At 34.7% G+C, this 139947-nt stretch overlaps 16 protein-coding genes and 1 pseudogene across 26 annotated transcripts in view; 9 read left to right on the top strand and 8 right to left on the bottom strand.

Moving 5' to 3' along the window:
- The window catches only part of LOC145626291 (citrate synthase, mitochondrial-like), a 7295-nt gene extending 2601 nt beyond the window's left edge, over positions 1–4694 (top strand). Inside the window, exons 8-20 of the mRNA XM_081678721.1 lie at positions 374–437; positions 753–835; positions 1108–1157; positions 1243–1320; positions 1717–1845; positions 1932–1974; positions 2133–2219; positions 2861–2962; positions 3590–3697; positions 3798–3848; positions 4043–4116; positions 4197–4248; positions 4353–4694. Coding sequence (XP_081534847.1) covers positions 374–437; positions 753–835; positions 1108–1157; positions 1243–1320; positions 1717–1845; positions 1932–1974; positions 2133–2219; positions 2861–2962; positions 3590–3697; positions 3798–3848; positions 4043–4116; positions 4197–4248; positions 4353–4445 — 1014 coding nt within the window. The 3' untranslated portion in view covers positions 4446–4694. The remainder of the gene's footprint in view (positions 1–373; positions 438–752; positions 836–1107; positions 1158–1242; positions 1321–1716; positions 1846–1931; positions 1975–2132; positions 2220–2860; positions 2963–3589; positions 3698–3797; positions 3849–4042; positions 4117–4196; positions 4249–4352) is intronic.
- Positions 4695–5929: 1235 nt separating this feature from the next.
- Positions 5930–6562, top strand: LOC145626932 (uncharacterized). The gene is made up of 2 exons (XM_081679376.1): positions 5930–6154; positions 6263–6562. The coding sequence occupies exons 1-2, from the start codon at positions 5930–5932 to the stop codon at positions 6560–6562; spliced, it is 525 nt and encodes a 174-aa protein (XP_081535502.1).
- Positions 6563–6899: 337 nt separating this feature from the next.
- Positions 6900–10401, bottom strand: LOC145626926 (uncharacterized). The gene is made up of 3 exons (XM_081679372.1): positions 10394–10401; positions 7591–7664; positions 6900–7522 (listed from the first exon to the last, which is right to left on the bottom strand). Exons 1-3 carry the CDS (start codon positions 10399–10401, stop codon positions 6900–6902), a joined length of 705 nt encoding a protein of 234 aa, XP_081535498.1.
- A 2278-nt stretch (positions 10402–12679) lies between these two features.
- LOC145626290 (uncharacterized) lies at positions 12680–14813 on the top strand. Its single transcript, XM_081678719.1, has 4 exons — positions 12680–13118; positions 13204–13338; positions 13464–13674; positions 14192–14813. The coding sequence occupies exons 1-4, from the start codon at positions 12819–12821 to the stop codon at positions 14506–14508; spliced, it is 963 nt and encodes a 320-aa protein (XP_081534845.1). The 5' UTR covers positions 12680–12818; the 3' UTR covers positions 14509–14813.
- Positions 14814–15928: 1115 nt separating this feature from the next.
- LOC145626921 (annexin D8-like) lies at positions 15929–17950 on the top strand. Its single transcript, XM_081679370.1, has 6 exons — positions 15929–16001; positions 16485–16630; positions 16882–17100; positions 17222–17434; positions 17546–17635; positions 17744–17950. The coding sequence occupies exons 1-6, from the start codon at positions 15929–15931 to the stop codon at positions 17948–17950; spliced, it is 948 nt and encodes a 315-aa protein (XP_081535496.1).
- A 321-nt stretch (positions 17951–18271) lies between these two features.
- LOC145626289 (putative magnesium transporter NIPA6) lies at positions 18272–22560 on the bottom strand. The gene is made up of 9 exons (XM_081678718.1): positions 22292–22560; positions 22124–22180; positions 21603–21693; positions 21319–21479; positions 21094–21221; positions 20554–20691; positions 19875–19967; positions 19070–19193; positions 18272–18842 (listed from the first exon to the last, which is right to left on the bottom strand). Exons 1-9 carry the CDS (start codon positions 22416–22418, stop codon positions 18703–18705), a joined length of 1059 nt encoding a protein of 352 aa, XP_081534844.1. The 5' UTR covers positions 22419–22560; the 3' UTR covers positions 18272–18702.
- Positions 22561–23569: 1009 nt separating this feature from the next.
- Positions 23570–40576, top strand: LOC145628490 (uncharacterized). Of its 9 annotated transcripts, XM_081680793.1 has the most exons (11): positions 24680–24822; positions 25666–25736; positions 31164–31227; positions 31950–32094; positions 36751–36871; positions 37398–37526; positions 37674–37721; positions 38075–38121; positions 38322–38438; positions 40092–40146; positions 40253–40576. In XM_081680793.1, the coding sequence occupies exons 4-11, from the start codon at positions 32008–32010 to the stop codon at positions 40267–40269; spliced, it is 621 nt and encodes a 206-aa protein (XP_081536919.1). In that variant the 5' UTR covers positions 24680–24822; positions 25666–25736; positions 31164–31227; positions 31950–32007; the 3' UTR covers positions 40270–40576. The 9 variants fall into 9 exon arrangements, with proteins under 9 accessions (XP_081536920.1, XP_081536919.1, XP_081536923.1 ...); XM_081680794.1 differs by lacking the exons at positions 24680–24822; positions 25666–25736 and adding an exon at positions 23570–23648; XM_081680797.1 differs by lacking the exon at positions 31164–31227.
- An 809-nt stretch (positions 40577–41385) lies between these two features.
- On the bottom strand, positions 41386–42832 carry LOC145628489 (F-box protein At1g30200-like). The gene has a single exon (XM_081680788.1). The coding sequence runs from the start codon at positions 42697–42699 to the stop codon at positions 41512–41514; it is 1188 nt and encodes a 395-aa protein (XP_081536914.1). The 5' UTR covers positions 42700–42832; the 3' UTR covers positions 41386–41511.
- Positions 42833–57767: 14935 nt separating this feature from the next.
- On the top strand, positions 57768–61467 carry LOC145628488 (DNA ligase 4-like). The gene is made up of 2 exons (XM_081680786.1): positions 57768–60963; positions 61084–61467. Exons 1-2 carry the CDS (start codon positions 57768–57770, stop codon positions 61368–61370), a joined length of 3483 nt encoding a protein of 1160 aa, XP_081536912.1. The 3' UTR covers positions 61371–61467.
- Positions 61468–61619: 152 nt separating this feature from the next.
- LOC145628487 (serine--glyoxylate aminotransferase-like) lies at positions 61620–64945 on the bottom strand. 2 transcript variants are annotated; one of them, XM_081680785.1, is made up of 6 exons: positions 64773–64945; positions 63958–64191; positions 63375–63659; positions 62681–63047; positions 62033–62243; positions 61620–61939 (listed from the first exon to the last, which is right to left on the bottom strand). In XM_081680785.1, the coding sequence occupies exons 2-6, from the start codon at positions 64160–64162 to the stop codon at positions 61802–61804; spliced, it is 1206 nt and encodes a 401-aa protein (XP_081536911.1). In that variant the 5' UTR covers positions 64163–64191; positions 64773–64945; the 3' UTR covers positions 61620–61801. The 2 variants fall into 2 exon arrangements, with proteins under 2 accessions (XP_081536911.1, XP_081536910.1); XM_081680784.1 differs by having other exon boundaries at positions 63958–64178.
- A 2395-nt stretch (positions 64946–67340) lies between these two features.
- LOC145628485 (protein CHROMATIN REMODELING 5-like) lies at positions 67341–87614 on the bottom strand. The gene is made up of 31 exons (XM_081680783.1): positions 87224–87614; positions 85717–86480; positions 85464–85528; positions 84946–85347; positions 84219–84443; positions 83975–84058; positions 81960–82019; positions 81716–81819; positions 81321–81372; positions 79602–79665; positions 79010–79103; positions 78190–78277; positions 77973–78107; positions 76643–76834; positions 76500–76567; positions 74001–74094; positions 73783–73907; positions 73602–73665; positions 73247–73453; positions 71826–72068; positions 71395–71505; positions 71219–71305; positions 70864–71046; positions 70694–70774; positions 70371–70604; positions 69995–70150; positions 69727–69904; positions 69426–69607; positions 68805–69149; positions 68619–68712; positions 67341–68395 (listed from the first exon to the last, which is right to left on the bottom strand). Exons 2-31 carry the CDS (start codon positions 86396–86398, stop codon positions 67932–67934), a joined length of 5163 nt encoding a protein of 1720 aa, XP_081536909.1. The 5' UTR covers positions 86399–86480; positions 87224–87614; the 3' UTR covers positions 67341–67931.
- Positions 87615–89595: 1981 nt separating this feature from the next.
- On the bottom strand, positions 89596–92890 carry LOC145628484 (uncharacterized protein At5g02240-like). Its single transcript, XM_081680782.1, has 9 exons — positions 92530–92890; positions 91744–91856; positions 91559–91612; positions 91367–91451; positions 90867–90972; positions 90674–90760; positions 90355–90452; positions 90164–90273; positions 89596–89913 (listed from the first exon to the last, which is right to left on the bottom strand). Exons 1-9 carry the CDS (start codon positions 92807–92809, stop codon positions 89848–89850), a joined length of 999 nt encoding a protein of 332 aa, XP_081536908.1. The 5' UTR covers positions 92810–92890; the 3' UTR covers positions 89596–89847.
- Positions 92891–94329: 1439 nt separating this feature from the next.
- On the top strand, positions 94330–102996 carry LOC145628483 (pseudouridine-5'-phosphate glycosidase-like). 2 transcript variants are annotated; one of them, XM_081680781.1, is made up of 17 exons: positions 94330–95113; positions 95237–95327; positions 95937–96047; positions 96303–96385; positions 97770–97829; positions 97925–97985; positions 98836–98942; positions 99035–99112; positions 99322–99381; positions 99477–99537; positions 100388–100494; positions 100587–100664; positions 101220–101265; positions 101355–101475; positions 101574–101659; positions 101868–102015; positions 102526–102996. In XM_081680781.1, the coding sequence occupies exons 1-16, from the start codon at positions 94898–94900 to the stop codon at positions 101960–101962; spliced, it is 1461 nt and encodes a 486-aa protein (XP_081536907.1). In that variant the 5' UTR covers positions 94330–94897; the 3' UTR covers positions 101963–102015; positions 102526–102996. The 2 variants fall into 2 exon arrangements, with proteins under 2 accessions (XP_081536907.1, XP_081536906.1); XM_081680780.1 differs by having other exon boundaries at positions 94331–95113; positions 102522–102996.
- Positions 102997–108060: 5064 nt separating this feature from the next.
- Positions 108061–110106, top strand: LOC145628482 (scarecrow-like protein 3 pseudogene; annotated as a pseudogene).
- A 1516-nt stretch (positions 110107–111622) lies between these two features.
- On the bottom strand, positions 111623–113338 carry LOC145628481 (protein GAST1-like). Its single transcript, XM_081680779.1, has 4 exons — positions 113179–113338; positions 112858–112905; positions 112430–112463; positions 111623–112167 (listed from the first exon to the last, which is right to left on the bottom strand). Exons 1-4 carry the CDS (start codon positions 113248–113250, stop codon positions 111986–111988), a joined length of 336 nt encoding a protein of 111 aa, XP_081536905.1. The 5' UTR covers positions 113251–113338; the 3' UTR covers positions 111623–111985.
- Positions 113339–116723: 3385 nt separating this feature from the next.
- LOC145628480 (DET1- and DDB1-associated protein 1-like) lies at positions 116724–122885 on the bottom strand. Its single transcript, XM_081680778.1, has 4 exons — positions 122607–122885; positions 119419–119479; positions 117411–117472; positions 116724–117314 (listed from the first exon to the last, which is right to left on the bottom strand). The coding sequence occupies exons 1-4, from the start codon at positions 122688–122690 to the stop codon at positions 117225–117227; spliced, it is 297 nt and encodes a 98-aa protein (XP_081536904.1). The 5' UTR covers positions 122691–122885; the 3' UTR covers positions 116724–117224.
- Positions 122886–124161: 1276 nt separating this feature from the next.
- Positions 124162–139690, top strand: LOC145628479 (uncharacterized). Its single transcript, XM_081680777.1, has 9 exons — positions 124162–125761; positions 125854–126462; positions 128448–129420; positions 130436–130718; positions 130813–130937; positions 132009–132469; positions 133787–133815; positions 134518–135225; positions 135440–139690. Exons 1-9 carry the CDS (start codon positions 124485–124487, stop codon positions 137056–137058), a joined length of 6084 nt encoding a protein of 2027 aa, XP_081536903.1. The 5' UTR covers positions 124162–124484; the 3' UTR covers positions 137059–139690.
- Positions 139691–139947: the final 257 nt, after the last annotated feature.

Genomic DNA, 139947 nt, shown 5'->3' with positions numbered 1-139947 from the left:
AATGATATCCTAAAAATGTAGAAAAGGGACGAAGGGATCTCCTACCTTGCTCTTCTCATTTAAGGTGGAAATTACTTCCAAGAGAAGAAAGTAAAATTATAGAAATATATGGTAAAAAGTTTGAGAGATGCTTCTCACTTTCTTTGTAATTACTTGTTGTCGTCCATGCGCATACTTTGATCTATGAAACCAGCAGATTATTAGGAAACCAGCAGATTATTAGGGCCTTAGGGCTGGGATGAGTTCATTACACTGCTATTCTTCGATGTAGCTATACCTTGATGTCTGTCAAAATATTTTTTTCTTTTGTTGTATGCTTTTTTCTAGCTTCTTTTTGATCGATTGCATTCTAATTTTCTTTTTATTTATTTAGGTTCCGAGCAAAGAGCAAGTAGATGCTTTATCAGCAGAACTGCGAACACGTGCTTCAGTCCCAGGTTCACTATTTTACCAACAATAAAGTATTTGGACAACGTGTACTTGCTATGTTTGTGCCAATTTTATCTGTTTTATAAATATGTTATATCTGTATGAATATTTGCCTTTTAAGTCCTATTCTTTGTATTTTTCTTGATATCAACTGACTAATATGGTAGGTAATGAACTTTTTCAAAAGTATTGGTGATCGATTATATTTACAGTGTCTATTGTCTTCCCTTTTCTTTAGTAGCTCTTGTTAACGGAAGATTTTTGGATTAGAAATGAACCTTTTCACTTAGGTGTTGATTATGCTATATATATTGTAATTGCAGACCATGTGTTCAAAACAATTGATGCCCTACCAATTACTGCTCATCCTATGACTCAGTTCACTACTGGTATTATGGCCCTTCAGGTAGTGATTTCTTGCTGTACAGTTTCCCTCTTATTTGACTATATGCATATTTGCTGTATTTTCTAATAAATTCCTGTAGCAATGCTGTTCATTATTGTTATTATGTAAAATTTACTTCTAAATGATAGCCCCTCCTTTTCTTTCTTCTTCTCTATCTCTTACTTGGAATTGGTTGCTGTAGTCTTCCTGAATATGATATTACTGCATTACATTGATAAAAACCTCCAACTAATGACCTCTGCCTTTTATTCTCTTGTCTTTCTTTTCTTCAGGTTCAAAGCGAATTTCAGAAGGCGTATGAGAAAGGGATCCACAAAACAAAGTAAGCCATTTCTTATGATGGTTTTATCTTACCTATCTTGCTGTGTCTTCTTCTAGTCAAATGTTAAGGTTGATTTTGATTCCAGGTTTTGGGAGCCAACATATGAGGACTGCCTTAGTTTGATAGCTCAAGTTCCTGTCGTTGCAGCCTATGTTTACCGTAGGTAAGTAAACCTTCCACAAGCCATTTATGGGTGGAAAATGGTTACATATTGTTAGTGTTTCTGTATATAATACATTAATAAGCAGAAAAAATTGAAAGACATGAGCTCTCGGGTATTTAGAGAGAAAAAGAAAGAGCTTTTAAGCATTTGTGTTTAATGTGATTCAGGTGATTTATTACTTTGAAATTGATTGCCTAGTGCATATTCTTATGCGTTATAATGGTCCTCTATAGTTTAGCAAAAGATATAAAAAAATTAAATAGATAAATAATAATATGTAGATTGGAACTGTATGAATTGGCCTGTTTTTCTGCACTGACAATTAATGGTTTGGTTTGTTCATAAGCTGATTCAGCTGGCTTAATCTCATTTTTATCTTTTATTTTCTTGCTGAAGGATGTATAAAAATGGACAAAAAATACCACTGGATGACTCTCTTGATTATGGAGGGAATTTCTCACAGATGTTGGGATTTGACAGCCCTGAAATGCTTGAGCTGATGCGGCTATATATCACAATTCACAGGTTAACATTGGCCAGATTGTTCAGATACCACATGTAATAAAAGAATTTACTTCAATTTTAATAAACTTCAATCTTCTATCATGCAGTGATCATGAGGGTGGAAATGTTAGTGCACACACTGGCCATCTGGTAATGTTTCTGGAAATAACTTGTTAATTTGCTTCTGCATTTATGGAATTCTTCTCATGCTGAAGAAATATACATATTTGAAAATCGGGAAACATCTTTATGCAACAAATATTAATCTTGAGCGCTGGAAGTCTGACCAGTTTCTTAACTCTATTTAGGTGGGAAGTGCACTCTCAGATCCTTATCTGTCATTTGCAGCTGCTTTAAATGGATTGGCTGGCCCACTTCATGGATTAGCCAACCAGGTATAATATCTTACTTCACCTTTTTTTCAATTCTCTGGTTAATTAGTTCTTCCTGCATGATTATCAGCGCAAGTTCATACTGCTAATTGCCTGATTATACACTTTTGGTGGAATAAGATCCTTGAGACAATTCTTTTCTTCTTCCTGTTTCTGAAGAGACGATTCTGATATTCATGCCCTCAATAAGCTGCACACTTATGGGCATGGTCTTCACCTCCAATCAAATTCTGTAATTACACCGTTAAACATGTTTAATTCCAAGATCATTCTCATTTATGCTCTATCTTGGTAATGGTAGTTGTATTTAATTGAGTGTCGGTGTTTTATATGTTACTCTGTCTTTGGTATCCATATCCAACATGTATATGTGTCCAAGTTGGCTACTCTGTGAAATTTGTCCATGATTTTGGTCTGAATTAAAGTGTCCAACCCATGTCCAATTGTACATGGTTCTTGATGTGAGATGAAGAGTCCAAGTAATATAGCTTTCTATTGTAGTTCAAATAAGTAAACCACATGCAAATCCTGAATAGTTTACTGTGCATATTTATTATACCCTCCCTCATTGTATTTTGCTTGGTCCCATTAGTGGCTAAATTGGCTAATGGTCTAAGTTTCATGTTTGACTTGTTCTGTTTCAGGAAGTCCTGCTATGGATAAAAAAAGTAGTAGATGAATGTGGGGAGAACATCTCGACTGAGCAGTTGAAAGATTATGTTTGGAAGACATTAAACAGCGGCAAGGTAAATGAATGAATTCTTGATTGCCAGTGTATAGTCTCTTCAGTATTTCAAACTGCTAGAACCTCCTTCAGTTCTTAAAACATGGCCCTAAAAGTCTTGTACAAGACTGACAACTACGATGAAGTACAAGCTTCAGCGGATGATTGGATGATAATTGTAGCAAATAGGTGGGAACTAACAACTAAGTCTTGTTTGCCCTGGAAAATCTTGTTGCAACAAAGATGTGATCATCATTTGCAGGGCTGGTGCATTTAATGGTATAAAAATAGGGTGAAACAGTTCTAGTAAAATTAGGGAACTTAAAGAGAGAGAACAGGAGACTTGAGCCCTTTGTTAGAGGGTCTATGGAAATATTATTTTACAACTTGCAGGCTAGCGTCATACATATCAGGAAAATCAACTTGGAGCCTTTTGCACGAGGGTTATAGTAGACTTTTCATGACAAAAAAAGGAATGAATGTCTTAATGAGAGTTTCTTAAACATCATATTTTGATAATAGGTGTTGAAATTGACCATCATATTTTGATAATAGGTGATGAAATTGTACAAGACTGAGTAGATAAAAAATTTATTACACTGTACAATGTTTCTGTGTCAGCTCACTTCATACATTTTCAAATTTATAGGTTGTTCCTGGATTTGGCCATGGAGTTCTCCGAAAGACAGACCCAAGATACACATGCCAGAGAGAATTTGCGTTGAAGCACCTACCTAAAGATCCACTTTTCCAATTGGTAATTTTAAATTTTTTAAATAGATAAAGGGTTCTATAATTTCTAATGCCATCTCTTGACTTTTAAAATTTTGAGATATAACTTTTTTTTATAAATATAGGTGTCAAAGCTCTATGATGTGGTGCCTCCTATTCTTACAGAGCTTGGAAAGGTAGCTGGTTAATTATGCATATTTTCTGCTGTTAATTGATCTAGTTAATCCCACTTATGGGATTAGAGCTTTGATTTATTGATTGATTTAATTGTTCTTGTTAAATTTTCTGATGTTCTAATCAACTGAAAATTCGCTAGCTTTTTACTAGATGTTTTAGTTAACTAAACTTACTGAATATTTGTATCTTATAGGTTAAAAATCCGTGGCCAAATGTTGACGCTCATAGTGGAGTTTTGTTGAACTACTATGGCTTGACAGAAGCAAGGTACTCCTTGATTTTCCTTGGTGATTTGGTTTTCAATCTATTTTTCCTTACATTGCAATTAAATATACTCTTTTTAACAGGTATTACACAGTCCTATTTGGGGTATCAAGGAGTATCGGAATTTGCTCACAGGTTCGTTCATTTATTTTTTCAGGAAATTGTTTGTAAATTTCCTTTGTAAACTATGATTAAGTATGGGACCAGTTGTTCGTTAATTTTGCTTTTTCTTCTCGCAGCTAATATGGGATCGAGCTCTTGGTTTGCCACTAGAAAGGCCAAAGAGTGTGACAATGGAATGGCTTGAAAATTTTTGTAAGAAAGGAGCATAATTCTACTGATGTGCGTCGTATTAACTTGTTATTACAAGTTTACAATAACATAGAATAGTGGATAAAATTATCCTTTTGGAAATGAAAGGATAGAGAGGAGAATTTAGTATCCTTTATATCTTGCAACCGAGTGTTGCGTTTTGTAATTTTCACATGTACACGGTGATGGATCTCAAAAACACAATTCTAAAGAGTTATATGCTAGATTATTTATTTATTTTTTTAATCAAGGAAATAAACATCTGCAGATATTAGTGTTATGGTATTTGTTAGTATAAAAACATGTTTGGCTGAATTGGCTCTGCTCAAACATTTGAATGGTTAATCTCGAGTGTGACTATTTGCTTGCTGCTCAACCCAATTCTCATGTAATCACGTAGGATCTTATTTACGTTAGATTAGAATATTAGACCGAAGTTCCTTAAATAATTTTAGTTTGTATGCTAGAAACTATAGAGTAATTGTGACTCGCTATAATTAGCTATGCCGGCCTTTGTTCAACTAGGATCTGTCACATATTGACTCGAGTGTTACACATAACAGGATATTACAAGTAGAGGTTAGAGTAATTGACAAATTGTTCTAATGTGTAAGAAAAACTAGATTTAGTCATATTACATATGTTACCAACTCAAACAACATTAACTAATCAAGTAATCATTAAGACGATATCTAGAACTGTAAAGAGCCTAAGGGTCCTCAGCCACCTGGACTTTTTTCGTCTGATATGTCATCCCAGACTGTACAGCTCTGTATTAAGACCAACTGATTCAGCTGCTCCGTTTTACGATAGGAGAATTCATGAAAAGTTCACAGGAAAGGCTAACCTTAATCATACACCATAGAAATATATCTATATAAAAGATTGCAGAAATTGCAGAACGTTCATTTTTGTCAAAGTTGACTCTTTTTATCTTCCTGATCATTTTGTCAGGGTCTCGAGCTTTTGCAACATTTTCCATGTTTCCGATTCAACCCCTCCATTTCTCTTCCTTTTTTCAGACAAGGCAGGAGACTTTGATTGAATTGGTTCAAGGGTCGATACCTTCTCAATCCGGGCACTGCTAGATTTGGGGGGTTTTAGGAGATTTTTCTAGGGTTTGGGGGGAAATTGATTAATGGGTTTTCTGAGGTCGGCAAAAAATCATCGAAATTAAGCGAGATGGAGTTTGAGTATTAGGGGTGAGGAGAGAGAAAATAAGGTGAAATTGGGGGGTTTTAATTTGCTTTTTAGATCTGAGGATTTATTGATTTTTATCAGAGTTTACGCCATTGAAGCTCTGTAGGTGAAGGTATTGATTTTTTAGGGGTGACCGCTAATTTATGCCAAGCTCTACAACGGCGTAGTCAAGATATAGTGAATGCTATGAGTCTTGTTTCTACAACAAAAGACTTGATACAAAATTTTAGATTGACTGGTTGGGATGATTTGTTTCAAAAGGTTAAGTTTTTTTTGTGAGAAGAATAATGTTGATATTCCAGATATGAATACTCTTTACACAGCCGGTAAAGGTCGTTCTCGTCAAGGTGGAAAAATAACAATGGAGCATCATTATCGAGTTGATTTATTTATTGCAGCTTCAGATTCACAACTACAAGAAATTAATAATAGGTTTGATGAACAAATGATTGATCTTCTTATATTGAGTGCAACATTGGATCCTAAAGACTCTTTTAAGTCTTTTGATGTTGATAAAATATGCCACTTGGTGCAAAAGCATTACCCTGAAGACTTCTCTTAACAAGAAAAATATCAACTTGAATGTGAGTTGCAACACTTTTACTTGGATATTTGTGTACATATGCAATTTGATAAGTTATCTACCTTATCACATCTTTGCCAAGAGTTAACTACAACTGGGAAATTGTCTACATATTCTCTTGTTGATCGATTGATTCGTCTTTTGCTAACTCTTATTGTCTCTACAGCAACTTGTGAGTGTGCCTTTTCTGCAATGAATATCGTCAAAACTCAACTAAGGAGTAAAATGGAAGATGATATACTTAGTGATATTTTGGTTGTATACATAGAAAAAGTGATTGTTGTAGAGTTTAGTGTTGAATCTTTGATTGATGATTTTGCTACTATGAAAAATCGTAGAGTACGATTTAACTAATTTTTTTTTTGTAACAATAAAATACTAGTTTATTTTAATTTTTTTTTTATCAATCTATTGTTTAACAAGTCCGGCCCCCCGGACTTGAAAATCCTGGTTTCGCCCCTGGTATTGAAAAAGTGTTAATTTAGGAAAGACAAAATGGAGGAAGAAGGTGAGATAAAGAAAGCGACTGAGTGACTGAAATTTGGCGGGAAAATTGCCTTCCTTTTATAAGGGTTACCTTTAGAACATTCAGCCGTTGGGCTTTGACTAAAGTCCAAATATAGTGGAATTTTTATTTTTATTTATTTTTTTTTTTATTTTTTTTAAACCAAAGAAAAGCGCCATATATTAATCAATCAATGGAAAGCTTGTCCATGAGCACATACGAGGAGATGGACGAGGGACAATAATTTTCCAAAACTTGTTGATCACCAAAAGGCACTAATCTAGCTAAGTTATGAGCAACGGAATTACCATCCCTTAGCACGTGAGACCATGAAACAAACTCAAGGTCTTTACAAACAAACAACACATCTTCCAAAACAGTATCTAAGTCAGTGAAGAAAATCGCTTCCTTCGCCAAACGGGAGACCACACCTTGACAATTAGCTTCAACTATATTTCTCTTGAGGCCATATCTACGAGCCAATCTAACCCCATATAAGATAGCTTTGCACTCTGCAACGTCAGTGGGCAGACGGCCACGACTTCTTCTAATACCTAAAAAAATCACCTCACCCTTCTCGTCTCTTGCCACAGCTCCATACCCAATCCAACCCTCCTCTGCCAAACTTCCATCACAGTTGATTTTAATGAAGCCAGCAGGGAAAGGGACCCAAACCTTCGCACTTCTGCTCTTCTTCGTGCTAGCATGACCATAAATTCTGGTTGTGTAGCGACCATGTGCCTGTAATGCAGCAGGTGCTTTGTTCGCAAGGAGTTTGTACACATTCTCCACAAAAAATGTTTCACCTTCTGTATAGTTTCAAGGCCCCAAATGTCAACCCACACCTTGTGAAAGGCATCTAAGTTGAACGACTTACTAAGAGCATAGGCAGTCTTGGCTGAATATTGCCCATCCTTTGAGAAAGCCCAAATTAAGCAATCTTCTAGTTCTCTACACCTCAAATGATAGCCATGATGCAGTCAAGTTATCCCGTGTTAATTTGAACTATGTTTCCCCTTTTAACATTTTGATAAGAGCATTAACAAATATATACATAAACACATGTAACAAAAATTATTAGTTACACATAAATATACATTTGAAGTATTATAATTTAAAAATTATTAAAAGAATATATATCATTTACACCTATTTTGATAGAATCATCAACTTCATTCACAACCCACTACGGGACTGTTCTCATTGACTGAACTCAATTGAACTGAAATGAATATTTTATAAGAGAAGGAAATTAGGAGTTGAACTGAACTGAACTGAACTGGATTTCAACGTAAGTGAACAGGCCCTACATCTAATATAAAAAAGTGGATAAATAGAACACTAAAATGTTAGCAAAAATAAAAATTGATATAAAATAAAGGAAAAAATTGCTCCCATTAATCTGAACTTTGCCCCATCCGACGAAATTAATCCCAACTTTCGTTTATAATCTATCGCTCCCAACTTTAGGGGCTATTAATTTCTATTGCACCCGACAAGTCAGCCAACCTGATGTAGCAGGTTACCTAGACATGTGTCAACACGTGATAGGTCCAAAAAAAATTAAAAAATTTTTTAAAAAAAAAACTACCAAACTCAGCCCTCTACCCTTTCCCGGAAAACACCACACCCCCACCCCCAGCCCGCCGGAATCTCGGCCCTCTCCCCGAAAACTCCTCCCCCGCCACCCAGCCACCCCACCCCTTCCCCCACCCCCGAAAACCCCTCCCCCACCCCCAAAAACCCTTCCCTTGCATCGAACACCACCCCCAAAAACCCCAGATCCGCCGCCTAGCACTCCCCCTTCCCTCGAAATTCACCCCTTTCCTTCCCCCACCCCCGAAAACTCCTCCCCCGTTGCCGGAAAACGGCGCCCATCCCTCCCTCACCCTCGAAATTCATCCCTTTCCCTTCCCTCACCCTCAATTCACCCCCTTCCCACGAAAACGACACCCCCTTTCCCCGTCAATTAGCCACGAAAACAACTATGCTAAGGTTGTTTCCAGGGTCTGGGATAGGTGATGGAGGAAGACCGGTGGATTTTAGTGAAAGTCGGGGGTTGTCCGACCGTTTTCCGGTGAAACTGAGGGTCGGGGTTAGGGTTTCGGCGATTGAGGGTGGTGGTGGTTGTGCGCGGTTTTTTTTTTTTTTTTTTTTAAATTTGTTTTTTTTTTAAGCTTATCATGATGCGACACGTGTGCAATTTATCACAAGTCAACAATGTTTACCTGATTAACCGGTTGCAAGTCATTTGGGTGCAATAGAAATTAATACCCCCTAAAGTTGGGAGTGATAGATAATAAACGAAAGTTGGGATTATTTTTGGCGGACGAGGCAAAGTTCAGATTAATGGGAGCAATTTTTCCTAAAATAAATCTTTACATTTATATAAAATAAATCAATACATTTACCAGGAGATGAAAAATTGTTACGAAAATAAACTTTAAATTGTAATTGTATTAAATCATATATATGCATTGGAATTTTTTCATTGCCCCTAATTGCTAGAAAAACAATATTGTGGATAAATTGAAATATTAGGCCCTGTTCTCTTCACCTTAAAAAAATAATATTAAGTAAAAATAATTTCAGTTCAGTAAAAATAAGTTCAATTCAGTAAAATTAATTTCAGTTCAGTAAAAATAATTTCAGTTCAGTAAAAATAAGTTCAGTTCAGTAAAATTCAGTTTTCTTAGAGAAGAATTATAATAGAAAATCAGTAAAAAAATAATTTAAGTTCAGTAAAAATAATTTCAGTTCAGTTCAGTAAAAATAATTTCAGTTCAGCAAAATTAAGGTGAATCAAACAGTGCCTTAGTTTGTTGTCGGTGCGATATTGCTTCTTATTTGGAACAACTAAAAAGTATCTTACGGAGTAAACTTGTCCTTCAATCAATTTTGGATGAAAGTGTTGAACAAAGTTGACTTTAATTGAGGAATAATGAACGTAATCACCCTGTAATTAAAAATAAGGAAATAAGTTAATTTAATAACTTGATTAACCCACCTAAATCACAAATTTTGTTTTTGTTCGTAATATAAATAATAATAATTATGATTAACTCAAGACATTGTGGCGCGTGCTACAGCTCATATCTTTACTATGGTAGGTTTTGCTATAGCTAGAGGAGTGGGGGGCCAGATTGTATCTCGCCTTCCCACTAATTTATTGTAGGTTGTATGACTTTTGTTTTTGAGATATAATAATAATAATAATAATAATAATAATAATAATAATAATAATAATAATAATAATAATAATAATAATAATAATAATAATAATAATAATAATAATAATAATAATAATAATAATAATAATAATAATAATAATAATAATAATAATAATAATAATAATAATAATAATAATAATAATAATAATAATAATAATAATAATAATAATAATAATAATAATAATAATAATAATAATAATAATAATAATAACTAAAGAGGTCTATGAATTTTTTTTATAAAAATACCTTCTGGTTCAAATAGGCTAGATACTCTTACGTTGATTTCCCAATTATATTTGGTCGAATTTAATTCTCAAATTAAATTAGATAATTGGATCAGTAAACAAAATACAAACCTACAATCATTACCTATCCCAAATAAACACAATGTAAGTAAAAATCACAAATATATATTTAAACATGGATTTTAAAAATTAAGCTAAGAATTACCCATCCATTGATAATGTAAAACTGACAGATATTACTTAGATGTGGATTTGTATTGATATGAAATTTTGTTGGTGTCGTATGAAGCGTCAATTTATAATGAAAGGTATTATAAATTTTAATTTTATTATATTTTTTTCTTAGGTGGCGATTGAATTTTTTAATTCAAAAATAAAATACAAATCTAATTTTTAATGGGTCGAAATACCTTTGCTTATGTGGCGCGCCGAATACTCTCCAAAAATGCCTACTTTATATACTAGTTCTTTGCCCGAGCGACGCTCGGATATTTTCAAGAAAAAAAATTATTTTTATAAATTACTATAAGTTTGTACAAAGTAACTATTTATGTTATCAAATTATTATAGATTAGATACGATAATGTAGAGTACTTATCGCTAATTTTAGTTTGCTGACCTCTTGTAAATCTAAGATTGAGTTAAAATCCTTTTTGTTTAAAGTAAAAAACAAAGAATACATTTGATATATTAACGATTAAAGATTCAAGAATACAACAATATGCATTTTATAGATTAACGATTAAAATAATATTTTATTTATTTAAGTTGTTATTATTATTATTCTATTTTTTATTGCATATTCTCTCTTTTTTTTTTATTATTAGAAAAGGTTTTTGGCGGGAAAAGTTTTATTGTGAACGCGACATGTGTACTTTGGGGATAAGGGTGTGGAATACTTTAGCATAGTATATATATATAGTACTAGTTTAGTCCCATGTGTTGCATGGATTAAGTAGTCATTGTTTGTTTAAATAGTTGTCAATTTAATATTTGAAAAAAATATAATCTCATTAATTAATTTTGAAAGAAGCATTTAGGCGGGAAAATTTTTTATAAGAAATTGACATGTGTCCCTTAATGATATCAACATGTTTTGTTTTAGTACTCCCTCTATCCTTGAAAGAACGCCTCATTTGGTGTAATTTTAGTCACAAAAAAATTGATCCATTTATTTTCCCAATTTATTTTAAAATTACAAAATTACCAATATATTCTCAAATATTTTTGTTATATAGCTCTTCTCCCTATCTTACCCTTATATTTTTTCAGATCTTTGTGCCATCTCCTCTCTAAATTTCTTAACTTTTTTTTCTCTCTCCTGCCACCATTAATTTTTCTTGTGTTTTCCAATACATTTGTAATTGCAAATTATTGATGACTTGTGTTTTCCCTTAATAATAAATTATAAAAAAATTTATATAATCTAATCTATCTAATATCTATCTATATTTGTATCAGTATCTACTCCGACCCATTTGGGTTGATTTTACGGGTATTAAGAAACTTAATTTGCAAATAAAAATAATAATTTATTTTTATAAATTAATAATAATAATAATAATAATAATAATAATAATAATAATATTATTATTATTATTATTATTATTACAAAAGTACGGGGTAAGACTCAGGACATTGGGGCGCGTGCTGCAGATCATATCTTTACTAGGATCGGCTTTTCAATAGCTAGAGGAGTGGGGCCCAGATTGCATTTCGACTTCCCACTAATTTTCTATAGGTCGTATAACTTTGTATGTTTTTGAGAATAATAATATCGGTTGGGTGTTCCATTGTTCTCTATCTCGACGTCGTGCTCTGCTTGTTCGAGGGTTTTTGCTGGAGATATTTTCGGTGATCACGCGGTGTCTTGTGCTGGTATTGTGGGTATTAAACATCGGCATAATGTTGTTCGGGATACCCTTGTTGATGTTTGTTATCGTTCTGGGATTTCAGCGAGAAAAGAGGTTGACATTGGGTTGGCTGGAGGGAACGACGAGGCCCTCAGACCTGCGGATGTGTTACTTTATTCATGGGATCGTGGTCGCGATGTCTGTATTGATTTGACAGGGTCTTCTCCTTTGACACAGTCAGGGCTATCTGACTTTATTCCTGGGCGGGTTGTGGCTGATGCTGCTCATCGGAAGCGGGTTAAGTATGAAGCTCGATGTCAGGCGATTGGATATGGTTTCATTCCCTTCTCCTTTTCTTCGCTTGGGGAATTAGAGAAGGAGGCTGTTGCGTTACTGAAGCGGATTCAGAGGTTCTCGACGACGCAAGACATTGGGGCTCGTGCTGCAGCTCATATCTTCACTAGGGTAGGATTTGCTATAGCTAGAGGAGTGGGGGCCCAGATTGTATCTCGGCTTCCCACTAATTTATTGTAGGTTGTATGACTTTTGTTTTTGATAATAATAATAATAATAATAATAATAATAAATCATATCCTTTGCGAATAAAATTTGGTTTAGACGAGACGGTTTCAAAAACACAAAAAATTAGGTTTAGACTCGATACAATTTCAATCGAAAAAACAATTAGGTTTTCGTGGAAATTCTGAATCAGTGGAGGTTGAGCGTAGAACATACGAAGAATTTGAAAGATATGAAGACGGATTTGATGATTTCTTGATGAAATACGTGGAAGATAATGATGAATACTCTGATACGAAAAAGATTTATGATGACAATGAGTTGAAGATCTTGAAGAATTTGTTCCAGAATTTGAAGGTTTGTATCAAGAATGGTGACTTGCATGCCATGAATTACATTGAAATTGTGAACAAGTTCAAAGATGTTTTAATTGATGTTTCTGAGGCCTACTCTATTGAAGTTGATGGCCTTGAATTGATTTCACAATCGAAACATCACTCGACTTACTCTGCGATCATCAATTTCTTAGTTGCTTGTCATTTTAAACACGAACTTAAGGTAATTTGCTATTAATTTATTTTGTTGCAATTCCTGTTATACACTACATAAAATTTAAGTATTTATTTAATTGTTGAATTTTCAGTATTTCGATGATCTAGAGTACGATGTTGTTGATGATGATCTTGATGGAGAAGATGGCTGTATAGGGCCACTTGATGATGTGGAACTTGAAGCTGAATTAGCCCTTAAAGTAATTGATCACTATAACAAGCACAAGGTTTGGTTAATCTTTTTGAATCGTATCGTATCGTATCGTGTCATATCATGTTATATCATATCGACTTATTGGACCCTTTTATATTATTATTGACTCGATCATTTGTATGGTTTATTAATTTGCAGGGAACAAAACTGAAATTAGTACGGATGATAAGGGCCAATGTTATTCTTAGCTATCTTAATCATTACTACATTACATTTTCTGCCGTTGATGAAGATACTGGTTGTATTGGTACATACCAAGCTGCACTGGCAGAGCGAGGTTCAATCCGCATTATCGGATTGTTTAGAGATGTTGATTCTGATAAAACCCTGTCTATTCTTTCAATCAAAGGTATAAAATGGTTTTTATTCTTGTTTCGTATTAACTGTTGGTGTTGCCGTGTTAGAAACAATTAATTGATTCTAGTTCCACCTAACTACACCAAATCATGTAATCACAAGGGTTTGGGGTAGCTTTTTTTTAAATAATAATCTATCAAAAGTAGCAGCATATGATATAACACGTATAATGGAACTTAGTGAATGTTAACGTTATCATTATCATTGTCATTAGCTAGCATCATAGGGTTGGGAAGGGTAAATAATACAGGGTATTAATCATTAATTGGAATGGTAATGGAAGCAATTAATTAATTGATTGTAATTTAAGTTTGTTGATAAGCTGATGTAGATGCAGGGGCAGAAGAAAGATTGATTCTAGTGTAATCACAATTAAGCAAGGGTTGGGTCATTGGCTTATGTTGTTTCTGTCTGCTAATGTGCATGTTGTAATTTGATGGCTACCATTGTAACTCTGTAATTTTAGTTTACTGCGTCACGAGCACTCACGTAAGCTCATGTACATGCAGGGGCAGAAGAAAAAGTGAATTATGAGTTGAATTCTCGGGCATCTGATGTCCTAGCTGACCATCAACTGAAAGCTGAATCAAGCAGCTGTAACTGTGTCAGCTCTGATTATATACATGCAGGGGCAGTAGAAGCTATGAATAATAACTTGTTTGATGGGGCATCTTCCTTAGCTAAAAATACATCGCTAGTGAAAGATGAATCAAGCAGATGTAAAAGTGTCAGCTTTGATGATATACATGCAGGGGCAGTAGAAGAAATGAAGTATAACTTGATTTATGGGGCACCTTCCTCACCTAATAATCTAATACATGTCTAGTGAAAGATGATTCAAGCAGCTGTAGCAGTTTCAGCTCTGATAGTGGTGCATCAGAGATGTCATGGGCTGCTAATGAACCGCGTGGGTATAAGTTGAAGCCTGAATAAAGACTCCAAACTGAGTAGCAGTGGATTTTATCGACCTATGAATGTATGGGAATTGCTGTGAATGAGACTAGTTCAAACAGCTTGCTCATTAGCATTATGTTGTGCCAAATACCTCTTGCTACAACTATCTTAAACAATGGATTCTGTTACTATGCCTTATAGTAGTAATACTTTGTTGCAATACACATTTTATGATCATTTTTGTCTTTGAAAATTTTCGGGTCTACATTTATATCTTTTTCTTTAGTGTAATTGAATGAGATAGCATTGTTGGGAGGTGTAGCATACATATTGAGACAAGGATAAATGATAATGTAATGTAACTTGATTAGGTCCAGAAGTTTTCTCATAAATCTTCTCATCATTCATCAACAATAGACAAAGTAAATAGGCACTAAACGCAAATATATTATAGACACATAGATGAATTGATAATTGACACCTTAACCAGAAGATTGTGAATTGATTAATACGAAGTATAAAGTAAGTTATAAGGAAATAGACAGAAAAAAATAAAGTTTTGGGAATGGAGGGAGTACACATTATAGGCATTAAATAATCATGAAACTTAGTACTATTTGACATATTTTTCTGAGTCCAGGTAACATGTATTTTTTTTCTACACATCAACTGATAAAGGGAATAATGACATCGTCATATCAATCATTAATTAATCTCTCTTTTAATTAATATCCTCAATTATATATGTTATCCCTGCCGTTATTGGCAAGGTAGAGTAATTACGACTTGCTATAATCAGCTCAGCCGGCCTTTGTTCAACTTGGATCTGTGACAGATTGACTCGAGTGTTAAACACTACAGGATAATACGAGTAGAGGTTAGAGTAATTGACGAATTGATCTAATGTGTTAATCTTACACATTATGTTAACACACTACAGAGGGTGGAGTAAGAAAAACGAGATTTAGTCATATTACATTTGTTACCACCTCAAACAACATTAATTAATCATTAAGACGATATCGCCCGTTAATATGTTATATTTTGTTGCTATATCCTCGTATAGTAACATTCTCAGTCAGAATAATAAGTGTATAAGAATGATAACTGTTACATTAAAATGTCATTATATTACTCACGTTACCTAAAATCCATGCTTTGTATTACCGCATAACTGAATGATTAATTGTGTAATTTACTGTCCAAGAATAGAATTAAAAGATATGTTTGGAATGTTTATGGACTTCAGAACTACTATAAAATAAAGATTAGCTTTTTTGCTTTATGTACAATTTTATTTATATTCATTCTTATTATTAAGGAAAACAGATAGAAAAAAATAACTTAAAACAATGGCTACGATTGTTACTCCTGAGAAGACATCTCCTATTGATGATGCCTATGTTATCAAAAAATCATGCAAAGGTTTTTCTCTACTTTTGTTCCACTTTCTTTTTGTTTCTTGAAATTTTTTATTTCTAAGATGTACGATGTATCAATTCATACAATGCTAGTTTTTTCTCCTTAAATTTTGCATTTTGCACGATCCTAAAAACTCGTACGGTTGTGCGGAATATAATTAAAGAGTTCAAATGTGTTGCAAATCATAAAGTAATATCGCATTGTGTCATTTATGGATATTGAATAAAATTTTCATTTTTAAGTCTAATTTCGATGTTCATATGCACGGCGCATGATGTATGTGCATGTACTGCACTTGTTGCCTAGTGTACCAAACTATAGGTTATAATATTATCTCCTTTTTTGACATAACGTTGCAAATAATTTGAAACGACGGTAGTATACATACGTCCAATTTAAAAAATTGTGAGATACGAAAAAGTAAAAATTGATCGTTCATATTATATTGTTTGATTAAATTACCTTCTAATTGTTTCTTGTGCTTAGGATTAGGAACCGATGAGAAAGCAATAATTTTATTATTGGGTCACCGAAATGCAAGTCAAATAAAGTTAATTAAACAAGCTTATCAAGAAGTATATCAGGAAGATCTCATCAAGCAGCTTAAATGTGAAATTTCAGGGGATTTTGAGGTTTGTCTTTGAAGCTACATTTTCTTCATTCATTCTCTAATATTTATAAGATAAAACATCTTATAATATAAATTTATCGATGTAACGATTACTTATGGTTGGTGGGTACGAGATGAAATCTTTGTTTCATGTAGCCGACTCTATAATTAGGATTATTAAGGCTTCAATTATTATTGTTATTTGTTAAATTAATTATTTATTGAGTACTTACTTATTTTCTTTGTCACTAAAAAACATAAAAAAATGAAAAGAAAGCAATATGTCAATGGGTTATAGATCCTGTTGAACGTGATGCACTTCTAATCCATGAGGCACTGGAGAAAGCAATACCTGATTACAATTTAGTAGCGGAGATTGTGAGTATCAAATCACCCGAAGAACTCCTCGCAATTAAGCGTGCTTATCACAAAATCTACAAGCGCGCGCCTGAAGAAGATGTTGCAACTCACACTACCGGAAAAATTAGAAAAGTACGTTACTTAAAATCTTAAGAATGGTACCCAAAACTCGAGGTCAAATGTCATCTACATTATTGAGTACTTGACTATGCTTATTTTTTTTATTTTTTTTTTTATTTTTTTTTTCGCGCAGTTTTTGGTGGGAATAGTTAGCACATACAAGTACCATGGAGATGAAATTGATGAGATAGTAGCATTCTCAGATGCAAACATTCTTCGTGATGAAATTCAGGATGAACAATCTTTCCACGACGAGGTCACAAGAATTATCAGCACAAGGAGCAAGCAACAACTCTTGGCTACCTTCAATCAGTTCAAGGACATTCATGGAACCTCCATTTCAAGGGTATATACCCTAAATAATTTGTCATTAGATAATTACCTTAAAATTTCATTATAAATTACATTTGAAAAAGTTAATTAGTCTGCTAATCAGAACATTTATGTGATGAATTAGGCTCTAAGAGGTGCACCAGAACAAGAATTTTTTCAGACTATAAGTGTGGCTGTGAAATGCATCAAAAATCCTCAAAAGTACTTTGCTAAGGTATGAAATTCAGTCATTCAGATGCTATGATTAAATTTTTTTTTTTCAAGTACAACTTACTCTTTTTTTCAACTAGATTACTGATTGGAGTTAGTTTTCTTTCAAAAGATCTTGCGCAATGCAATTGTTGGACTTGGAACGGATGAAGATGTCCTTACTCGTGTGATTGTTACACGAGCAGAAATCGACTTGAAAGAAATAAAAGAATTATACTTGGAGACGAACAACATTTCCCTTGATCAAGCTGTAGCTGGAGATACTTCAGGAGATTACAGAGCATTTTTACTAACTTTGTTGGGAAGTGATGGATATTGAGACTTTAAATTAGAGCATTTCTAATAAATGAGAAGTTATAGGCATTAATCTTTCTAGTTGCAACGATTTCAATAATTCAATGTTTTATCGAATTCACCCGTTTCTTTCTAACTCTTAAATTCCCCTTATCGTGAATTTTACAAGATATGATGTTCTTGGTTAATAAGATTATTTTCCCCTGTGAAAGAAGTTTAGCACCACCCTCTCCGAAACATGTCAGAGAGAAAAGAAAATAAAGAACATTGCAATGTATTACGCCGGTAATAAATCCTGTATGAACAAAAGTTTGAACACAATCTATGAGAAATAATGAAGATAATATGTGACTTCAGAGTTCAGACCTTGAACGCTTTCAAAATTCAGTAGTAAAACTGTTTCTACAATGTGGGAAAATAATGATGGATTTGATCTTAATTACATTATATAATAGTTACATACATATACATATTTGCAGGCTACAATGTACTACATTACTACTCTAATATACAGGTATAATTTTCTTTCAAACAGGCATCACTTTCCATTCTTAAAAACGACAGACTGCACTCGAATCAGTCTCATGTTCTCTTGCTTTAATGACTCATTTGCTCTTTCTAACATTTTCGACAATAAACCTCTAAGTGAAAAAATGTACTCACTACCTCAACCAATAATGGGAGCACCAAGATGTCACAGGAATAATGAATACATTCATGTTCAGAGCTCATAAGTATCATTGATTCATTGGGTCAGAAATATTGAAGGCTTGCAAATTAGGTGTATGAGTATTGTCTACTCAACAAAACTTCCTCTGGATTTTCCACATCATCCCAATCGCATTTTAGAAAATCCGCATTCCCAGCACAAAGCCCGGCTGTGAGAGTGGGGGCCATAGGAGGCGCGTAAGAATTACCTGTTGCAAGTATTTAGTGTATTAATAAGAAAACTCTAGTATTTACATGTTAGGTACCCAACACACATAATTAATTGTTACGTAGCTAAAATCTTACGAAACAGGCAAAGTAGCAACAGAGCCGTACTCTAATGATAACATGTAGGTGGTACCATGATATACTATAGGTTATAAAGCTTTATTCATGACCATAAAGGAATCTATGGAAAGGGATTACCAATGCTTACCTTTGAAAGATGGCAGTTTCTCCATAACCTCTTTGGTCATCTGCAGCAAAATCGTTCCTAAGACGACAACAATAAAGCCGCATATTTCTGATATAATGGCAGCTCCATCTTGACCATCCCAATCCTGATATACATTCCACAACAAGTTAACAACAAAGATTTTTAGACACTGGTGAAATAACCCCAGCTACACCATAAACACGAAAAATCTAGAAAACTTAACAGAAAATTTGTAAAGCTATGCTATTGTTGACTCAGAGGCGTGCAACAGTGCAAGTTCCTCAATCCTCTCATAAAAGTTAGAGGAGCCACATCAAAGAACAATGGAACACACAGTCCGATACTGAATTTAAAATTTGCATGTATTCAAATATTCAATCATATGAATCGGGTCAGAACACTGCCTCCTTTATTCCAACAAGTCTGGTTTTACTTCAAACACAACATGATACCAAGAATAATAACAAATGAACCAGTTTAATGCTTTGACAGAATTGATGCTAGTATATATCTTCAAAATAAAAGTTCTAATTAGAAGTGGTTTTCCAAATAACAATTCAACTAACAAATGTCATCTAGTATGTTTGTTAACTCTTAACTCTTCTCCACTGTTTTATAGCCACAGTGTCAAGATTGATAGTCTGCTTCATTTAATTCCTAAATGAACAATTACATTGCATGATTGGCAGTTCAAAGACTGTTACATCTTAATTCTAACCAGATAGTGGATGCAGTTTACCTCTAAAAGAACACGATGCAAGGGATAAAAAATGTTTTTTTATGAAGCAAGGTGAGTTAAAAGTACCTTGAACATTATCACACTGGCAAGAATTGTAAGTGTTGTGAACATAACATAATATATTGGGGACACAACCACAGTGTTAAAAGTATCCAGAGCCTGAAAAAAAGAAAATTAAAAACCACTTGTTACACAATTTTGCTAACAGATAATGAAATTGGCAGACATTTATTTAAAAGACAGTAACACCAGAAGGAAGGTATATGAGATACCATTGGCAAACAAAATTCAAATATTAAAAAGCCACACCAAGAAAATGTTAATGAGATCATTGTGTCAAAAACGAATTCATAAGAGAGCCTGCTCAAAAAATTAAATGATATTTATGTGAAACATATATCAGAGCCTGTAAGGCTGTAACAGTCTTAATTTAATATCCTATTCTCATAGTGCCCAAGATATACACCTCAGCAGGACGAGAGACATGATTTTACCAAGATCCATGAACAAAAAAAAGATGATTATAAAGCATTCCTCGACAAAGGTTTATTTTTTCTCATTGTGTGTATTCATCAAAATCATTAAGTATTTTTATGAAGTGTGCAAAAGTTCAGATCATGCTTTTCCTGGCTAATAGATTGCATATATAAGCTTTATTCATGTAAAATAAAGCAAAAATTCTCATCTATACAGAGACATAAAAGCTAGCTTTTCATACCAGAAAAATCAACTCCAGACTACAAACCTTATTCAGATAATTCATTTGAGTGATGACGCATGTTAGAAGAACTACAGTGAAGAACCATGTTTCTGGGTAGAGTAACTGGTTATTTCCCTCAAATGTCAATTTCAATGAAATTCCAAGGGCTTTGACACTCATAACCTGCATAATCATTTAAGCATTAATGACAAAGAATTGAGATTTCTGAATCATATCATGCACTCCAAGAGAAACCAAACAGTGGAAAATATCACTAAAATCATATGTTACTTGTATTATTTAGGTTAGTTACTCCTAATTTTAGACAATAATTTAAGCAAACCACAAGCATGAGGAGTTCCAGCGTATGGTCTGAGGTACTGAGCCTGAACTATGATTTTGTTTTTAATTGGTAAATTAAACATGGTTTAGACTGCCAGGGAAAAAATATTGAACCTGATAGCTGTTGGAAAGCAATTCAAAGCCAAAACAAATGTGTATGGAGCATTTTGGTGTTTTGCATTACTCTAATTCCAAGATCAACTAATGACTTTAAACAAAAGGATGTATGATAGAGGTTTATACCGAGAGAGAGCCCATCAAGGAACAAATTCCAGTGAAAACCAACACGTTTGAGTGTCCACACAATGGTGCAAAGTAAAGTACCAGAATGGAGACTAACACGAGAACTGAGCCAACATAAAGAAGAAACGCTGGAATAGAAACACATTAGAGTAATAAGGTTTCTTGCTTTAATCTCATCAATGATATATAGTGTGTCCAGCTTACTAAATATGCAAAAGAAATTACCCATTTGAGTGGCCATGTTCCAAATCTCTTGTACAGATGTGACAGAATGCTCTTTGGGTGCATGAACCACTATGATCACAGAACCGACAATGCACATTACACAACCCAGGAAGCCCAACTTGTTCAATTTCTCCTTCAACATAAAATGAGCGAGCACAGCACTGCATATCATCCATCATATTAATCCATTACATAAATCATATGATATGAGAGTCAATCCAACGGATTCACTCGAACCCCAGAAGAATTTAAAAGAAGAAATACTGGAAGGTTACAAGATGTACCTGACAATAATGCTTAAGGCTCCTAGTGGGGTAACAAGAATAGCTGGAGCAAATGCATAAGCCACAAAATTTGCAACTTCACCAACAATCACTGTACACAAAATCACACTCTTAATGTATGTTTCAATCCAAACATGTATGAAAAAAAGCTAGATTTTTTTAATAGGTAATGTACATGTACAAATAATTAGGAACCCTTCTAGCCGCGCTTTGACCTAATTAGTCCTCAATAATACTTCATAAAAAGACAACAAACATCAATTACACGTCCTACATTAGCTATCCAGTATTTGTAAATAAGAAGTACATGTATCAATTACACGTCCTACATTAGCTATCCAATTAGGCCGCCCTATTGAAGGCCATAAAATGAATTGTCCAAAACCCCATATATGTTGCAACCAAACAAATTGCCCATAACCCGGATTCAGATACAAAATTACAAGCATGTATTATATAAACATAAAAATTCTGAAAGATCCACAAACTATTTAAGCTCTAAAAGACAATCAAAGACTTACTCATGAACAAACCAAGCCACCATAAGGGCTCAAACAGATATGTATATCCTCCATGGCCTGAAAAATAAAACCCATTTTAATTCTTTTTGGAAAAAAAAACCCTGATTAATTCATAATAATTAATAAACAAAATAAATAAAATTGATGAAAAAAGATGAAAATTTATACCAGCTCGAACCCCAGAAGTTCCAGCTTTCCATAATCCTTTCTTTTTGATGATGAAACTAGCTCCAATGAAACCACTAGATGAAAGAGCTAATCCAAACCCAATTAGATTATCTTTGGAAAAAGACATTATCAAAAAAAATTGAATCAAAATCTCTCCTTTAATTTTTCTCTCTCCAAACAAAGTCTTACTCCTCTAATCATGGGATCGTCTAATTATATTAAGGAATCTAATATTATAAGACACCCACCAATCAACTTGTTAATTTAATTTGTTTGGTATATTGCTTCGTCTTTAAAAGGGAACCAAAAAAACGCGGGTATTTTATTTGCCCAATTATTTGTATTCAAGTAGGTCAGTCAATAATGAATGATAATGATGATGATGGCTATGATGGGTATAATAGATTAGTAAGGAGTAAATCACTTCAAATTCAAATTTATCACCTTTCTTAGCCTAGTTTTGCACTTGATTTATTTTTCAATAAAAAATTAATGGTTGTTTAATTTTAGAAAAATTCTTAATGTATAATGAATTAAAGAGGATAACCATTTTTTAGTGTCTCAAAATATAGGGTCACCCATTGAGAATTACCCTTAATGTTATTTTATTTTTCAAAAAAAACATTACACGATAAAGTGCATTATAATTAATTAATTATACGTTTACATTCTTCGTACGAAATTTGGTTGAGGTGCATTGTGCATAGGTTAGTCACATGGGACCTCGTCACCTCGAGCACAATCGATGTTAAAACCACTACTTGTAAAAGTGAGCTCCCACCTTCGTGGGTCTAGCACAAAACATACTTTGTAATAGGCTACACAATAACATTTGTATAATCTCGTATTCTCGTTCATGAGAAATGATAATGTCTCCGTACTCTCCAAAACTCTTAGCTTAACATGGGTTAGGGAGGTAATGTGCAACACAAAAATAACCCAACACAAAACCAAAGACAAGTTGGCGGCATACGAGTCATGCATAATCAACATTTTTAAAATTTAGCACAATCTTTACTCGAGCACTACACGACGACTAACATGTTAATCCGTTTATAATTTACTTGACAAGTAATCCAATTTTAATATATAAGTCATGTATTCTCCATGTATTATGTATTACTCTAATTTTAAACGTAACACGAAATTAACACAACACGACTTTTTTTTAACCCGACCTAAACTCGTAAGCACATCTCCCCTGAGCAGCCCAACCCGTGCCCAATCTTTGTCTGATCGCCAACAGAAAACATCAGTTGATGCCCCGCAGTAATTGGTTTTACCCAAATCGTGGTTTCTTTCCACTCGAAACCCTAACCACTGCGATTGTGTATTCTTCGACCTCCGACATTCCCTGGTAAGCGATTGAATTACATATTAAATGTAGTTTGTTGATTTTCCTCAAAACTCAAATAAAAAAATGTAATTTGTTGATGTAAATTTATAAATGGGTGTTTGAAGTTGACTAGTAGTATACTTTTATTTTATGAAAAATTGCTCAATCCTGGTATTAAATTACATACTTTATTTTATTCTTATTTTTGAGAAGAATTTAATTTGATAATTGTGTCAAATTTAGGAGTAAAGCACAATACAAGGGTCCAAACTTTGCCAAAATGTAAGTTTAGGGCTTGTTCCGATTGACTGAACTCAGCTGAACTGAACTGAACTAAACTGAACTGAACTAAACTGAACCGAGCTGAACTGAACTGAACTTATTAATTAGTGATTTTTAACTACGGATTAGTGATCTTTGATTATTTATTGATATTTATTACTATACATATGTGTATATACAAAATTTATTATTAAAATATTTACGAAAAATATACTATATAATTATAATTATAAAATATATGGAAAATATATTATAAAATGTATGGAAAATATATTATAAAATGTATGGAAAATATATTAAAAACTTAAAACCTCTAAACATTTTAAACACATATACTATTTAATTTAAAAATAAAATAGTATTAGGACAAAAGAACACAAAACACTTACATGTATCTAACCCATTTAAACAAATTTTAAATAAAATAATATATATAAAAAAAAAAAACCAACAAGAAAAGCTAAAATTTGCTACGGCCCAACACCCTAACTGTAATCCCCCATAATTTTGTGGAATTTATAATTATATTTTATTGTAACTATGCGAATATTTTTATATATATGTATTTGTATAAATTATTTCATCTTACTAATCTATTTGGACTAATTATTCTTATCTCCTAAAACCCACTAATTTGAGCCCAATACTACAATTCAAGTCCTATTAAAACTAGAATATCACTAAGCCCATGTTTGATTCATAAAAACCCCCAAACTCATCACCTATTCTACGTACATAAGCAAAGAAAAACCCCAAAATTTCTCCTTTGCCTTCCCCCTTCATTCACGATCAGCTAGAAGAAAAAAATAAAATAAAAATTGAAGCAGCCTTGCAGCCACCGCAGCACCACCGTACCGTCGGCGACCTCCCCCTACTGCCACCGTCGACCTCGCCACCCAGCCACCTAGCAACAGTTCGCCCCCTCCTCTCTCCTTTCTTCCTCTTGTTTTCTCTTCTTTTGTTAATTCAACCAAGTTTTAATCTTTATCAATTCTTGTTATTAAATTGTTATTATTATGGTTTGATTTTGTATATGAAATTATGAATCATAAAAGGTTATAAATTTATAAGTTTTATTATGTTTAAACTATGAAACAAAATTTCAGATTTATTTTAGCTAAGAAAATTAGGGCTTAAACCTTGATTTTTCGTGATTTTAGGCCTTAAAACGTGTTTAGTCAAGTTACTTATGTATATAGTATTTGTATTATGTTAAGATTATATTTTTGGTGATTAAAACTAATTTTCAGATTATTGAAGATATAGTTTTCGGAATTCAAAGCGTTCTAAATTATGTTTCTTAGAGTTTTCTATACACTACATGACCGTCATGATTAATTTATGTTAACAGCTTATTAAAGTATCAAGTTTAGAGTTTAAATTAATTTCTAGATTTTTGTAATCTGAATTTTATTGTTTTGGTATAAAAAAATAATAAGTTTTGATGTTTCTACATATATAATTAAGCTATTATTCCATTATTATTAGTATGGGTTATTAATTTTGCAAAGGATGCGTATAAACTAAATTTTCAGATTTGGTTAGTAGCTTAAATATGCTGTAATTTCACATATAAAGACGTATTTTAAGGTTTTTATGAAGGAAACTTCAAGAACTACATATAAGCTTTTGATTTCAATTAAAGGGAAGGTTTTAAAGTGTTGTTTGATTTGGATTTTGAAGGTTTTAAAGTAAGTTAGTATTGCTGTAAATTTTATTGATTGGGTATTGATTGAGATGTTATTATTTGGCTTAGGAGAGGAGTTTATAAGTTTATTGAAGGTGATTTCTAGTTAGTAAAGTGGCATACCAATTCGTTTGCTCAAGGTATGTACAAGTTACGAAACCTTGCTTGTAGGTGCATGTTTAAGGACGGACCGAGAACTTAGTATCATGTATAGGATTGACTGGGTTAAATTGTTTGGTTATACATTGTGAATTTCAAATGATGTGCACTAGTTTATAATGCAAGTATTATTTGTGCTTTAATTATGCAAGGTGCGGTTAAAGGCAAAGGTATGTGATTGGTGTAAAGATTAAATTATTACTCATTCATGATTATGTAAACAGGATGAGTAAAGGAGAAATTTAAGTCTTTTAAGACGAGGTTAAGGTTTTGGGGTGCCTTATGCACTCAAGGTGTTTATACACCGAGGTAGTAAAGGAATAAATAGTAAATGTTGCTTGCCACTAATAAATCAAGAATTGAAATTGAAAAGTTGTTTTACTTGATTGAATTGATATTGGATTGATTGTATTGTTAATGAGTTATCACCAAGTCTAAACCTGTAAATCATGTAAAGTGCAAGATGGATGAGCAATAAAACTCTGGATTGGTGCACTTCTGGAGTAATGACGATCAGGGGTTGGGGTACATGGGGTATTAGCCGTGTACTTTTCTCGAGGCCGTCTGATCTACGAGTCTCTTATTTCAAATATTTTTCAAAACTAGGAGTTAGGTGAGATCTCATACTAACTACGGTCACGGAGTCGCGCCCGTGGTCGTTGGATGTTTATTGATGTTTCCGAAAGGAGGCATGGGGTTTTTCTTTTATTGATGTTCCAAATGGGACATGGGTTGGACAACCTTGTCTATTGCTAAATCCAATGAATTAAATAAATGAGCCAGTCAATATCAATTAGTGAGGTCTTAATAAGTTTGATAATCGAGTCATGAATTGAGTCTATATTTAATGATGCTTATGCTTGATTATTAGTAGCATGTTAGGTATTTCTTAATTTATTTTGCAGCTTGTATGTACTCAGCTTTGCTGATTGCGTGCTTTTGTGTATCTTTCTTTGGTCATGGCCTTCGCCTTTCAATGACCCCGTGACGATCCAATTTTTACACTTGTAATATTGGGAAGCAGAATAACTACAGGTTCTTACACATGCAGCATTCATCAGGGATCTTGAGTAGAGAGTTGGTTGTTTGCATTTTATTTCTTTTGCAAGTTTGAATTTATTTTAATTCGATTTTATTTGACACTATTTCTTTTGGGTTTGAATTTATTCGAACACTGGATTTAATCACTTACTACTTTATTGGGTTTTGAATAAGGGCCTTAATGGCTCCAACTTGTAACACTTATTTTGAATTAATTCTTTTGTTTTGAAGTTTATTTATAACTGTTTTGGTTTTCCGCTGCTAATTTCTGAGATAGCCTTAACGTTTGAACACGTGGCGGTAGCACGCCAGTAATTCTCTTGAAATTGTTCAGGTTATATACAGGTTTCTCACAGGTTTTTAAGAGAGAATTATTGGGGTGTTACAAAGTGGTATATGGGAGCTTAGGTTCGATTTAATTACCACTAAAGTTACTTTAAAAGTTTTTGGCCGCCTAACGTTTTAAATCTCATGATTATGGATTTTATGACGTGATTTAAGGTTAAACTTTAATTTCAAAAAAATTATTTTATTTTAATTCAAATAATTCGGCAGTTTAAATAAAATATATGTATTTTTATAAATTACTATGTTATTAATTATTTATGAAATTAGTTGAATCTGCGTACTTATTTTATTCTTTGAACCTTAGTATTATTTATTTTATTTTATGTGAGAGATTTGGGTAGTCTTAAGAAGGGCATATAGGACAGATGATTTCTTTCTATGTGCATTATAATTTAATTCTTGGTGCCATTTATTTTGAATGTAGTTTTTATGCAAGTTATATTTAATTGTATATGTTTTATATAATCATGCAAATTTGGGTGTTGTGATCACCTATAATCATGTGTAAGGATTAAAGAATACAATATAGATTAATTTGTGATGATTTGTGCAATGTAATGTGTATGTATGGATGATCATTATATGAAGCATGTAATTATGTGACTATTTGGTTATGCTTATTTAATGATGTTATTTATTATTTATTTGGTGCTTTAAGTTATTGGTAAGATCTATATTTTTATTATTTGATATCTCTTTCAATTTTTGCAACCAATAAGTGTTTATTTGAGAAACCTTATGATCAAATTAGGAATGTACTTGGAGAATTGATGAAATATATATATTTGGTGATGATAAACTACGCGAGAGGAGTGTATGAATTTTGCTTTGGTCAAGCCGCATACTTTAAGGAGAGTGAAGACCCTGCTTTTTTGTAGAACTAGGTAGTGAAAGATGAGTTTTTGTTGCTTTGCATTGCCATGAGAATTTGAGGAGAAAATATTTGGTGGAAAGAGAATAGAGATACGATCCGTGAGACAGTTGACTTTCGTTGGGAGAATTTGAAAACCAATTTGGAGAGAAGTCTTATCAATCAATTTTGTGAAAGAAAAATTTTGAGGAGTCCATGGATTTATAAATTTGGAAATATGAATCAGGTCTTTTGGGTTAATTAATGTTTTAACAATCATTATGGATTTAATGAATCGAGTATTTCATGAGTACAGTCATTCAATAAATTTATGATTTTATATCTTGCTATACTTGAGGAGTTAGTATGATCATAATGGACATTTGAGGATTCTGTTGACAACTTTTAGGGACGACCTGTAATATGCTAAGTTTTCGAAGTGTGAGTTTTATTAATGACTGTAAGTTACATTTCGGGACAAAAAAAATTCAAGTGGTGAGTAAGTGGTCTACACCTAACAATGTGACCGATATAAGGAGTTTATTGGGATTAGATGTTTAAAGAGGTTTGTGAAGGACTTTTGAGGATTGCTAGCGAAACTACCTTGATAAAGGAGAGTTAGTTTGAATGGGATGAAAAGTGTACTCAAGCCTTTAAAACTCTTAAAGAACATAGGATAACTATTGAACCTGTTTTAGTCTTGCCTAATGGGAGTGGTGAATTTGAAGTTTATACTTAATGGGAGTATGTTGCAACAAATGGGAAAATGATAATGCTTCTTGCCTAGGCAAATCTTATGAGACCAATTACCCTACTATGATCATGAGGATCTAGAGATTGCTGAAATATGAACTATGTACATTGAAGATTCATTCGAAGACATTATCTAACCAATGTCACTTGTAAGATCTTTACGAATCATAAGAGTCTTACGTTGTTAGCCAAGGAGAGCTAAAAGGGATTATTGAATGCCATGTGAATTGAACTGTTTTTATTTGAGAAAATTATAGAGAAGCAAGTTGAGAATAAATCATTGCATAAAGAAGAGATGAAAGAAATGCCTAATGATGTTATTGAGGTGAGTTACGGGGGCGTAACTCTTTTCTTTAAGAGGGGTGGAATGCGATGTAATTTCGCGCTTTTTACCTCAATTATGCTATTTATTGCTTGAGTTTGCATTATTTTGCTTATTAATATGCACTATTATTGTGTTCACATGCAATTTAAGAATGTAAACTTTGGCCAAGTATGAGTTCATTGAGTATAAAGTTCAGTTTGTCGAGTGTACATGTTGAGGATCAAGCAATTTACAGCAATACAAAACACAAAAATTTGAATGGTTTTGGAGAAATTATGGCTTTTGGGTTAAGTTTCGAGGGCGAAACTTCTTTTAAGAGGGGTAGATTGTAATCCCCCATAATTTTGTGGAATTTATAATTATATTTTATTGTAACTATGCGAATATTTTTATATATATGTATTTGTATAAATTATTTTAATATAGTTTCAGTATTAATTTATGTATATTTTATGAGAATCACTCAAATGAGAAAATTATTTCATCTTACTAATCTATTTGGACTAATTATTCTTATCTCCTAAAACCCACTAATTTGAGCCCAATACTACAATTCAAGTCCTATTAAAACTAGAATATCACTAAGCCCATGTTTGATTCATAAAAACCCCCAAACTCATCACCTATTCTACGTACATAAGCAAAGAAAAACCCCAAAATTTCTCCTTTGCCTTCCCCCTTCATTCACGATCAGCTAGAAGAAAAAAATAAAATAAAAATTGAAGCAGCCTTGCAGCCACCGCAGCACCACCGTACCGTCGGCGACCTCCCCCTACTGCCACCGTCGACCTCGCCACCCAGCCACCTAGCAACAGTTCGCCCCCTCCTCAAGCTGAGCTGAACTGAACTGAACTGAATTTCAACGGAACAGAACAGGCCCTTAGGGGACTCTCCTTTCAAATGTTTGAAAGAGGGGACTCAAACCTGTTGTGCAAGTTATCACCGGTTTGCTTACCCTCAATTACCAGTTGTCTCAAATTTTCAATTTTTTTAAGAGATAAAATTGTCTTAATTGTTTGAATTAGCCTAACCTTTTTCACTCTCTTCTCCCTCATCCTCCTTATTCCATATTACAACCGCCATCTTAACCCTTTTTCACTCTCGTCGCCTCTTACGTTGTGCCACCGCTCGTAACCCCGCCCCGTTCAACCTCACCATTTCGGTATTTCTCATTATTGTTACTTTCTCTACTCCTTTTTTTCAATTCATTACCACCAATAAAGCTCTAAATTGTGAGGTTTTGATAGTTAAATTTAACTTTGAAAAATCTAGATCTATAGTTTGTTGCTTGAATTGTGGAAATTTTGTTGGAGGCTCCGATAACAAAGAACTCGAACTCGGCCTACCTCATAACGCGGACCCATTATTTGGTAGGTTTTGACTTCAGGTGGGGCTGCGGTGGTTGTGGCGGCGGCGGTAATTGCTCAGCCGTTACGGGATTCATCCCCAAATTAAATTCCCCTTCTCTCTCACCTTTATGATTCCCACTATTGCATTTTCAGAGAAAATCAAAGAAAACCATAATTGAAGTTTTGTAAGGTAAGTTTGGCGGCTGGATTTTAGGATTTGTGGGTCGTTTGGGGTTCGGGTGGTGGTGATTTGTGGTGTTGACAGGGTTTGATGGGTGTAGGGTGGTATGGGTAATAGCTCATGGTGGTTGTGGGTAAATGAATTACTTTTGTTTATCAACAATTTTTATGTTTCCCAATGAAATGAACTTTCAGTGATTTAGAGGAAAAAAAGAAAAATAAAATTCTAATTAGCTTTGTAACCGGTTACTGAATGTCAGCTTGGCCAATATAGTAGCCTTAGTCCCCTCTTTCAAACATTTGAAAGGTGAGTCCCCTAAACTTACATTTTGGCAAAGTTTGGACCCTAGTAATATACTTTACTCGTCAAATTTAGTTTTTAATGTGGTGCAAAACCCTTGAATTATGTGAGAATTAGTGGAATTTGTTAGATTAAAGCTCGTATTTTGAAACTAAATTAGCAGTATTTTTTTTTCTTGATGTTAAACCCTAATTCCCTTGAATTAAACCCTAACTCCCTCTCTGTCTCTCTCACATCATTTCGATCGGCGACCACTCAAAGTCCGACCGGAGTGACCGAGTGAGTGAGTGAGTGACCACCGATTGAAGCAGAGCAACTGAGCAAGGTATTATTGTATTAAAATTTAAATTATCAACTATTTAAATTGTTATTTAGTTTTAATTTTAATTATGTATAATTTCACTCATTTGATTGATTAAATTGTTCATTATTGTGTTATTACTTAATTAATTATAATTTTAGTCTTTTATAATTTCATAATCTTGACAGTACTTTGACAAGGTTGTTCAATGTGTTCATTGTGGTGTTGAAATGTTGAATTGAATTCAATTTTATTTGGTAAAATTGCTGCTTTGTAGTCTTGATTAGTTGGTTATTGAACTTATTGTTTCATACTTTGATGTAATGGGTAGAGCTATCAAGTTTTGTGCTTTGTTGGAATCTGGTGATTTGGTTTATGCCCACCAACTGTTTGATAAAATGCCCCAACAACACCTTAATCAGGGGTTATTTACTTGTTTGCAATGCTATTTGGATAGGGAATGCTTGATTTTGTACTTACGAATGTTTGCAGGACTCTGTTTTGCCTAACAATTTCACGTTTCCTTCTCTTGTTAGAGCTTGTCGCATTGATAATTGGATTTTAGAAGGCAAGCAAATTCATGCCCATGTTGTCAAATTTGGGTTTTTAAATGATGGGTTTTCTCATAACAATTTGCTTTACATGTATGTGAGTTTTGGGTTTTTAGAGAAAGCTCGTCGGGTTTTTGATAAGATGCCACAAAGCTCCGAAACGATGGATTCAAAATTTTTTTGGTACTTTTACAGGTCATCAAATTCATGGTGACTCACTAGCTCCGAAATCTTGGATCCGCCACTTATATAGATGGCATTTAGAGGTAGAGGACGTGGGAGAGGATTTGGTGGAAGTGACTTCAAGTTTGCCAAGCAAACATCTTTTGTACTTTTTCCGGTTAGTATATAATTTCACCCAATTTTATCATTTTTCATTGTTTTGATGTTGGATGCCAAAATTTGCACTTAACAACTGTTGTAATGCAACTTTGCCAGCTTTTTTCTTTGTACAAGGAACCTGATTATTTGGTTTATGTTAGCGGAACCCGATTCATTTTAGGACTACGGCTTTGTTGTTGTCGTCGTTGTTGTTGTTGTAGGAGAAAACAAATTATTCTATGAATTTGATTACTTGAAACCTTCATAATTGCCCTGTTCCAGTCTAGTCTCACTAGAGGTATGACTCACATACGTGGCTGTTCCCTTAATCAATACTGGAGAAAACGCAGACCACAATTTTGTTTTCCTTTTTAGAAGAGAGGGTAGAGGAAATGTGTTTCAAGTTGGACTTGTTGAAGATGTTTTTGACTTGTAGTTGGTCGTATATATTTTGTAAGGATATTATCAACATACAGGAATATATGCTAAGTTGAACCTTGGAAGTTGTAATCTCTTGTGTTGGACAATCTGTTGGTAAACATCAGGCCGTTTGTCTTGTATTGTCTTCAATCGGATCTATTATTTGTGGAAATGGTAAAGTGCACTTGCTCAAGCTCATCAAATTTAGGCTGAGATAATATCTTTTAACTGATGGTAGTGTAGTGATTTTGGTTAAGTTTATTATGTGTACCACTACATTCTTAATTAGGGGAACTTTCACTCTTAATTATTGTTTGACACTAACATTATTTAGACATTGATCATTTTTGTGTTCCTGCACCCAGAAGATTAAAGCGCTAAAATCTGATATAAAAATTTCACTAAACCTCAGCTAGAGATGTAGTTGAAGAAGTAATCCTGCAATTTCTCGTTATATTTTCATTTGTGAGGAAACATACTTTAAACATTACCTGTTCGAATTCTCCTCCTTTGTTGTAAACGAGTTCCAAGGAGCTTGTTTCTGATTGATGATAGCTTTGTAGCTACATCACTTATGTCCAACCTTTCTCTTGGGACCTCAGCTGAGCAAGAAATTGCTATTCCAAGTATAGAAGTTAGGGCCTCCAACATCAAGGTGCTGTCTCGCCTGTCTGTTTCCTCATGGTCTATTTCATCAACAAGGACATGATTTAAAATTTCGATAACATTTTCAGATAGAGCTTCTTTGACGAAGCAATGCAAGCTTAGGCCCCCCTTGAACATGTCGTTTGTAGGCCTCTTTCTAGTAATTATTTCAAGTAATAGGATTCCAAAACTATAGACATCACCTCTGGTAAACACCTCATTTCCCACACCATATTCTGCATGTAGTGCCTCCTATGTTATAATTGAACTAACATTTAATCATATGTTAAATGTTTGCTACAGTAGCTTAAATAGGATCACTACAGTACAGGTAGATTATATATTTTTAGAGATAGGTATAAGAACACTAGTTAATACCTGGAGGAGTGTAACCAATGGTACCTCTTACTCCAATAGAGGTAGATTGATTGGCTTGTGATGCCTTTCAAGAGAAACTTGGCAAGGCCAAAGTCTCCTACATGTGCAACCATATTTTCATCAAAGATAATATTGCTCGGCTTGAGGTCGCAATGAACTATGGAGGTGCCACAATGGTGGTGAAGATAATCCAAAGCAAATGCAACCTCAATTGCAATATCAAGTCTTTGGCTAAAGTTCAAATTCCTTGAGGTATCATTTGTGCCATCAGCTCTAGTGATTGCCTCAGTTGGATGGAACCAATTGTCTAAACTCCCATTCACAATATACTCAAAAACCAAAGCCTTGAAATCTTTGCCTTGATAATCAACACTTGAACAAACTGTTATTACCTTCACAAGATTCCGATGTCTTATGCTTCTGAGGACGCTACATTCAGCCAAAAAACTCTTGGAAGCACCACGATTTTCAAGGTTAAATATCTTGATGGCCCCTGCTGATCCATCCTCTTCAAGATAATTCCTTTGTATACGATCCCAAATGAACCAGTGCCGATTAAATTTCCAGAGAAGAATCCATTAGTTGATTTAAGAAGGATTTGATATGACAAATTCTGGAAATTATCTGAATCACTAGAAGATGGGTTCCTTAGGCTTCCTTTTAAACCAGCAAATGTATGATACCACAAGTATAACAACTAGTAAAACCACTCCCAAAATTGCTGAAAGAATTGCAACTGTCAACTTCTTTTTGTTCATCAATCTTCTCTTCTTGTTGGTGTTGCTAAATTTGCAGTGTGGCAATTTTAAGACTGATTTGCCTCCGCAAATTCTATTGTTTCCAATGATGGAAAGATTTTTTGCGTTGCTGAAGACTCCACCGATTAGTACTTCACCTTCAAGGTTGTTGTATGATAGGTTTAGCCTCCTCAAATTGAGGCTTGCTAAAAATTTTGGAATTTTGCCAGATAAATTGTTGTATGACAAATCTATCTCTAGGAGACCAGCTAATTTCTGCAGTTCATTAGGAATAGTGCCTTGGAATCTGTTTTCATCCGTGCCTAGGAGCTCTAATGATAGGCAACTTCCAAGAGAGTGTGGTATCTCACCTGATAGCCTGTCACCGGATACATCAAGGGCTGCAAGGTTTTTCGATTGTCCAACTTCCTCAGAGAGAGATCCAATTAAGTGTTTTCCATGTAGAGAGAGTGCAATAGTTGAGGAGAGAATGTTGTAGAGTTGTGAGGGTTTACTACCGGTGAGATTGTTATCACACAGCAATAATCATAATTGTGACCTACAATTTTCAAGATTTGGAGGTATTTGGCCTTCAAGGCTATTATTATACAAGGAGAGCATTGACAACTTGGTTAAGTTTCCAATTGAGGTTGGAATGACCCCGGATAATAAGTTATCATTTAGATTTAGAAGCTGGAGATTTTGGAGCTTTCCCCGTTGAGGCATGACCGAAGATAGTGCATTTTTGCTAGCATCAAAATATTGCAATTCTGCTAAATTTTCTATTCAAACTGGAATTTCTCCTGCTAAGTTGTTGTCACTTAATACCAAATACGTTATTGATGTGAAATTGCATATAATTTTAGGAAAAATTACCTTTGAACTTATTTTGATCTATCTCAAGCCATTGCAAATTAGTGGAGTTAGCCAAGGAAGAAACAAAGTCCAAATCTTGAGCTTGGCCATACCCAAAGGAGTTACTGTAAAGGACAAGGTGAATAAGGTTTACTAATTTGTGCAGAGAAGGAACTTGTTCTCGGAGATTGTTTTGTGACAGATCAAGAACTTCTAGATTTGAGGCATTAGATATTGAAGCTGGAATATGTCCAGTAAATCGATTATTGTATATAGAGAACCACTGAAGATTTGGGGTAGTATTACCAATATCTGGCAGAAGATTTCCTTCAAATTCATTTTGGTATAAACACAAGTATGTCAACCAACCGTTTGTGGGATTTTCCCTCACAAACTTGTTTAGGGAAAGGTGTATACCAGTAAGGCTGTAGCAATTTGATATATTAGATGGAATTTCCCCTCCAAAGGATTTATTAGACAGCCGGAGTGTTTGCAACTTATGCAAACAGCCAATCTCAGGTGGGAGTACGCTGCTGAAACTGTTATTTTGAAGGTTGAGTATCCTGAGGAAGCTTAAATTACCAAGATGAAGGGATAGGGTACCTGTGAGTTTTTAGGAATGCAAGTCAAGTACCGTTACTCTCCAGTGCTTTCCACCGCAAGTAACTCCAAGTGGAGAGTGTCATTCCATGAGCTCACGAGTCTGAGAGGGTCATCACTTATTTTGTCTTTGATTTCAAGCAGTGCTATCCTGTCTGTGCTAGTGTTGCTGGCTATCGAGAATTCAAGACAGCAAAACACAGACAGAGGGAAACTGATCCAGTATAATAAAGGGTTTGAGCATGACATGTTTATCTTTTTTGGGGAGTTATGGGTTTGATATAATTATCCTCATGGAAGGCTGTCATTTATCTTTATATACAGATGCTGTAGTCAATGGTCGTAGAATAAGTCGCAGAAAATAAAATGACAAACACATCACTAAAAATGGTAGGGATGCATATTGTGAGCCTTATCTGTTTACAAAACTTTGGACTTCCAAATCTGAACACTTTCCATTTTTGGTGTTTTTATTTGACAAGTTGAATAATACTACAAGAAAACTTGGATTATGCTGTGATTGATTGTATATTTATTTTCTTTCTTTTGACTTGCAAATTGAGGTATGCTGAGTGGACTTTTAAATATCTTCACTGTCTGCTGAGTGGTAGTTAAAAGATTTGGATTGGAAATGAGTGGAGGCAAAATGCATGAAATTTTTTTGACAGCTAGCTTTCTGAAAGCCTAGGCCTTAACATAAACGGTTAACAGACTAATACTTCTTATTACTTGAACAATTACTCATTACCAAAATTTATTCCTTTCCTGAACAAGGCTGGATCTATCAGTAACTTTGCCCGCGGTTTTACCAGTGTGTATCTCTTTACTGATTTATACTTTTGGGTTCTTTTATTCAATCCGATGTTGTGGTATACAAGATAAATTTTGTTCTGCATATTTCTGTCATTATTATTGAAATTTATTTCTAACATTTATATCACTCCTTAAAATCCTTGATTTCTGTCCTCAGTCCTCACCTTCATATTTGATCACTGCTGGATTAATTTGTTTAATACATTTTTCTAAAAAATTTGCCACAGGATATTGAGTTGCCTGACAGAACCAATGTTCCTGAAGAGAAGGATTTAGCATTACGAAATTATAAGTTTCGGAACTACTTTCAAAACTCACCGTACCACCTTGAGGAAACATTATCCGGTGGTAAGCAATCTGGCTGCATTTATTTTTAATGGCGTGCTTGTGTTTTATATTCAGAAAGTTAACTGTCAAGGAGAATGAAGTTTGTGATAGTGTGTATCTATACAGTTTGGTTTTGTTATTTTATATGTAAACTTATTGAAGATCACTAAGCACAATAGTAACGTGGATGTTGTACTTGAGCTATGTTTGTTCAGGATGCCTTTTGCACTACCTGTGTTGTCGGTTATGTGCTCTTGTCTCTTTACTCTGTTTGACAGAGTCCCTCCTGACTTCCCGAGTGTTCCAACACAAACCAGTAAACTCTGGTGAACTTATCCTGTAAATTCCATTGGTGTTGAATTTGGTATTTAACTAATTTAAGCATAGGTGTAGAATTAAGTTTTCTTTCTCTCTCTCTCGGAAAGTAGATATCTCTTTTCTAACAGTAATATTAAACATAAATACTCTTTGCAGCTAAACATAATTATTGAGATTTACATGCTACTATTTTAACTATCCTTATTTTTGTTGTTTGTCATCTTGGCAGAAGGAGCTGTAGACATTGAGAGATATTCTGATAAGGTCAAGAAAAAAGGTAGATTTGGTCGGTGCTCACTTTCTGATTCTGGTTATTTGAAACTTGAACCTGGATATTTTCCGCTAGAGCTTGTTCGAGGTTAGTTTAAACTTGTGAGAAGCTTTTGTTGAAGAGACAAATAATTTATGGTGCCCATGCTGATTAAAATAAAATACTATTGCTCTTTTCTTAATTTCTTGTTATTGACCCCCCTAAAGGTGGTTTGACAATAGAGTATCATTTCAGGCACAAAATTCAAGACTAGGAGGAAGGTTCATTGGAATCCAAAACGAGGTATATTTATTCAAGATAGTTCTGCAGATTCTGCCAGCTTACTCTTTACTTGTTCATGTTGTAACTGGTGTGTGATTAGATTTTAAGACATTTTTGGTCTTTTAGGCTAAATTACTGCTCATAAGCCACTTGGCTAGCCCTGAGCTTCATGCCCTATGTTGTTTTAAGGACTATCGTGCTTTGTGATGTTATGTTCCATGAAATGACAGAGATAAACAACAAAGCAATTTTTTTTGGCTGTCTCGCCAGTTAATTTGACAGAACATTTTGCATATGGACCTGAATTTATCTCTTTCACAAATCCCTTATCATTAGATGTATAATCATTTCTAACTCTGATCTTTCTATGGTAGACCTTCAGAAGCTGGATGTCCTGGAGGAACTTGAGAAGAAATTTGAAGTAAGTTGCTCTAAAGACCTGCTGCTTTGTCTACATGTCCTTTGAAAAGCTGAAGATGGGTCATCCTTCAGATTTTTTAATGAGGATGTAAAGTTGCAGAAGATAAAATATGTTCACTGTTTTTTATGTTCTGTTTGAATCCCCTTCTTTTGTTGTAATACTTGATGACTATATGATTCCTTTCGATTTAATGACTATAGAATGCAGACTCAAAAGGCAAGAAAGAGAAAGAGAAAGAAAGTGACGAGGACGAGGAAGAAGAGGAGAATTTAGAGGAAGAAGAAGATGATGTTGAGTCTGATGATGATTACGGAAAGGTTCAATTCTCTATCTATACCTTGTTTATTCACTAATTGATGTTTTGATTTAAAGAAAAAAGATAAAAAAAAAAAAAAAAAAGGAATAACGTATCTTTCTTGCTATTTGAGAGCAAATTATGTGTAAAGATCTCCAGAAAACTTTAAATGACTGTTTTTTCCCCTTCTGTCATGAGTTCATGACCATTACTTGGATGGAGATGGATGCAAGAGTCAAAATAACATGGCTTGCAGTTACGAGTTTAAAAAGTTTACACTGGTTTCTTAGATCTCTGATCCTTCTGTTAAGTTTTTTTAATCTTAATATAGTATTTGCAACAGTTGCAAGTGATGAGTATGATTGTCCAATTGCCTATCCATCTGTTCGATATGAGTAAGCCTTGTTTTGGCTTATGCTTTCATCTGCTTGGACATTTGAACTATTTGGTTGAGTTGTAAGTTAATAAATTCATAACACAACAAATTTTAGAGTTTGTTGTCTTTGTTTTACCCTTGTGATGACTTCTTCTATTGTCAAAACTGCTGCTTTGAACGGTTTATTTTCTGTTGTTTTGGCCCTTTTGGGAATAAATTTACTTCTATAGTCACCTTTGGAAATCTGTCACTCTAAGATTTTAATCTGTAGTATTATAGTGATAGTTTCATGATGCATGTCATTTATGGTAGTGACATCTCCTCAATAATAGGGTGCTAGCTTATTATAGAAAACAAACGTAGTGTGTTTCTATGTGCTTCATCTAACACTATTAGTATTTAGATACAAATAACATTCACATTGCAATATCAGAACCATCCGTTGCTGTCCTCCACTCCCATCCTATCTCAGACACTCCAAAAACAAAAAATAAAAATAAAAATTCACATTCTATCTAAAACTAGCTGAATGTATATGAAATTGCCGCCCATTGTCCCAAAACAATTGGTGTAATATGATCAACTGGTTGAGTGCAGGTGTTTTTTTCTCCTGAAAACCCCTTGGCTATTGCAACCCATATTTAGAATATTGCAAAACTGGTTAAGAGGTTTTGTCATTGTCAAATCTCATGCTGAGAATTTTTTTAGTTTTATATCCACCAGTTTACCTCCATAAATAATTTGTGAAACCTAATAGGGCAATGTGGGGTTAACTGCATTGTTCTTGCTCTGGATTGGGACTGGGGGGCAATGTTTGAGTTGATTTTTAATTTGATTTTCTTCAATTCAATTTGAATCAACCAATAATATATTTTTACATTATAACTCAATGCCTATCGGAATATTCCCCAGTTATGTGAACAGGGGTCAAATGTAGACAACATTTTGGCTCTGATGGATATGTAATTGTACAGTATGTTAACTAGAATTAATTGTGTACCTGAAATGTTACTGACATAAGTAACTTTTTTCTTTTTGGCATATCTATGAAATACTTCTCTATTTTAGAATTTAGAGTTCAAAGAGTGAGAGAGGGAGAGTGTAACTGGCTATTAGGCTAAATCTGATGGCTCGCCTCATATATGAGTTATTATGGCATTTTAGGCTTAATGCTGTTTTTTTTCCCTGATTTCTATTAAATAACTACTGTTTTGTGCAAAAGCATGTTAACTGAGCTGATTCACAATCTTGGGTGAATATCCTGGTTAGTTTTATTTCTGACTAAGATAAAACTTGCAGGGTGAAAATTTTGATGATGATGAAGACGATTACAACCCGAGTGATGGTGGTGATGGTAAGGAAATTATTGTGCTTAATATTTGTAAAGTAACGTACTGATATAAACTCTATTAGAATCTTTGAAGGTGCTAATCAGTATTGACCATTTATTTATATTGCAGATGAAGCTGCCATGTAGTAATTGGCTGGTGCATGCGGAGTGATCCCTCTGAATATTGGAGGCACTACTGATTACAGTTGCATCAAGTAGACAGGTTCAGATTTAATCTTTCAGATACATCTTGCAGAGAGTAATTTTTCCATAGTGTTCCTTAAGTTTACTTTGTAAATGGAATTTTTGCCTGGTATGACTATTTACTGTATAGGTTTTGAAGAGATACTTCTAGGTTAGGTTAGGTTAAATTAGTCTTGGTAAACAAATTTGTATGCCTTTTTTGATGATGAAGATTAATAAAATGATCAATGTTTCAGCACAATTGCACAAAGTAACGTCTTAATAGAGCTTTCCTCCCTGTCTCCCTCTCTCTTTCTCTGACTCTCTTTTGAGATGATCACATTTGAATGTCATCGTACCATTTTCTGCTTTAATAATTTATGCTGGCAAGGATATATAGTCACTTCTGACCAAGCAATTTGTAAGCTGTAAGAAAATGGTGTCAGTTTTGGCTACAGCAGACAGCAGTTGTTATCATGTTATGGAAATACCATCAGCAAAGTGGAGGAGATTTTGTGCCCTCCACTCCTAAATTTACTTGTTATAGTATACCTTGTCAACTTCTTCATACTATTCTTTGCAACATCGTCTATGTCAGATGTCACATTAAGCATTACGCGTGTGGCGCAGATAACTGCAAGGTTTTATTCTTCCTAGACCGGCATTTATCACCCTTTGGAGTTCACTAGCCAACTTCTAGAACGTCTCTACAAATAGGTAAAAGTGGCAGGTTGATAGGCATTCATTTCTACTAGCCATTCAGAGTATAATTACAAGAACAATATAAGTAGTAAATTACTGCCTAAACATCAGATTGGATTGTTTTGTTGATTCGATGATCAAGTCTTTGAGTTCCTTGGTAAGGCTTATGGAAAGCCATAGCTATAGTGGTTGTGCTCATATGGAGTGTTTAGTAACCGGCTTACGGCTCTTACATCACCCTCTTAAGTCTTAACCTCTTTGTTTGATACTTCGGTATCCTTCAGATCAGAGTTCGGATAAAGTAGTCACATTGTCCGAACTCCTGAAATTAAAAACTCGTAACAATTTCCAAAATCATATTGAATTAGATAAACTAGGTTGGAATTAATCTCATATATGTATCATGTATACACAAACTACAAAATTAAAAACAAAATATTAGCAACAAAATGGAAATCAAACAAAAAAAAAAAAAAAAAAAAAAAAAAAAAAAAAAAAAAAAACTCAAAAGGAATTCATTTCTAATCTATACATTCTCCTTTCTTTCCCCTTCAACAATTTCTTTGCAGCTTCTTCAAAAACATCTTCACCTTGAAAAGCTTTCAACATATTCACTCCATCACTTTTCTTTTCCTTTTCTTTTTCTTTTTCTTCACCATTATTTCCTTTCTTTTCAGGCTTAATCACAACTAATGTTGCTCCTTTCATCACTTTCCCTGAATTGGGCAATTCCAATTCCTTGACATACCACATTTTCATCACCAAATTCCCTGCATAAGCCATTGCTGTTGTTGATTCACCTGAGGTTTCGGGTTCCGATTCCGATTCCGATCCCGGGTTTTCACCTTTGCTAGCATTGACTGTTGCAATCTGGATTGAGTCCTTGAGATCTTGAATCTGGTTTGCATTCATACAGAGCTTCCCCTGTTTCCCAGCATCCGAAACTACCGCGTTGCTTAACTTTGGACATTGATTCACCATTTTTTTCACCAAATTATGCCTAGCTGATGATGCAATCAAACAAGAAATGATCCAAATAATCCTCAATTTCAGCTCTTCATCTGAAAAAACCTGCACCTCATTTTCACCCTCAATTTCTGACCCCTTTTTCTCTCTCCTCTCAACAATCGAAGTTGCCCCTAAAATTGCGCACATCTCCATTTCTTTCCCAAACTCAGCTTCCCATTTCAACAATGGAATGTTCTTGTTGATCCCGATTTCGCCGCCATGGCAGGGGAGCTCGAGCTTAATCGACTCAATATCCTGGAAATTCTTCAAAGTATTTCCAACCCATTTCATAATATCAACCCCACCTCCATTTTTAGCCATCTTCTTGCTTGAAATCGCCTGTTGAAGAAGATTAATCGGCTTACAGATGAACTTAAAGATAGAATTCTTGAAAAAATTCTTTGACCCAGTTGATAATTTCGCAGATTCTTCACTGGGTTTCTTCGATTTCGGCTGATTCATACTCCCATTACTATGATTATTACTCATTTGGATTGAGATTGAATCAACCTCAGAAACAATCGTCGCAAATCTCTTAGAAACAAGAAGACATCGACATAATGATTTCGCATCAAAAATCTTATTGAAGATCAAATTAAGAATTGGGTCTGGAATCAGATCAAAATAATCAACTCCCTCCATAATAATTTGATCTTCTCCTCGATTGCTTAACAAATCTGCCATTGAATTGAAATTGAAATTGAAGATTGAATAAACTTTTTTCTGGGTTTGTGAAATTTGTTTGTTGTTATAATGTAGGAGAGAGAAAATTATAATTGAAGTAGGAATACAAATGGCGGTTTTATGGTGGGTATGAAGCGTGGTTTTTGTAGGAGAGTTTTTTGTCGTGATTATTAGCTACGCGGTTTGACGCATATTTAGCCACGTTGAAAATATTTGGGTTGGTCCACTTTTATATCAGCTTCATCTATATGCTTTAATTCTTCATTAATTCAGTACACACTTGCATATCATCAATATTTATCAAAATTATATAATATCCGTATTGTATCGTGTACATGATACACTCGAGTGAATGGTGACGGGTATACGTATGTTTAAGGCACCACATGCCGTATACGGATATGCATCAATGTTTGTGTGACATGTGTTACATGCACGTCGTGTTAGTATCTTGTTTGCCGCTCAATTATAATGCTTGGGCATTATGGTGTTAAGGATTATGTTTTTTTTTTTTAAGTTCCCCTAGGTGTATGATCGAAATTGCGATTTACATAACTACGTGGACGCCGTAGAAAAGAATATTTAATGATTGTTTTTAAATGAAAATGACGTTAGATGTGTGTGACTAGTGAGTAGATTTTGCTGATCAGACCTCAACTCGTACGGTTATAATAGGGTCACGGAAATACGAGATACATACTTTTTTAGTGATTAGTGAGTATGTATATGAGTACGTATATGAGTAATTTGACAATATCAAAGTATTTTACTAGGCTTATGGTGGATAAAAGACGTGGCGGCTGGTCCTATTGATAAAGAATCTAATTCTTTGGACATTGGATAAGGACACTCTAAATCAAGGACACTCTAAATCAATGCATTCACATTATAATTAATATGAAAAGTTAGGAATATTACTTTTTGTTTAATGGGTGCTAACTACTTTTTTTTTTTTTTTTTCTCTTTTTCTTTTTGATAAAGAAAGAATATAGATAACCCATATTGAACGGGTTAGGTTACATATTCACAAGAATGTTATTATTCTCTCAACTTTATGAAAGATTATTAGGCACAATAATCCAATATTTTCACTATTTTACAATAATAATAATCCATATATCCACTTATCGTTATCTTTATAAATATTATAATAATAAAATTAAAATTTTTATAAAAAAACATTAAAAAATTGGTAGTGCATCTAACCTTTTGTGAAGAAAGAATTATTTTGGCAATAATAACAAAAAGAAATGTTAGGCCCCATCAAAATAAATATCTAAATAAATGTTGAGTGTATCAATTTTTATTTTATTTATTTATTTATTTTTGTAATATTAGGGGAAATTTTATCAATTATTTTGTTTTTCTTTTTGTGCATTATCGTCTTAAACATTAAAGTATTGGATTATTCTTAGAACCTTGGATGGAATTATCATTATTGGATTGTAAAAAGGTTGGTAATTGGGTATGCGATTTCCTTACTTTATTCGCTAATAAGTCAGATTTAGATAGTGATAGTGTGTGGTTTTAGATATTTTTTTATAGGTTGTGTGGTCCGAGAGATTAAGGTCTTGTTTACTTCGATTTTTTCTATAGGTCGTATTGGTGGGATATAAAAACTTTATTTAGTCCAAACAAGTTCATGTAAAATAAAGTCAAGAACAATAAGTTCGGATAATGATTAATGACACTGCAGAGTATTAAGTATATGAAACTATAATTTATCAAGAAAATATTACATATATGAAACTATTTATGATAGAGCATAAAACATATTCTTAAGCCTCAATCATAAGCTTAAACTTTCGGTTGAGATGGTCCACTAACAATTTATTTTTTCGGTGTTTTTTCGGTGTGGCCGGGGTTACTTATTTAAGGGTTAGTTAGACGATTAGCTTGTATTCCGTGTGAGAGTAACTCATGACCGACCGAGTAATCCCTGACCGATCGAGTAATCTCTGAATAAGTAACCCTAAAATAAGTAATTCCTAAAATCCCGATCACACAGACACACAGTATGGCTAGCCACATGTGAAAATATGTGTTTTTTTAATAATTCTCCAATGAATAATCTGTATTATATTACTCCCTCCGTCTCCAAAAATTTGACCCTTTTGGCCTAATTTTAGTCCCAAAATAATCGACCCATTTGCATTAAAATACCCACCAATTTACAACAATATTTCTGCAAAATTAGCTTCCCTATGTATTTTTAATACTTTATCTCTCTACTTTCCTACAAACCCCGTGTAAATTTATATTTCCAATATACTTTTACTTCTTTTTATTTAACTTTCTTAATACCTGCAAAAAAATCCAAAAGGGTCGTTCTTTCGGAAACGGAGGGAGACAAAACATGAAATTAAGGCTACAAATAGCTAGATAATTAATAAATCCTTCAAGCTCGTATAATAAAAATTAATAAACAAATTAGGCATATTTTTTTTAAAAAAAAAATGATTTTTTATATACATGTAAATGGTCAACCCAAAACATGCTATTTCCTCTCTATTGTCATGAGCTTACTTAGACTTGAACCAATCTCATTATATTAATGAAATACGAGTGATAGAAAAACAAATTGAACTAGTACGGACTACGGAGAAGTTTCTTGTGGCTTGCACTACCCGCAAGTATATATACATTAGCTGTTGATGTTGACGAATTACTACCAACTTGTTAGGAACTGTCTAATTTGACTTTTAATTAATCATTGACTTTTAACTAATAATTAATTAGTGTTTTGAAGAATAATAATGTAGGGGAAGCTACGTTTCATGCATCCAATTGTCTTAATTAATTACACTCTTTCTTATTAAGCAATCGTCCTAGTTTTTCCAGCATTTAAGACAACTACTTTTATATACTTTATTATTAATACGAGTAGGAGTAATAATTTAGTACTATTAGTTGATCTATATAATGTACATGCATAATTATTACTAAGGTTATGGAATTTTTTATTTTAATATCTTTTTATCCATCATTTTTTTATTTAATGATGATATTTGAGTATGGAGTATATGTAATTTAATGTAATATTCTCTTATTAGTGGAAATATAAAAGTCAAATTTAGTACCATATAGAATGAAATACTATGGATTTGTTTCTCTTTGAAAAAGTTGACTTTAACATTAGCAACCCAATTGTTTGTGTGATCATTTTGATTCTTTGTTTAATTATTGGGGGTGATAGAGTTGGGTAATGCAAGTGGGTGGGCAGTTTCAAGTAGATCATTTCCCTCATGTGGTTATGCTCTCGCAACCCCGGAAAAATAAGGTGATTTAGAAATGTAATTAAATATGTAAAAGATTTTAAATTATTTGATCGGTTAATAGGTGATTATTTGTAGTTTTGTACTATTTTGTACGAAGATATGCAATGATTGCATAAGATATTTTGGTCAAGGTCAAGGATAGCCTATTATTAACGTGCTCTTTGACAATTTGACTATGGGTAAACACGGTTGTAAAATACTTATGGAAGTTGATTTGATGATTTAAAAATAATAAGTAATAAAATTTAGAAGTAGATATCAAACAAGCTTGTCTTGATACCAAATTTTCCAATTAATAGATACTACTTTCTACTTTTCCATTTGATTTATTTTGATGCCATGATATGTCAATATGCAAGATTGCAAGTAAGTAACAAGTTTTATCATTCATTAATAATTAATAAAGATCAATTACACGTGTTTAAAAGATAAGATAATTTAAAATAGGGATGGAAGAGGTTGTGGTCTTGTGGACTTATGATGGCACAAAGCCACAAAGTTGTGGGCTTATAGACCAATGATGGCACAAATGTATTGTGGGCTTGTTAAATACATTGCCCATTTTCAAAAATTATTTATTTTAATTAAAAGAAACCTAACCATTTAAATATCAGTACGTGTCTCACTTAATATGTTAACTAGGTTACCAACGGCCACAACATACTTAAAGTTGATACTCTATCCATCCCTATAATACGTGTTTGTTTTTCAATTAGGTGACTTAAAATTAGAGATGTCAATTCGGATAAACGAGTCGGGTTTGGGTCGGATAAGAGTGGGTTGGATCACCTCGGGTCTGGTCAATTCGGATTAATTCCATAACCTATGTAAGTCGGGTTTGGGTTGGGTCACGCTTGAGTCGGGTGCCTCAGGTCATACTTCTTATCTGGTTTGGGTCGGGTTTAGGTCGGGATAATACAGGTCGGGTTACATTCAGGTCGGGTGAACAATAGGTCGAGTTTAATTCGGGTTTTCACGGGTTAAAACGGGTTAGGGTAATTCTCGGGTTAGAGTCGGGTTCGGTTCAAGTCAATAATTTGTGGGTTAGAATCAGGTCGGGTCATTCTCGGGTTTGAGTCGAGTTCGGTTCAAGTTAATAATTTGCGGGTTATAATCAGGTCGGGTCATTCTCGGGTTCAAGTCGGGTTCGGTTCAAGTCAATAATTTGCGGGTTATAATCAGGTTGGGTCATTTCCAAGTCAGGTCATTCTCGGATTCAAGTCGGGTTATGTTCAAGTCAATAATTTGCAGGTTACAATCAGGTCGGGTCATTTCCAAGTCAGGTCATATTCGGGTTCAACTAACTATAAATAGATAATTATCATTTGTATCAAGCTAATTATTTCCTTAGACTATAATATATATGACAATAAACTAGGGAACTTAGTCTATAATTTTCGAAGATAATTATCTCCTTTGACCATACAACAAATATACACTATATTTAACTCTTTAACTTGAGGATGATGCTCCTTTATTTTGTTGGCCTGGACCAACTTGGCCTCCCTAGACAAAATACTTTGATCAACAATAACAAGGTGGTCTAAATTGCATTTAAGGTGATTTTAAATCGGGTTAGGAATAGTTTGGGTTGAATTTAGGTCGGGTCAATAACAAGTCGTGTTAATTTCGAGTCGAGTTAGTAAAAGGTCGGGTTGAATGTTTGGGTCGGGTAAATAATAGGTCTGGTAAAATTCGGGTCGGGTCAATAACAAGTCGGGTTTAATTTGGGTCAGGTCAATAACAAGTCGAGTTGATTTCGGGTCGGGTTTGTAACATGTTGGGTTAATTTCGGGTCGGGTTAGGAACAGGTCGGGTTGACTCCAGGTCGGGTTAGTAACAAGTCAGGTTAAATTCGGGTTTTAACAGGTTAAAACAGGTTTGGGCCAATTTCGATTCAAGTCGGGTTTGGTGCAAGTAATTAAATTGACCGTTGTAAACCGGTAAATCGGTGCAAGTTGTAAACAGGTAAATTGGTCGTTTAAAGGCAAATTGGATGGTTCCACCCACACAATTGGACTTCCGGAGGGCATTAGGGACCATGATAAACATTTCGGCAATTTTTATTCTAGGCGAAAAAAAGGCAAAAATTTCCAAAATTGAAGGCTAATGTCCACGCTTTTTGAGAAATTTTGAAGGTTTGGAGCCTGGTGTTGCAAAGTCTTGAAATTTTAAGGAATACATGGTCATATAATGCCGTTTGAAACCATATATGATCATTATAAGTTGTCATAAAAGTTCGTGATAGGCTTGAGTTAATGAAATCAATGCAAGTTTGTTGTAAACCTGTAAATTGGTCGTTTAAAGGCATATTTGATGGTTTCACCCACCCAATTAAACTTCCGGAGGATACTAGGAACCCTGGTAAACATTTCGGCAATTTTTTTTTCGGGCGAAAAAAAGTCGAAAAATTCCAAAATTGAATACTAATATCCTTTTTGAGAAATTTTGGAGGTTTCAAGGCCCGGTGTCGAAAAGACTTAAGATTTTAGGGGATACATCTCGGGGTCATATAATTCCGTTTGGAACCATATATGATCATTATATGTTGTCATAAATGTTCGTGGCAGGCTTTAATGAAATCAGTGCAAGTATTAACCGATAAATTGGCCGTTTAAAGGAAAATTGGATGGTTACACCCACCCTATTGGACTCCCGGAGGGTATTAGGGACCATGGTAAACAGTTCGGCAATTTTTATTTTCGGGCAAATAAAAGTCAAAAAAATTCCAAAATTGAAGGTTATAATCCACGCTTTTTCAGAAATTTTGGAAGTTTCGAGACCCGGTGTCGAGAAGCCTTGAAATTTTAGGCCGGGGATACATCTCGAACTCATATATGTCATTTGGAACCATATATGATCATTATATGTTGTCATAAATGTTCGTGATAGGCTTGATTTAATGAAATCGGTGCAAGTCGTAAATCGGTAAATTGGTCGTTTAAAGGGAAATTGGATGGTTACACCCACCCAATTAGACTCCCGGAGGATATTAGGGACCATGGTAAATATTTAGGCAATTTTTATTTTTGGGTGAAAAAAGTCAAAAAATTCAAAAATTAAAGGCTAATATCCACGCTTTTTGAGAAATTTTGGAGGTTTCAGGGACTGGTGTCGAAAAGTTTAGAAATTTTAGGGAATAAATTCAGGGGTCATATAATTTCGTTTGGAACCATATATGATCGTTATTTGTTGTCATAAATGTTCGTTGTAGGCTTGAGTTAATGAAATCGGTGCAAGGTTTAAATCAGTAACTCGACTGTTTAAAGGCAAATTGGATGGTTGCACCTAGCCAGGTGGACACCCAGAGGGTATTAAGGACCATTGTAATCATTATGGCAATTTTTATTTTTGGGCGAAAAAAAGTATAAAAAAAAAAAAATCCAAAATTGAAGTCTAATATCCACGCATTTTGCGAAATTTTGTAGGTTTCGGAGCCCGGTGTCAAAAAGTCTTGAAATTCTAGGGAATACATCTCGGGGTCATATAACGTCATTTGGAACCATATATGATCATTATTTATTGTCATAAATGTTTGTGGTAGGCTTGAATTAATGAAATCGGTGCAAGTAATAAACCGGTAAATTGGTCTTTTAAAGGCAAATAGGATGGTTCCACCCGCCCAATTGGACTCTCGAAGGGTATTAGGAACCGTGGTAAAAATTTCGGTAATTTTATATTCGGGAGAAAAAAAGTCAAAAAATTCCAAAATTGAAGGCTATTATCCACGTTTTTTGAGAAATTTTGGAGGTTTCGAGGCCCAGTGTCGAAAAGGCTTGAAATTTTAGTAGATACATATCGGGGTCATTTAATGCCGTATGGAATCGTATATAATCATTATATGTTGTCATAAATGTTCGTGGAAGGCTAAATTTAATGAAATCGGTGCAAGTTTTAAATCGGTAAATTGGCCGTTTAAAGGCAAATTGGATGGTTCCACCCACCCAATTGGACTCCCGAAATGTATTAGGGAACATGGGAAACTTTTCGGCAATTTTTATTTTCGGGCTAAATAAAGTCAAAGAATTCCAAAATTGAAGGCTAATATCCACGTTTTTTGAGAAACTTTTGAGGTTTCGGGACTCGTTGTCGAAAAGTTTTGAGATTTTAGTGGATACATCTTGGGGTAATATAATACTTTTTAAACAAAAAATAATCATTATATAATGTCATAAATGTTCGTGGTAGTTATTTAAATCAGTGCAAGTTGTAAACTAGTCAATTAGTCTTTTAAAGGCAAATTAGATGGTTCCACCCACCTAATTAGACTCCCGGAGTATATTAGTGATCATGGTAAACATTTCGGCAATTTTTATTTACAAGCGAAAAAAAGTCAACAAAATCTAAAATTTAAGGCTAATATCCACGCTTTTTGTGAAATTTTGGAAGTTTCGAGGCCCGGTGTCGCAAAAGGGTTGAGATATTAGAGGACAAATCTTGGGGTCATAAAATGCTGTTTGGAACCATACATGATCATTATTTGTTGTCATAAATGTTCGTGGTTAACTTTAGTTAATGAAATCGGTGCAAGTTGTAAACCGGTAAATTGGTCGTTTAAAGGCAAATAAGATGGTCCCACCCACCCAATTGATGGACTTCCGGAGGGTATTATGCACCATGGTAAATATTTCGGCAATTTTTAATTACGGACGAAAAAAAGTCAAAAAATTCCAAAATTAAAGGCTAATATCCACGCTTTTTGAGAAATTTAAGAGGTTTCGAGGCCCGGTGTCGAAAAGGCTTGAAATTCTAGGGGATATATCTCGGGGTCATATAATGTCGTTTGAAACCATACATGATCATTATTTGTTGTCATAATTTTTCGTGGTAGGCTTGAGTTAATGAAATCGATGCAAGTTATAAACCGGTAAATTGGTCGTTTAAAGGAAAATTAGATGGTTCCACACTTCCACCCACCCAATTGGACTTGCAGAGGGTATTTGGGACCATGGTAAACATTTCGACAATTTTTAAATCCAGCCAAAAAAAAGTCAAAAATTCCAAAATTGAAATCCACGCTTTTTAAGAAATTTTGAGGTTTCGGAACCCAGTGTTGAAAAACCTTTAGAATTTAAGGATACATCTCGGGTTCATATAATGCATTTTGGAACCATATATGATCATTTTATGTTGTCATAAATGTTTGTGGTAGGCTTGAGTTAATGAAATAAGCGCAAGTTGAAAACCGGTAATGTAATCCCCCGTATTTTTTAAATATTTTATAAATGAAAATTTATTTTATTTATAATATTTATTTGTTATTTTTCATAATTTAATTTCAAAAGTTTCAAATTATTAATCTGGGTCGAAATTTATTTGAACAAATTATTTTATGCACCTTTATTCTACAATTTATGTCCAATCACACAAGCCGAACCCATTTGTAATCGACCCATTATTTTTATGAGGCTCAATCTTCTTATTTACCCTACAATTCTCTCCTATAAATACCCCATGAATCCCCAAAAAATTTCCCACACAAAAAGGTTAGTCTTATTTTCTTTCTCCTTAGTTTTATTAATTTGTGTAATTATAATTATTGATTATGGGTTTTGATTTTATTGTTTGAAATTAATTTAATTAGTATCAAATTGTATTTTGATGATTAAAATTTATAATTTCAGATTTTATAAGTGTCATAATTTTCAGATTTTGTAAATTTTATAACCTAGGGTTTTTAATTATTGAAAATCATGATTTTAGGGTTTTTATGAACAATTGATTTAGGGCTTTTATAGTAATGATGTTTTGAAATTTTGGTGATTATAAGTTCTAATTAGTTTAACTTAATTCCAGATTGTTTTGAACACTTAAATTCGTGTTTTTATTTTAAGATTTCCGTTCATTAATATTAATCCCGTTTTAATCCGATCAGGTTCTGAACTCATTCGATTTTGACAAAAACGTAGTGTTTTCCATGTGGAAACAATCTTATAAGAAAGATTCACTACCTTTGGTAGTGAGAACCACCCTCTCGTGGCCAAATTCAGCCTCTAAATATGATTTTCGAGCAGTTTTTGATTTTAACGAAGTTTTTTATACTTAAAATATTATCCTTGAGTTTGATTAATAAAATTAATTATGTTTAAAGTTAATTAAGCATAAATATATATTTTTTTATTGAAGTTTTAAGTGCTGGAAATAGTTCCTAAGTACTACTTTTGATGTTTTATAAAGAGGGTTTAATCACCCATTAAAAAGAGAGATTATTAGAGGTTTTTAAATAATTTTAAGATTTTTATTAAACTTTAAACTTGTTGTAATTTCATTTATAAGAGTGTATTTTAAGGTTTTTATGAAGAAAATTTAAAAAACTATATATAAGCCTTTAATTTTAACTAAAGGGAGGGTTTTAAAGTGTTGTTTGATTTGGATTTTGAAGGTTTTAAAGTAAGTTAGTGTTGCTGTAAATTTGATTGATTGGGTATTGATTGAGATGTTATTGTTTGGTTTAGGAGAGGAGTTTATTGAAGGTGATTTCTAGTTTTTAAGTGGCCAACCGAATTGTTTACACGAGGTACGTACATGTCTACTTCGTTATAAGTAGTATCATGTTTAGGTACCAAAAGGAAAGAACTTAGTTTCATGATTAGGGAACACTTTGATGGAAATTGTTTGGTTACACGTTGATTTAATTCATGTGCATATGTTTATGAGATATGTTTTGGTGAATTGATTATGTTTGTATGGAATTATGGATGCAAACATGTTGAGTTATATTGGATTAATTGTTTGTATGGAATGTTGATACAAACATATTTTATGGATTGGTTTGTTAACCACATTTGGATTATTAAAGGATTGGAATTGAATGGTTTAAGTGGAATGAATTTATTTATTACTCAATCATGACTTGTTAGTATGTTGAGTAAAGGTGGATTAAGCCGAAATGGCTAGGTGGGTTGACTATGTTCAACAATTTTGGATAATTTGGAAGTTTAATGGAATTAAAGGTCAATTTGTGATGTGATCACCATTGTCCTAAATAAGATTAAAAATAAATTGATGTATGATTATTATGTATGTTCTACTTGATTGAGTCGGCTATTAATTAAATTTGTAATCACGTAAAGTGAAACATGGATGAGCAATAAAACTCTGGAAAGTGTGCACTTCTAGAGTATTGACAATTATGGGTTGGGGTACACGGTGGTAGCCCGTGGCTTTCCGAGGCTTGTTTGATCAACATGTCCTCTTCTCTTTTGGTATTTACATTTTTATTTTATAATGAAAGTTAGATGGGATCCTAGACTAACTTTGTGAGGATGGAGTCGCGCCCATTCTTGCATCGCGCTAAACTTTTATTTTAAATGGTCATTTGGGACCAAAATGATTTGGTGGATTGGACAACCTCGTCTATTGCTTACTCCAAATTAAATTAATTAAATTAAATATAAAGAGTCAAGTGTTTGGAATTGATTAGCAAGTATGTTGAGTCGATTGAATTGTTTAAGTGTGGAGTCTTGATTAATGAATTCGTGTTGTATGTTTATTTACTTTAATAAGTTGAGCATGCTAGGTTTGGTACGTTGTAGCTTGTATGTACTCAGCTTTGCTGATTGAGTGCTTTTGTGTGTTTTCTTTTGGTCATGGCCTTCGCCTTTCAATGACCCTGTGATGATCCAATTATTACACTTGTATTATTGGGGAGCAGTATTGCACATGTTATCTTGATGATGTGAAGTTCGGGGATTTGACATACGCATTGTCAAGGGATTGGTGTGATTGAGAGTATTCGTTCTTTGTGTTAAACTTATTTATGTTTTACTATTCTAATTATGTTTTGGGATTTTGATTATTGGTTTTTAAATAAGGGTCTTTATGGTTCCAATTTGTAAGCTTTGACTTATTGGTTTTCTAAATTATATTATTTTAAGATTTAAGTTGGATTTCCGCTGCAATACTTTGATAAAGCCTTAACGTTTTAACACGTGGCGGTAACATGTCAATGGTTCTCCTCTATTTTTATTTAAAGTAAGTGGTTTTAAAAGGGAGAATTATTGGGGTGTTACAGGTAAATTGACCGTTTAAAGGCAAATTTGATGGTTCCACCCACCCAATTGGACTCTGGGAGGGTATTGGGGACCATGGTAAACATTTTGGCAACATTTAATTACGGGTGTAAAAAAATCAAAAAATTCAAAAATTAAAGGCTATATCCACGTTTTTTGAGAATTTTTGGAGTCTGCGGGTCCCGGTGTCGAAAAAACTTGAAATTTTAGAGAATACATCTCGGGGTCATATAATGTCGTTTGGAACCATATATGATCATTATTTAATTTAATGTCATAAATGTTCGAGGTAGGCTTGAATTAATGAAATCGGTGCAAGTTGTAAACCGGTAAATTGGTCGTTTAAAGACAAATTGGATGATTCCAGCCACCCAATTGGACTTCCGGAGGGTATTAAGGATCATTGTAAACATTTTGGCAATTTTTATATTTGGGCGAAAAAAAGTCAAAAAATTCCAAAATTGAAGGCTAAGATTCACGTTTTTTGAGAAATTTTTATTGTTTTGGGTCCCGGTGTCGAAAAGCATTGAGATTTTAGGGGATACATCTCGGGGTCATATAATTCCATTTGGAACCATATATGATCATTATATGCTGTAATAATTGTTCGTGGTAGGCTTGGGTGAATGAAATCGGTGCAAGTTGTAAAACTGGTAAATTGGTCGTTTAAAGGCAAATTGGAAGGTTCCACCCAACCAATTTTACCCCCGGAGGGTATTAGGGACCATAGTAAACATTTCGGCAATTTTTATTTACGGACGAAAAAAAGTCAAAAAATCCAATATTGAAGGCTAATATCCACGCTTTTTGAGAATTTTTGGAGTCTTTGGGTCCGGTGTCGAAAAGTTTTGAAATTTTAGGGAATACATCTCGGGGTCATATAATGTCGTTTGGAACCATATATGATCATTATTTGTTGTCATAAATGTTCGTGGTAGGCTTGAATTAATGAATCGGTGCAAGTAATAAACCGGTAAATTGGTCGTTTGAAGGCAAATTGGATGGTTCTACCCACCCAATTGGACTCTCGGAAGGTATTAGAGAATAGAGACTATGGTAAACATTTTGGTAATTTTTATATTCGGGCGAAAAAAAGTCAAAAAATCCCAAAATTGAAGGCTAATATCCACGCTTTTTGATAAATTTCGATTGTTTCGGGCCCCGGTGTCAAAAAGCATTGAGATTTTAGGGGATACATCTAGGGGTCATATAATTCCGTTTGGAACCATATATGATCATTATATGCTGTAATAAATGTTCGGGGTAGACTTGAGTTAATGAAATCGGTGCAAGTTGTAAATTGATAAATTGGTCGTTTTAAGGCAAATTGGATGGTTCCACCCAGCCATCCAATTGCACTCTCGGAAGGTATTAGGGACCATGGTAAACATTTCGGCAATTTTTATTTACGGGTGAAAAAAAAAGTCAAAAAATTCCAAAATTGAAGGCTAATATCCACACTTTTTAAGAGTGGGTCGGGTCAACTCGGGTAGAGTTAATTCGAGTTAAGGGTCAGGGTTAGGTCGGTAAGAGTGGGTCGGGTCAACTCGGGTAGAGTCAATTCGGATTTATTCCATAACCTATGCGGGTCGGGTTTGAGTCGGGTCACATCGGGTCATACTTCTTATCAGGTTTGGGTCGGGTTTAGGTCGGGTTAATAACAAGTCGGGTTACATTCGCGTCGGGTGAACAATAGGTCGGATTTAATTCGTGTTTTCATAGGTTAAAACGGGTTAGGGTAATTCTCGGGTTCGAGTCGGGTTCGGTTCATGTCAATAATTTGCGGGTTAAAATCAGGTCGGGTCATTCTCGGGTTTGAGTCGGGTTCGGTACAAGTCAATAATTTGCGGATTATAATCAGGTCGAGTCATTTTCAAGTCTGGTTATTCTCGGGTTCTAGTCGGGTTCGGTTCAAGTTAATAATTTGCGAGTTATAATCAGGTTGGGTCATTTTCAAGTCGGGTCATTCCCGGATTCAAGTCAGGTTATGTTAAAGTCAATAATTTGCAGGTTACAATCAGGTCGGGTCATTTCCAAGTCAGGTCATATTCGGGTTCAACTAATTATAAATAGATAATTATCATTTTTTCAAGATAATTATTTCCTTTGACTATAATGTATATGACAATTTACAAGGGAACCATAGTATATAATTTAGGAAGATAATTATCTCCTTTTACCATACAACAAATATATACTATATTTAATTCTTAAATTTGAGGATGATGCTCCTTTCTTTTACTGGCCTGGACCGACTTGGTCTCCCTAGACAAAATGCTTTAATCAACAAGAATAAGGTGGTCTAAATTGCATTTAAGGTGATTTGAAATCAGGTTAGGAACAATTTGGGTTGTATTTAGGTCGGGTCAATAACATGTCGTGTTGATTTCGAGTCGCGTTAATTTTTTTTCGGGTTAGTAATAGGTTTGGTAATATTCGGGTCGGGTCAATAACAAGTCGGGTTGAATTTAGGTCAGGTTAATAACAAGTCAGGTTGATTTCGGTTCAGGTTTGTAACAAATTGGGTTAAATTCGGGTCAGGTTAGGAACGGGTCAGGTTGAATTCAGGTTAGGTTAGTAACAAGTCGGGTTAAATTCGGGTTTTGACAGGTTAAAACTGGTTTGGGTCAATTTCGGTTCAAGTCGGGTTCGGTTTAGGTCAATAATTTACGGGTTACAATCGGGTCGGGTCATCTCCTGGTCAGTTCGTATTCGGGTTCAGGTCTCACATACTCGGGTCTAGGGTTGGTTTCAGGTCGTGTTTGGTTCAGATGGTTCGGTTAACAATCGGGTTTGAGTCAGTATTTCGGGTCGGGTCAACTTTTGACAGCTCTACTTAAAATGTTGTGTTAGTTTTTAAAAATATCAGCAACTTATTTAATGTATCTCTTATTTTCATATACTCTTTCCATTTTTTTAGTTGACATCATTTGATTTTTACATTATTCATAACTTGCATTTTGACTAATTTTTGTGATTTATAATTATGATAAAACTTGTCAACTAAATACTATCTCCGGATCATATTATATGCAACTTTGGAATTTTTTATATCTCACAAATAATACCTTAAAGTTGCATATAATACAAAAAAGGAGGTAGTAAAATTTAGGTTACTTACACAATCATAGTAGGTCATCAACAAAGGTCAAAGTAGTGGATGTCAATTAGGTTAGTTAAAGTTTTGGAGTGATAGTGTAGGTGGTCCAAAAATCAGGCCAAGCCTTAACATCATATCTCGTGCCCAAACTCGCAAAAAGTAGCGAGCTTGTCGGGCCAAAGCAGATTACGGGCTTTTATTGGGCCAGGTTTGGGTATTTAACTATAAATGTGTTTTTAGGCTAGACCAAACACGCCCTATTCAGGTAAGAACTTGTCATATACACCCGGTATACCGTACATCCAACTAATCTAAGGGTAGTTTTTGCTATTCATTTGATGATAAAATGAAAAACAATCATCAAAATGGAAACAATACACCCGAGCGTATATAACAACCTTTCCATTCGGGCCGGTTGGGCTGAAGTTGATCACCTCATCAGTGAAGTTGTTTAAAAAAATAAAATAAAATAAAATAAAATAAAATAAACAAAATAAAAAATTGAAAGAAGTTTATGCATTGAAACGACGTCGTATATTAAAAAAAAAGCCCAAAACTCATTTCCAAATTTAAATCGTCTCAAAAAAGCTTCCACCTTCCTTAAACCCTCTAATGGCGGTTTCTCTCTCCTAAACCCTCACCATTTTCAGCATCTTCCTCCTTCTCTCTCCTCCAACAATGGGGGACGAAATCAAATTCTCCGCTTTGGTAAGACTATTCCACTATATTTCAAAATCAAGAACACCCCAAATCAAACGCACTAAATTCCGCAAATTCCTCGACAATTTCTGCGTCAAACCCACTGATTATTTCCCTTCAATCCGCTTAATTCTTCCTTCATTAGATCGAGAAAGAGGTTCATATGGTCTCAAAGAAGCTGCTCTCGCTCTTCTTCTTCTCGACGCTCTCGCTGTTTCTCGCGATTCTGAAGATGCCCAGAAGCTCATCAATTGGCGAAAAGGAGGTTCCAGAGTCGCCGGAAAGTACGCCGGAAACTTCTCTATGGTCGCCGCCGATTTCCTGCAACGCCGGCAGTCTTCCGTCTCCGGCGAGTTGACTATCAAGGAAGTGAATGATCTCCTTGACCGGCTTGCGAATGCCGAAACCCGCAATGCGAAGGTGGATGTGATGGGGGAGATGATAAGGAAGACAAACCCGTCGGAGATGAAGTGGATAATTGTGATTATCATGAAGGAGTTGAAGATTGGGATGACTGAGAAGAGTATATTTGATGTGTTTCATCCTGATGCTGAGGAATTGTTCAATGTAACCTGTGATTTACGGCTTGTTTGTGAGAAATTGACTGATCCCAAAGTCCGGCATAAAAGGCAGGACATTGAGGTTGGAAAAGCTGTGTTGCCGCAGATGGCTGATAGAGCTGCGACCTGTGGAGAGGCTATGAAGAGGCTTCATGGGAAGGAAGTCGTCGCCGAGGTTAAGTTCGATGGAGAAAGGATTCAAGTCCATAAGAATGGTGGGAAGGTAAATTTCTATTCTAAAAACTATAGAGATCGTAGTGATTATGCTCCTGCTATGTCGAATGTTATAATTGAGAATGTGTTGGTTGATAAGTGTATACTTGATGGAGAGTTGTTGGGTTGGGATAGTTTGACGAATAAATTTACTAAGTTCGGGTTGAATCGGGAGATGGCTAAGGCTGCTAGGGAAGGTATAGAGAGTGATAGGAAATTGTGTTATGTTGCTTTTGATGTGTTGTATGTTGGGGATACTAGTGTGATTCATCAAACATTGAAAGAGAGGCATGAACATCTTAGGAAGGTTGTGAGAACTGTAAAGGGTCGTTTAGAGACCTCGGTGCCAAATGCCAATCGCGGTGATGGTAAGCCATGTTGGTCGATTGTGGCTAACCATGTGGATGATGTTGAGAGGTTTTTTAAGGAGAAGGTTGGGAATGAGGGGGAAGAAGGGATTGTTATAAAAGACCTTGGTTCAAAGTGGGAACCGGGTGATAGGAATAAGAAGAAGTGGATTAAAGTGAAGCCTGATTATGTTAATGCTGGGTCTGATTTGGATGTTCTGATCATTGGCGGATATTATGGTTCAGGTCGTCAAGGAGGGGAGGTGGGTCAGTTTCTGGTTGGCCTTGCGGAGAGGCCTACTCAAGGTACTTACCCTAGGAGGTTTGTTTCCTTTGCTAGGGTGGGTACAGGACTTAATGATGAAGAGCGTGATGAATTAGTGACTAAATTGAAGCCGTACTTTAGGAAGTCTGAGAAGAAGTCAGCCCCGAGTTTTTATGAAGTTACTAATAAGGAAAAACCTGATGTTTGGGTTGAGAGCCCTGAGAAGTCAGTGATTGTGTCAGTTAGTAGTGATATTCGTCCCATAAGTTCTGACGTGTATGCTGCACCTTACTCCTTGAGGTTTCCTCGGTTTGACCGTGTAAGATATGACAAACTTTGGCATGAATGTCTTGATGTTCAGTCTTTCTTGGAGTTGGTACAATCGAGTGGGACAACACAAAGAGGAGATGCAGGTAATGAAGGGCTTTCAGGTAATAAATCGAAACGTGCAAGGGGTGCGAAAAATGGAAGAAGGCTAAATCTCACAGTTCCTTCTCATTTCACTCGGACTGATGTTTCTAGTGTGAAGGGGGAATCACAAATATTTTCTAATAAGGTGTTTCACTTTGTGAATGTGCCTTCTAATCATTCCTTGGATTCTATGCACAAGTTGGTTGTCGAGAATGGTGGAACTTTCTCCATGAACTTGAATGACACTGTTACTCATTGCATTGGTGCAGAGAGTCGAGGGATCAAGTATGAGGCAGCAAAGAGGCGTGGATGTGACATCATGCACTACTCTTGGGTTCTCGATTGTTGCTCGCAGAAGCAGCTTCTTCCCTTGATGCCCAAACATTTTGGCTTCCTTTCGGATTCTTCAAGAAAGAAGTTACAGGAGGAGATTGATGAATTCTCAGACTCTTACTTTTGGGACGTCGATGTTGCTGAGTTGAAACAGACCTTTGGCAATGTAAATAGATCAGAAGATGCAAAAATGGTTGACCATTACAGGAAAAAGTACTGTCCGCGTGAAAAATGGGGTCGTTTCTATGGTTGCTGCATATATTTCTATTTATGTGCGAAGTCCCACTGTGCTAATTGGGACATCTTTTTGAAAATAGCCACAAGGAGGATGAAAGTAGAAGTTTCTGTAGGTGGTGGGAAAGTTAGTGACAACCCTTCTCAAGCAACTCATATAGTAGTCATGTCAATTCCCGGACATGAGCTGAAGTTTGAAACCTTGTTGCAGAGTTTTCCAGGAGACCAAAAGTACATCTTACGTAGAAAAAGACTACATGTTATTGGATCACAGTGGTTGGAGGATTGTCTCAAGGAGGGGCAGAAATTGCCAGAAGTAGCATACAACCTGAAGCCAACTACATATGAAGAATCTGCCTCTGAAGAGGAGAAAGGTGAAGATGAAAATGTTTGCGGGAAGCACCCAACTTCCTCTGCTCATGAAGAAAAGTTGAGTGAATCTGTTTTAGAAACCATTCCTCATATTAGGGAACCCAGAAGAAAACGAGGAAGGCCTGTTGGAACTAGCACTAAGAAAAGCAAAACCATTGTCAGCAAACCTCCAATAACAAAAAGGGCCAGAATTGGAAGCAAGCCTGCTAAATTACAGGACATTGCGTTTGATGATGAGAGTCCAAAGATTAGTGAGCAAGAAGCTGATGCACCAGTTACAGCGAGCCCTGAACATAAACTGCATGATCATGTTTTTCAGGGGATTGCTTTTGATCATAAGCCTGCCAAGCAAGATACTGATGCACTGGAAAAATCTGGTTTTGAAACGGAGAATATTGGATTAGGTTCAAGACCTGGTTTATCAAACAATAATGAGGAGAGTAAGGAAGAAAACAAGACTGATGAACTGATGAAAGCAAGCCCTGAACATGAACGGGATGATAAGCTTAGTCACCGGAAGACTAATACAACAGGAAAGTTTGGTATTGAAAAGAATGAAGAGAATACGGGTGAGCACAAGCCTGATTTAAATGCGGTAGGGACACACTGCCTGGACAATGCTGGCTCTGTTACTTGCAGTAAACCCGATAAAGACAGTGATTACTCTACTTCAGGGATGTTGCTAGATTTGATCCCAAGTCTCAAAAGGTTGTCTGAAGATGCGAATGTTAACTTACCATCAACACTAACACAAGAGGGTTCTTCCATAGAATTACCCACTGGAGAACCTGTGAAGAAGAAGAAAGTTAGCTATAGGGAACTTGCAAAGCAGCTACTTAAAGATTGATGGTCTGATCACTCTGATTTGATTTAATTGACTATTTTCTGTTTTTGTGATCAGTTGTAATATGTTGTACAGTGACAATTGAATGTATCTTGCATAATCTACTCTCTATGCCCCGTTCTCTTCTCCTTGAAGCAATAATACTCCGTATTTAGATAAAATAATTTTAAGTTTTAGTAAATTTGATTCAAGTACAATAATATAATTTCAGTAACTAAAACTACTGGGTTTCATGATATGAGAAGCTAGTAATTTGTTCAACACAAAGATTTTGATTAAAAAGTTTCCCAGATAAAAAAACGCGAATGGCTGTCAATGTCCAAAGAAGCCTTAAAAGAGTACAGGCAGGAAGAAGGCAAATATTACACATTATTTTTTACAGGAGTATACCAATAAACAAGGATAATTACAAGGAAATGAAACAAGATTTTGCCTCAGATCCTAGAAGGGATCATTGGTGTGCTGTTCTGCAGGTATGCAGCGGCTGCTGCAACTCCACTACCCAACTTTACAGGGTAACCCACATCCTTAAGTATCATCTCCACCCCAGCCAAACAACCAAGTAGTTGCAACTGCAACACAACACAACATGAAGGGTTAGACAGAAATTAGAGCTGAAGGTGCTTAATATTCTTACATGATTGAACAAGCAAAACTGCGCGTACCTCATTCAAGTGACCTAGATGCCCTATTCTGAAAACCTTTCCAGCTACTTTGTTAAGACCAAGGCCCAAGCTCATATTATATCTCTCCCATGCTCTCTTCACAATTTGATTGCTGTTAATGTGGGGAGGAACGACCACAGCAGTCACGGTGTCACTGAACCATTCTTCCTTTTGTGTACAGTTCTTTAAACCCCAAGCCTCTACTGCAAGTCTGCATCTCAAGATCATAAGCATCTACAATATATAATCCTATCAATCTTTCTTTTGATGTAGAGGCAATGTATTTGTGTCAAACCCCACACCCATCTAGACACTGTACTTAACCGGACAAGCTATGTAACATCCACATCTAGAGTATGAAACGATCATCCCTAATCACATATATGAACTGAATTCACAGGATGTGTGCAATTGCGGGTGTTTCAGAAGAGCATGGTAGTGAATTTGAGAAAGAATCCTCTATCTGCATTCACTATAGGTCTTTTCACCTTTAAAAAAAGTTTCAGGAAAATTTAAGCTTGGATAAGTTCAGGCTAGACTTAATCAAGTTTTTCGCGCAGACAAATTATGACAAGATGGTGATTTCCACATGAGAAGAACAAAGGCGTTATCACAGTACAGTTATTGGATGGATTTAAATAGGCATACCTGGTTGCTTTTCCCATGCGGCTATGCCTTGCAATGACATTGTCAAGGCCTTCCTCAAAAATCAGTTCCAAAGCGGCTTTAAGACCATAGAGGAGTTGGATGGATGGAGTGTAAGGCCAGTAACTTCCTGCCTTGTAAAACTTCAAGTAATCATTCCAGTCAAAGAAAACTCTGACAGATTTGGCTGTCTTGCTTGCCTCTAGAGCTTTGGGGCTTGCACAAACAATACCCATCCCAGTCGGAAGAGAAAGAGCCTTCTGAGAGCCAGTCAAGGCAACATCTACTCCCCACTCATCCATGCGGAAATCAAGCGCACAGATCGAGGACACTCCATCAACCAGAAGGAGTGCAGGGTGGTTGTAGTGGTCTAAAAACAGTCAGAACAATCTTCAAGTTAGCTTTCATATATTCAAGAAATAAGAACAATGGACAAAAATTATCCAAGTAGTCCCTAGAAAAATAGTGCATATGTAATATAATCATGCACGGCTTGAAGGCTACATTTTATTTTTACTAGCCCAAATTTTTTTTCTTAGAACAAAGCATGCAATATCTATCTCTAACAGCTCTAACCAGTTTTTGCAGGCTGAGATAACTATTAATCAATTAAATGTATTCAACGATTTTCATGTAATCGATACTGAAAAATTCATATAAGCTACAACATGTATCTGATCTGAGGTAGAAAAGTTACCCAAAATCCTCCTGACAGTGGCCAGATTGTTGGTAACACCAGTTGCAGTCTCATTATGGACAATGCAGATAGCCTTGATTTTGTGTGCAGTATCAGCTGCCAATTTTGATGCCATAGCTTCAAGGTCGGCACCATACCCCCACTCACTCTCTATGACATCAACATCGAAGCCAAGGCGTTTCTGCTGATCAATCCATAGCAAACTGAATTGCCCAATCAGGAAGGATATAGTTCGGTCTCCAGGAGATAAGGTGTTTGTCAGTGCACTTTCCCATGCACCAGTACCTGTAAAAGAGCCATACAGTAAGTATTAATTATAACTGATAAACCCATTGAAAATTTTCAATATTATGGTTCAAGCATCAATATTACAAAGATGTAACAGGTTCAAGCACTTTTTTTTTTTCCCTGTATTATCCATTAAAGGGTAGTTTCATACAACTATCTATGCTACATACCTTATGGTACAAAGATAGTATACAAGAACTAAATCTAGGTCTACTGAGTAACTGAGTCATGCAGTAACAAATAAAATTCAAAAAAACATGCCTGCAGTTTACAGTAAAAAAAATGACAGTAGTACCTGTAGTGGGGATCATAAATGGGGTTCCTGTGGTAGTTTTGAAAATTTTCTTGACATCTTCAAGAAGTGATTTTGTCAGTGCTGGAATTGCAGGTGCACGGTAATCTTCGTTGTTTCGATTCATAGCTCTAATGACAGGTTCCGGGATATTGACAGGTCCCGGAACAAAGAGATGATGTCTTCCTGGCCCATTCATGTAGTCCATCTTCTCCTCCTCTTAACTAAAATATCAAACTATAGTTAAACTAAGTCACTGAAACTGCAAAACCAATTGCTAGAGAAGTTTTTATTTACTTGCAATTTGTATATATACAAACCCTCCTAAGATTTAAGAACTAAAGTAGCATCCACTCATCAACTTCATAGTTCATATCATCAAAAAGTTGACTTTAGAATATAAAGTGTACTTATTAGGTCGATTCATAACTATACATGATAACAAGTCTCAAAGTAAGCACTTTGAATAGAATTTTATACACAAACACAAAGGATACTATTTCATTGATAACATATATATACATCCTACAAATGGCTTACATAATGAAAGTTCCTTAAACTCGTAATCTTATCAACAAGTATAAAATTCACCGTTCAACTTAGAACTTAAACTCGTAATCTTATCAACAAGTATAAAATTCTCGGTTCAGCCTAACTACCACTAAACTATTCCGAGATTTTCCAAGTAGAAAAATTATCAAATCATCTAGTAGTAGTAGTAGGATATTTACAAATTGATATTAAAACATAGAGAGGACTATATGTAAGATTACTAAAAGTAGCAAAAAGGCAAAAACAGAAGTCAAAGGCATGATTACCAGAAAATCTTGCTTCAAATTCCCAAATGATGTAGCAGGATGCAGAGAAAACTGACTGATATAAGTACTAAACAACCCAAGAAAGTTGGGGCATGCCAATTAAAACACACAAAAATTAGAATATTATAATTTATAAAAGAAAAAACACAAAATTTAGAATATTATATAAACCACCATTTTAATGATTTTTTTTTTATAGGAGGGATATGATATTAATCAACGTACACTGAGGTGGATCCCACGCCATATCCTTAAAACGTGGCAGATAAGGATTCTCCTTCTTCCAACCTTTGCGGCCGAAAATTGCTTACATCAGCTCTTAAAATAGAGCACAACTATATTATCAAGAAATAAAAAAAAATTACACTTCTAAAGTCAAAAAATTGAAATAAATTGTTCTGTTCTAGATATTTTATATTTTATATTACCTCTAGTATTCCTTTGTTTCGAGTAATAAGAATCGGAAGTAATATATGATATCATATCTTTTAATTTGAGTAAACTTTGAGTATCTATGTAGTCTCATATTTGGAAGAAATTATGTGTATCAAGTATCAACAATTTATTTTACTATTAAAATTATTACAATATTATCCTAGATATCTGGCAATATTTAAATGTAGATAAGAAAATCTATATTGCCCAAATTATTCAAGTCTAATTTAATTCAGTATGATTCTTATATGTAAAATTAATTAATTCACGAAATAAGTTGGAACAGACGATTAGACATAATCTAAGTTGGCGAAATATTAGAGATAAGATCTCTCACTGCCTTATTGCACATTGGAGATTTGGAGTGTAGTTACTCAATTAATGTTGTAGCTGTTCATTTTAAATGCATGATAATGATTTTTTAAAAAATAAAAAATTTCATGCACACTCCTATCGTTTTCCAATTTTTTTTTTTTTTTTTTTCTATCAAATTTTAATTATTAATAAATCAATGCATTTTTTAAATGATTCTTCTATCTTTTTTGAACTAAATTGAACTCTCAAAGTATCCAACACGGATTGAGTCATTAACCATTAATATATTGGACTAAAAATATTAATTAATAATTGAAAAAATGTGTATCAATGATTCCAACAAACATACTTCCTATGTTCAACAAAAAACCACTTAATTCAGGCAATTTTTTTTTTTTTTTTTTAAAAACAATAATGATTAAAAAGCTTAATCACTTAACTCAACAATAAGGTTAATAACCTTACACATCAATAAAGTTGAAGCATAAAACTCCCAAAATTGTAAAAAGTGCAAAATTAAATTTTACATAATGTAGAATCCTTTATTTATCTAATTTGATTTTATTTTGGGGCTGAGAAAGCTAAGTAATAGATAACAAGATAACGAAGTATCAACCACAATCTTCTCAGGAAGGCAACTACCACACAAGCTCCGATGTGTTTTCCTATGATGTGGATTCTTGTTCCTTCTTCTTCTCTAGATTTGTACTTATATTATAGAGGAACAACAAACCAAACACCGGGGACGTGTGATCATTTGGCTCATTCCTCCAGAGCCTCATCTTAGCAATGTCAAAAACATTAGGCTATCAAACATACATCCAAAGTCCGCGCTTTCGCCAGCAGTACATGAGTGACCAAATTGCAAATACTTACAAAAAAATTGATAATCATTTTAATTGCATAGAAAAGGATATCATCAAAAAATAAAGATCTTAATTGGTAACCAATTATTAATTCTATTTAGTTCCCTGGGTCTGAAACATATTTTTGAAGTTCTATAATTCTCAATTGACTAATAAACACTGAAGTTCATGAATTAATGCTAGTAGTAAACTTAGCTTAAACTTGCTCATGTAACAAAGATTCCCTAATACATGATTTTGGCCTATGATTCTCGTACTCTCAATTTCACTTGCAGAAGCTCATTTCTTCTACCCTAGACAGATGATACTCTAAACTATAGGCCAACACACGGACATTTATCATAAAATAGCCCAGTACGACGCTTGGACACATACCCGTGTCTCACATGAGCACCACCTGAGTCCAAGTGACAGCTCTCTTGTCAAACACAGTTTAGGATTCTAGATAACCTGTATAAGGTAGACTCCATTAAGAATCATACTTAAGCTGTTTAGCATGAACTGACCTTTAAGTGATGTCCAGATCAAAAAATGGCAAGAGAATCATCACGCACGAATATTCAGACCTTGATTCACTTTGAACATCAGGGCAATCAGGCCCTCAGCAAATGGAAGCATCAGCGTAAATTCAATCAAAGTAATATACAGGAGATTCAAGAATCTGGCAATAAACCAGCTGCATTCAACAAAATAAATCTGTAAATGATTTCCTATCCTCAATACCAAAAATGTGACAAGAATGGAATGTGCACTGTTACCTCACATTGGCGATGCACCTTGAGCAATCAAATTTCACCATCTTAAGAAAAAGGTCTTCATCTGACTCAAGATACAGATGGTGAAGGAAAAACAACAGAGAAAAGCACAGTTAGCAGTAATGGTGTATAAAAACAAATATTACAGCAGATATTCATTGATGTGAATGGGTTAGAAAAAGAGAGCAACAGAACAATTGCAAAACAAAAAACTAAAGTAATCAATCTCAATGTTGTATAAATGAGAATGTAAACTTTTATCATCAATCAAAAAGTATCTACAAGCTGCTTGCAGTAACCAAAATTGATTTTGATAACAAAACTGAATAATGTACATTTCTGAAGGCTCGCTAACTTCGGTAAGTACTAAATACAGTATCCACCCAGTATGGGTAGATTACAAAGAAACTAGGTTAAAGACCTCTCTACATTTCTTTCTCTACTTTAAGCTATACTTGTAAGCAAATTGCTGGTCTCTATCTAAAAGAAAAAACAAAACACAGCTTTTGCCAGGACTTGAATACATCTTCATTTGTCTGTGTTTCTTGTCACTGCTTATGTCAAAAGTTTAGATGATTGCACTTTCAAACCATTAAACCAGGACGCTTCTATCTGGCATGCCAAGGCTTAGCGTTGGCCATTTTGACAACAGATAGAATATTATTATCCCCACAGCCCAATAAAATTTTGAGGGGCTAGTCGCTGCAAGGGCAAGACCCCATCAGGTGGCAAAAGAGCCATCTGAAATATTTCCTGTAACAGGATTCAGTCCACCTCCATTTAGACAGCTACCTAATACCTGATGAGAAACCCTGCCTCTGTTGAAAACCGCCTGGACGTATCTTGTACGGCCTCTCATTATTATAAGGCCTGCTGTCAGCTGGTGCCGCACCCAATATTCCCAAAGAATTTGAAGCTGGCAATCTCTGACCATTACTCGAAGGTTTCTGAAAAGGGTCTTCCGCCTCTAAGAAAGCATCTGTCTCAGCTCTCTTCTTCCGTTTCCATGCCTCAAACTTTGCTGGATCATGGAGTTTGAGACCCGGTTCACCTGTTTGATAAGAGTTATTGTTCTGTAGTCCCTTCAGTCTAGCTGACTGACGCTGAAAGGCGTTATTTCCATTGATGTGGGACGGCCCCAACCCAGCTTCATCTTCCTGTTCCTGCTTCAATTTGGAATAAATTTGACACAATCTGTCCCCAGTCAAATTAGAATAGGTTGAAACGTATTTCCATAAACGCATCATCATTCCTAACAAACGGGAAAAGTTAGGATCAGATCATCAGATTTAAAATATCAATCGAAAAAACTAAATCCAGAAACAACTGAAGAGCAGTGATGATGAGTAGCACACACTTCATAGAGCTCCCAAACTAGCCCTGGCCCCAGAATACTCTCTTAGTTTCAAAGGATGCCAGATTGGCACAAATGAAAATAATATAAAACAAAATTATCAGAAAGCAATTGAACTTACGATCTTGTTTATGTGGTTCACGCTCGTGTTCAAAAACTACTTGGTCAATTCTCCTGCCAATAAGTTGCAAGTACTTGCGGATCTTTGAGAGTACCTGTACCAAGAAGGGAACAGGGTTACAAAAAAGACAGAAGTTAGCTTCAAAGACATCAAATTCATTGACATTGCAAAAGTTGACAGGCCAACCTTCTCCTTCGGAAGGGCAGCGCTAGTAGTCTGCAGCTTCTGAAGACGTTTCAAAGTCCTTTCCTCTTCCATCATGACATCTTCACACCATTCCATCCATTTCACTTCCTTGAATTGCTCATAAACTTCTTCATTATCAGACATTTCTCCTTCTTCTTTAACTAAAGGTTCTACTTTCTGGGATCTTTGGGACCTGTTTTTATCCATCTGGTTAAGCTTGGGTGAGCTCGGCCTCCCCCGCCCTCGGCCACGAGGTTTTGCTACATTATGAAGATTCTCCATGTTTTTTGAAGATTTGTTGCGCCCCTTAGGATTAGAATTTTTCCCGGAAACAGCAGAAATTTCCTGGACAATGCATAAACGAACTTTATACATAAGTTCCTAAGATTTTAATGAATAACACCAGCATTACATTCATTCACACACAACGGGAAACACAAAGAATGAACCAATAATAGAGATAAAAATATATATACTACCTCCATTACAGGTTATGTGCAACGATTTGACATAAAGCAGAGAGGAAAAATGTCTAATCGTTGCACATAACCTGTAACGGAGGTAGTATAAAAAAAAAACACATCCAGATCAGTACAGCTTTCTTAATCAAAGTTCAAATACCATTTCAAGTAGTGCCAAAGCACGATCCTTCAGATTGGGAGCCCGCGGAAGAAAAGTTTCATGTGTTTGAAGCTCAACTGGGGCAATCTTTTTTGTTAAACCAAGCCTTTCATCTAACCGAATTTTTTCCCAATTGCCAAAACCATGATAATGCACGCCCAAAAGCAATCTTGCATCATCAACTAACAAGTAGTGCACATCAGGTTAGACAAATCACATATTTCACGAAAACATGAACAGAAAAAAAAAATTAATTATAAAAAAAAAAACCTTAACAGGATAGATCATACTATTTGCTTACTTTGATTCCACCCACACCCTTTTGACCAATTTGCAGGTTTCAGGTACTTCAGCACTCGGAACTGCGAAATGGGATCTTCATAACGACCTATCCGCTTGGCTAAGTGTTGAAGCTGCTCTACACGATTTACCATATCACTAGCCTTCACAGGAACACCAAAGAAATCCAAAAGAGGACCCTGTAGATGAACATAAAAACATAAGCAAGCCCCCCACAGCCATAACAAAATTGAATAGGCTTTGCCTTTATAATTTACATTAATATATACCTTTGGATCGATCTTTTCTTCTTTAGCTGCCTCTTGACACCCATCAATCAAAGCATCAAAAAGCTCAATCTGAGAATCGACTGGAGCTGCTTCAACAGCACCTCCAACATCAGCTGCAATCAAGTCTATTTGGCTTGCATTACCAAACTTCATAACCTAATCCATCAGACCAATAAGATTAAATATTAGCAAAATCTCATCAAAGGAACACAAATGTAATGGGATGCCCACAAAAACTCAGCCCCTTTTTCCACCACCCCTCCTCCAAAACAAAATTATACTGAATATAGGGAATAATTGAATTCCCTCTAACAAATAAATCTACAATCCATAAGACCATAACTCAAACTAGGGAGGCCAGATATATGAATCTTACAGCCTTTGCAAAACGTGTTGCATCTCTCTTTGGCAAATTTCCGGAAGACCAATCTCTTACTTGAGCTGAAGCACCATCAATCATTGGGACCATATGAGATGATTCACCTCTACGACGCTTTGTATTTGCCCTCACTGATGGAGCTTCCTTCTTTTTCCTTTTGTTGCTACCATCGGGTTGGACAGGCTCCACATAGCTCTTAGTATATCTTGCTCCTCGAGGAGCTAATGCCTCCTGCATATATCAATTTTATAAGGAAACATATAAAGGATTTGTAGTAAAATGCCACCAAATAATAAAGTACACAATGCAATAAATTGAACCTCTGCTTGCCCAACAGCATCTGGCTTTATCCAACGGCTCCAGAAACTAGTATCATCTTCAGCATTGCAAAAATTTGCAACCTACATATGTTTTCCCCCAATATTATTTTAAATTCATTGCCTTAAGATGCACAGGAGCTTCATCAGAAAAATGAAACATCAGATCATACCTTAAACTGACTGAGAAGCTCATTGGCTTGTTCCCCTTCAGTTCCCTTGTCCTCAACCTTCTCTGCTCTCTCGAGAATTTCATCTATATCCATGCTCAAAAGTCTTCTTTTGCTTTCCTCCTCATTTTTCTCTTCCTTAAATAGCTCCTCAGCTCCAAACCTCAGTATTGCTGAAAGTTCATTCTACAGAGACAGAAGATGTCAAATCAGACAGTCTCAAAGATAAGTAGCAAACTAAAGACGAACAATAAAATACAGAAACTAAAAAGTCAAAACTTAAATACCAAGGAAACATAAAGAAGGAGACAAAGATAAGGCTAAAGTAATCAATAAGATAAGAAGTTACTCATCTTACTTTGTCAAAGGTAACTGCCTTTTTCGCCTCTTTCTTCTCTAGTCTACCCTCTGCATTTAGCTTCTGGATCACCAAATGATCAAGGACCTATAACAAGGAGACAACACAAATAAAATTTAAAACTGTAAGTACGAAAATATACCATCATCAAGGACCAAATAAGAGTCATCATTTACCATCTTTTTCTTTGCCCTTTCAAGAATATCTTCTTCAACACTTTTACTTGTTACAAAACGGTATATGTTAACAACTTCCTGCTGCCCAATCCTGTGAGCCCTACTCATTGCCTACCACAACAATGGAAAATATAAAAATCAGCAAAGAATCAAGTAAAAGAGGAAGTTGAGAGATAAAGAGGAGATTACAGAAGCAATGATAGAAACAGTCCAAAATATAGTTACCAAGACAAGTTCTACAGATCTTAGGACAAGGTTGCTTTTGTTTGAAATTTGAATAAAAAAACATATCTTCCTATGTTCTCACCTTTGTCTGGAGTTTTTGTACAGGATTTAAGTTCTCTAAATTGCTAATAAATGGATGAATTCTTACAAAAAAAAGTTCTTGTTTCTACAAATAGGTAAAGAGTTCACGTATTCTAGTTAAAAACCTGCAAATCATTCTGAGGGTTCCAATCTGAATCAAAAATAATAACTGTGTCAGCAGTTGCCAAGTTTATGCCAAGTCCACCAGCCCGAGTGGACAGGAGGAAACAAAAATCATCACTTCCTGGGGCATTAAAATGCTCCATAGCTTGGTGCCGTGACTCAGCCTTAGTACTACCATCAAGCCTTTGAAACTGGAATCCTCTCAGAGACAAATACTCTGCCAATATGTCCAACATTCTTACCATCTGCATATAAAACAAGACTTAGAAAAAAGTCTAGAATTATCTCCAATTAACCAGTTGCATACACAAGTAAATCCAACAGGAAAAAAAGAGTCTACAAGCGTTTAAGATAAGAATTAAGAGTGACACAAACATACAAATAACCTAAAAAAAACTCCTCTTTTCTAGCCAAAGTATAGTCAGCTAACAAGAGTACACATAAATGATAATGTTCTGCCATCAACTGATTTTAGGGGACAGGGGCATTTTAGACAGCATCATTATAATTAGTTATGAGAAGCCTGGGAAAAAGTTAAAGAGTTTGTTAGGGAAGAAATGCTATGAGAAGAGAAAATTAGGAAGATATCACTATGTTGAATATTGATTAATGCTTAGGGTTAGCTTTAAAAAGAAAAATTCAGATAAATCCACCTCCCTAATTATCATACAAAAGTGCTGAAATTCAGTTAATCAAAAACCATATTCTTCCTATTTTCTGCCATTAATGATGCTTAAACTGTGTTAATTCATAGCATGTCCATAAACTTATTTTTCAAACATTAATACCTAAATCTACACGATACTCCCTCCGTCCCACAATACAGTGCCCGTTTCTCATTTTTCACGAGGATTAATAATCTTAAAAGGGGTCATTTATACGAGAAAAGTTAAAGCAGCATAGGTGTTTTTATCACTTTTATATTAGGAAATGTTACAAAAAAAAAATTGTAAATAGTAGAAAAAAATTGTGGATATGTTCATACGTAAGCAAAAAAGGAAAAAAGCTGGGGTACTAATGTACCAAAGCAAATTTATGTATTAGAAAAAAGATACCACATTTTAGGACACCAAAATACTTCGATACCAGGTGGTACACAGTTTCACTCATTCTGTGACTCCCTGACAAAAGCTTTAGATCACACAAGATATAATGTAGCCAAACATCCAACTTAATAGGTCTGTATGAAGATGCAGTGATACACAAAGTTCATACTAGTCATATGAGATGCAAACCACAGATAATCAAGCATTTAACACAATGTGTTAAAATCAGCAGTACTGCAAAGTAATGATAAAACAGCTACATAAATAAGCAACTTCAAAACAGATGATGAAGAAAAATGTCACCCAAAAAAAAAAAAAAAAAAAAAAAAACAACAACAACAATAATTTAAAAACTACAAAAAGATTCCAGAAGAAACCTGTGAGAATATAAGAACTCGATGTTTTGTTTCATGCAATTTTACAAGCAGCTTATCAAGAATCACTAGTTTGCCACTACTAAGGATCATTCGCTCAAGTTTGCTTCCATCATTAGACTCCCCACCATAGCCATGATCAGCACTTTCAAATAAGAATGGATGATTGCAACACTTTTTCAACTCCACCACAATATTCAGCAGTGAAACCTGCACAATCAATATAAATTCCTATCAGAAACTACTAAGAGGCTAAAAGTCAATTAATTCAACATGTAGCCATAAGAAATGTGCTATGGTAAAAGACATAACATCTTTGACATCTGCTATACGAAAAACATCAATGAAGACAACTTACCTGATTTCCCTTAACTCCTTTGTTCAAGTCATGGAAGTTGCGTTCTAAAATCCATTTATAATACCTATATGCAAGGCATAAGAGCATTAAAATGGACAAAAAATAATAAAAGAACAGCAGATGACTGAAAAAAAAATAAAAGAAAAGAAGAAGAAAAAAGAACACTGGGTTAAGTACTCACTGTTTCTGCAATGGGGACATTTCAACCCTAAGAATTCGTTCAATTTTAGGTGGCAAAGATTTCTCCACGTCCTTAATAACTCTCCTGAGAATGTGAGGCCTCAACTCCATGTGAAGATTTGCAAGCTAGCAAAATTCCAGCAAAACTTTTTAGGATCAAAATACAGTTTTATAATCATTATAACTGAAACAAAAAGAATTTACCAAAAGTAATCTAACCTCAATCTCATTGAATGAGCTAAGATTTTTGTAGTTCTGAACAAAAACATCTTTATTCCTGAACTTATCAGGATCCAGGAAATGAAGCAGAGCCCTGTGATCAAAACAAGGCAACAGTTAATTCAACCAGGAAATAATCAATAAATTAAACCAGCACTAATTTCACTAAGGCAAGGCATTGGGTATCCATTTCCAAAAGACTGCAAAGGAGACATTTATAATTTCCCAGAAATTAAAAAATAAATAAATAAATAAAAATAAATAAATAAATAAAGGCATAGTTTATGCCAACTATATAAGTGAGCAGATTCTTCTTCTCAGAAAAATGTCTTTCCAGGAAGTATTTAGCATTCATCAGATAATCTGTTCATAAACCTAATAATAGGTCTAACAACAGCCACTGATTCCAGAACCCCAAATGGATATTATCACTCAGAAACCATGGTAGAATAATAAACAAGATCCTATTCTCCCCTTTGTAGGTCTCTCAGGACTTTACCAAGCCTAAAACTCCCTCCTTTGGAAGTGACAGCTGACCCCAAAGAACCAACAACAGGCCTCCTAGTAAACTTCTCACCTACCCAGGCACACTTTGAAGAGCTTCCCAAGACTACTCAGCCAAGTTTACTGCAAGCCACCAGTTTTCACATATTCCATCTCTTGGATAAGATAGATAGAAAGGAAGGGCAGGATTTCTGGATTTTTCATGTTGTCAAAGAGACCGATGGTTTTTTCATATTGTCAAAGAATTAACAATGAAAATGGATTCGATGGCAAGTGCCTGATCGAGTTGATCGGGCCATGTAGGAACAAGGTTCATGCCTGTGAATCTGTTAGGATACATCACTGCACTCTACTTACAGCATGACAACTGACTCCAGAGGACCAACAATCCTCCTAGTGAACTTCTCTTTTACCCACGCAAACATTAAAGAGCTTTCCAAGGCTACTCAGCCAACTTGACCAGAAACCACCAGTTTTGATTGACTCAGTACCTCAGGGATTAATTAAATTAAGGCTTCTAATCTAAAGCCAAGTTAAAGCAAAAGCAATAAAATGGCGGATTTGGGACATATTGCGGTATGAAAGCCTCATACAAAATACAATTAACCTATATTCATCGTACTCTTACATTATCTAAAATTTTTGTATTATCTGAAATCTGCTACTCCACCATCACTTCTTCCCTAGAAGCTTACAAGACAGCGCTAGAGACAGCTGGGGGTGAGTGCATACTGGCATGTGTTGTAGATCACGGTGCTCAAGTTATTTGAGACAATTTATCACGCACATCTGCACTCCTCGCACACAGATGCCTTTAAGCTAAGGCATAAGACAAACAATAGCTATGACTGTAATGTAGGCAGCTGTTAGAACTTATTCAAAAAGTAACCCATCTGTTTCCTTATAAAGCTTACTGCAGATGGAAGAAAGAACCCCCACATTTAGGCTGAGACATATCTTAATTCAGCTAATGGAGCTTTAAAGGAAGTTGGAATAAGTGACTGGATTGTTCAATAACCGATGTCAAATAGCTGTAAAAAAAATAACTTAGATCTAGAAAGAGAACTAATCCAACTCTCACAAGATTAATTTATTAGGGTTTTGACTCCCTAAAATTACTCCTAATCTAAACAATCAAGCAATAGTTCTTATTAACTTTTTAATAAAAAGAAAAAAAAGGGTTTGAATGTTGGTCCAAACAATAGAATGATTACACAAAGATAAAATTCAAATTTTCATTTTCATCTCTAATAACAACGTATCACAAAAGTCATTCAGGAGCTGAGATCTAAGGTCTTGTTCTCTTCACCTTAAAAAAATAATATTAAGTAAAAATAATTTCAGTTAAGTAAAAATAAGTTCAGTTCAGTAAAATTAATTTCAGTTCTGTAAAAATAATTTCAGTTCAGTAAAAATAAGTTCAATTCAGTAAAATTCAGTTTTCTTAAAGAAGAATTATAATAGAAAATAAGTAAAAATAATTTCAGTTCAATAAAAATAATTTAAGTTCAGTAAAAATAATTCCAATTCAGTAAAATTAAGTTCAGTAAAAATAAGTTCAGTTCAGTAAAAATAATTTCAGTTCAAAAAAATTAAGGTGAATCAAACAGGGCCTAAGTCATAAAAAGGGTAGCATGGCCTCAAAGAAACAAAACCTTTTAAGCCATATGTTATCACCTACACCCAGAGAATAAGAGCTCCTGTAGTGATCAATAATCCACTCCACAGTCCACGTTGTATCAGGCCACTTGCAATGATTCAATCCAATATCAGATTTAAAGAAAATAGATGAATTTCCCATATATATGACTGGAATGAACAAGTATATCTAATAAGCTTTAATAAATGCCTTCACCACTCTTCTCTCCCCCTCTACCACAACACAATTTATTTTCATTCTCCATGTAATTCTATTGGGTGCTATACTAATTTGCATGACAAGAATACAGTAAGCATCCACAAAGGCAGAAATATCTTCAATAATTATATAATTACCATAGCTCCTCTACACTATTCTGTAATGGAGTTCCAGTAATGAGCAGCTTGTTCTTCGTGCTAAATTCCTGCCAAAAATTAAAGAACAGACAATAAGTTTATATAAAAGTAACCCAATACAATATTTGGCAAACGGGGCATACCAAGAGAGAAGTGTATAGCGATGCTTCACTATTTTTCAGCCGGTGAGCCTCATCAACCATTAGATAGCTCCACTTGATCTTTGACAGCACTGCCTTATCCTTCAGAATAACTTCATATGTTGTCAATAAGGCGTCAAATTTAATCGTTCTGCCTGTATTCTTTTCATTGTAAAACTCATGCTGCTGACAAACCTGCAAATCAGAGAATGGAACAGTCCACCATTACATTACATGCAAAACAGCCAGAACTTCCAGCTATACATTAAACAAAATAATCAGGTACTAAAATCTACCAAACATTACAATACGAAGAACTGAGGTCTTTTTAACATCAAATAAAAGGAAGAGCTATGGGAAAAACAGACTAGAATTTTCCAAACCGATTAGAAATGGATACACGAAACATGGAACCACCCAGAAACAGTAGACTCATACAAAGTATTACCCATGGAAAGAAAACAAAACAACCCATATATTCAAAAATATATAAGATCAAGACATTATCCAATAATGAAAAAAATTATTGGGCTTATTTCATCTAAGGAGGCATGCATTTTTTTTTTTCCCCTAATCATCCTTTGATGTTTACAAGGTGTCTGAAAAGAGACACAAGGAAAGTATACAACTTTTGAAAAAAGATCAATTTTTGCAGTGAAAGGGCCAGGGTCCAAAAGGTAAGTAGATAAGGTTTAAATTCAAGTTTCATATCTTTTAAAAAAATTCAAAAAAAACAGGTCGTCTACACTTAGCCCTGCCGTATCTGGCAGATGGTACTACATTGTCCCTATTTATTTTGGTTTCAATACTTCTACATATCTTGAAAGCCGACCCCACTTATGGGATTAAGGCTTTGATGGATTGATTTCTATATATCTTGGAGGCTAATCTTTTACAACATACATTCTTTCCTTTAGTGTCTCTTCCACAAAACAAAACAAAACAAATAAAAAGAAAAAAATTAAGCAATTTACTCTAATAAAGTAGGGACAGGGACATTGTTAATAAATTTACATCACATAATCACATAATACAGACTACTGCAAGTGAAAGAAAAACAAGCACCCACTGTTTGCAAGTACTGGCAACATAGGTTTGCAAATAGGCTGTAACAATAAATTGCGTCTGCTTTAAATATAAAGATATGATTCACAATGGTAAACATCCCAAAACGCGACAATTAAGAAAGGATCAATGCCTTCTTCATAAAGTAGAATCAGATACATAACAAAAGGGGGAAGAACACAAAAAAAATAAAAATAAAACACTCTGCCAAGGGAAAAAAAAAAAAAAAAAAAAAAAAAAGAAGAAATAAAAATCATGCTATAATCACCTCTCTGCTAGCACGGGTTCCAACATAAACTATAACATTCATACTTGGAAGCCATTTCCTGAATTCTTTTGCCCAATTGGATAAGGTAGACAATGGTACAACTACAAGAAATGGACCATTAATTTGTTGGGCATTCTGCAAAAGGCAAAACACCAGTTACAGATTTGATTGGAAAAATGGAAGCAAATTCATTGAACATATACAAACAAAATTCTACCTGTAAGAAACCAAGCATAGAAACTGATTGAACAGTTTTGCCAAGACCCATTTCATCAGCTAGAATGACATTAGTATCATTCCTCCAGCTGTAACAAGAAAGTGACAACAATCATTGCAAGTAAAAAAGCTACAAAGCAGTTTTAAATGACAATTTCATTCCCCATAAACACAAGGGGAAAAAGTTAGATAAATAAAAAATTTAAAATAAAATAAAAAATATCAAAGCATCCCAAAACAAATACAAACCTAGTTGGCCAGTTGACTGCAAAATAATTTGTAATAGTATCATAACTTAAATAGTTTATTCACAAACTGGAACAGAAAGGCAACTCAAGCACAATTGCGTGTTAAAAGCCCTCTGAAGGACTTGCCTGTTCAGAGGATTCGCACATTACGCATGCAGTATATATTCACCGTATGCTCAACCAGACATGAGCTAAATTAACACTTCATGCCCCAGTACAGCAAAATATTTACAGATGTTCAACCACATCATCTACATAAAATTAACCTATTACAATGAACTAAAAGAGCACTGTCATATTCCCCAGTTCCCCCAACAGGATAAGATAATAAGCCGTCCCCACCCCCCAAAACCAAGTTGATGACATGAAGGCAAAAAGGCCACAGATTGACATTTAAGGTCCAATAACAAGTTCAAAGAGCCTTCAATTATTCAAATATGTGGGGAAAGAAGAGGAAAAGCTAATTCACGTTGAAGCCGATCAAGAATCATTAAATAAAAAAAGTTGCTTATCCAAAAAATAATTAAAAATTTTCAGGAGTCACACTGAAAACTACATAAGATCACTCCGTACCTGTTAACAAGAAAGTTCAGGCCCTCAAGCTGATAATCACGTAGTTTTCCTCCTTTCAGCCATTCAGGCTGCTCATCCAGCTTCCGCAAACTTCCTACACAGCAAAAAATATCGATGTAGAACAGTAGAAGGGAATGTTTGTGCTAACACCATAATGAAATTAAATCCAAAGTAACTACATAAAAAGGAATAGTGTAACAGCATATTTCCTCCAATTTATTCCATCGCAACATTGGGGATTTCATGCTTGTCAATGCAGATTTTATAACTTAAATATCTTAAGTTGAATTTTAGTAAAAAAAATAATTTATAAAAAGTTCATATTAAGAAAGTGTATTTCAAGACAAATCTAACAAAAACCCACACAACTATATTTTTTCCAACATATAAATCTTAAAAGACGATCAAATGAGTGAATAGTGTAAATTTCACACGTTGCGATTAAAACAAACGGAGGAAGTACTTGACAGCATCAACCAGAACACAACCACTTCTTACAATATAAAACCAAAAATCATGCACCTACAAAAAATTTGTAGCAAGAATTAGCTTCATTTGTGAAAACAAGAAGCACTTATTGAAGATGTCATACCTCTAATCTTCCTACGCTGTGCATCCACTGTTTTTCCCGGCACCGCTATAGTGGCCTCACGAGCCTGATCAAAGCACGACATATAATAAAGAACAATCAAATTATGCACATATAAAAATAACAAAGTAAGACACTAAATTCACAAATAAAGAGTTAAAAAAAAAAAAGTGCCACATGCATAACAAATATTACCATCAAGCATTACAAATTCCTAACCCAACAAACCAACGAGAGATAAACATATGATCAATTCAATATGGTACCAAAATTTCTTGAAATTTATCTGGCACCATATCAATTGCAACCAATTTTACACCGAAATATTCAGTCCAATTTCCGTGAACTATTTATTTAAGAACTCATGTCACATACTCACATAGCTGAAATAACTAGATATACCACTCACCTCACAAAAAGGAAAAGGAGAACAAAATCATCCTTCCCCTCCTTTTCTCCCACCAAGACACCAATTCAACAACACCCAACCCACCTCAGCATTCCATCACCAGCATCGCTACCTCCACTATTCACCACAAAACCACAAACAACTGCTCATAAACAATCATTCACACCCATCCCATTCCAAAGATAACCATCCCTAACACCACACCCCCATGGTAGCCATTCAACACTTTCCCTTCATAGCCATAATCATCCCCATCAATAGTCTGCACTTTATACCAGCAACCACACCACATCCATCAACTTCTTCACCACCTCTCAACCAGAACACAAATCAGGGGAAGGAGGGAAAGAGGGGGAAACCTTTCTTAGTGGTGATGATAGGCTATATTTGACCCTAGCTAGTCAGACTGGCTGCCTAGATCTAGAACTGCTGGCAATTTTCACTCTTTTCAGTGACCAAAAAGTCCAAAACCATGGTCTTAATCACAGCAGCAATAAATATATTATTGAAGCTGGTACTGTGGACAAAGATGAAAGAGAGAAAAAGAATTGGTGAAACTGGCATGGGATGATAGTGGATATGTAAATTTTTGGTTTTAGTTGTTGGCGAATGAGAAAAAAAGAGGGGGGGGGGGGGGGGGGGGGGTGAGAGAGTGGTAAGAGGGAAGGCCAGTGGAATTGTTGAGTAGCTACTATACAAGATTTTTTGGAAAGAGAGCGCACAGCGTAGAGCCATTGAATTATCAGAAAATGTAAATAGTTGAAAGAAAAGGACATATAAATTTTGGAGTTTTCGGATCTAACAAAGGGGTACCATGCAGAAGTTTACATATGTACATTTTTGCAAGATACCAGTTATACCACAATCAAGTCATTCATATCTATAGAGGATGAAAACATATCATGACTAGCCGTGAAGAAGCTAGTTGATCATCCATGAAATAAGCATAGAAACGGTTTTTATCTTCCAGCATCAAAAGCAATTCTACAATTCAAATTCACAATTATAGACCCAAACTCCAAGGATATAATTAGAACACTTATGTTGACCAAAAACACACAATCCACAATGTAATCTACTGTTACATAATTATGAAGCAACCAAAATAATACTATGAGGGTTCAATACACAAATCAGCTTGTGACTTCTTTATTGACCCATATATAACCATTGTACATCCATCTGGCGCAACGATAAAGCAACATAGTCCAAGAATTACAAGCACACAAACCCATACTAACCAAGAAGAGAAATGATGTGAAAGAAAAAAAATACATAAGAGGAAAAGAAACACAGTGCCCTGAATACTTTACCTTGTATTCATCAATAGCTTCCTGAGCAAATGCAATATCTACATCTTTTTCCCTGCAATAACATGTAACTCATAATTACAAAAAGATACAATGTGTAAATTTTAGTTCAATCAGTAAAAACCATAGGCATCCAGGGGAACAGCAGGACATTACAACCAATGAAGCAAAACAATCTGTAAAGCAGTCTGACCAGATATCATATGCATGTGAAGGGAAAAAAAAAACAGCAACAAAGAAAACACCATGTTAGAAAGCTTTGTTATTGGAAGATCAAAATGCACTTTTATGCACACTACCTCAACTATAATAGAAGTTGTTTTCAAAACATTTGTACAGCAAACGCGCACGCGCGCTCACACACACACACACCCAATAAACAGAGCTCAAAAACATACCAGGTGGCTTCTGCGTAAGATAATCCTTGCCACTTCACCAGATACTCAGGAGTCACCTCACCTGAGCTATCTCGGTTGATCCTATCAGCAATAATTCTCTCCACCTACATATATAATACACAACTATAAATCTTCAAAATTGCAAATGAACTTACATTAGAGGTAAAGGTGGAAATATATTGAGTCATATTAAAGCACCAATAGAAAAGCAAAATTCAAGCCTTCAAGGTCTATGAGACAATACCTGACAATTTTGTTTGAAAAGATCCAAATCCATTTCCTTGCTCACGTCATGGACTTCAATCTAACAAATCATGCAGCAAAATTACATTACAAAGAGTAGGTAAACCATATTAAGGCCTATTTCCTAGTTCCTATTCAAGAATTGTCAAATTTATAAAAGCATATTAATTAAGAATGCCAATAAAGTAACTAAAAAGCCATGTGAGTAGGGATGGCAATCCAGTCCGGATCCGGCCCTACTCCGCCCTGATACGAGGACAAAAATCTGCTTTGAGTCCGAGAAAAAAGTAATCCGAGTCCGACTACGTTAAAAATAATCTGACTCTAAGTAGGAGGAAGGTCAAAGCCGGATCCTACAAACAACCAGAGAAACAAATCCGACTTTGACAAATGTCCGACTCTGACTAATTATCTGACTCCAACTTCAATAGATTATGGATTTGGGTGTGGGTCGTGCTGACAGTGGATGTGGATTGCAAAAGGCCCAAATAGCCCAAATTCTCAAAGTATATTGAAATAATTGAATAACCCAAAAAAACACGAAGTCCAGTTAAATCAGAGTTGGAGTCGAAGGTTGAATATTAAAGTCAGATCGGAGTTGGAGTAGGAGTAAAATTTAGCCTCCGACTTCATGTAGGGTCGAATTCGGTTTTAGCATAATCCGCTCCGAGACCCATTGTCATCCCTTCATGTGAGTAATATTGGAGGGATCGATGCAAATTAGACGGTCATTTTATTTTATTTTTTACATTGGGACTTGGGAGGCTATTTTGAAGCAACTTTTGAACCCAAATGACACGGAAGGGAGAAGACACATAAGCAAAAGGTACATAAGCAATTATTGTTAATTTTACAAGAATCATAAGTAATTATTAGTACAATGGTCCACACTCCGAAAGGCATAGATCTGACAGTTGTGGGCATGATATTAGTCATATTACTACATCAAGTGACTGCTACTTCCTCCGATTTTTTTAGACGTATCATTTTATAAAATACAGACTCCTAGGCAGATTTTGGAGATGAGAGAGATAGAGAGAAAGTAAAAGGAGGACCCATGTGATGTGAGAGAAATAGAGAGAATTTATTAACTAAAGAGGAAAGTGATGCATCTAATTTGAAATTTCTTTATTTAGAAAGTGATGCGTCTAAAAATCAGAGGAAGTATTTCTGTCCTTATCTTTTGATATTATTACTCTGTAACTTTTATGTCATGCTGAACTGTGAAATCAATTTGCAAAAACAAAGACAATTAAAATTTCTTATCAAAGCCTTGCACTTAACAGCTAAGAACGCAGCTTAATATATGAAAACAAATTACGGAGATAACATAAGTTGATATGCAAAGAATTAATCATAAAGCTGCACATTCAAGCAGAATTACTGACACTATATATGCAAGTATACATAGTACCTGTGTTTTGCAAAAAACAATTTTCAATTCCTGTTTAACTTTCATATGATCAAGGCTGTTAGGGTTACAGATCATGCATGGTTTATGTTATACCAATTGTAGTAAGAGTAATCAAGGAAGGGTCATAGCGGCCTTTTTACTAAGTTAATACATAAATCCTAAAGTCAACCTTTGGGCGCCAAAGCATGTCAGCATATCTAAAAAAAGCAAAAGTAATGACACTAAAAGTCAATGGAAAAGGCTGGAGCAAGAAAAAAATCAAAAACATGCACATATGCAAGTATTCTAACACTGTTTGAGACATTATACATTGTGGAATACTAGGTGTGATAAATTGTTCCAGCAATGGCTTCCACCAAAAAAACAGAGGCAAATTCCAACTACAGCCCATAGCTCCACCACATAAACGATACACACAAAGGCAAGGGGAAACTGACAGTAATTTACAATAAATCACATAATAAAAGGAGTACAAATCAAACAGAAACTAAATAGTACTCAATATTCCTGCAACCCCAGACCTCCAACCAGCAAATTCTCTGGGAAGACCTAAATCTGAACTTTCTTATTTTTAAAGAAGTAGGATATATAAAGAAACTCACTTCTTCACGGGATACAGACATCCGAAATCTTACATCCTCTGCAACCTTTTTCATGTAGTTCAAAACCTTCTTGAAACCACTGAGCTGAAAACAATAAAGAGAAGAAAAAGAGAATAAAATCAAAAGAACAGACAGGAGAAAAGGACCACAATGAATTTAAGGATAGCATTCAGTATGACTAGAAATAATTCCTCTTCAGGACAGCACAGAAATGACCAGGCAAATAAGATAAATGCAGACTTACATTTTGCAGCTCAGCTAATGGTTTCCACAGACAGTGTAGATGAGATTGCCCTTTCCATTTAATTAAAAATTCCATTTCATTCCAATCTAATTTGGTATCATAAAAGTGGCCTAGCAATACAGGCTGAGTAGATTTGTTGGCTCTCATAGCTTCCTCAGCCATTCCCTTTGGCTGATGAAATAAAACCCTTTCAATTGCATCAGCATCCTCTTCGTCATTGTCCTCCTGTAAGGAAAAATGTATTAATAAAGGAACAATACAAGTCCAATACACCCTTAAAAAATACAAGTCCAATACACCCTTCAAGTAAAAATAAACAGAGGGTAGAAGTAGCAATTAAAAAAAAAAAAACATTTTGTTCAAAACTTTCAGAGAAGCAAGTCATCAATTCAAAGATAAGTCAACCAATTGAATAGCACCATCAAAATGGAGTCCATTACACTTAATCATAGATTCTAGACCTAGGTACCGACAAAGCTTGACGTGATAGGTTTAGGCACATAATAAACTGATACATAGTATAGCGAATATAATTATTGGAATCACAAGGACAATCAACATTCAATTGGATTATGAAAGGTTTAAGTTCAAAAGGCAAATAGTGACCATGTCATTTTTTAGTTAGAAAAGAGAAAAGACAAAAGGTACCTTAGCCCATCTTACTACAATGAAGAGGCCAATGCACAATTATGCAGCAATATAAGACTTGAGTATGAGGATCACAAACCTTCTGAGACTTCTTATTTTTCCCTTCATCAACTTCTTCACTTTCCTCACTTTCAGCATATGAAACCTTGCGAGTTGACCTGCTGGAAGTGCGTGCCTCATTTTTTCGTCCCAAGTTGCTATTTTTGCGGAGATTAGCACCTCTCCTTGTCCTAAAATTCTCGTCACTAACATCCTCAGAATCCTCAGCAGATAATTCATCGTCCGATACCCTACCTTTTCTTCTTCGAGTAGGGGCAGAGATCGATCTCTGCCCCTTGCTAGCCTTTGTATTTCCTCCACTTTTCACTCGCTGACCACCCCTAGGCTTTTTCTTATAGTATGAATCATCATCGGAAGAAACATCAACCTCCCCTTCACTTTCAACCTCTACTTCTGAATCTTCAATTTCCCAATCATCGTCCTGAAGGTATTCACACGGGAATATTTAACAAGGTATGCTAATAAAGCTGAAGTATAAAACACAATAAATAAAAACATATAAAAAAATCTTCAACATTAAAATTTATATAAGACAACCTTCGTCCTTGTCCGGTCATCAGCAACTCCATCAGGCTCAAAATCAATATCATCAGGGTCATCCTCTGCAAGAATTGTGAAAAGAAACTTTCAATGCCAAAGAAGTGCAAATTCTAAAGCACGATATTCCAAATTCTGGCACCTCTATTAACAGCTAGAAGAAAAGTAATAGGAGTGATTTCCTAACATATATTTGTGGTATGACCAATGCTTTTCATAAGGAAAACCCATAGAAAAAAAATAATTGACTAACCATCTGCTTCATCATCATCTTCATCATCTTCCACCTCTGCATATTCATCATTATCATAAGCTCTCCTACGATTTCGTGGATTTGCATTAGCTGCCATAATAGTCCTTGATTGAGGTCTTGAATTGGATGTAGCAGCATTATAACCTCTATATTGTAATGAATCATTCTGATCATCCCCATCTTGCTCATAATACTCATCGGACAACATCTCGTCTGCAGGAACCTTTTCTGCTTCCTTCTGCCCTTCATATTCCTCTAATTCTAATCTGTCTTCCCCACCAAACGAATTACCTTCAGAACCTTCATCATTTTTATACTCAGAGCCACTTCTAGATTCACGACCAGAGTCCGAAATATCATGAGTAACAATTGGCTGACTGCCTTTCCAGAAAGTAGAACCCCATTTCTCAGCTGAACCTCTACCTCTTCTCTCATATGTATGCGAAGTTGATGGTTCCATATCAGCACCACCATTGACAGCCACCTCATTAGGTAGTCTGCTAGCATCCGGTTCAACATCACTTTGATAGTGTCCATCAATCTTCATTTCAAAGTCATTTTCACTTGAATTCAAATCTATGTCTATCGAGTTGTGTACTCTATTCACAGTGCGACTAGCATTCTTGTCCTCCATGGCTCTGTGGGTGACTGCCTCACTCGAATAATCCCTAAAAAATGCCATCCTCTATCATGGAATTGTAATCTTATAATCTACAGATTAGCTACCAGCTTAATTCCAAAAGCTCGGCTAACCTAACGAATTCCTAGGAACACACAAGAACAAAAAAAGCAATCAGATGAAGCAAAAAAATCCTCATATTGCATGTGCCAAACTAAAGCAAGCAGCTAGTAAGAGCTCCAAAGAACAGCAGTACAAAGTCAGTAAAACTAATGTAAGACGAGTGAACGAAGAGACCAAAGTCGACTAACACGGGATATGAGCTGAATTTTATGAGAAACCTTTGCACAATGGTGGCATTTGGTTCGATATGTGGCGACTTTGACTATCATAAAACCGGTATTTTCCTTAATTTTGAGTGATCCACCATAATCACTGTCCGAGAAAGCAAGCAGAGCAAGCTCAACGACAACACAAACAGACAATAATGCAACAAAAAAAACAAATTTTTGATGACTAAATCAAACTTCCAGACATGTTTAAAGCAAATGAAATGATTAGACAAAGACCCAGAAATACAGTTGATATCTAGCACACTGCACAAATAACTGAAATTCAACGTCCAATTGATCATAAACTAAACCTAAATCAAACCCCAAATACCAAAACAATCAATCAAATCCAAATTCAATCAAACACACAAATTAAAATAGGCAAACAATGGATCGGCCACTGAACACTCCAAACAAAACGAGCTAAACACTTAACAAACTCCCTAAACAAACAAACCCTAAAAATCGAATCTAGACCCATAATCCAACCCCAAAAACCCTAAATCAATCCCTAATTCAAAAACAATTCACTACCCACTAATCAAATCCACCATACCTGCAAAAATCGAAGCCCAATTGAAGTATTAATGAAAATCAGAGAGAAAATAATGCGCCGGTTAAATAATCGCGCGCACAAATTCTCAGAAAACCCGTCGGAAAATTGGCCGGAAAATCAAAAAAAAAGGAGGGACTACTATTTCAAAAAAAAACAAAATTATATAAATTTGTCCTTAATTTTTGTTGGGTTTTTTGGGAAATCGGAAAAATATTATATACTTGTTTAATACGGAAAAAAATACTGTGAAATCGGAGAGTATAATCGGAGAAACGATCGCCGCCGTAAAAGAGGAGAGAGAAAGGCGGTTTTCCGGTTGAAAGGGTAAAAAGAGAGGAGGATGATAGGGTTGATTTGGGTTTTTGTGAGGAGAGAGAAAGAGAGAAAGGTGTTTTTGAGGAGAGAGAAAGTGAGATATAATTAGGGAAAATTTATTTGGTAGTGGTGAAAATTGAAATAAATCAGGGGAATTATTTTTTTTCTTTTTAATTTTGGATGTTAAAAGTGAAATAATAGAAATTAGGCTTTTTGATTTTATTTTTTATTTTTTGACGGCATTTTTAATTTGTATTTTTGATTGTAAAAATGTGAAATAAAAGTTTTTAGGCTTTGAGATTTTTGTTGGGTTTTTATTTTTTTCTAATGTACTAATATTTAAAATTTTGATTTTTTAAAAGTAAAATAATAAAAATTAGGCTTTGAGTGTTTTGTTGGTGTTTTTATTTTTATTTTTTCTAAAAAAAATATACTACACATTTTAGTTTCATTGGAAAAAAGTGAACGTAATAAGAATTTGTTTTTTAAAAAAAATAATTAGGCTTTGAGTGTTTGTTGGGTGTTTTTTTTTTTTTTTTTTTTTTTAGAGGGTTAATGAAATTAGTGGGTTTTTTTTTTGGTCAATCAAGTTAATTAAGTATGAGGTAGGGGTCAAAGGGGAGAGAATTATTAGTGTTAAATGGATTATCACACGTGGTGGTCATCTAATGAAGTGTTTTGAAGTTCTTGTGGTTTGGGGAGGGTTGAGATTGAAAGTTTGGTTGACTTCTTAATTAGGTTTTTGAATATGGTACAACATATTAGAGTAACTACACTTGTTTTTATCTTTCTTTGTGATGAGGTGGCTACTTAAGAGAGTAAGAGACATATAAGTAGAATGTCTATGTTATTAACGGGTTATTTTACGCATGAAAATATGTAAAATGTATTTGGATTTTCTCAAGATGAGAATACATATATACTTAGAGCCTATTCTCTTCAGCTCAGCCCAATTCAGCTCTAATCAGTCCAGTTTATTTTAGTTTAGCCCAATTTAGCTCTAATCAGTTCAGTTTAATTCAGCTTAATTCAATTCTTAAAGTCTCTCTCATAAACAATTCAGTTCGGCTCAGCTCAGTAAATCAAAACAGGCCCTTATAGTTACGTACATGATACAAATAATAAAATAATTGAAACTATCGCCACATAAATTCTAGTTTAAGTCCGTGTAGTATTGTAGTAATCAAGTAGGTAGATAATTTTGATAGTGGACGAGAATAGGCTACATATCATTTAGAACTGGGTGGATATTCGATCGATTGGATTTTTTTCAAGCTAAATTAGTTCAAATTACAATTCATCTTGATAGTTATTTTAATTTGTTTGACTATTTGGGTCCAGTTATGTAATACACTGTGTGTTGATGTCAAATTTCAAATTAAATGAAATAAGGTAATCATATTTCCAAGAATTCTAACCAATCATTTTTTCAAGTTACCTCAAAACTTACATTGGTAGTAAACATAGTCGAATTTAGCACGCTATAACTCAAATTCACCTATTATTATTACCATTCTCCGTTTTTTTTCCCAATTATAGAAAATAAGGATAGTACACGGATGTAATTTCCAAATTTTGCGAAGCCTTGGCCTCAAACCTCAGTTGGAGCCGGTATGTGTAGGACTTTGGTACTTTGGTGGGCTGTGGACGCAACAAGCCATATTGCCATTAAAGGATTTTTACGTATTAACATACTTACAATCCGCAATAACAAGGTCAATATGTGTTTGAGACAATTGTCGAAGTTTTGGTCTTCCACAATAGTAACATATCTTAATCAAACTTCAAGTATAGTGTCACTTCAAAATAACCAAATGTCCCACATAGACAAAATAAAAGACCTTTACATACTCTATACTTATCACGCCCCTTGCAAGCTTTGATTAAAACTAGAGGTATTCCTTTAGTACGTACGCCGGTACGTGTGCACATGTTCGGGCCATGCCCGCTCGCGATTGTTCTGGATTATATATAAACTCCGCTTATCTTCTCCAGAATCCACAAAATGTGTTCATAATTCAAGTTTTGAAAGCCTTTACTTGGTAGCAATAAATGGATGGAATCATTAAAAAGGAATTGAATAACTTTCTTATGTTTGCTTTATAATGGAAGCAGAGGAAAGGAAAGGAAAAGAAGTGTTAGGAAAGAATCATTCCTTACTTTTCATCCTCCCAAATTTGCATTTTCTCACTATAAAAATGCATGAACGTGATCTAGTAACTATACAGCATAACAGTATAGGGAAACAGAAGGTAATTCAGCACAGGAATTGAATTAGAATACCAGCCTTGCAAGTTAAGCAGGCCTTGTTATTTCGTTCGAGCAGCGTCAAACAGCTCTTTCCACTTCTGTGGATCACTCCCTGGTCCATCTCCCTACAGAATACAACACCCAAAACCAAAAATATGAAACAATCTTGAGCTCCAGGTGGAAAAAGAGTCAAGACAGGTGAAAAAAATATACGGATTAGTTGTATAACTATAACTAACACCGTATGAAAAGATCATAGCACCCTTGATGATAAGCCTAACTTGTTAGTATATACATTATCGTGTAAAAAAAATGCACGACGACAATATAAATCATCTATGAAAAATGATAATGAAGGCTAAATAATTTTAGTACCTGAACAGAATTAATTTCAAAAATCTCCCCTTCTGTGAAATCAATATCCAGTGATTGTATACAAGCCTCGGCAACTACAAGTCTGCTTGCTTCTCCAACAAGCTTATCCCCTAGTCACAATCCCAGATATCATTAACAGATTTACCCTTGTTACAGTTACTTAAGGCCTCAAAGTTGGCACCTTAGCATACCTTGGTCTATGAGGACAGCACGGCGCTCACCCGCTGTAGCTTTGAGTAGAGTATTGAGATCATATGAGGTATACGGGCCATCAGTTAACCTCCCGGGTCTGTGGCAAAAACAACTTCAGTGAGAAATTTATAAACTACAGGTTACACTATATTAGAATGTTAAGATCAATATTATGTTTATGATGATCTAATAATGTTCATACAAATTGTGCTGTTTGTCAGTATGTGTATTCTCTATTATCCTTGATTATCCTCCGTGAAATACCACATACCAAAACTATCAAATTCTAACAAATTAATCAAAGATTCACACTCAAACCTGATTATAGTATAAGGAATGCCAGAGTCACGAAGAAAATCCTCTCCCATCTTTTTGTACTTCAGAACACCAAAAAGATTCATGATGCTGCAGGATGAACATGAGAAAAGATGTTAACAACATACTCTGTACTAATTAAAAGTTTGATCAAATCAGTCGTCAATTCTCAAATTATGTATATATGAAGTCATACCTCCATGGTAGTTCATTGGACTTGGTCACTCCAACTGATGAAACAAGAACAAATCTTTTCAGAGTCGAGGGCAGTATTGATATGAGGTTTCTTACTCCATCCCAATCTTCGGAACAGTATACAAAAGTTATCAGTCATCAGCACAAATATCAGACATTTGTACCAAAAAAATGCACAATGTATAGGTTGCCACATAATCTAAGTCGTAATCCCTCTGTCCGGAAAATTGTCATACTGTCTCAAAAAAAAAAAAAAAAAAAAAAAAAAGATAGCCCTATCATCGTCCCACCACTTAAATCTAAGGACATATTAAGGAAATCCAGTCATACACCATACTCTTTCTAGGAAGGGTGGCAATCTTCTTATTTTTAACATCCAACAATTTCCGAACAGAGGGACTATATACTAGGGCTGAATTCTAGCTGTAGCAACCTTCCAGTGTTACATTTTATGACTTTCTAGCAAGTGGTCAGCATGACAGGATTAAAGAGGCAACATACCAACTCTCTCGGGTGTATTATCTCCATCCCATCTTCGTGAAGGAAAAGCTGTTGTCCCTGTGCAGCATATAACATGTGTGACACCCTAAATGGAAAATTTTGTCCAGAATTAACCAATATTATCAGTCTACTGGTTTAATCAGCATTGTAAACTAGATTGAATTCAGTCACTGTGTTTTCATTAGGACAGACCTCGAGAATTGATGGATCAAGATCCTCTTGGTTCCTTGTGTCCCCCTTACACACCTGTCAGAGTTCTAAAATCTCCTTCAATATAAACTTTAATCTCCACAGGAAAATAAATGAATTCAGACACTATGAAAAACTAAAATCTATTTCACAACAAGATAAACATGTTAGCATATTAAAATTATTACCTGTAATTTCTCTTCATCTTGTTCACCAAACAATTTGGTTGCCTTTTCAGGATCTCGTAATAAGAGACGTACTTTGATATCGCGATTGAGCAATGATGCCACTACAATCTGCCCTGAAAAGAAACAACAAAACGTACGGTTAAGTCTCATAGATGAAATGTTATGACAACAACCATAATCACAAGGAACTATATTGTATAAATACTACATATCTAATAAACTCGACATATTCAACAGAAATACAGCAATTAGCATCCAATTTGCCCCTTCAATCATTACACTTCATTACAAGACCAAAACTTTCTATTTCATGTCATTCCAAGATGTAAACATATACGAAGTATATATATTAATGGACCAAATTACAATAAACTTGTGGAATACATGAAAAAATGATATTAATTATTAACCCTTTGAATCCTAAGGGTTCCTGTCATGGGGGCATCATATGGACTTCCTGATTTACTATTTTCAAATTCTATAATACACACAGGTTCTCCTGAAATTCATTACATAACATATCTCAATTATAGGTGTAGTTAGAGAGTCTAGTATACATGGATACACACGACGATAGTTCTACTTAGGGAGTCCATTATACATCCGGGTGTACCTAAATCTCACTCGGGTATTGGACTAAAATCTAATAAACGTTCGTTTGTTTATTAGGAAATATTTCGTACAATTTATACGTGATACATAAAAAAAAAAAACCAACAATCTAATCATGGCAAAATCAACCCTAAACCCCACCCAAAAAAAAAAAAAAAAAAAAAAAAAAATTACCAACACCACCAGTGCCACCAACAACAAGAACCAACTTAGAAGTTGAAGCTGAAGGGTAATTGGATGTCTCTGAATCGGATGATTGAGCAACATCTTGTTTCACAGCACTAACGATTGGAGATGATTTTATGGAGAAATTGTGCTTTGAATAACAGCATTTGTAATAATAATTTGTGGGTATCAAAGAAATAGGAATAATTGATTGAAAAAATGATGGGTTTCTTTGATTTTTTATGGTGTAAGCTGGAATTGGAGGGAATGACAGTTTTGTTGCTGCCATGAAATCCTACTCACTGAATGAGGACCTTATCCGGTTTATTTTCTTTGGGGGTTTTAATATTTTTATTTTTTTGAAAGATTATATGGGTTTATAATCTTTATATTGTGATTGTTGTGACTTGTGAGTCAAATTCATTTTTTTTCAAGTATGAAATAGAGGGTTCAAATAAATACCAATACACAAGTACACAACAAAATAAGTTCAAGTTTCAATAAAATTGCAAAATAAAATGATCTGATATCAATGTTACACGGTACGTTGGACGTTTGGGAACGTGATACGGGAACGGGAACGCGGAACGTAGGCTAAAGAGTTATCGGGACGTATGTCTGTAGAGTTCCCGATTTTTTAAAAATTGGAATTTTCTTCTTTTTTTTTTTTTTTTTTTTTTTATACATATATAGAATTTAAATTTATTACATTATTTACTTTCTTTGGATCCTACAATTACCCATGCGTATCTTTTTCTCAATGCAAGGAACTAAAGTTTTTAATGTTTTTATAAAAAAGAAAAATACATAATTGTAAACTACTTAGGGCCTGTTCTCATACGTTGAAATTCAGTTCAGCTCCTAATTTCTTTCTCTTATAAAATATTCATTTCAGCTCAGTTCAGTTCAGTTCATTTCAGTTGGAGCTGAACTGAATTTCAACGTATGAGAACATGCCCTTACTATACAGTTTATACTAGGCATTAAGCACTAAAGTATATAAAAAATAATAAAATAAAGAAAAAAAATAGAAAAGAAATGGTCCACCATCTTTTTTAAAAAAATAAAAATAAATGAATAAAAAAAATGTTATGATGTATTGTCAACCACAAATCCACAGTTTACTTTTTCTTCCTTTTACACACTAGTTTCTTTGTTTTTCCCATTAATGGAATTTGAAACTTTAAGCCTTGAATTAAACCTAAAAAACTCAATAAAAGTAGATGATTCTTTCACTACAAATGGGTACTTCATCAAACACGAACCAAACTTTTTTTCTTGGATCTAACGAGGTTCAGTTGAACCCCCGTTGGATCCGCCCCTTATACGGCGTGGCCGACCACACGGAGTATAAGAATTTGTGATTGACATTACTCTTACAGACTTTTTATGAACATTAGTCTATGAAGATAACAAATCAAAACATAAGTATTCGATAAAATAGATGTTGAATGGTTGTTATTTATACGTATAAAACTTAATTAGGTTTTTCTACATAGTATTTTTATGTAATTGACTTTTTCAATTTGTGCCCAATGTTTTTTTATATTACACATGGTAGTATAATACTTGTCATTTACAATTTTAACACACCATGCCTTTGTTGTTAACCTAACGTTAAGTAATTTCGTTAGTGGCTAGCTAATTATTTCTCGTTTTGTGTGCCGAAAAAGGGTTCCGTTAAGATTTTAGGGGTTGATTATGTTCTTAAGCATCCAAATTGAGCTCGAAATTGGCAAAAGAATTAAGTAATTGAGATCCGACACCACCAAACTTCTATCAACAAAACCAGAGCCCCAATCCAATCTGAATCGAACACCACTCCCTCACCCACAATCTCTATCACAATCTGGACACCAACCACCAAAACCCCCACCACAAAGCTTCCTCATTCCCTACAACTATTTCGGTGAAGAAACAGAAGTAACTTACCAGTGTTTTTGGGGGTTGCTATTGGGGTTTTAGTGGCAAGGTGGGGTTCCGATGTCTTAGAGGGGTAGGGTTGGGTTGCCAAGGAAAGCAAAGGCGAGGATGGGGATGGGAAGGCAATGGCGGGGTCTGGGTTGGGGATTTTGGTTTTTCAATTATTAAAAAATAGAATAAACCTATTAAAATCCGACATGTGCCAATAAATTTACAAACCTAAGAAAACCGGTTACTAAAATCATCCAAACGGTCGGAGATTGTTAGAAGAAGATTAGAGCGAAAGGCGAGATTGTTTTAGATGGAATTGTTTTTGAAACATGGAGCAAAGATGGAATTATTAGTTTCCAATTTTCCAATTCGATTTTGTTAGTACTAACTATTAACATTCTATTACAATTAGTTTCAAAGATTTAGAATCATTTTGCCGCCGAATTAACCCTAAAACCCCTTCATGCTAATCACCAGTTCATCTCCTACTAAACAACTCCTGCCCCATTTTCCCTCTCCTCGCCGTCATCACCGCCGCCGACCAACAATCAATCACCGCATCGCAATCATTCGAAGTTCCACAACAATGGATTCAGCAGCAATTTCCAGACTCTCTAACATTACAAGACACCTTTATCCTCAACCTGCTTCTTCTTCTTCAACCTCTCATCTTTTCAAGGTTTTCCCTCCATTTTTTTCTATATTGATTTTTATGGGTTTTTCAATTATTGTATGTTCTTACTATCAAATCAATGAATGAAGGAAATTTCAATTGCATTTATAAGTTAATCAATATTTGTAGGGTGGATTGATCAAAATTAGCCCAGAAGTTTCTGATGCTCTATCTAGTGGAGCAGCTGTTGTTGCATTGGAATCAACTATTATTTGTCATGGTATGTCATGTATCATTGGTTGTCGGCCCGTCTTCTCGGGATTAAGGCTTTGATATTGTTGTTGTCATTGTATGATCAACTGAAAATCCCTTTTATTCAATTGTTAATTTGTATTTGTTGTTATAAATTGAAAGTGAAATTATTGTTACTAGTTAGGAAGATATTGAATTGCTGTTGAAACTATGGTTTGTTTAATTGAAAGGCAGTTTGGGTAATTGAAAGTAAAATTGATCATGGTTTTCCAATTGTTCTTTGAATTTTTGACATTTGGATTTAGCTTGTTAATTGGCTGAACTACGGTTTTTATGGGTTATTGTGCAGCTGGTGACTAATTTAGCTAAGTAATTTGGGTATTGAACAAGAACTATGGGTGGGGTGTGAGTTTAGGGTCGGGCCTGGTTAATTTATAGTTTTTTCTCAGTGTGTGTGTACTTGGATGTGCAAATTTCCTTTTGTGCTCGTCCGTAAGCTACACTCCAATGAAGTGAGCGAGTTGAGTTATGGTTGGATAGAATGAAATAAAGGCAATTTTGTATTGTTGAGTTCTATTTGCCAATATATGCATATATGATACCATTGCTGATTGTGGTTTGTTTATGATGATATTAGGAATGCCCTACCCTCAAAATTTTAAAACTGCAAAGGAAATCGAAGCAATCGTGAGAGACAATGGAGCGATTCCTGCAACTATTGCTATATTGGATGGAATTCCACGTATAGGTGCTTATTTTCCAATCATTAAAATATATGTTTTACTCTTACTCTTGTCCATAATGACTTTGCATTTAAATATAGTCTGTTGATATTTTTTTAGATGTCCTTTTTATGTCTTTTCATGCTCATAATTGAACTGAATGTTTCATCATAGTCAACCTGACATCAATGCTGTCGTGGAATATACAATCATTATTAAGCAAGCTGGAAAAAAAATGAAGTGTTGTCTTTAGTCTCTAAGGTGACTTAAATCAATATTAGGTCTCCAGATTGAAGAGTTGGAGAGGCTTGCTAAAACAGGAGCGCAAGTTCGAAAGACTGCTCGTCGTGACATTGCTGCTGTTGTAAGTGTCCATTGTATATTTTGCATTATCTTCGTAACTTCCTTCACCCTTTGCCATCTACGACTGATTCTTTATGTACGTTATTGTTTCTAAACACAGTACCTTTTGTCACTTTTGTTCTGTTAGAATCAGTGCTTTACTTTAATCATTGACACTGGAATTTGTGCATGGTGATCTCTTACGTAATCAATACTTCAGTCCCCATTTTTTTTTACTGTCCTCTGTTAGGACGTTAAAGTTGTTAAGTTCGAATGGAGCAAACCCAGAGGCAGTGAAGGAAATAAATTTTTCTTATAATACTTGGGAAGTTTTTAATACATTTTTTTTTTGGTACCGAGGCTGAAAGAAACTCTGTTCCCAATGGAGTTAAATGATTTACTATGAAGCTGCATATGATTGTAGCGTTCCAGCATTGGGGTTGGGGGGGGGGGGGGGGTAGCTAGGTATAGAGTGATATTCATACTAGTTTTTTATCTGAACATGCTTTGCGAAGTGCACCATGCTTGTTCTGCCATCTTGGTTATTTCTTAGCACTATTCCAACATCATTTGTTGGGAAGAATTGGATGTGTAATATGATAATAAGAGCTAATCAACCCATGTAATATGGTTAAACTGATTCAAAGACATTTAGAGATGACCAGAATACAAGCTTTTGCTCCAATTTTTTTGCCTAGCACCATCTTATGTCAGGTATAGTCATGGATTGTGTTCTCTGGAGAGTCTGGACTCTGGACCCAGAATACAATTTAGCCACCTACAAGTTTCCCATCTTCTTTTTGTCTGGCTGTCTGAAAGTTAGATGAATCGAATATAACTATTTATTGTTATTAGTAAAGCAATAATATAATTGTAGTTTCTTATTGTCCATGTTTAGTTTATATAGAAACAGCTGCTGGGAAAATCTAATTCGTTAAAAGTGATTTATACGTGAAACATTTGCTGTTATCACTTGAATGGGTAATGCTGTATATGTTAAGACTCTCCCTCGGCTACTAAAGGCATTAGGATAATGATTGTCATGGTAGCATTGTCTCATAAATCCTACTAATTCTGACCTCTCTGTAGAGCATAATAGCATATACGAGCTGCTATTACATATTTGATATTTGTCTGCTTATATTTCCCGTGTTAAGGAATCTAGACATCTCCTTATTGCTGAATCTTCTCTTGTGTACTGTGCTCACTTTCTGCCTGCAAATCTCTGCACAAGTGTCAAGTTGCTTAAATTGCTTTGGTTGTTCTCTCAAGGATCATAATTCCGCGCAACTCTTAATTGTCTCGCTTGGCCTAATGTTTCTTCAACAAACAATTGTGTCTTGTACATGCATGCACAGAAGTTTTAGTGTCATTTAATGTCAATAACTGATCTCATGCCTGCTTAGGTTGCTGCTGGAGTAGATGGTGCTACAACTGTTTCAGCAACAATGTTTTTTGCCTCAATGGTCAGCCTTTTCCCCAGCAGCAGATTGCACAACATAGTTCTCTGTGTCCTTTCCTATCTTCATATATTGGCTTACTGTCATGATTGCAATTGCAGGTTGGCATTTCCGTCTTCGTGACTGGAGGAATTGGGGGAGTACACAGGCATGGAGAGCAAAGTAATTTTACCATTTCTAATGCTGTGACATTTATACAAAAGTTAGTATACTTAGCCTAGCCTAATTAGGTTTGAAAGCCATAGGGAAATAGCACTCCAGCCTCATAATTCATATTGACATTGTCGGAAATTCTAATAAACTGAGGTCTTCTCACTTTCCATTTTACTTGTTTTTTGCATTGATAAAAAAAATTGACCTTTTCATTCAGTGTATCTATTTTCAGGACTAATTTATAATGGCTAAATAAATTCCCGTACATCTTACATGCTTCTTTAACCTAGAGTTAAATGGAAGCAAGCTTTCTGCTATCACACTGCAGACAGCACACCCTCTTTAACCCAATTTGACTGAAGACTCTTTAGAGCTGTTGAAATAATGTTATTGCTGTTGACCTGTTGTTGTTACATCAGATATTGATTTCTATCTTGATTGTGGTAAATCATATTGGCTGATTTTCTAGTTTGACAATGCATAAAATTGTTTCTAGTGTATCTGAAGCACCAGGCGTTTATTAGCTTGATGGATAAGACATTGTTTTCAGAATGCTGTAGTGCATATAGAAGTTTATAGAAGCCGGATTTGCTTTTATAGTCTATGTGAGATAGTCAAAAACATTCCTTGTTGTGCAACAAATGGTACTTTCTGTTAATGGCTTGTATTTTTCTGTCTTAGCTTGTGCAGAGGTTTGTCCATAACCTTCCCCTTCCACCCCCTCCGTGACAATGCTTTATGCCGATGTGATAATTTGTTGACCTGTAATCATGGAATAATTTCAATATGTGTAAAGGAGTTTTATCTGTCACTTTCAGTAACCAATATTTTATGCTTGATTTTGATTTATCCCTTGCAGCCATGGATATATCTTCTGATCTTACTGAGTTGGGGAAGACGCCAGTAGCCGTGGTCTCTGCTGGTGCTAAATCAATACTTGACATACCTAGAACCCTCGAGTATTTGGTGTGATACCTTTGAAAGATTCAGACTTTGTATCACTTTCGCCGCTGTTATCAATACTCAAGGTCTAATTTTATCCCATGTGTTTGATGCAGGAAACTCAGGGAGTGTGTGTTGCTGGATACAGGACCAATGAATTTCCTGCCTTTTTTACTGAAAAGAGTGGCTGTAAGGTACTTTTGGCATTTCTATATTTCCACTAATTTTTTGCAAGTGGTAAAATTGGAATCAGATATTTGTTTTACCGCGTATAATATTGCCATCAACTCTTGTTTGTTATCTATGTTTCTTAGAGTTCTATTCTGAATAATTTAGCTCATACACAACACATATGTAGAGTGTACCTCAAGTACCTTTAATAACTGATCTCATGCCTGCTTAGGTTGCTGCTGGAGTAGATGGTGCTACAACTGTTTCAGCAACAATGTTTTTTGCCTCAATGGTCAGCCTTTTCCCCAGCAGCAGATTGCACAACATAGTTCTCTGTGTCCTTTCCTATCTTCATATATTGGCTTACTGTCATGATTGCAATTGCAGGTTGGCATTTCCGTCTTCGTGACTGGAGGAATTGGGGGAGTACACAGGCATGGAGAGCAAAGTAATTTTACCATTTCTAATGCTGTGACATTTATACAAAAGTTAGTATACTTAGCCTAGCCTAATTAGGTTTGAAAGCCATAGGGAAATAGCACTCCAGCCTCATAATTCATATTGACATTGTCGGAAATTCTAATAAACTGAGGTCTTCTCACTTTCCATTTTACTTGTTTTTTGCATTGATAAAAAAAATTGACCTTTTCATTCAGTGTATCTATTTTCAGGACTAATTTATAATGGCTAAATAAATTCCCGTACATCTTACATGCTTCTTTAACCTAGAGTTAAATGGAAGCAAGCTTTCTGCTATCACACTGCAGACAGCACACCCTCTTTAACCCAATTTGACTGAAGACTCTTTAGAGCTGTTGAAATAATGTTATTGCTGTTGACCTGTTGTTGTTACATCAGATATTGATTTCTATCTTGATTGTGGTAAATCATATTGGCTGATTTTCTAGTTTGACAATGCATAAAATTGTTTCTAGTGTATCTGAAGCACCAGGCGTTTATTAGCTTGATGGATAAGACATTGTTTTCAGAATGCTGTAGTGCATATAGAAGTTTATAGAAGCCGGATTTGCTTTTATAGTCTATGTGAGATAGTCAAAAACATTCCTTGTTGTGCAACAAATGGTACTTTCTGTTAATGGCTTGTATTTTTCTGTCTTAGCTTGTGCAGAGGTTTGTCCATAACCTTCCCCTTCCACCCCCTCCGTGACAATGCTTTATGCCGATGTGATAATTTGTTGACCTGTAATCATGGAATAATTTCAATATGTGTAAAGGAGTTTTATCTGTCACTTTCAGTAACCAATATTTTATGCTTGATTTTGATTTATCCCTTGCAGCCATGGATATATCTTCTGATCTTACTGAGTTGGGGAAGACGCCAGTAGCCGTGGTCTCTGCTGGTGCTAAATCAATACTTGACATACCTAGAACCCTCGAGTATTTGGTGTGATACCTTTGAAAGATTCAGACTTTGTATCACTTTCGCCGCTGTTATCAATACTCAAGGTCTAATTTTATCCCATGTGTTTGATGCAGGAAACTCAGGGAGTGTGTGTTGCTGGATACAGGACCAATGAATTTCCTGCCTTTTTTACTGAAAAGAGTGGCTGTAAGGTACTTTTGGCATTTCTATATTTCCACTAATTTTTTGCAAGTGGTAAAATTGGAATCAGATATTTGTTTTACCGCGTATAATATTGCCATCAACTCTTGTTTGTTATCTATGTTTCTTAGAGTTCTATTCTGAATAATTTAGCTCATACACAACACATATGTAGAGTGTACCTCAAGTACCTTTAATATGAAGATAGTGGCAGTAATGAAGCCATCAAATTTCCAACAAATACTGTTTGATACCTTTTTTTCTTATTACTCCATTCAAAATAATTCACATCACATATGTAGTATAGTTCACATACCTTTATGATGAAAATAGTAGCACAGACATAGCAGCTTATTTGGCTTCAAGCTGTGGTTTAGAGATCGTTTTCAAGTGATTACATTTCAATAGCTATGGGAGTTTGTATGCATTTATCTGGTTTCCGTTAATTTTCTGTCATATACTTTTCACTTGCAATGCACTTGAGTTCAGGTCTCCTGTAATATGCTGTACCTGTACATAGCATAAACCTTATAAAATCTATGTCACCTAATATTTTGTGTTTTTAGGTTTCTTGCCGCGTGGATTCCCCAGAAGATGCTGCCCGGTTAATAGGTGCATGACAAATTTTTTACAATATCCTTGATTCTAATGCTGTACAGTCCTTGTTATTCATATTACTGATGGCAATCATTTGGTTGCAGAAGCCAACACAAAACTCAATCTCGGAACTGGTGTGCTAATTGCAGTTCCTATTCCCAAAGAACATTCTGCTTCTGGTAACTTTATTGAATCTGCAATACAGAAGGCTTTGATGGAAGCAAAGTTAGATTTCTTCTCAGAACAATGCTCAACTATTGATATAGTTGCTTGTAGTGTCCCTGTTTATTCCTTACAAGAATTCCTTTGGAATATATTTTCAGGGAGCAAAATATAAAGGGCAGTGCTGAAACTCCTTTCTTGCTTTCAAGAGTGAATGAGTTAACTGGAGGAGCTTCTTTGGCTTCTAGTATCCTTTAAAACCCTTACAATATGACGAGTTCACTCATCCCATCCCCCCCCCCCCCCCCCTCCCCCCACCCCTCCTCCTCAGACAAGTGTTTTTAAAATTCAAAGTTGAAAAATAGTTATGTTTTGCTTCAGTGTCTGACACAATTCCAATGCCTAACTGACCTGAGTTTTACACGAGTTGATACATTTCCTTGACTTGCATCTAGATATCGCTCTTGTAAAGAATAATGCCACCACTGGTTCTAGGATTGCTGTTTGTCTTGCCCAAATGAGAGGATATGGTGATCAAGTTAAATCTTAATGGTTGTCTATGCACCAGGAGTTATTTGTGGCCTGGCTACGGTATCTGACAAGGTATCTATATCTCTAACTCCATCATTCTGATATGTAATCACAGTTTCTCTTGCATATATCATATATTCTGTGCTTATAAGTTTGTCACTTCTGATCATTATTTGGGGCCATGGATTCTTGTTTCTCCCCTTAATTTCCCCCGTTTTGGACTTTTGGTGGGGCTGCAAAGTTATATTCCATAACGTGCATCTTTAGATCAACCTTAGCCCTATAAATTCATAATGAAGAAGAGTAATGCAGGACATTGGCCTATTCCAAGAATGCTTTAACTATAGATGATGTGATTATATGAGAATTATTTAGGATGTCTGGAAATAGCTCGCCTTTTTAATATAGTATCCATTGTATGTCAATTAAGATGACAACCTGACTATTTTGTGAAATCCTGTCATAATTGGGATAATGTGACTTCTAATTCTTGATGGATGTAATACATTATTGTGGATAGAAATAATCTTTAGCTGATGAATCATTCAGCGTTACTAATATAGTTCCTTCTCCTGCAGCTAGGCTATGTCTGTTTCATACGACTCATGACAGAAGTTGATGGCTTTGACGATGCAACGTTCATCAGGGTGCATCATTTTCAATTCATCGCGTCATATGGCTAGAGTGTGGCTGCATATGGCTTCTTATGAGGCGGTTGCTGTCTTATGCTGGATTGGAAACGATGAATCTTTCAGGGAAAGCCTTACTCATATAAATCCACTGTACAAACTGTATGAATTTTAGCTGAGAATAAATGTTACTCCTATGATTTAGTGTAAGTTAGAGTTTAATAATAACATTGGGGGTTGCATATTTCAAACAGGTGAACGTGGGTTTCAACAAAACTTCCACTAAATTCATGTGATTCCAAAGACAATTGGTCATCCAAATTAAGTTGTTTGTCTGCAAGTTTCTGTATTCAAGCTGCATTTGCAGTCCCACTATAACTACATTGTTTAGTCAGTCGGTTTTACAGCTGAACAGTCAACCTAATCATAGATATTTATGTATTTCTAGCATTCCTAATCTTTATAGATTCCTTTATATATATATATATATATATATATATATATATATAAAAGCATTCCGTATAAACACGGTTTGTTCAAATTTTAGACGGTCAAGATTAATAAAAACCAAATGCGAAATATTGATTTATATGATCATAATTCCAATTCTTGACTTTAGGATTGTTATTGAGCTTGTTATCATGGTTTTGGGATAGAAATTACTTGATTTTAAATAAGTGTGGAAAATTGTATTATGTAGTGTTCCATTGTGACATTAATGATGGTGATATACTTTCTATATTGTAAAACAAAGTTACAAACTCATATTCAAATACTAATGGTCAAAATTAAGTAGATTTAAAATGAATCAATTCGTCAAATTATGTATTTCACTATTTGGTGAAATTCTTAATCTTTTACTTTAGTTTCAAAAGCAATAATACAAGATTCATGATCAAAGTAAGCAGGATTTTAGATTTCACTACTAGAATCTAATGACTTTTCTGATCAAAGGAAAACTTTTCTAAAAAAAGCCAAAAGCATAATTTTTTTTGGGTACAAAGCCAAAAGTATAATTTGACTGGTCATATTTTGACCATAATTTGTTTTAAACTCATATTAAGCTCAAAATTCTGAATAGATAATTGCTTTCAAAGCTTTAGAATATAAATTTAAGTTACAATAATTTTTATAATTAATTTATTTTTGTATGATCTCATGTGCATGACTCAAAGGAAAGCACTGGTGGATTCTTTTTTTTTTTTTTTTTTTGAGAAAATTCTTATTCAAACTTTTTTGGCAACTGTTTAAAACAGTTTAAGGATTTTTTCCAAAGGACAAAAAAAAAAAAGAAATTAAGAAACTTTCTGATTACTCTTTTTCCTTAGAAAAATTCTAGTAGATGGAGCGTTAGATTTGCTGTCATTTTATCATGATGACTGACCCCAAAAAATAGAGTTATAGCTGGATCTTTTCTGTAAAATATTGGACTTTCATGAACTAGGTTACCCACATGGTTTTGGTGCTATGGCCCTCCCTCTCATTCAAAGAATTAGGCAAGAATGATCCTTGTATTCGGATAACACGGTACGAACGTGTAACTTTACGCGACAAACAAGTCATTTGATTAGTATCGAACATAAGGTTACTTTTAATCGGTATAGTTGGACGATAAGCTAAATAAATCGATTACCTGTTATAATGACAACTTAAACAAATACAACATTAATTTTTTTTATGACCGGATCAATTGACATAGAGTAAAAATCGAGCCACGCAATTTCAGCAATGCACTAACACATACAAGTAAATCATAACCAAGATTACAAGTTATAGATAGTGGTAATGTTAGTTGTAATGGTTTAACTAGTGGAATAAACATAAACATAACCACTTCCAAACTAAAGTAGTTACCAAACAACAATATAGATCACTAGTACAAAACCATCCAATAAAGGAGAAATACATGTTGTGTTGTACTAATAAAATTATGAAAGCACACCTAATTAATTAGATGTCATTAAAATCAGCTACTATTACTACTACTACTACTAAGTCTTAATTCTTGTTCTACCTACAAAAAACACATTGTACTAATTCTCTTCAAATTAGTCGGTGGCCTAAAAAGACAAAATTAATCCCCCTATATATACTTACTACTAGTATTATTATTGAGTCTATGAATTGCTTATTTGGACTTTTGCTTCAAAGTCGCAGTAAATGTTTTGTCTTATTACACGAAATTTTGTTCAAGTACGGTTACTATGGTAGTACAACATCAATCAATACATTATCAAATTTTTTACGCGTTATTATGGTGAGAAGAGTCTCCTAATATTTTTTTTTTCTTTATCTTAAATTAAATTTTACTTTGCATAGTGTTTTCTCTCAGAACAAAAATAATACGGACTACTACTTTGTATTTCTACTTTAAGAAATCTTGAGGAGAAATTGTAAGGAGTAACAATTTTAGATACAATTTACAAGTATAATAATTATTTTAAGAAAGATATTCCGAGTTTATAAAGTAAACAATTTAGATAACAAAGTACATTGTATAATGAATTGAAGGATGAATTAGACAGAGCGGACATAATAATCTATTTTTGTTGGATAATATAGAGGAAGTGTTTTGTACATACACTATGTATAATTTACTTTTTCTTAAAAAAAAAAAAAAAAAAAAAAAAAAAAACATTACAGGCTCGTTCTCATTGACTGGACTGGATTGAACTGAACTGAATATTTTATGAAATAAGGAAATTAGGAGCTGAATTGAACTTATTAGAGCTGAACTGAACTTATTAGAGCTGAACTGAACTGAAAATAATCTAATGAGAACAGGGCCTACATATAGAGTACTTTTTTTTTTTTTTTTTTTTTTTTTTTTTTTGAGAAAACATATGAAGTACTTCGTATAATTTACTAAACGATATTACTCCGTAAATAAATAAATAAATAAATAAAACTTGTATGCAAGTAGTTTTTCTAAGAGGGTGAATTGAAGGAACCTACAATGTAATAATAGATGAAAATTAGGATTGCTTTTAAAAAAATTATGTGGTAGGTTATTTTCCATTTCACACGAATTAGTAACTCAGTCAAATTTCTTTCACTACTTATGATTTTATAATTAATTTTTGTGTTTTTTTTTTCCTTTTACAAAACTTCTTGGTTTACATTGAAGACAAATTGAAAAAGACAAAAAGTTGAAATGTGCAAAATCAGCTAATAAAGCTCCCTTTCAGTGACCTACAGCTGCTTAGGTTATTTGTTTAACAAAACCACCCTTATTAAATTAGTTGCTTGTACTCTCAAGTTTGTGAACTTGTATGGAAATTCTTTTAATAAATTTTAGGCTTCTGCTTAAAAAACCAACAACTTTAATCTTAGTTTATTTATTTTGGTAAAAAATAATTAGAGATAATCGAATTTTTACGTGTAGAGCTATACATAATCCAACTATGAACATAATAAAGTTTCAAAATGAAGCTAATTTTTTTAGGGATAAATTATGATGGAAAATGGAATTGTCTTTTAGTGACAATAGAATACATCATTTTTAGGTTTATCAAGCATCAAATATACTTGTGAATTGTTGAACAAAATTATAGTCAAGTTTTGAGCAAAATTTTTTTTAAACACAATTTTTCAAGGGAAAATGACTTACATGTTTATATCACCTCTTTCCTTTTAATTCCAGTCAAAAATAAAATTAAAATTAAAAATTGTATCATGCTAAAATGTTTGTTGTAAATGTACACATCAATTGTGAAATTTAAAGACCTCTAAACAAACATTTGAATCTAATTTTTATACTTGTAAATCTGTAATAATATAACTTAATTTTTTGTTTATTAAAACCTTAAAATTACGTTAATATTCTATATATATAAAACAAGTCAGGTGAGATACACATATAAAATTATAAAGCAAACAAATGAACAATAAATCAACCAACATCCAACGCCTGATTGTGAAACGAGATCATAATTAATGATCCAAACATTAAAGTCGATATTCACTTAATGTCACGTGGACTTGTGATAACAAGCATTATAATCCCTAATCAAAAGAAAAGATTTGAATCAAAACTAATTCTCTGGTTGCATTAAATCACATATACATTGTACCCAAAATAAAATTGAATACAAAGAAAAAAGGCTTGAAAAATAAAAAAAAAGTAGTTGGGTAAAAGGACAAAATAAGAGAGTCCACAAAAAAAGATAAAAGTGGTATCTACTTTTGGAAGTATCCTTAACCACCTTGTCCCGTTTGTCTTAAATAAGGAGAATGGGATAAATACCAATTTGTATGTGTCTTTGGTGTGTTGGCTTTCAAACAAAAAGACCAATTTAATTATTTATTTTTTTAAATTTTATTAATTGTGAGCTTCCATGTAAATTCCCTATTCCAAACACAAAACCCCACTAACAAACAAAATTAGGGGTTTAGAGAGAGAAAAATTAGAGAGAGAAAGTGTGAGTGTTTTGTTTGTCTTTGTTAAGGCATGTTTGGAGCCAAGTGTTGATTGGGAATAAATTTGGGGAGCCTTTTTCTTTGGCTCTTTTCCCTGATTCCCAAACTCACTTCAGGTTAAGACGAAACCATCCATTGAAATTTAAGCCACTACCATATCTTTTTCCCATTAGACAAAACTATATTATACTCACTTTGGATTACCTTATTTATTTATTTATTTATATATATATATAAAAAAATCATTAGTAAATACTAAGAAAGTATGTATTTAATTATAATGTAAGTAGTGAAATTTATTTATTCAAATTACATATCTAGGAAATGCACAAATATGAATATAATACGATCCATTTTAAATAAAGCGTATATTTTTCTTTAGATTAGCGCATACATAAGGTCAAAATTAAATCAAATCACATAATCAAGTTATTTTAGATTAGAAAATGAATTCATGTTAGGTCAAATAAGCAGAATAAGGCAAGCATTACAATTCAAAATTTCGACTAATTTCAATTGAAGTCGTACAATATCTTATAAGATCTTATCTCGACTATCTGATTTAATTTTTATTATTCAATTTACCTAAACTTATACTCCGTATGAAATTATCTAAACGACTAAACATATGTTATATAAACTTAATTTTTCTAAACTCATCTCACTTGTGTGATATTGTCTAAAAGTCCCTAAAAATTTTTTATGAAGTACAATACCTATTATAATAAGTAATTTTTCTAAATAAATACATGGTAAAAAAGTTAAAATGAGGTTAAACAAACATAAAATGAGCAAGTAAAAATAACAGTAGTAATTGTAAAATTTATGTACAGAATGTACTGTATAAAGTTTTTAATTAATCAAACAAATAAAAAATTAACAAATACTCCAAACTATTTGTTAAAAAAGAAAAAGGTTAACAAAAAACAACAAAAAATGAGGCTCTCCTTCTCATAAATTCCATATTCCTCTGTTTTTTTTCTTTTATTTTTTTCATAAAAGAGTAGAAAGAAAGAAAACAAATGAGTTGACGACAAAAACTACTACCACGCATTGTCTACTAACGTTACCCCCCCATTTGTTGTGGAGTTCTTCAAAGCTTCACTTCCTTTCTTCATTTCTCTCTCTTCTTCCTCCTTTTTCCAACTTATTACAATCAAAAACCCATTTTTTAGAGAGAAAACAGAGGCTTAGATAGAGAAATTCGAGCTATTTGATCAAAAAGTTGTCAACTTTTTAGGGGGCTTTTTATGGGTTTTGATTGAATTGCAAAACCCAGAAATAGTTTGGTGTTATTCAATCAAATTTCACATCTTTCAAGCTTTTCTTGGTAGTTTCCTCTGTTTTTTCTCTTTTCATGGTAATATCTGATCTATCTTGTTTCAGAAGTTTCTGTTTTTTCTTGCTTTAGTTCATGCTCTTTATTCTATCAAAAACCCTTGTTGAATTTCACCTGTTAAATCCCATTTCATATAGTTTGTTATTTGTTTGATTGATTTGGGTTATTGTGATTTTGATAGTTTATCTATAATTAAAAAATCCCTTTTTTTTGGGATTGCTTGATTGAATTAGGATAAAAATTTTGTGGGGTTTTGGGGGTGTAATTGTTAATGGGACCAATGCTTCAAGATGATGGATCATCAGTAACTTCATCTTCACCCCTTCAATTTTTCTCTAGAATGTCACCAAATATAGGTTCATCACATCCTTGGCTTAGAGAATTGAAACCTGAAGAAAGGGGTCTTTATTTGATACATTTGTTGTTAGCTTGTGCAAACCATGTCTCTAATGGTAGCCTAGACAATGCAAACTTAGCCCTAGAGCAAATCTCTCACCTCGCCGCGCCTGATGGCGATACAATGCAGCGAATTGCTGCTTATTTTGCTGAATCCCTTTCTGAAAGGGTGCTTAAATCATGGCCTGGTATATATAGAGCCCTTCAGTTTACTAGAATGCCTGTTGTTTCAGAGGAAATTCTTGCTAGGAAGCTGTATTTTGAGCTGTTTCCCTTCTTAAAGCTCGCTTTCGTGGTAACGAATCAATCCATTCTTGAAGCAATGGATGGTGAAAAGATGGTTCATATTATTGATCTTAATGCATCAGAACCTGCACAATGGATTGCCCTTATTCAGGCCTTGAGTGCAAGGCCTGAAGGACCGCCTCATTTGAGAATAACTGGTGTTCATCAACAGAAAGAGGTGTTAGAACAAGTGGCTCATAGGTTAACTGATGAAGCTGAGAAGTTGGATTTGCCATTTCAGTTTAATCCTGTAGTGTGCAAATTGGAGAATCTTGATGTCGAAAAGCTTCGTGTTAAGACCGGTGAGGCGTTAGCTATAAGCTCGGTCCTGCAGCTTCATACCCTCTTGGCCACTGATGATGAAACTCTAAGGAAAAGTTCGTCTTTAGGATTGTTTAATCATGTAAATGGGGCTAATGGAGGAAATGCTAATAGGCGTGGTAGCCCGAGTAATGATTCTGCTTCATCATCACCTACCTCGGTCAATGCTTCAGCTAAGATGGATGGTTTTCTTGCTTCTTTGTGGGGGTTATCACCGAAGATTATGGTGATAACCGAGCAAGATTCAAATCATAATGGTTCAGGACTGATGGAAAGATTGTCCGAGGCATTGTACTTTTATGCTGCATTGTTTGACTGCTTAGAGAGTACCTTACCAAGAGCATCGGTTGAGAGAAGGAAAGTAGAGAAGATGCTTCTAGGGGAAGAGATCAAGAACATAATCGCGTGTGAAGGAGGGGAAAGAAGAGAAAGGCATGAGAAGCTCGATAGGTGGATGCAAAGGCTCGATATAGCTGGATTTGGAAGTGTTCCTTTAAGCTATATGGGAATGTTGCAAGCACGGCGATTGCTCCAAGGGTGTAGTTGTGATGGTTATAGGATTAAGGAAGAGAATGGATGTGTTGTTATCTGCTGGCAAGATCGCCCCCTTTTTTCAGTATCAGCATGGAGGTGTAGGAGGTGAAATCAATACGATTTGATAGTGTGTTGTTGGTTTAGTTTGTTTTCAATCTTTGTATGAATAGTTTTGTTAGCTAGCAGATGTATACCAGTAAATCATATGAGGAAGCAACCTCTTTATGATCTTTTATTTTAGCATTGGGTTTGCCTTCTTTATTCCTTTTTTTTTTTTTTTTTTTTGTTTTTTGGTTTCTTGTGTTTTTGGGTGTGTATATTGTATCAATTTGAGTAAGTTACTCCTATTAACATTTTCTTGGTTGCCATACTACAATGTCAAATTGCTAACACCATATTCTGTGGGGAAAAAAAATGCGTTTCTGCATAATCAACCATGACAGAATAACAAATAAACCGCGCTTATATTAGACCTGAAAACTGCTATGTTAATCATCAATGGTGATGCTAGATATCGCGATTGTATATGATAATTAGCCACAAATTTCTGTTCTATTGCTCAGACATCCTGCAAGGTGTGACCAGTGCTATGTTAATCATCAATGGTGATGCTAGATTTCTCGATTTTATGTTCTAATGGCCAGACACCCTGCACTTTAGGTGTGCAGGTTACATACACAAGGTTTGCTAGTTCTTAACTCTCTGCATGTATGTGGATGGATAGGCCAATACTCCTAGTGGATCAACCTACACTCGACTAGATCCTTCTTCATGGAATGTAGGCAGTGGCGGATCTTGACCAAAAATATTAAAGGGGCCGGGATTTGAATCTTTTGCCTCTCGCTTTAAACTAGTCACTATGTTCCAATATTTTATAAGTAATACAAGGTTATTTAAGTTTATTAACTAATTAATTACAATAATTTACCAAGGGCCGGGCCCCAAATAGCCCCGGTGAAAGGTCCTCCTCTGAATGTAGGCAACTCTTTTCACCCGGAACTTAGTCAAGACTGTCTGAACATCATCCACCGAAAACTCGGCATCCTTTTTATCTCAAACCTTGATCTTTGACAGTTCTCTTGCTGCTGATTTGGCCCTGAGCTGATTCAGGAATCAGGACTAAAGGAGTTCTTGCAATATTTCCCAAGTTGTGAATTACAGTACAAAGCTTGTGATTTGTGAAGGCCCAATATTCAACAATTCAAGTTTATTGTACAAGGCCCAGATTTATATTACTGTCAGCCCAGCCCAATTTGATGGAGGCCCGAACTATTAGTGTTGCATATTTTGTGATTTTGTTACTGAATTTATTTTATTTAAACCCAAAGTATGGTCCATGGGCCTAAAATGTCATATGTTCCTGAATTTGTTTGGGTGGTTGTTCACTTGTTCCTACCCAATTTCACTATTCTCAAAATTTTGCCTCTAAATATTTTCAGGAGAATACTTGTCTACTTGAATCCTTGGAAATATCGTTATACTCTTACATTGAACTCATTTAGATAGATAATAATCCGAGAGGGGGACCTTTTACCAGGGCCCGACCCCCTGTAACTTTGTGTAATTAATTAGTTAATGTAAATAAATAACCTAATTTAACTTATAAATTATTGGAGTATAGTGATTAGTTTTGGGCGAGAGGTAAAAGATTCAAATCTCGGTCCCTCTAATATTTTCGGCCAAGATCCGCCACTGTTGTAATCTACTAATCTCTATTGCATTCACTAATAATACAGACAATTATGGAACTCCAAGGTAAAAACGAAAATGAGAACTCTTACATCGAAATGTAATACAGGTACTGAGCTTGGATAATTTCATTACATTATAGTAGTATATTGCATATAATTCGTAAAACATACATTACAATATAATCGAATTACATCATGTAGATTAATCGATGCATCAATAAAATAGAATGAACCACAACTTAGTTACATGGTTCCATCATTTCTTGGGTAATAATAGTAGTAGTAGATCCTAAAAACGACCTTAAAATATGTAGTTAGATTTGAAGGAAGTACGTACTATTCTACTAGTGCTACTACTACTACTAGCTACTACAACTAGTGAAGTAGAAGCAATAATAAATACTTAGTTATAAGAGTAGTTGAGATAATTAAGGGCATTTAGGGCCGCCTCTTTTGGTCTTCCAGTTGTTGTAGCAAGGGCATAGTTGCTTGTTGCCGTACGTACCAGGTGGGACACACAGACACTTTGTACAACATTTGTTGCAGAAAAACAAGCACGGCTTCTTGTATGCTGTGGCTGAGCATCTCATTGTGCACCGTGGTCCACATTCTGTAATGCCATTAATATTATGTTCGTAAGTATATATGGTCACAAATATGGATACAGTTACAGATACAGATACAAAATCATAAATATATATATATATATACTTATATGAGTGATAGTCGATTACACTAACACGTATGAAGTGTAAGATTTGTTATAGGATATACGTGCTAGTGTAGTCGACATGTGTTATCAATAGGTACTAATATGATGTCTAACACTTTTAAATCTAGCTAGTGTCACAAAGATTTGATGGCAAACCTACCTTGAGGATGGAGGCTTCCTTGTGACGCGCCGTACTGCATATAAATTACAAAAAAAAGTTGAAATGAGTAATTTAATTTTGTCCCTTTTCAGGATATGGTTAGATGGGTATTTTAGCCAAGTTTCCAACCAACATATACATAATTGTGTAAAAAGATCATTCTCTATTAAATGTCATAAAAGTTAAATTTCTACATTTAATCAGCAAAAGAAACGTCGTCCTAAGAAATTAACCACTTTTATGCATTGAAATCAATAGTGTTAAATTAGTCGTTAAATATTAGCAGTAACTTTGGAATATTTTATATCTCACAAATGATGCTCCAAAGTTGCAACTAAAACTTAACGAAGGTAGTATAAAGTTTCACTCACCATTTCTCTCAACTTTAATACGGAATTATATGGGTTGTTAGTGTTGTTAGCACTTACCAGTGAGTGGCCACTTTTGGTTTGTGGTTGAGAAGATTGACAATAAGCCTGTAAAACGTAAAAAAAAAACACACATTAAACTTTAATATAATTCTGTATATTAGTGTACAAGGAGTATAAGTACGTAATGAAAGAACGTTCTATATTGTATATCACTATAAGAAACTACGAGATTAGTGACAGTTTTTAGCGGTCACTAATTTAGTAGAATTTGTAACGAGAGAATAGACAATTAAAAAAAATTTCATGTGCACGACTAAAAAGGAAAGTAGGGATTGTTGCATTAAGTTATGTGATAGCTAGTAATTTAATGTAACGTACCTGGTTTGCTGTCAATACAATAAGCATCAAAGTGACATAAAGCAAAAGACTAAGGTTCCTTGACATTGCCATTTCTTAAGGAAACAAAGGAGATTTTTTGGGTTTTTTTTTTCAAAGAAGGATGTGTATGAGAGTGTGTTGGATGTAAGTTTTTGTGAAATGAGATGGTATTTATAGGCAATATATGATCTATGGTATTTACAAACTTTATAAATTGTGAAAGTGACGTTTGACCAAATTGTCCTTCATTTTAGCAATTTATTATGGTCTTATAGTAAGAAATATCTTTTTGGTTTGTTCAAATTTAAATATGAACACCATATTAGCATCATATGTTTATTTTAATAGTTTTTAAAATATTTATAACTCAAGTAATTTTACAAAAACATGGGCAATGCCTTCAATTCAACACAAAGAAATACAAAACATTCATTCTTTATGACAAAGTTTTGATTATTCTCGTTTTTAATCGGAGAAAGATACATTTTTTCCTACAAAAATATGCTACATAGTATAAAACACATACTACAAAGTAGTTAACATTAAATTTAATATTCAAAAACTTTGCAACAAATAGATCAAATACAATTTCGAGTGTGACTCTTGTACTTAACTTCAATACATCTTTTGTCAACACTCAATCAAACACATGCACTTTAGTGATGTTAATTAGTTTAAGGGGGATTTTTCTTATATCTTAATGAAATTAAACATATCATTTTGTCTAATACAAAGTAATAAATTTGTTTTATGTCTCACTTATAACTTGATGATACTAGCTCTTTCTATTTCTTATTGTACGCTGATAGAGTATATAAATCAATCTTGGTCTAGATTTCAATCATAACTTCATAAGCTTAAGTTTTTTGTTAAAATGATCTTTTAACATAAACAAAGGTTATATATTAAGGAAGGAAGTACGATAAGTCACATTTTTCCATATAATAATAATAATAATAATGCATATATAATCCAAAAGGATTGTGTTGTGAGTTGAGGCTTTCGGAAAGTAGGGAAGTAGGCTCCCACTTGGAACATGTAAGTTAACTCCCAACCATATCTCAATTTGAAAGACCACAATTGGCAATTTCAAAGGTATCATGTGCATACACCATCACTTCATACCTTGATCAATCCTCAACAACTATCCTCAAGGGACACTTTCTTTAACCCACACAAATATAATTTCATTTAATATCTTAATTGTCTTTTTCCTCTTAATAAAATTATTTAGACAAACTATTACAAATGTTTATTATGCTTTTGCTTGTAAATCTATGCACGCAATGTGTGCACAACTATAACCTTAAAAGATAACGGATTCTAAAGATATTTTCTAGTTATATTATGTTTGCATATGACGATGATTAGACATGATATATATAATTAAGATATGTGCTTTGCTAAGGGATCAAAACAAACTAAAATCGACAAATCTATAGTAAGGTTTTTTTTTTAAAAAAAAAAATAAAAAATAAAAAAAAATAAATAAATTTGAAGTTCTAAACTTGGACGCCAAAACCTCAAGAATTGCCTTATATAACACCCGTATAGGTTTAGAGTTCCCCGACTTTTGTACATGATTTCCAAACTCCGTTTAATTCGTTTTCTATCCCTTTGGAAAGAAGCAAGGGTTAAGAAAGAAATCTCTATTAAATTATGGAATTGAAATTGTGCTTCAAGTATCAGTCATTACCTAAATTAAAGCATTACTCACTTTGTCCAATAATAATACGATTCATTTTACATTACAGTCTCATATATAGAGAAGCTAACAATAAAAACCACTAAACATAATCAAATATCAATAACAGCAACCAATGCAGAAAAATTTCATACACTAATAAACCAATATTAATTAGAAAACCTATTAAACTTTTATAGGTAACCGAAACTGAAACCGAAAAAACGAAATTACAAGTAGATTTAAAGACAAATGTCAATTTACAAGTATGTGATAAAATCTTGTAACCAATCTTGTAAAATAGTGACAATAAATAAGAAGGAAGCACCGTTACATAATATGTGGTATACAAAAAAAGTAGGGACTTGTGTCTTGGTGGGAAGTTGGATATTGTATCATCCATGTGCAACTATAAAATCCAATTTAAAGTTAGATAGCATGAAATAGGCCCATTTCCATGTGCTATCACATGCTCAACTATTTCGGGTTTTTTGCCTTAAACTTCTCTCAATATTTCACATATACACAAAAAAGGTATGACTTATCAAAGACCTATAATAAACACACCATGTGAATTTATAACAAGTACATCATTCATTCATATTATTGGCTTGTATTTTTCATTACACAAAATTATTAAAATACACGCCCTCAAATTTAATTAATAGATTACGATGTGTATCGACTAATGTTAAAACGTTTTTACATAAACATGGTATACTTTCTCTACTCTTTTATTAATCGTATTATATTGATTACTGACATCATTTACATAATCACAATGTTTGATAAGTTGTGTGTAAGGAAAAACATAATCATGCAAGGTATTGACTGATGTGTCTCCATATCTATTTTTAAGCAAATAATTAAGTTTTTATAATGGTTAGATTAATTATTAAGTTTATGCATTGACAAATGTGAAAAACGGATAATAATAAAGAGAATATTTATCTGATTGGCCAAAAATCTTGTTGGAATTTTTAATATTGTATGAATTTCTAACCCCCCAAAAAAAAAAAAAAATAATAAAAAATGTTAGGTTGGTATGTCTGTTTGTTGCCCCCATTAATGTTGCAAAGGTCCTTCTTGCCTATAGGGAGGGAAAATTGGTTCTTATTTTATGTCATAATTTGCTCTATTTCTTTTCAGCCACTGGTTCTATTTTTTTGTGTCAGTATTTATTATCTGATCTTTCATTTAATTTGAAGAAGATGATACTATCCATTTTGGTAGAGTGTCGGTCCTTTTCTATTTCTTCAGAATTTTAATATTAATTTGGCCTTCATAATTTTGGGTTCATATTTTTCAATTGCAATTTATAGAAAGTTACAATATTTAGGTACAAAAGTCATGACCTGTTTGTGTGAAGGAGGCATTTCCAGAATAAATCTGAGGGTCATATTGATTTCAAGGATCCAATACCATACGTGTTTTTGTTTTTCTCGTAATAATGTAGAAAATAGCTCGACATGAAATAAAAAAATGTATGTATGTACATACTATATTTTTTATAGGTAAGAAAAAAAATAACATTAAGAGACCCTCTTCATAAGAAAATCGTATTTACAATGTACTATATTGGTGATCAATCATATAGCTAATTGATCATAAGATTAAGTTAAATTAGTAAAGGTATAAACATAGAATGAAAACCTTGGATTATTTGACACTTGGTTGATTCCATAATTCCATATCTATCATAAAAGCTCAAAAGAAAGCGTTTTTCTTCCATTTATTTCTTTTCAAAAAGCATAAATTACAGTAGGGTTAAGTCACATGCATCAAAACAATCATAGTAAGCTTTTAATATTTTGTGGTAAAAAAAGTGATAGATAAAGCCCAAAGGCAAACACCAGCAAAGTGAAAAATGCAGTTAAAATTGTAAATGCAATCAATACATTATTCTGTACCCGAAATTTGCAACTATTGCTAGCAGCTATTAACACAAGCTTCTCAAAGAGCTAACACAGGCGCCAAGTAGCGACTGTTGGAAAGTACAAATCATACAATGTGTACGCTTAAAAAGCGCATAAACGACATAGATCAGTTACATTATTTGATTATGCACACTGAATGTACACGCCACAAGCATTACAAGTTTTGCTCCTCGGTGACTCTGTCAAGGAAACTGGAAGAAAACAGCGATTTAGTAGCTCATCTTCCTGAACCCTGGAATGGGGATCAATTCTTCATCACCCTACATCGAGGGAACACCTGTACCCTCTCAAGGACCTTACCCTATTAATTACCAACAAATCAAAACAGTCTGGAATATAACTATCACATCTACAACATCATTGTTTTATAAAAATTATGTACATGGCTTTATTAACATGATCAAAATGCTTCATCTGGCAATAACTTATAGAGGAGTTCCTGAGGAAGATGCTCTCAGATGCTTGGCTCCATTCTCAGGCGCAAGGTGTTCTGAAGCAGCTCTCTTGGGTCTCAGCTGCATCCACCCAAGAAAAAAGAAGGCCAAAATCATTTTTGGTATACATGCATAAAAGCACGGAAATCAGCCAAATAATACTAATCAAACTGGTACCTTCTCCTCTGCATGCTTATAGAAGTGTCTGATTAGAATATTTTTGCTCTCTGTACAGATAACTGCAAGGAAGGTTTCCAACAGGTCAGTGTATGTTTCTGTTCCTCGGAACAGAAAGTAAGGCGAGTTCTCAAGTGGTTAATATTCTCCAGAAACAGCTAGCCAGGCAATCATAAGTTCACAACATATTTAATTATTTACATTTAAACTAGCAAAGATTCTCCCCCCGAGATTTAATTAAACCTTTTCATTTAAAAAAAAAAAAAAAAAAAGAGTGAGAGAGGTTATAATTAAGCTTCAAGATTATCATATGCTATAAATTGTACACAAAATGTAGATGAGAAATCTTTCTAAAGGTTAAAACCAGATATTACAGAGAGATAAGACCTAATTGAGCTTTAAAGCAATATTCGACACTAGCAAATATATTTCTTCACAATTAATATTACCAACTGATAGGTCAAATCTATGGGGATTTATTTCTATGGATGGTTAAGGTAAATAGGATATCCAATGACCATTGATCACTCATATACTCTCTTTGTTTTTAAAAAAAGATATCTAAGCATCATTATCACTCATATACTCGCTCTGTTTTTAAATACTTGCACCACTTGACTTTATACACTATTCACATACCCTATAATAACCAAATTATTTTTAACCAGCACATGAAAGCTGTGCATTGGCATACGTTTCCGGTCAAAATGGAAAAGCTAATAAAAAACAGAGGAAATATAAAATAAGTATTCATTTAACAATCATTGCAGATATCAAGTATTGATTTGTAAAGGCCAAGGTGTAACTGTGTAACCTCCTATCCATAGCCAGTCAAGATATGCAAAGAGAATAGAAGCAGCCTTGGTGAAAATAGAGCAGATAAAATTTATCATTGTTTAGAATATTCAATATCGCATATTTTCATACCTAGAATTTAAAGTTACTTATAATTGTAGCTTGCAGATGAATCAGCAGCTCAAAAAAGCCTAGACTCAATATTATTCCATTATAGCTTTTGTAAAAGGTAATTCTTCTGCATAGAATGATTGTTCCACTGCTTATAGATGATGCTATTACTTTTATTCAGCAGTACATTCTTCTCTTATTCTTCTTTGTCCTTATCTGTCTACTGGAAACACTTGCTTCCAAAAAATAAATTACTTTCACTAATTTTAAGATGCTACAAAATATCAAGTACGGTACTAAGCTACTGACAACAGGTTGGTGCTTCTCAACAGCCCCCCTCCCCCCACCCCTTTTTTTTTTGTTTTTTTTTTTTTTTTTTTTTTTTTCTTGTTTCGTGGTATACCTTTATGTTGATTCGTACTTGTCATTATGGGGATAATTTGTGTAACGCGGTTATATGATTATGCCAGACTTCCTTTCCAACCCATCACTTTAGTTGATGATTTTCCATCTACTGCCTGTAAATTTGATCATCCTGTTCTCACTCTTTCTCCTATGTGCAACAGCCTCTCAAGCAATAATCAGTGATCTTAGATTCTTAGATACCTTTCTCCATGATTATCAGGAAGAATGTTTTAAAACAAAAACCAATCCTTAAGAAACAGCTTCTACATAAAAAAAGAATATGTTAACTCATGTTCATTTTACATTTGGAGTGCTTCTAGATACAGCAGGGTAAAAAATTACACATTATGAACATGTGAAGATGTGAAAGCACTTGCAGCTGCAAATGCGTAGTTCATCTAACTAACTCCTTGAAAATGAAACTGTTGTCATGTCAATTTTGATATTGTCATTGTCTAAATGGAACAGTATGCAGAATTTCTAAAAAGATCAGAAAAGGGTAGACAAAAACAAGCAATAACATAGATACCTTAGTGTATATATTAGATTAGTAGTAAACATTGTCACAGATCCTACTATGTAGCATCCAAATTTCAAGCTATACTATGCAAATTATGGAAAATTATTACTGCGTATTGTGCATTTACTGTATGAATGCAACATGCTTATATGATTAGAAATATAGAATTAGCAATACCTTGATCAGGAGGTGGAAGAGTACGACTGTGAGTGGGATGGTAGGTGGCAGGTGTCAATCTCTGTACATAAACAGGAATTAGTAGCCTATCAGAATGCTATGTAAAGGCATGTGATGAAGGACTTCCTAATTTAAACATAATCCTTTCATAAATCAAATCAACAAGGCTTTGAGGCCTTTGACCTACTCAATGCTGGACCCAGCATAAATTGTATTTTAGGAAAATTATCCAGCACAGATATACATTTGTTTGCTGGCTACCTTACAACGGAGTACATCACAGGCTTATGTAACTAGTTGTAAATTTGACGCTTGACAAGAGGTCTGTCAGGAGAGAACACTAAGGACTCTGGTGTAGGCAATAGGGTCACAGGTAGGATTAGGAATTTGGGGGGTTCAATCACATGAAGATATTACTTCTGAGTTCTAAGAAAACAACAGAAAATTAAGAGAAAACTGTAATTAGGTGCAGCATGAGGTGGCAAATCATTATATAAGGTACATTGAAAATTTGAGGAAAAGAGAAGAATAACATGCACAAAGGAACTGATAGCCACTAAACACTCAGTCAACTTCAACATTTAGACTCTCCCCTATTCTGCAGGTAAAGTTTTTTTTATACCTAATGAAATCAATAAACTGTTCAAGTAAGGTACTCCCTTTGCCTGGTATGTGGGCCTCCATTCTTTCTACTTTATCTAATTCTCTACTCTAATTCAAATTGAACTTGAAATTGAGTGCTAATGGGGAAAAGGAATAAAAGAAAAGAAAAAAAGAGAGCAGCCACATAACTGAAAAGGTCAAAAGGAAGTGAACCAATATCCTAAATCAACAAGGATATGTGAGACTCGTGTCAGAGCTTTTTCCTCTTCCTGTTACTCATGTCAGTCACATAGATATCCTTCTCAAAATCAGTCTAGTATACTCTTCTGCCACAACCTAGGGATCCCAATGTTATAATGTGCTCTCACTTTGTACTGCATGAAGTAACAAAATTACAATACTTTCAAAAGACTTGGACATACCATAATAGGGAGCAACTCGCATACCGGAAGTACTACTTCTTTCTCTATGTTTTAAGATAGATAGTGATTTTTGCAGTTTTACTCTGCTCCACAGTCCACGCAAAAAGATTCCCACACTTAAAACTGAAGGTTTTTGTTTTGAGGGAAACTTACATGTCGAGAAAGAGTGATAATTGGCCAACATGTATCAGAGTATGCTTGATTAGCTAGTCGGTAAAGAACAATACCTTTTATTGGGGGGGGGGGGGGGGGTAGTGTGAGTGAGGGCAAGGAAAGATTATAAATGCATGGTTATACTAACTTCAGGAAAGAACACACACACACACAGCAGACGCTAACAGAATCTTGAAATCAAGAAGTCCAAATAGCATATGTATTATTACTAGGCGCCTGTACAAAAGGTGGGTTTAAACATGCAAAGCTTCACAACTTCTAGTGCAGAGAGTCTGTTCTTCAATTTTCATTAACTATGTTATGGAAAAATGTAGGAGAGGGGTACAGTAACCTTAAACAACGGTGTACTAGTTAAGGCAATTTCATTAAATAAATGACAAATCATTAGTGAAGTATCGGTCAGAAACATGATGCAACAAATCAATCATGATTGTCTTTATTTCATTTCCTCTTTACTTACTAATATACCTTGTCGAGTTGTCGTCATACTAGATAAGTCTTCTCCATACCTCTCAATTTTCCTCTCCAGCCATCAAATATCGAAAGAGCCTAGTTTCTCACGTGTGCCAGAAGCTTATATATGTTGAAAAACCATATATCCCACCCAATAAAAACAAGGTGCCAAGGTGTGAGACTGTGAGTCATTAGTCAACAATCACTCAGCATGTATACCACTACAATTGATTCTCTTGATAAGTGCGGTACGTAGCTACGTACACTACAGGTTACAAAATGTGTTTCCATTAATCAATCTGGCATGTAGATATTAAATAAGCCATACATTACACAGAACAATACAATCAAAATCCTAACTCCTTGCGATTGAAATCTTCTTCAGTTGTACAACAAGATTGAAACTTGTGACTTGTGAGTTCTTTAAAGAAGATTGGATGTAGCCTGAACCTAGACTCCAATCCCAGCAGAAGTGAGAAGGCTGGTGCAATGTGGAAACATAGAACTAATTGACCCAAAGACTAGTTTACGGCTTTACGCTCTCTGGAAGGAGACGGGTCTCTCACCCACTCCTTTTATGAAGTTATGCCCATATTGGTCAAATTGAGTTATGATTTATGAAGACCAAAATCTACACTACAAGTTGAATATTTGAAGGTTGTGAAGATTGAAGAGTCAATTCAATCAAATGCCTTTCGCCCTAGTTACTAAAGAAATGCTGCTCATTTCATCAAACTTCGTAAATAGCAAAATGAATACGAGGTTCAAGCTAAGACTATCAATAAGCAAGCAACCTTAGACTAATTGAGAGCCCTAGAAAACCAAATTATCCAGTCTAATTAACCCATAGAGTTCATCAACATCAGATGCAACTGCATATGATACTTACATTGGCATATAAAGAACAAATTTAACTTCTTATTCTTTTTGGTGATTATAAACAATGTCTATAATGAGATTAATGACATTATTGAGTTTAATGACCTTCATAAAATTGAACTGCGTCAACTGTGAAGATCAAATTTTCAGAAGGAGCATCAAATATTTTCTCAACCATTAGAACACAGCCAAGTTTCGATTTTTAAACCCAGATGAATTTCTCCGCCATGCTATCACAGCAAAACACATCCAAAGACAGCCAACTTTCAACCCTAAATAAACAAACTCATAGTTTATGCCATAAAATCCCTAAATTTGTCTAGATTGCAAAATTGAGTCACCCATTGTACAAAAGCTTAACTAAAAAGCTAAAATTTTTAAATAATTCTGATAAAATTATGATGATGCTTGCTAAATACAATTCAATAATAACAATAACAATAATTTCACATTTCACATTTCACATAACAAATCATAAGCCAAGCATTCAGCATACAAAATTTGATCATAATTCGAAATACCCAGATGAGACACACAAATCCCCATCATTCAATAAGATAAATACAGCAAACCCAGATCAAATTAACACCATTTCTAACGAAATTAAGAACAATAATTCGAACATCGATAAGATTGAGAGATGAAATTGCATCTTACAGAGGGATTTGAAGGATCAGAAGGGCGGAGTTGGCTGAAGTTGTGAGGATCGTGTGAAGGCCAGTCGCCAAACATGGACCCCATTAACTATGAAATCAACAAGAATCGAGGAACTCAAAGAAACACTAGCAAATTGTAAGAATTTGGTATGCAAAAGATAGGTTTTTTAGGAGAGATAATGAAAATTGGCTGATTACATGTTTTAAATTTTAATCTCAAGTAAGAATTAGCACTTGAGTACTAAATTCTAGTATATTCCGGTGCTAATTGTAATTTCTTAGGGTCATTATATTTGTTAAAAGTCATTATAAACTTGTGAGGCTAAAAGCTAAATTTTTGTAAGTAAGAGTGTGATCTATTCACCTAATTTTTACTTATCTGAACTTATTATCTTATAACTTTTTATATGAACTTGTGACGTTAAACTATTTCCTCATTCAGAGAGTGAGGGATAACTCAAGTGGTTAGAGCTTCCCTCCCGATTTCAGGAAATCCTGGGATCGATTCTTACCCCCGCCCTTGTGGCTCTCTAAACACCAAAAAAAAAAACTACTTCCTCATTCACTCTCGGGCAGTTTACTTTCTTTGTCTTTGCAGGTGTAGCGCTCAGACACCCTTGCAAGGCAAACCTCAAGTACATTTGCGCTCAGACACCCTTGTAAGGCAAACCTCAAGTACATTTGGATATTGGACATCTTGCTACCCAAAATACCTTTACACGTTGAGAAGAATTATTTTTCAAAAATAATAACTTTATAAAGCTTCAAGCTAGACATAAAATTTATAGTCAAAATATTATATGGCCAAGAGGGCAAAGTCAAGTGCAAAATGGAGAAGCACTATATTATATTCATATATTTGGTGATTATGGAGATGCTTGAAGGTAATTTAAGTTGTATGATATGTACAGGAGCAATGTGGAACATGTTGGAATGGGAGGGAATTGATTTGAGTGAGATATTGCAATAAAATGGAGTGAATTGTACTATGAAACTAGTTAGTCACTTTTATGTACAAATTTTTAAAGAAAACTTACAATGATGAAGCAAAAATATAATGCAAGATAGATTTCAAAACCTACAAATACACAATGATGAAAATGCTCTTCTAATAATGAGAGAGTACGGTAAGATGGTAGATACCATGCATACGAACCAACTACAACAATTTTTGTTAAACACTAATACACCATACAAATATGATGCAATGCTTGTGGGCTCGTGGAGATATTAAACATATTATGTTGTGTCGTGTCATGTCATCTCATCACTAATAACTTGACCAATTTATTATACACTAAATTTCTTAAACATCATACATTGCATGTGGAGTTATCAAACATGTTATGTCGTGTCGTGTCGTGTCATCTTAGTACTCACCCGACCCATTATGATACTGTAAATTTAATAAACGCCATGCCTGCACGTGACACTATAAAAAAAAAAGACGTGACATATTATCGTGTCATTCTCAGCACTGACGTGACCCATCTATGATACACTATATCTTTAGTCTTATGGACCCAATATTGTGTTCGATTCATTTCGTATAGTCAGATTGGGTTAATTTTTGACGGGATTATTACATTATAATATCTACACCAGACCTAAAAAGTACCAACTCTCCACACTCATTGGGGGGTTGAGGGATGAGAGAGAGTGTGGAACAAACTCGCTACTCGCAAGAGTTGTCTAACATCTCCAACCTTTCTTTCTTTCCCCACTAACATTTGATTTTCCCCCTTTCTTTTTCTTTTTTCCATTTTTTTTTCTGTCAAAAATTTTGGGCGTTTTTCTGGGTTGATTTGCTGCACTTGCAGCAGATCCTTTCAATTTCCCCCATTTCAAAACCCTAATTTTACTCCCAATTATCGAATTGATGGAATTTGTGGGGAAAATTGTGTCGAAGGAGTTCAAAGGGTTTGGGGTTTTTGAAGGAGTTGTTGAATCATACGATTCGTTAACTGGGTTTTTCAAAATCTTGTACGAAGACGGCGATTCCGAGGAAGCCGATTTGTCCGAGGTTACTCGTTTGATCTCTTCTTCATCTTCTGTTGCTGCTGTTAACTCAATTGCTGGGAATCAGAAAGTTGCGACAAGAAAAGTTGGGAGGAAGCCCAAGAAACGGCGTCGTAATGTTCCAGGTAAATCTTCTGACAATTTGGAAGTTGATAATTCGCAACAGAATTTAGTGATTGAGTCTGAATTAGGTCGAACTGCAGTGAATGATTGTATTGTTTCTGTTAATGTTAATGGGAATTTGGATGGTATTGATGGAAATGATGGTTTAGATTTGAACCGTGGGTTAAATGTCGATGATGGGGTTCAAAATGGGGAAGTTAGGGGTGGTATTGACTTGAATTTGAGTGTAGACGATGATGGGTTTGATGGGGATGACACTAGGATTGAAAAGGTTGGTTTAGTTGAGAGGATAGAACGCGGGTTCGATTTGAATTTAGGGATTGAAGACGAGGGCGTTAACGGGGAGAATGGGACAATAAATATCAATTCTTGTGTAGGTTTAGGTGAAGAAGTGAAAGATGGGGATGTCAGTGCTGTTGATGCTAATCTTGTAAATAGTAGGGTTTGTGATTATCAGTTAGATGGAGGTGGTGTGGAGGCTGTGACACCGAATCAATGCCAGGATGGAAATTCTGGTCGTAGGAAGAGGAGAAAGATGCAGAAGAATTTAAGTACTCCAACAGAAACTGTGTTGAGAAGAAGTTCACGACGAACAAAGGTTGCTGCTGTAAATGAGAACGATGCTTCCAGTGCCGTGGTAGAAGATGAAGTGAATGATATGTCTGTGGTGTCGGGGGTTATTGATGAAGCTGAAGAAAAGCCTGCTCCTCAGGTGCTGGAAAGAATCATAGAACCTCAAACTCCTCCTAAGATTGAACTGCCACCGTCTTCAGCTAATTTAAATTTAGAGGGAATTCCTGTGTTAGATATTTTCTCTGTATATGCTTGCCTTAGGTCGTTTAGTACCAAATTATACTTGAGTCCTTTTGAATTGGAGGATCTTGTAGCAGCATTGAAGAGCAGGGTATCTAATCAATTAATTGATTTAATTCATGTCGCCATCTTGCAAACATTGAGAACACATCTGGAATTGCTTGCAAGTGAGGGATGTGAATCTGCATCGATTTGTTTGAGGTAAAGTTTACACTTTGAATATTAAAGATTGTTGGCAAATAAAAAATCAACTTTGTGATTGATTACCGTTACTCTTTGTTTTATAATGATAGGAATTTGAACTGGGATTTTCTGGATGCAATTACATGGCCTGTGTTTATGGTTGAATATCTACTTATTCACGGTTCAGGTTTAAAGTCTGGTTTTTCTCTCAATCACTTGAAGCTGTTTGAGGGCGAATACTACAAAAACCCAGCAGAGGTGAAGATTGAATTGCTTCGTTGTCTTTGTGATGATGTTGTTGAAGTTGAGGCCATTAGATCAGAGCTTAGTAAAAGGACAGGTATTGCAGAGGCTAATATGGATACTGGTCGAATGGTGTGCAATGATAGGAAAAGGAGAACCTCTTTAGACGTTCCTGTGGACTCTTGCCCAAGTGAGGGCATGAAAGAAGAGGTAGCTGATGGAAACAGTGATGAGTGTTGCCTTTGTAAGATGGATGGGAACTTGATATGCTGTGATGGTTGTCCAGCTGCATATCATTCAAAATGTGTTGGAATTGTCAGTAGTCTTTTGCCAGAGGGTAACTGGTACTGTCCAGAATGTGTGATTGGCAAACTGAAATTTGCCGACAAACCTCAGAAATACATTCGCGGTGCAGAGTTACTTGGAACTGATACTTGTGGACGCCTTTTTTTCAGCTGCTTTGATTACCTTTTGGTGTAAGCTCCTTGGAATTTCGTTTAGTTAAATTACCATATTTATTACACTGAGCTTTTTTAAATATATATTATATATCTACATGACTACATGGTCTGGCTTTAGAGTTGCTGTGTCTGAGTTTCTGAATAACTTTTTTGCTACAAATGTTATTAATGTGGTTAGAAGCTGATAGTATATAACTTGGCTTTATTTTACCATTACTTTTACCAGGATGAAACAGAATGAATGTAGATATGCTATCTTACTTAAGAAATGGACCTCTTTAATGATTTTTTTCCAAGTACTTTGAATCAATGTAGAGCATGACAAAGTGCCATCAACAAAAGCAAGGTTTGTTATTTTCTGTTATCCATCCAGAAAGATGCATAGTAAATGTGATTTTTAGGGTATAAGTACTCCCTAGGTAGCTCATAACTTGTGGTTTTTAAATCAAGGGGAAAACTTGAGAAGCAAATTTCATGTTCTGTAAGATACATTGTATGTAACAACTCTTTGAACAGCATAACTGGAAAAAATAATGATTGAACTCAAAATTGGTAGCATAATAATTCAAAACTAATGTATTCCTTTTTCTTAGAAGAAGATAGATTGAAAAGCATGAGTGCCTTTTCTTTCTGAAGTTTTCTTCCCGCTGGTTGTAGAATTCTTAGAGCTCCATTTTTTTTTGAAGAAGTGTTGTTCTATTAATGCTTCATAACCTTAAGGTATGGGGTAGATGTTGGAAGAATGTTCGGTGTTCCTTGGTGGCTTTTACTCCTAGAAACTTTTTAAAGCGTTTCCTATTTTTCTTCCTTGAATATAGAGCATGTGTCACTGTTAGACACTGGACTTGAATACTGCACATTGACAGGCTAAGTGGCTTTTACATGTCTCTGAATTATGGTGTAGATATAATTGCTAAATTATATATATATATATATATATATATATATATATATATATATATATATATATATATATATATATATATAGAGGTAGGGTTCTGCGATAAATTGCAATAATCTTAATCATGGTTCTAATCCTTTCATCATGGTTGGCTTTTTCCGTGTTCAATGGAAGGAAGCTGGGGCTCTTTTTGAAAAATTTAAGAATATATCTTTGTGTATCTCCACAATTCTGCTTGTCTTCTTTTCCTCTCAATTTGGTCTCCACAATTTTTTTGGTCAAACTCTGATGATCCAAGAATTGACAAACTGTTATCTCTTCCTCGTGTCCACCTTAGGATTTATGACCAACCATATAGCAAGGGATGAAGTATTAGGCTGACAGTTTCAGTGAGACTGAGGGAGTATTTATTACTTGGAGATATTACCATTTCTCACTGGTTTTTTCACTTTCTTTTGTAAGCACCTGTTCTGTCAGGATGGCATATTGAATATTTATTAGGATTTGAGTCTTCATTGAGGATAGATATTTTTCTCATTATATCCACTATCCAGCAAGTTCAGTATCTGTTTTTCTCTGAAATTCTTCATTTCTCACTCATTAGAGCTGCCACCGACAGGGTTATGTGTACTTGTAATTTAAAAGAAAAACTATAAGATTTTAAATGACATCTTATCTGTTGCCATATGTTTACTTATGAATTCTGAACAAAGAAGATTCCAATACCTGTTCTGATGTTTGGAACTTGATCAACAGTAATATCTGGGCAACTGTGTTGTGTGTACCAATGACAATACATATTCTGATGGGTAAGATATTTACATTTTAAACATCTGTTGGGAAAAGCTTTTAAATAAAATGTAACTTTTGAAAAAGTTTAGGTTCACAGGCTTATGTTTAATGATTCTATTGTGTCTCTGTTATTCCGGTGGTTACATTTATGTTCATATTCCCTATTTCATGCAAAATTTCAACATTTAATAGTACATCATCTTGTTTTCTTTCATTTTGTTCTGCCATTCTACTGATAGAGATGGAAGGAGAAGAGAATTATTTGCCTAAAACATATATTTGTATTGATATGTTATTAAATTCACAGGTCAGATTCCAGTGATGCTGAGGCTGTATGTAGTTATTACCACAAAGATGACCTCAGTGATGTTATTCAACTTCTGCAATCATCTACTATTTTATACAGCTCAATCCTAAGTGCAATTTCTCAACATTGGGCCTTCCCTACTGAATATGATGGAAGGAAATCAAAAAAAATTACCAATACAAGATATTCTGGTCATTCGGGCTCTGAAATTTCTGAACCTGCAGATTTGTTTGGTTCAGATACTGCAAAAACTTGCAGAGAAACAACCAATCTACTTACAAGTTCTGAAGGATCTGGTGAAGTTTTACAGGAGAATGAGTTGATTAAAAAATCTTGTAGATCTGTGCCCAATATGGCTGCCAGAGGTACATCTGGAAAGAAGCTTTCATCTTCTAAACTGAGGAAGAAAAAAGGTCCTGCGAGAAAAGGTAGATCGGTTTTGAAGGCTAAAGAGGAGGATGTGTTACAAGAGCAATCTGGAGATAATTATCTGAATAACTATAGCTTTGCTCGGACAGCATTTTCAGTTGTTGAAGAATTATTGAGAAAACCCACCGGTAAAGATGCTCCTAAGACTGAGGAGGAGATTATTTCAATTCAGTTGAAGTTTATTCTGAAGAAGTCAGTGAAGTCTTGTTGGACTACTATTCAAGACCTAAATAGGAAGAGACAGATAGAAAAATGTGGATGGTGCTACTGTTGCAGATTTCCTGTTGAAGGAAGAGGTTGTTTATTCAGTAACCTGAATGGAATATCTGTTTCAGATGCTCTTAAAGAAGAAATTGATGGTATCCTGTCAAAAAGGAATAAGAAGGGGCATCTTGTAGATGTCATTTGCTACATTCTTTGTATGGAAGAACGCCTGCGGGGACTTCTCTCTGGTCCATGGCTGCGACCTCAATACAGTGAGCTTTGGCGTCAACGTGTCCTCAAAGCATGTGATGTTTTTTCACTGAAACTCCCTCTGCTTACGGTAATGTTTTCTCTCTAACATCCTGATTTAAAAACATCTTCCGTTTTAAACTGTGAATTATAGGTCATTTGTGCAACTAATTGTAGAATAGTTTATTTTTTCGAAATTCTTAAAAATAAATGCTGATCTTTAGGAAGAAGTTTTGAGATGTATATGGTATTTTTATACATTACAAATGCTAGCTTATCTAATTTTCACTGACCAGTTAGTCAATGAGTTGAAGTTTAAAACTTCGCAAAGTGTTTTTTTATACAACAATCTTAGTCACCTCAAATTTAATAATTATCAGTTTACCACCCCGAAGTATATAAATGTCAATCCAATTCGCATGAAAGGCAAGTTTTCAAAAGGGGTGGCTTTTATTTGATGTAGCTTGTACATTTATTAAATTTGGGGTGACTAACCCCATTTTATAATAGTAAACTTATCATATACAAGACTGTTGGAAAAGCTATTTAACTAATTTGAATGTGACAGAGAATATGAGTCAGTGTTTGCTATTTACAGAGTTGTCCCTTTAGTTCCAGAGAGTCATATTCACTCTACCTTATTGACTTACTGTAACTGGATTTTTTTTTCCTTTGGGTGACGCGCGCGCGGGGTTGGGGGGTGGGGGTGCCAAAGATTTTATTACAAAGGGGACCTTTCAAGACTTCAGGTGCATTCATTATATTTTGGCAGATTATCCAGTTTGAATACTATGAGCATGAGTGAATACTACTTTATGTAACTGAACATTTTGTTAGTTTGCATTTTTTTTGGTTGCCAAGGATGCTTTGTATCTGATTGGTCATTGTGCTCCAGTCCTTTTGAATTTTTGTTGACCTACACGGAATAGCACATTGAAATGATGAACTATTAGTAATATACTGCTTCCTTTTGTAGATTAATCTAGTAATTATTAGTTTTATCTGTGAATTTCCTTCTTCATACTTTCAGAGATTTAATTGGTTTGGAATTTTGCCTTCATCATTTTCTGAATTTCTGGTATTTATTTTTGTTACTGTACATGCAGCTGGAGGCCAATATACGTCCTTTGGCTATTTCTGCTGATTGGTGGAAACATGTTGACTTGTTTACTACTATGGGTTCAGCTTCTCACTTTGTGGCCAGTTCACGTGCAACTTCAAAGAACGGTCTCAGCAGAAAGAAGAATAGATATGCAGACTCAGAAAATAAATCATCAACTGCTGGTCGTGGTTTAGTTTTCTTTTGGTGGAGAGGGGGTAAGACTTCTCGTAGTCTATTCAATTGGAAAGGCATACCTCGCTCATTGGCTTTGAAAGTGGCCCGAAAAGGTATGCTTATGTTTTGGATCTTTGAGGTCAGTATTACATACTCTTTTAGCAATCACATGTTCTTTCAACTCAGTTGAAGCCTGACTTTTTGCAGCTGGCTGCATGAAGTTACCGGATATACAATATCCTGATGCTTCTGAAATTGCTAGGCGAACTAAATGTGTTGCATGGCGGGCCGCTGTAGAAACATCTACAAGTCTTGAGCAGCTAGCTTTGCAGGTAATTTTGCTCATCAATTGTTATTTAGTGGCCACTTTTAGAATAGCCTTTCATATCCTCTAGGTTTATAGTCTATCCTGATTTTACTATTCCGTTGTGTGAAATGAGACATCAAGAATCTACTTGGTAATTTCAGGCTATCAGATGCTTCAAAAAACTCTATTTTAAATATTCACATGATGGTCCAAGCCTTCTGATCTTCCAAATTAACTGAGTGCATCCTTTTAAATACTAATGTTTGTTAAATCGTTATAAGCCTATGTTGCATAGAAACAAGAAATGGAGAAACATGTGGAAATAGTTTAATGTAAGAGAATGGAATATTGATGACGACCCACCACTCTCTGTCCTTTATCACAATTCACGATGGCAATAATGTCATTTTAAGGGGGAGTCTTACCAAAAAGGGTATGTAGTACACAAACGAAAGAAAGACAGATGGAGTTTAAAATCTTTATGTAGTCTTGTTGACTAGTGCAGTAGTCTACTAACTACTACTCTCATTTAACTCTCACTCTTAATGTTTACACCATAAAACAGATTCATGCTTCTTTGCTCTTGCTCTGCTTTTTCCACTGCAAGTAGATCTGAGTATCTGATGTTATCAACATAAGCTTTTTATGCCTTTTGATATGCAAATCCTCTCATTTCTCTCTAATTGTTTTTATTTCAACCTAAGTTTTTGTCAAAATTATGTTCATAGAAATTGCAGTTTTGCATAGGTTACGTAAACTTGTGGAAAATCTTATGCAGTTTTTTTGGTAATCTCTTCCAGTACATTTCAAACCCCCTCCCCCCCCCCCCCCCCCCCCCCAAAAAAAAAAAAAAAAAAAAAAAAACTGTTTTTGTGCTAGTATCAGCCCTACCACTGTTTTTGATGTTGATGCACTGATTATGTAATTTAACTTTCGAGTTTTACGTGTGATTATGCCAATGACTATGATGTAACCTACTCTCCAGAGCATTATGATATGTTGAGGCTGTGGAATTTATAGAGTAAACTACTTTTGTGCTTCAGCTCTACTTATGCTTATGCCTATAAAGCCAGTTCTTGTTATGTTGTTGGCTCAGGTGAGAGAGTTTGACCTGGTTATTCGCTGGGATGATATTGAGAATACTCACTCTCATTCTCTATTGGACAAGAACTCCATAAAGTCGATCAGGTTGTTTAAGAAAGTCATAATCAGGCGTAAGTGTTCAGAAGGTACGGTTGCAAGATATCTTTTGGATTTTGGTAAGAGAAGAAGTGTTCCAGATGTTGTTCTCAAACATGGGCAAAAGTTTGAAAAATCTGACTGTGAGAGGAAAAAATATTGGTTGGATGAGGTGTATGTTCCTTTATATCTCTTGAAGAGTTTTGAGGAGAAAAGAATAACCCGCAAGGCTGGTAAGAAAAATTACAATAAATTCCGAAAAGGTGTTAAAGTGTGCAAGAAGCCTTCGAGAGAAAAAGGTTTTGACTATCTTTTCTCAAGAGCAGAAAGGGTTGACAGTTACCAATGTGGACACTGTAACAAGAATGTGCTGATTAGGTATATTAATTCCAGTCTTGTAAAATTTCATATATTTTTTCTCTTATGATGTGTTGTGAATTGGCACTGCTATAATAGTTTGTTTAGGACTACTGTATTAGGTGGTGTTAAATTAACAACAGAACAGGATATGGGGAAATAATTAAATTATATTTGATGATATTGCCTGTTTGTGTGGTCAATACTCAACAAGGAACATTATAATTCAGGTCTTTGGCTGTTTATATTTCTTCTAGATAACTGTTTCCTGCTTGAGTTGGTTATCTGGATGTAAGTTTGTGTAGCTTCAGTAAAGAATCAAAGTTGACATCATATTTGGGTTTTCTATACCGATTATACTCTATATGCTGTTGTTTTGGGTTTTTATATTCGTTACATGTCTATTTTGATGCGATGGTAGTTGGGTTGGAAAGGACTTTTGACGTACAAGGAAGCTAAGGCTTAATTCTAATCTAGTTAGGATAAGTCATATCTTTTAAATGTTTACTTAAGAGTCCTACATGGTTTTTCTAGTCCCTTTAGGATTGATTTTACATGTATGGTAAACATGTATTATCATTATTGTTACAACTTAGAAGTCTTAGTCTTATTAAGTATTTATTTTCTATGTTATTTAGGATTTGTTGTTAGATTGTTCTAGAATTGTTTTTGCCTATATGTAAAAGAAAAATGCCGAATTTGGTTCTTTAACAGAGCTACTCAAATGCATTTATCTTCCATTTTGGCCTGAAATTTATAGATTGATAGGTTTAGAGTCTTTGCTAAACTGAACTTTTGTTTTGGGGACATGCTCTTTGTGTGGGATGTGAGTTTTTGATCTTTCATTTCTTATTCTAGACTTTAGGTTTGAATACTGTTTCTGCACATTTGGTTGGCATCTGTACAGTTATAACTTTTCCTTTTTTTTTTTGGTGGAGCCACTGCCACATGAATAAAAGTATGAGTATTCATTTTCTGCATATAGTTTGCATTGATGCCTGAATCTGTCATGGCATTGGTTTTTGAAAAACACCAAAGGTTTTTGGGGTCTGGGGGTATCTCTCACACACATTTGATGTTGTGTGAGTATGATAAGGAGTAAAGATGATTTGTGATTTTGAAGTGTTCTTGTATATTTTGAGACAGTATAGCTAAATTGTGGTTTGTCATTTCTTTATTGGAAAAACTTGAAAGAATATCTGATGGCGTGTGAGTTTGGCACTTTGTTACAAGATGAGAACTTGCTTGGTTTTGCTTGGTGGGAGCATACTTCTGTGAATGGTTTCTGTATTATCATGATTTCTTGTAGAACTAATGCAAATTTCTTTGCATTTTCAGTGAAGCTGTGAGCTGTCAACTTTGCAACGGTACGTAAATTTTTTTGATAATGGTTTGTGAATGATGGTTGATGTGGTTATGGCATTATGTCTTTGCTACTACTCCTTCGAAGAAATCAATATCATGATTCATATCACTTCCTTGTGTTTTATTACTGAGGGTAGAAGACAACTTCGAGTCTGAAGTATAGACTAACTTGTGTTGTTTCCTTGCTGCATGTAACAAAACTTTGATATATAAAGCAAATCACTGTTTACTAAGAATACATTTTATGTAAAGGAAATGGACTTTTGTAACTTTTGGAGGCGTTGCTGAATTCTGCACTTTGAATAATGGTTACAATAGTATCTTTTGATATTTGTTTGAACATGCTTATATCTCTATGTATTCTTTCTTGTATTGGGGTTGTAGGATTGTTTTCTATTCCCCCTTTTCTTGAAGTTCTCTTTCTACTTCTGGATGATAGTGATTTCTTTTTGCTAAATCTTCCTAGGGAAATTACAATATCTGTCTTGTAGTTGAAGCTTAAATTTTTTCCGATCATGTATGATTTTGTTGTTGATTTGCTATTTGTAGTCTTGTACACAATTGTTATGGATGTTGTTGTTGGTGTCCTTGGCTCTTGCATGGGTGCATGGCATTTTTGGTTGATTTTATTGGTATACTTGCATGAAATTAAAATTTTGCTTCATATATCTGGATGAATCTGACTAATCAGCATTCATTTTTAGGGTATTTTCATAAAAGACATGTCATGAAGTCTTCAGAGGGAATTACTTCTGAATGCTCATATACATGCCACAAATGCCGGGCAGGGAAGCATGTAAAGAAAGAAAGCAATCTGGGGAAACGGAAAATTAGTAAACTTCGGGCTGCGAAAAATGTAAAGGTTGTCAGTGAAGGGCACTCTGCAGCATTGAGGGCTAAGCCTCGGAAGAAGGGAAGACCCTTAGGCAGTCGTAGAAAAGTGCTTCTGCGAGATGCTAAAAAGATGCTGTCCCATGAGCAGTCTCCATCACAGAAAATTACCAATGTCTCTACTGGTGTTACTCTGCGCCGTTCTGCTAGAAAAGCGAATAATACAACTCTGCATTCTAATAGTTCTGCTAGGAAAGCAATATGTACAACTCTGCATACTAATAGTTCTGCTGGAGGAAAAAAGAGGAAAAGGAATAAGCGTAGGAATTTGGCATCAAAGAAAACCCCGAAAGGAATCTCCTGGCAGAAGAAAAGAACACAAATTCTCCATTCATTCTGGCTAAACGGCCTTATGTTATCTAGGAAGCCAAATGATGAGCGGGTAATACAGTTTAAAAGAAGAAAACTCCTTGTGCCATCTGAAGTCTCTGCTGAGATTGATGATCAACCAAAATGCTCTCTCTGCTCTCAGCAAGGATCTACATCAGCTTCGATGTATATTTCTTGTGAAATATGTGGAGGTGATGTTCTTAGAATTCTCTGAACCTTGATTACATTTTAAATTTTAATAGATTTAAAAAAATATACATCAGCTTTGATATATATTTCTTGTGGTATGTGGAGGTGATGTACTTAGACTTTACTGAACCTTGATTACGTTTTTAATTTGAATGGCTTTAAGTTAATTTTCTATGATATGTATTGTGGTTTTTGAAAGAGAGTTCTTGTTTGCAGATTGGTTCCATGGTGATGCATTTGGGCTTAACAAAGGAAATATTGATAGTCTTATAGGTTTCAAATGCCACGTATGCCGTGATAGGAGCCCTCCTGCTTGTCCTTTTGTTGACAAATCAAGGGATGTACGTATGCTTTTTATGGAAGCTGCTTGTGATGCTCAAGAATCATCAGAAGTTGTTGCTGTTAGAAAGGATACAGATAATGTGCTAGAGCTTCAGTGCAATGATAATTCTTCTGGCATCTTAGAGGCTCATTTAGCACAGAATTGTGATAAAAATCTTAATCAGGTTAAGACTCTGATTCTAGATTCTGAGTTGAGAGTAGTAAATGGGTCACCTGCCTGCAAGGAGGCTGTATCCTGTTCAGAGGACAACAGTACCCTTTTTATTGAAGCTTCTATTGAGGCTCCGGATGCCCAGAGATTACGTGAAGCTGTTGCAACTCAAAAGGCAACAGATTGTGTGTTAGAGCTTCAACAAAAATGTGATGGAACTTGTGACCAATATGACACTCCAATGCTAGATTCTGAGGCCAGAGTTGGAAACGGGTCACTTGGCAAGGAGGCTGTATCCTGTTCAGAGGACAACAGTACCCTTTTTACTGAAGCTTCTATTGAGCATCCGGATGCCAAGGGATTACGTGAAGTTGTTGCAATTCAAATGGCAACAGATTGTGTGTTAGAGCTTCAACAAAAATGTGATGGAACTCATGACCAATATGACACTCTAATGCTAGATTCTGAGACCAGAGTTGAAAACAGGTCACTTGGTAATGATATTGCATCTAGTTCCGGGGATGTTAGTACCCTCTTTATTGAATCTTCAAGTGAGGCTCCGGATGAGGTTGTTGCAGTTCGAAAGGAAACCGATTGTGTGTTAGATTTTCACTGTAATGGAGGTTCTTCCAGTGTCGTAGAAGTCCATGCTGCACAAAATTGTGATGGAAATCAGGATCAGGGTGAGACTCCGATGCTAGATTCTGAGTTGAAAAAAGTAAATGGGTCTCCTACCAGCAGTGAGGTTGTATGTTGTTCAAAGGATAATAATTCTCTTTTTATTGAAAGTGTGAGTGCGGCTCTGGATCCTCAGGGATTACCTAAAGTTGTGGCAGTTCTAAAGGAAACAGAGGTGATAGGAGTTCAGTGCAATGAAGGTTCATCCGGTGTTGTAGAGATTGATTCAGCTCATAATTGTGATGGAAATCTTGACCAGAATGATACTCTGATGTTAGGTTCTGAATTGAGAGTAGAAAATGGGTCACCTACCAGCAATGAGGTTGCATCCTATTCAGGAGAAGTTAAACCTCTTTTCAATGAATCTTCAAGTAAGGCTCTGGATGCTCCGGGGTTACCTGGAGTTGTAATTCAAAAGAAAACAGATTGTGCACAACAGCTTCAGTGCACTGAAGGATCCTCTGAAGTTCATTCGGCACCGAGTTGTGATGGAAATCTTCGCCAGGTTGAGACTCTGATTGTAGATCCTGAGGTAGGAGTTGTGAACGGGATACTTACCAGCAAGGAAGTTGTATCCTGTTCAATTGAAAGTCAAGATCTTGATACGGAGTCTAAATTGCTTAGGGAGTCTGATGAAAATTGCATCTTGGAAAGAAAGCAATAAGCTAAATGATCACAGTTAACACTACTAACTGGACGACAGTTCTGCACATCAGTTCAGTATGGGATGGAGCCGATGGACACAGAAAATCTAAAAATAGCTGAAAGGATAGATGATACCCGTTGTTCATTATTCTTGTACCTTGGTATTTGTTTATAGCCTCTAATCACGTAAAGGAAGAGGCTGCAGTTTCTTGTCGACACTAATTGTAGCAGTGGGGGTTGTGATACCTCCATGATTTTGTCACCCAATTTCTGATTCATGTGACCAGATACAAAGACCTTAGAGGTAGGATTGCTTTTACAGCGGAATCAAATGATAAATACTTTGTTGATTCTTCGTAATTTAATGAAAATTTATAATTTAAACCTTTGTTTTTGCAATTATGACTAATCTAACATGTCGTAATGATTTTTTTCCCAAGGAGGCTGTTTTCTCAAATGAATTTTTAACAGGTCATTTTTTAGTTCTACAGCTATGGAGATGACAAGCATGGGGCAAGCTGATTTGTGCTCTCTTCTGTCGCATTCATCTCTAATATGCAGTATCATCATATTAATTTAGCTTGATGCTGCTTCACTGTTAAAGTTACTTGCCAAATATATTTTTTTAAAAAAGCTCTGCTAAAGTCTGCTGTGGAAATTGTCGGTCTTGTTGCTGGTCAAGGGCCATTATTAGCTTTGGTCTTGGTTTTATGAATACAACATCTGGTCATTGAACTTTCGCCTTTTATTTGAATGTATAATAACTTGCATTTTTTTCCCTTTGCATCTTTATTGAAGCTTTTTGGTTGATGATATGTTTTGATAGCAATCCTGGCTCCACACCTCCACCTTAAAGAGCCAATTTGTAAATTTATCTCTTAGTTTGCCATAACAGCATCTTTCCTTTGTTTTTATGTTTCTCTTTATCTGATTTGAATACTTGACACAGAGCGTTCATTTGGCTGCTTTAGTTTGGGTTTTATAAGCAGGTTGCATGGGCAACCATCTATGAAACTCATCTGATTCCCAAAGATGTCTCATGTTTCAGGTTTGAAAGGATTTGGTGTCAGACAGTCACTTTTGTTTCTTGGATGTAATCTGTTGGTCATGAACAGATTCATTTCGGATTAAAGTTGATTTATATCGATGTTTGTAGGATCTTTGTAAATCGACTACTGAAAATGTCCATAACCTTTTCACATCCTCTTTTTCTTGCTGTTTCCACCCCCATGACATTAACCAACTAATCTAGTTGGCATCCACTACGTCTGCCATCTTGCTCGTAGTTTTTAACAGTGGTGCATGTTATCAATCATTTTACATTAGTGTTTTTGGAAACAGTTGCCTGCTAGTATGACAGGCGATAATAAGGATCTTTGCATTGTCAATACTTAGACATGTCTGACATTTCCAGCAGCAGGAATCATCAACTCACACTGCTCGTTGGTTTGGTTATTAGAATGCTTTCAACTTGTTTTCCATAATATTTGTTTTGGCTTTTGTTTTTGTTTGTGTTGATGTGGCATACTCATAGCCATATTACAACTTACAAGGACGAAGAAAACTTATCTGATTCAGCTTTGTTGAGGAATTAAAAACAGTGAACTTTTCAGTTCTCTGGCGAACTTTGCTGATCTTAGGGATGTTAAGAGGAAGCTTTAGACTAGCTTGATTGGTTTTTTTTCAGGTGAATTTTGGGTTGACAGTTTGAAAGCTTGTGGAAATGTAACACAGCATTTGAACATTTTATCCTGTGGACATGCATTGGAAGTTAGAAGCAGAGGCCAAATCCTACGTGCTTTCAAGGTGGAATTTTCTGAGCAGGTCAGGCAATTTGTTTGCTTTGCAAACTTCTCTGTATGTGTCTCTCCAATGGTATATGCTTGTATTAATTTAGCTTGTTTGTTCTGTTCCCTATCCCCTCCAAAAAAAGCTTTATAAGATTTAGTCGAATATCACTTTGCATCTTTTCTATACTACCAAATAGGGTTTATATTTTGATACAAGATTGTTCTCTTTGGTTTCAGTGTGTTCATGTACCAAACAAATATTCCACCCCATTAATTTGCAAACATAAGGAAATAGCGGGAAAAAACTTGTTAAGGCATGTAAACTTGAATGAGTATATTTTGTGACAATAGTTCTTTAGCAATCATGTTTTCCTTACTACTTTACAAGTCTACCTTTAACTTAAGAAATTGTATTGTTTGTCATGAATAATTCTCTATACTTTACCTGTAAGTTTTCATGTGCTGCAATTGAGTATCAGTGTTACTAGATCTGCTAGGAGAATCTTAGATCTTCTTTATGATGTGTGAGACATGTATAATTGCCGGATTGTATTCCTGAAGAGCTAAGATGTTTGAAGATGATGAGTCACTTTCTCAACCTCGTGGTGGTTTTACATTTGCAAGGGAAGAAGATGAAACTAGGATAATGTTCGATTTTTAGACTCATTTGGGGTGACTGAATGCTTGCAGCCCTTGGAATACAGAAAAAATGTGGAGTTACTGGTATAACGCAATATGTTTCTTTCATGCTGTAATTGCTGCAGTGTATCTCCTAATAGTCCTTATTCCTTAATGAATTATCCATTTGGCTTTCTAGCCCATGTATTATTTTATGTTCTTGAAATATAAAGATACACTATTCTAACCCTTATAAACTTTGTACGTGGTATTTATAGTGTAATGTTTTGTTCTCTTTCGCTCCACATCAATTAAATGGTTAGTTTTTCTTTATGTTTGGTTTTGGAGTAGAGAAAGTTACAAGTAATGGTGTAGTCGTGCAGATAGGATTCGATCCAGGACTCCATGTAGACTTTAAATAACTATTTAAGTTGATGTTCACTCAATTAAATGATTATGTGTATTAATTTTTAACAAAGATTGATTCATAAATAAAAAGT

This window comes from Chenopodium album, chromosome 4 (assembly GCF_948465745.1).
Source record: "Chenopodium album chromosome 4, dcCheAlbu1.1, whole genome shotgun sequence".
In the NCBI taxonomy this organism is placed as follows: Eukaryota; Viridiplantae; Streptophyta; class Magnoliopsida; order Caryophyllales; family Amaranthaceae; genus Chenopodium; species Chenopodium album.
This window is presented reverse-complemented; position numbering and strand designations above follow the sequence as displayed.

Excerpts from the sequence above, each read along its gene's own strand:
- LOC145626932 (XM_081679376.1), top strand. The coding sequence starts at position 5,930 with ATGAATACTCTTTACACAGCCGGTAAAGGTCGTTCTCGTCAAGGTGGA. Across the intron at positions 6,155-6,262 it reads TTGATAAAATATGCCACTTG|TTATCTACCTTATCACATCT; the intron begins GTGCAAAAGCAT and ends CAATTTGATAAG.
- LOC145626926 (XM_081679372.1), bottom strand. Across the intron at positions 7,523-7,590 it reads CAAGACTGCCTATGCTCTTA|AAGGTGAAACATTTTTTGTG; the intron begins GTAAGTCGTTCA and ends GAAACTATACAG.
- LOC145626290 (XM_081678719.1), top strand. The coding sequence starts at position 12,819 with ATGAAATACGTGGAAGATAATGATGAATACTCTGATACGAAAAAGATT. Across the intron at positions 13,119-13,203 it reads ATTTTAAACACGAACTTAAG|TATTTCGATGATCTAGAGTA; the intron begins GTAATTTGCTAT and ends TTGAATTTTCAG. Across the intron at positions 13,339-13,463 it reads ATCACTATAACAAGCACAAG|GGAACAAAACTGAAATTAGT; the intron begins GTTTGGTTAATC and ends ATTAATTTGCAG.
- LOC145626921 (XM_081679370.1), top strand. The coding sequence starts at position 15,929 with ATGGCTACGATTGTTACTCCTGAGAAGACATCTCCTATTGATGATGCC. Across the intron at positions 17,101-17,221 it reads CTACCGGAAAAATTAGAAAA|TTTTTGGTGGGAATAGTTAG; the intron begins GTACGTTACTTA and ends TTTTTCGCGCAG. Across the intron at positions 17,435-17,545 it reads ATGGAACCTCCATTTCAAGG|GCTCTAAGAGGTGCACCAGA; the intron begins GTATATACCCTA and ends GTGATGAATTAG.
- LOC145626289 (XM_081678718.1), bottom strand. The coding sequence starts at position 22,418 with ATGTCTTTTTCCAAAGATAATCTAATTGGGTTTGGATTAGCTCTTTCA. Across the intron at positions 21,694-22,123 it reads GTGGCTTGGTTTGTTCATGA|TGATTGTTGGTGAAGTTGCA; the intron begins GTAAGTCTTTGA and ends TTTTGTGTACAG. Across the intron at positions 20,692-21,093 it reads CCTTGATGGGCTCTCTCTCG|GTTATGAGTGTCAAAGCCCT; the intron begins GTATAAACCTCT and ends ATGATTATGCAG.
- LOC145628490 (XM_081680794.1), top strand. The coding sequence starts at position 32,008 with ATGGCATTTAGAGGTAGAGGACGTGGGAGAGGATTTGGTGGAAGTGAC. Across the intron at positions 37,527-37,673 it reads TCCGCTAGAGCTTGTTCGAG|GCACAAAATTCAAGACTAGG; the intron begins GTTAGTTTAAAC and ends GTATCATTTCAG. Across the intron at positions 38,122-38,321 it reads AACTTGAGAAGAAATTTGAA|AATGCAGACTCAAAAGGCAA; the intron begins GTAAGTTGCTCT and ends TAATGACTATAG.
- LOC145628489 (XM_081680788.1), bottom strand. The coding sequence starts at position 42,699 with ATGGCAGATTTGTTAAGCAATCGAGGAGAAGATCAAATTATTATGGAG.
- LOC145628488 (XM_081680786.1), top strand. The coding sequence starts at position 57,768 with ATGGGGGACGAAATCAAATTCTCCGCTTTGGTAAGACTATTCCACTAT. Across the intron at positions 60,964-61,083 it reads ATCAAACAATAATGAGGAGA|AGAATACGGGTGAGCACAAG; the intron begins GTAAGGAAGAAA and ends AAAAGAATGAAG.
- LOC145628487 (XM_081680785.1), bottom strand. The coding sequence starts at position 64,162 with ATGGACTACATGAATGGGCCAGGAAGACATCATCTCTTTGTTCCGGGA. Across the intron at positions 63,048-63,374 it reads CACTGTCAGGAGGATTTTGG|ACCACTACAACCACCCTGCA; the intron begins GTAACTTTTCTA and ends GACTGTTTTTAG. Across the intron at positions 62,244-62,680 it reads CGCATGGGAAAAGCAACCAG|ACTTGCAGTAGAGGCTTGGG; the intron begins GTATGCCTATTT and ends CTTGAGATGCAG.
- LOC145628485 (XM_081680783.1), bottom strand. The coding sequence starts at position 86,398 with ATGGCATTTTTTAGGGATTATTCGAGTGAGGCAGTCACCCACAGAGCC. Across the intron at positions 84,444-84,945 it reads AAAATAAGAAGTCTCAGAAG|GAGGACAATGACGAAGAGGA; the intron begins GTTTGTGATCCT and ends TTTTCCTTACAG. Across the intron at positions 68,396-68,618 it reads TGAACCACATAAACAAGATC|GAATGATGATGCGTTTATGG; the intron begins GTAAGTTCAATT and ends CCCGTTTGTTAG.
- LOC145628484 (XM_081680782.1), bottom strand. The coding sequence starts at position 92,809 with ATGGCAGCAACAAAACTGTCATTCCCTCCAATTCCAGCTTACACCATA. Across the intron at positions 90,973-91,366 it reads TAATACACCCGAGAGAGTTG|ATTGGGATGGAGTAAGAAAC; the intron begins GTATGTTGCCTC and ends ACTGTTCCGAAG. Across the intron at positions 90,761-90,866 it reads TCCAATGAACTACCATGGAG|CATCATGAATCTTTTTGGTG; the intron begins GTATGACTTCAT and ends TTCATCCTGCAG.
- LOC145628483 (XM_081680781.1), top strand. The coding sequence starts at position 94,898 with ATGCTAATCACCAGTTCATCTCCTACTAAACAACTCCTGCCCCATTTT. Across the intron at positions 96,386-97,769 it reads GTCGTGACATTGCTGCTGTT|GTTGCTGCTGGAGTAGATGG; the intron begins GTAAGTGTCCAT and ends ATGCCTGCTTAG. Across the intron at positions 97,986-98,835 it reads ACACAGGCATGGAGAGCAAA|CCATGGATATATCTTCTGAT; the intron begins GTAATTTTACCA and ends TATCCCTTGCAG.
- LOC145628481 (XM_081680779.1), bottom strand. The coding sequence starts at position 113,250 with ATGGCAATGTCAAGGAACCTTAGTCTTTTGCTTTATGTCACTTTGATG. Across the intron at positions 112,906-113,178 it reads TTGTATTGACAGCAAACCAG|GCTTATTGTCAATCTTCTCA; the intron begins GTACGTTACATT and ends TACGTTTTACAG. Across the intron at positions 112,464-112,857 it reads CCAAAAGTGGCCACTCACTG|TACGGCGCGTCACAAGGAAG; the intron begins GTAAGTGCTAAC and ends ATTTATATGCAG.
- LOC145628480 (XM_081680778.1), bottom strand. The coding sequence starts at position 122,690 with ATGGGGTCCATGTTTGGCGACTGGCCTTCACACGATCCTCACAACTTC. Across the intron at positions 117,473-119,418 it reads TCTTCCACCTCCTGATCAAG|TTATCTGTACAGAGAGCAAA; the intron begins GTATTGCTAATT and ends CCTTCCTTGCAG. Across the intron at positions 117,315-117,410 it reads ATAAGCATGCAGAGGAGAAG|CTGAGACCCAAGAGAGCTGC; the intron begins GTACCAGTTTGA and ends GGGTGGATGCAG.
- LOC145628479 (XM_081680777.1), top strand. The coding sequence starts at position 124,485 with ATGGAATTTGTGGGGAAAATTGTGTCGAAGGAGTTCAAAGGGTTTGGG. Across the intron at positions 129,421-130,435 it reads TGAAACTCCCTCTGCTTACG|CTGGAGGCCAATATACGTCC; the intron begins GTAATGTTTTCT and ends CTGTACATGCAG. Across the intron at positions 133,816-134,517 it reads GAGCTGTCAACTTTGCAACG|GGTATTTTCATAAAAGACAT; the intron begins GTACGTAAATTT and ends ATTCATTTTTAG.